General features: G+C 44.5%; 1 protein-coding gene and 1 long non-coding RNA gene across 2 annotated transcripts in view; both read left to right on the top strand.

The window, feature by feature from the left end:
* The first annotated feature begins 761 nt into the window (after positions 1 to 761).
* Positions 762 to 69,696, top strand: LOC137373264 (ral guanine nucleotide dissociation stimulator-like 1). Its single transcript, XM_068038114.1, has 22 exons — positions 762 to 944; positions 7,267 to 7,380; positions 13,067 to 13,272; positions 15,487 to 15,543; positions 22,481 to 22,674; positions 25,555 to 25,688; positions 28,840 to 29,055; positions 33,164 to 33,267; positions 33,357 to 33,461; positions 36,268 to 36,340; positions 49,366 to 49,449; positions 50,066 to 50,098; positions 52,067 to 52,188; positions 56,325 to 56,414; positions 62,301 to 62,400; positions 63,809 to 64,132; positions 66,509 to 66,587; positions 67,215 to 67,241; positions 67,983 to 68,160; positions 68,882 to 69,019; positions 69,174 to 69,295; positions 69,683 to 69,696. The coding sequence occupies exons 1-22, from the start codon at positions 762 to 764 to the stop codon at positions 69,694 to 69,696; spliced, it is 2,697 nt and encodes an 898-aa protein (XP_067894215.1).
* Positions 69,697 to 118,763: 49,067 nt separating this feature from the next.
* The window catches only part of LOC137372606 (uncharacterized), a 4,295-nt gene continuing 1,162 nt past the window's right edge, over positions 118,764 to 121,896 (top strand). The window contains exons 1-2 of the long non-coding RNA XR_010975461.1: positions 118,764 to 118,843; positions 119,635 to 119,774. This is a non-coding gene — a long non-coding RNA (uncharacterized lncRNA). The remainder of the gene's footprint in view (positions 118,844 to 119,634; positions 119,775 to 121,896) is intronic.

Raw genomic sequence — 121,896 nt, 5'->3', positions numbered from 1 at the left:
AGACTCCTGTGTTACAGAGCTGCTTGGGATGAACCTTGACAAAAACCACTGCATCTCTTTCCACACCTGCTTTGCAAAGGCACATTCCAGGAGGAGGTGGGTGACCGTCTCTTCCCCACCACAGCCAACGCGGGGGCACTGTGCGGAGGGGGCGAGACTTCGGGTGTGCATGAAGGATCTGACGGGGAGGGCCCTTCTCACCACCAGCCAAGCTACGTCTTGGTGCTTGTTTGAAAGTTCTGGTGATGAGGCATTCCGCCAAATGACTTTGACGGTCTGCTCGGGGAACCATCCGACAGGATCCACCGTTTCCTTTTCCCGTAGAGCCTTGAGGACATTCCGTGCAGACCACTGCCTGATGGACCGGTGGTCAAAGGTGTTTTTCCGCAGAAACTGCTCCACGAAGGATAGGTGGTACGGCGCCGCCCAACTGCATGGTGCGTTCCGCGGCAATGTGACCAGGCCCATCCTTCGCAACACCGGGGACAGATAGAACCTCAGCACGTAGTGACACTTGGAGTTTGCGTACTGGGGATCTACACATAGCTTGATGCAGCCGCACACGAAGGTGGTCATCAGGATGAGGGCCACCTTAAGCAGACAACAGAAGACTCCTTCCACACCATGACTGCTGCCATGTCCCAGGCATATAAGCTCCTGGCAACATCTATTAAGGTGGCGGCGGCCCTCTTGATGAGCCAGTTCCCACTGAATGGCGCTGACCTGTAATCCCTTGTCACAGCCATGACATCCAATCAGCAATGGCAAAGCAAGAGAGGGACCAGGGGATGGAGACTGTCCCTGCCCCTGGTCCCTCGCAGGAGAGCAGAGGAGTTCCAACGAACCCTGAGACGGAGGAGACGAGGCAACGCACCAGATCTGGGGCCCCTCTCCAGGTGATTCCAGTGTGGATGCTGACCCCTCCGCCACTCCGCCAGACCCCTGTAATCCCCCCCCACCTCCATTCAAGTATGAGAGCTCAGACCCCTGTAATACCCTCCCACCTCCATTCAAGTATGAGAGTTCAGACCCCTGTAATACCCCCTCCCACCTCCATTCAAGTATGAGTTCAGACCCCTGTAATACCCTCCCACCTCCATTCAAGTATGAGAGTTCAGACCCCTGTAATACCCCCTCCCACCTCCTTTCAAGTATGAGAGTTCAGACCCCTGTAAGCCCCCCTCCCACCTCCATTCAAGTATGAGAGTTCAGACCCCTGTAATACCCCCTCCCACTTCCATTCAAGTATGAGAGTTCAGACCCCTGCAATCCCTCCTCCCACCTCCATTCAAGTATGAGAGTTCAGACCCCTGTAATCCCCCCCCCCCCCACCTCCATTTAAGTATGAGAGTTCAGACCCCTGTAATACCCCCTCCCACCTCCATTCAAGTATGAGAGTTCAGACCCCTGTAATACCCCCTCCCACCTCCATTCAAGTATGAGAGTTCAGACCCCTGTAATACCCCTCCCACCTCCATTTAAGTATGAGAGTTCAGACCCCTGTAATACCCCCTCCCACCTCCATTCAAGTATGAGAGTTCAGACCCCTGTAATACTTTTAGTTTCGGTGACTGCAGCGTGGATAGCAACGGAGGTGCGTGAACGGGCTTACAGCTGTGAAGTCAATTTCAGCGTAAGTTTAAAAGTGAATTCCCTTTTGTTTTCGGAGGACCAGGGGACTGCTGGGTAAGGAAAAAGGTATATATTTGTGTGGTGGCTGTACCCGAGACACTACACGTGTAGTGTCTCTCACCCACCCTCCTCCTCTAACCATAAAAAAAGGACTCTGGTGTGTTGATAAGGTAAGCTTTTTATTTAGGAAGTTCTGTCCGTTGGATTGCTATCCTAACAAGTTTTGACTTTTTGTTTTTTTTTGGTTTTTCAGTAGATTTATTGGGAATTTGGAATAGTGGGAATGGAGGTTAAGGCAGTTGCATGTTCCTCCTGCAGAATGTGGGAGGTAAGGGTCGCCAAGAGTGTCCCTGCTGACTGCATCTGTGGGAAGTGCACCCAACTCCAGCTCCTCGAGAACCGCGTTAGGGAACTGGAGCAGGAGCTGGATGAACTTCGGATCATTCGGGAGGCGGAGGAGGTTATTGAGAGGAGTTATGGGGAGGTAGTCACACCTCAGGTAAAAGAAGTAGGTAGATGGGTTACCGTCAGGGGAAGGAGAGGGAACCAGCAGGCAGTGCAGGGATCCCCTGTGGCCGTTTCCCTCAACAACAGGTATACCGTTTTGGATACTGTTGCGGGGGACGACTTAACAGGGGTAAGCAATGGGGTACAGATATCTGGCACAGAGTCTGTCCCTGTTGCTCAGAAGGGAAGGGGGAAGAGGAGCAGAACATTAGTCATTGGGGACTCCATAGTTAGGGGAACAGATAGGAGGTTCTGTGGGAACGAGAGAGACTCACGGTTGGTATGTTGCCTCCCAGGTGCCAGGGTTCGTGATGTCTCGGATCGTGTTTTTGGGATCCTTAATGGGGAGGGGGAGCAGCCCCAAGTCGTGGTCCACATAGGCACCAACAACATAGGTAGGAAGAGAGATGGGGATTTAAGACAGAAATTTAGGGAGCTAGGGTGGAAGCTTAGAGCGAGAACAAACAGAGTTGTTATCTCTGGGTTGTTGCCCGTGCCACGTGATAGCGAAGCGAGGAATAGGGAGAGAGAGGAGTTGAACACGTGGCTGCAGGGATGGTGCAGGAGGGAGGGTTTTGGTTTCCTGGATAATTGGGGCTCTTTCTGGGGTAGGTGGGACCTCTACAAACAGGATGGTCTTCACCTGAACCAGAGGGGTACCAATATCCTGGGGGGGAGGTTTGCTAGTGCTCTTCGGGGGGGTTTAAACTAATTCAGCAGGGGAATGGGAACCTAAATTGTAGTGCCAGTGTACAGGATGTTGAGAGTAGTGAGGTCAGGGATATGGTTACAAGGACGCAAGAGGGCACTGGCAAGCAAGAACCTGGTTTAAAGTGTGTCTATTTCAACGCCAGGAGCATCCGGAATAAGGTGGGTGAGCTTGCAGCATGGGTTGGTACCTGGGATCTCGATGTAGTGGCCATTTCGGAGACATGGGTAGAGCAGGGGCAGGAATGGATGTTGCAGATTCCGGGATTTAGATGTTTCAGTAAGAACCGAGAAGATGGTAAAAGAGGGGGGGGGTGTGGCATTGTTAATCAAGGAGAGTATTACAGCGACAGAAAGGACGTTTGAGGACTCGGCTACTGAGGTAGTATGGGCTGAGGTTAGAAACAGGAGAGGTGAGGTTACCCTGTTGGGAGTCTTTTATAGACCTCCGAATAGTTCCAGAGATGTAGAGGAAAGGATAGCGAAGATGATTCTCGACAGGGGTGAGAGTAACAGGGTAGTTGTTATGGGGGACTTTAACTTTCCAAATATCGACTGGAAATACTATAGTTTGAGTACTTTAGATGGGTCAGTTTTTGTCCAGTGTGTGCAGGAGGGTTTTCTGACACAGTATGTAGACAGGCCAACCAGGGGCGATGCCACATTGGATTTGGTACTGGGAAATGAACCCGGCCAGGTGTTAGATTTAGATGTAGGTGAGCACTTTGGTGATAGTGATCACAATTCGGTTAGGTTTACCTTAGCGATGGGCAGGGACAGGTATATACCGCAGGGCAAGAATTATAACTGGGGGAAAGGAAACTTTGATGCGATTAGGCAAGATTTAGGATGCGTAGGATGGGGAAGGAAACTGCAGGGGATGGGAACAATCGAAATATGGAGCTTATTCAAGGAGCAGCTACTGCGTGTCCTTGAACAGTATGTACCTGTGAGGCAGGGAGGAAGTTGTCGTGCGAGGGAGCCGTGGTTTACTAAAGAAGTTGAAGCGCTTGTCGAGCAAGAAGAAGGCTTATGTTAGGATGAGACGTGAAGGCTCAGTTAGGGCGCTTGAGAGCTACAAGCTAGCCACGAAGGATCTAAAGGGAGAGCTAAGAAGAGCAAGGAGAGGACACGAGAAGTCATTGGTGGATCGGATCAGGGAAAACCCTAAGGCTTTCTATAGGTATATCAGGAATAAAAGAATGACTAGAGTTAGATTAGGGCCAATCAAGGATAGTAGTGGGAAGTTGTGTGTGGAATCAGAGGAGATAGGGGAAGTGTTAAATGAATATTTTGCGTCAGTATTTACAGTAGAGAAAGAAAATGTTGTTGAGAATACTGAGATTCAGGCTACGAGGCTAGATGGGATTGAGGTTCACAAGGAGGAGGTGTTACCAATTTTGGAAAGTGTGAAAATAGATAAGTCCCCTGGGCCAGATGGGATTTATCCTAGGATTCTCTGGGAAGCTAGGGAGGAGATTGCAGAGCCTTTGTCCTTGATCTTTATGTCGTCATTGTCGACAGGAATAGTGCCGGAAGACTGGAGGATTGCAAATGTTGTCCCCTTGTTCAAGAAGGGGAGTAGAGACAGCCCTGGTAATTATAGACCTGTGAGCCTTACTTCGGTTGTGGGTAAAATGTTGGAAAAGGTTATAAGAGACAGGATTTATAATCATCTTGAAAAGAATAAGTTCATTAGAGATAGTCAGCACGGTTTTGTGACGGGTAGGTCGTGCCTCACAAACCTTATTGAGTTTTTCGAGAAGGTGACCAAACAGGTGGATGAGGGTAAAGCAGTGGATGTGGTGTATATGGATTTCAGTAAGGCGTTTGATAAGGTTCCCCACGGTAGGCTATTGCAGAAAATACGGAAGTATGGGGTTGAAGGTGATTTAGAGCTTTGGATCAGAAATTGGCTAGCTGAAAGAAGACAGAGGGTGGTGGTTGATGGCAAATGTTCATCCTGGAGTTTAGTTACTAGTGGTGTACCGCAAGAATCTGTTTTGGGGTCACTGCTGTTTGTCATTTTTATAAATGACCTGGAAGAGGGTGTAGAAGGGTGGGTTAGTAAATTTGCAGATGACACTAAGGTCGGTGGAGTTGTGGATAGTGCCGAAGGATGTTGTCGGGTACAGAGAGACATAGATAGGCTGCAGAGCTGGGCTGAGAGATGGCAAATGGAGTTTAATGCGGAAAAGTGTGAGGTGATTCACTTTGGAAGGAGCAACAGGAATGCAGAGTACTGGGCTAATGGGAGGATTCTTGGTACTGTAGATGAACAGAGAGATCTTGGTGTCCAGGTGCATAAATCCCTGAAGGTTGCTAACCAGGTGAATAGGGCTGTTAAGAAGGCATATGGTGTGTTAGCTTTTATTAGTAGGGGGGTCGGGTTTCGGAGCCACGAGGTCATGCTGCAGCTGTACAAAACTCTGGTGAGACCGCACCTGGAGTATTGCGTGCAGTTCTGGTCACCGCATTATAGAAAGGATGTGGAAGCTATGGAAAGGGTGCAGAGGAGATTTACTAGGATGTTGCCTGGTATGGAGGGAAGGTCTTACGAGGAAAGGCTGAGGGACTTGAGGTTGTTTTCGTTGGAGAGAAGGAGGAGGAGAGGTGACTTAATAGAGACATATAAGATAATCAGAGGGTTAGATAGGGTGGATAGTGAGCGTCTTTTTCCTCGGATGGTGATGGCAAACACGAGGGGACATAGCTTCAAGTTGAGGGGTGATAGATATAGGACAGATGTGAGAGGTAGTTTCTTTACTCAGAGAGTAGTAAGGGCGTGGAATGCCCTGCCTGCAGCAGTAGTAGATTCGCCAACTTTAAGGGCATTTAAGTGGACATTGGATAGACACATGGATGAAAATGGAATAGTGTAGGTCAGATGGTTTCACAGCTCGGCGCAACATCGAGGGCCGAAGGGCCTGTACTGCGCTGTAATGTTCTAAATTCTAAATTCTAAAAACCCCCTCCCACCTCCATTCAAGTATGAGAGTTCAGACCCCTGTAATCCCCCCCCACCTCCATTCAAGTATGAGAGTTCAGACCCCTGTAATCCCAGCTCCCACCTCCATTCAAGTATGAGAGTTCAGACCCCTGTAATACCCCCTCCCACTTCCATTCAAGTATGAGAGTTCAGACCCCTGTAATACCCCCTCCCACCTCCATTCAAGTATGAGAGTTCAGACCCCTGTAATCCCCCCTCCCATCTCCATTCAAGTATGCAGAGTTCAGACCCCTGTAATCCCAGCTCCCGACTTCATTCAAGTATGAGAGTTCAGACCCCCGTAATCCCAGCTCCCACCTCCATTCAAGTATGCAGAGTTCAGACCCCTGTAATCCCAGCTCCCACGTTCATTCAAGTATGAGAGTTCAGACCCCTGTAATCCCAGCTCCCGACTTCATTCAAGTATGAGAGTTCAGACCCCTGTAATCCCAGCTCCCACGTTCATTCAAGTATGAGAGTTCAGACCCCTGTAATCCCCCCTCCCACCTCCATTCAAGTATGAGAGTTCAGACCCCTGTAATCCCCCCTCCCACCTCCATTCAAGTATGAGAGTTCAGACCCCTGTATATCTGGACTTACTTTCACAGTCAAGTACTCCTGCTTCTGATGTCCCATCGGCTCTTATGCTTGTGAACGGGACAGCACGTGATGGCTGTCCATTCAATGTAAAATGTGGAAGTATGCAGTGAGAGGCGGCGAGATGCATAATCAGGAGAGTTAAGTAGTGTTTTCCATACAGTAATTGAGGTGCTGCTGCCGTGTGACGGGGGAGTGGGTGCCGGACCGAGGTCCCACCGCTGCCAGTAATATGCGGTGGGGCCTTCTCGGTGTCGTGGATCGTGCTGGGTCTCTCCCACAAGCATTTTACGGACCACACCTCCCCCCACAACCCCTCACCATGACCCAGGGTGTGGAGGGGCTGGTAAAATTCAGCCCATTGTCTGCAGTCAGTTGAGAGGTGAAAAGTGAATATCATCCCTCTCATCTCCCACTTGTCTGTAACACAGCAGGTGTTTTTCTTTTTAATAATGCAATGTGAATGTTTCAATTGAGTTGGCCTGATTTTGTTTGTTCTTGCAAGTCTAAACAAGCAGTTAGTGCCTGAAAACCCGCCTCTTTCCGCCATTCCTTCCCTTTGTTTGAAGGCTGACAAAAGTGTCTTTTTCTGTTCAGAACCTGCCCCACAAGTGGCTCGGGTCCAATCTTGCTTCTGAAGTTTTGTGCAGATAAACAGAGTGTGTAAAGGAGACGGGCTATTGTGTGGCCAGAACAGTGGGCTGGAGTTTATCATTCTGCCACTGTAATCGGGGTCAAGAATTAGACATAACATTGTATTTGAATTCTAGCTGCAAAATGTCAGCAGCTGCTCCAGAGGGATTTACTCTGTTTTGGGTTTGGTTCTTCCACAGAGCAATTCAATCCAAGACTGGGTAGAAGAGATAGAAGAAGGAGCCATTTACAACGTCATCTTGAAGGAAGAGCGGATACAGCAAACACCGAACAAAAGTGCAAGATGGCAGGGGGTGAGTACAGTTTTTTTTTCCTTTCTTCCTTTCCTCCTCTGCAAATAACAAATTGACATATATATAAATGCCGATATCAGGATTATTCTGGGGCCTGGATAGTTATATTGTAGAGATTAGATGGGAATTGTCCATTCAATTACATCTGGAATATATTGACCAAAAATTTGGTTGATAGCGTATTGAGGACCGAGGGATGGAAAAAAAATTGCAGCAAGATGTAGCATCTAATGTTAGCAAGAAAACTTAAGCTTTCCCAGCTTTCCCATCTTTGGTAATTGCTGTAAGTGTACTTGTATTCATCTTGTTGATCAGTTATTTCCCAATAATTGATTATGGTCATGTTTACATGTGTGCTTTCATATTTAATCTAAAGCAAATTTCAGATACATCCAGTGCGCTCTATTGCCCAGAGGCTTGTGTGACTTTGGAACTCTCTGTCTCTGAAGGTGGTGAAGACGGAGTCATTGAATATTTTTAAGGTGGAAGTAGATGGATTCTTGTTGGGCAAGGGAATCAAAGGTTATCGGGGGTAGATGGGAGTGTGGAATTCGAGAAAGAAACAGATCAGCCATGATCTTATTGAAAGGTGGAGCAGGCTCGAGGGGCCGAATGGCCTACGTCTGCTCCTTATTCATATGTTCGCATGTTCATATATTGATATTACACAGCCGATTCTTTTTCCAGTGATCTGGGGTGTCAATCAAATAATTTACTTTACCAATTCTCCTGACTACTTTATGTGGATCACTGAACCGTACTTTCAGCGGTTCACTCTGTAAAGGCAGGAATATTAATACCTCATTCCCTGTTTGAAATGTTCGGGTCTTGGCATGCTTGTCTGTCCATTTCTTCATGGTCATTTGGGAAGCTTTAAAGTGTTCCTGAACCACTTTGCAGGCTCTCATGAGCTGTTCCCAGACACGGATATGTAATGGAACACGGAATATTCATCCCTCTGTTCTAAAAACTTTTCTTTAATTAGTTTTAGAGGACCTCTTATCTCATGTCCATAAACTAATTCAAAAGACCTGAAACTGGTTGACTCATTAGGCGCATCCCTAGTAGCAAACCAAGGAAATTCTATCCCTTTATCCCAACCATGATATTACGCCCTGATCATCGTTTTGAGGGTCTGATGGTACCTTTTGAAAGTTCCTGTGTCTGTGGGTGGTAAGCTGAAGACTTTAACTGTGTTATACCCAATTTACACATCACTTCCTGAAAAAATTTAGACATAAAATTGGAACCTTGATCCAACTGAATTTCAATCAGTAATCCATATCTAGTGAAGAACTGGGTTAACTTCTCTACCACTACCTTAGCAGAAATTGTTCTCAAAGTATGGTCTCTGGGAACTGAGTAGCCATATCCATGATGGTGAGTATTGTTACGACCAGGTGAGAAGGGGTCTAGGGGTTCCCTCTCAGCCTTTGCCTGGTTTATCCGTATCAGGGTTTAATTTTAAAATACCTTTAAAATAGCTCTCCCTTAGTGAATCCTTGTTCACTGCTCCAATTGTAAGGCAAAGAAATCAAACAGGTTTCTTTAGATTTAAACAAGAAAGGCAGAAGTTTATTAATCTTAAACTCTAATGCAGTTAACTACGAATATGCGACGTGACAATGTGAGCATGCATACATGATAAACACACACGCAGATGGAAGGAATAAAGAGGAAAAGCTTGAGGCAATATCTGGTGGTTACCATCCTTTAAGTTTAATGTGGAGTCTTTGGTTGCCAGGAAGTCTTGCAATTCGTTGCGCCTGAAGTCACGCTTCAACTTGTTCCAATGTAGGAGTCTTTTCTGTCTTGAGGTTTACGTGTCTTCCATGGGTCCGGTGGCTTGGGAGAAGGTGAGAGAGACAGCCAGGAGAGAGAGGCTTTCTTATTCCAGGTTCCTCTTCAAAATTGCCTTCTGTTCCTTTCTCTGTTGTTTGACATTTCAAAAAACCCAGGTTGCCCAGCAGGTTAGTCATCTGACTAGCTCGTTATTTGGAACAGTCTCTCCTGTGAGGTTTGTGGACTTCAAAGATCTCGGTGGCGGGGGGGGGGGGCGGAATGGGGTGTAATGATATCTCTTACCAACGAGCTGTGGAACCGTTGTCACACCAATCTCTGTTAATTGAATCGGTGATTAATTCCTTTGTCTCTCCAAGCACTGTGTCTTAGTATGCAAATGTTCTTCCAGCCAGATTTCTGGTGACCTTCAAACACGTTATTTCTTCACTCCAGCAACAGTTTAAAATCAATGTTCATATGACAAAATCAAAAGCCTCATTCTTGGCAGGTGGGGGTCTACATGACAGTATATATTGATATTCCACTTCTGTTTTCGGTTAAGACACTACACAGGATACCAACACCCTACTAAATTGTTCCCCAATAACTGGTATGGAATTAGAGGTGCTGGTTTTATGGCAGGTTGTGGTTTTCCCACAATCTGGCACATATGGTAAGTTTTACAAAACTGCATCACTTCCTTGGAACAATCTGGTCAGTAGAAAGTTGACATATATGTGATTGGGTCTTCCGGATCCCCACATGTCCCACTATAGGAAGTTCATGGGCTATCCTTAATAGTTCCTGCTGATATTTGGGCGGTGCCACTATCTTCGTTCACAGGTCTGTGAGGAGGTCTCCAGTTCCTCAGCAGAACCCCATCTTTAATATAGTAACCTCCTGGAACTCATTTTGCCTCAGCTAGAGTTAGAGTGGATTGTGCCACTTTATTTAATTCTGGAACGGCTTACTGAGCCTTGATCAAAGAAGACTTACTGAACATTTCCTTCAGATTACCCAACTCCCCAAAGAAAGTTTCAGATATTCGGGTGCCAATTTTACCTCTGACAATGGAACTTGTTTAGCCATTGCTCGTGTCACGAAGTATGAAGGAAAAATTCCTGGAAACTTTTCCAGCAACTGTTCTGACATTTTAACTTCACTTGTTTTTTCTCTCCCTCCTGGAGAAGCTTCTACCTTTGCTCTGGCCAAATCATTCCCCAGGAGTAGGTCAACTCTGTCTGCAGGCAAACTATGGACAACACCTACAGTTAGCAGTCTAGACATGAAGTCACACTCCAGGTGCACCTGATATAAAGGTATGGGTATGCACGCCCCCCCGATACCATTCACTCAAAACTTGGTATTCAATGCGCTCCCTGGTGGAAAAGTCATGCCTTTTTAAAATTCATTCATAGGATGTGGGTATTGTTGGCTAGGCCAGCATTTAATTGCCCATCCCTAATTGCCCATGAGAAGGTGGTGGTGAGCTGCCTTCTTGAACCACTGCAGTCCATGTGGGGTAGGTAGACCCACAGTGCTGTTAGGAAGGAAATTCCAGGATTTTTACCCAACGACCGTGAAGGAATGGCGATATAGTTCCAAATCAGGATGGTGTGTGGCTTGGAGGGGAATTTGCAGGTGGTGGTGTTCCCAAGCATTTGCTGCCCTTGTCCTTCCAGGTGATCAAGGTCACAGGTTTGGTAGGTGCTGGCTAAGGAGTCTTGGTGCATTGGTGCAGTGCATCTTCTAGATGGTGCACATTGCTGTCACTGTGCGTCGGTGGTGGAGGGAGTAAATGTTTGTGGATGATGTGCCAATCAAGGGGGGCTGCTTTGTCCTAGATGGTGTTGAGCTTCTTAAGTGTTGTTGGAGATGCACCCATCCTGGCAAGTGGAGAGTATTCCATTACACTCCTGACTTGTGCCTTGTAGATGGCTTTGGGGAGTCAGGAGGTGAGCTACTTGCTGCAGGATTCCTAGCCTCTGTCCTGATCTTGTAGCCACGGTATTTATATCGCTACTCCAGTTCAGTTTCTGGTCAATGGTAACCCACAGGTTGTTGATAGTGGGGGATTCGACGATCATAATGCAGTTGAATGTCAAGGGGAGATGGTCATTGCCTGGTGCGAATGTTACTTGCCACTTATCAGCCTAAGCCTGGATATTGGCCAGGCTTGTCATTGACTGACCCACTGTGTGTTTGTGACATTTTCTGTTCTTACTCAAAATGTGTATAATTTTAGCCACATACCCAGTTGCACTTACTATAGAATAGGTAACAGTGGGGAGATCAGTGGTTTCCTGGAAGAAAAATTGCATGATCCTGACTTTTAGATGAGCCTGTATGAAAAAATAGTTTTAACAGAAACTGAGGCTGATTGCAAGTGCACTAAGAAATACAAGACTGATTACTCTAGAGTAAAAGAGCAAGCTGCAGGAATAAATATGTGCACGATTATTGGTAAGTAATCTGTGATTAATCTGGTGGTGTAAAGTGTTTATTGACTGAAGGAATAGATGTGATTTGACTAAAGCTGGTGTTTTGAGTTTGCAGAAGGCGAGCGACACTGCAATGCACATAACTCCACAATATCTGATTTAGTAAACTGCATAGAGCTCTCAGTACCAGTTCTCCTTCCTTTATGTTGAAGAAAAGACAGAAAAGCAAGGATGGATTTGAAATAAATCACAAATAAATTTTGAATTTTCTGTCTTTCTGTTGATTACTGACATTGAGGAGTCAGCCGGGAGAAGTCGGTGGACATTACTGTGTGAGAGCTGAACTGACACGGACAGTTCAAGTTGAAACATCCCAGGTTAATGGCTGGCTGACTCCAATGATCATTCCATTCCCACATTATCACCTGTAGTAACCCCCCTGAAGACCAATTCTCCTGAAATCACTGTTCAATGAAAAAAAAAACTTCAAGGAAAATCATAAAATTGTGAAGATGATTGGAATTCAACGTTCAGTTTGATGTCAAAATTAAGTTCCCCTTTCTGGATGTACCACAGGCCAGCTACCCACTGGTACCACATCCAGGCGTCAGCCTGAATACGGCATTGACAGTCCATTCAACCAGGTGGGGGCGCAGGGGTATTGCAGCAGGTCCAATCCTGGACTTGTCTTATGAAAATGCATACTTTTCAGAGAGAATTGCTGGATTGCAATCACTATGATTCCAAGCTGCTCTTTCTCCCCCTCCCCTTCCCCCCACCATTCCTGAAGTTAGTTGTAATACTGCTATTACTGCTCCAACTGAACAGCTTTGAGCCTGGGATATTCTTGTTCTGTGTCAAGAGGGGAGCTGTTTGTTTTTTCTTTTCAAAAGCTTGGGAGTTAACCTAGAGCTGTTGGTGTACTTGAGTACAAAGGAATGCAATCACCTGCAAACCAGTCATGTGTCTGTCATGTTTCAACTTTAACTGTTAAAGGAGATCATTTCACTAATACATGAAATGACCAGTTCCTTTCCAGTAAGAGTGAAAGGGTCCATATTCTGATGGATTTCCTTCCTATCTCTGTATCCTCCTCCAGCTCTGAAACACACAGGTATGTGATGCTCCTCCAATTCTAGCCTCTTGTGCATCCCTGAATTTCATTGTTGGCGACCATGCTTTCAGCTGCCTTGTCCAAAGCCCTGGAATTCCCTCACAAAACCTCTCTGCCTCTCCACCTCTCTTCTCCTGTCAGACACTCCTGAAAATAGATCTTTTTAACCAAGCTTTTGGTGATGTGTCCTATTACCTCTTCATGTGGCTTGCTGTCAATTTTTGCCTGTTTCCATTCCTGTGAAGTACCTTGGAATGTTTTTACTATGTCAGAGATGCTATAGAAATGCAAGTTGTTGTTGCGATATCTTTTGTTGCATTGCACTAATTTGTTTTTCAACACCCTGTAGGTGGAAGGAGACCAAGTTCCTCCAGGTCACACCAGCAGTCAGGCAACAAAAAAGATCCGTGCAATAAAGGCCGGCACGTTACAACAGCTTGTAAACAATTTGTTGACAGCTTCTGGAGACGGTGATTCGAACTACACCAGAATCTTTTTGTCAACATACCGAGCATTTGCTTCTCCAGAAGCTGTATTGGATCTGCTGCTGGACAGGTGAGAGCAAATAATCTTTGTTTAATGGCAATGACAGGATTCTTCAGTCAGGTTATTTTCATATCATGAATCTACCAATCTGGATAGGAATTACTGAGGACCATCTATTGCAAGTGTCAAAGTTCACTGCTCATGGGCTGGGTGTCCCTCCCAGTTTTTGAGAAGAAGGGCAATGCTTTACTGCATGGAAGCTCTTCTGGTACAATACCATCTAAACACTTCTTCTTTCAATGCCCTTTCGTGAAATGACGTACAGTCCATTCCTTACTGATGCCTTGCAACAAACATTGGTACATTCCAGGCTGTAGACTCAGTTAGACAGAAGTTATTTGAAGGCTAACAAAAGATTGTGCCCACTACATTTGGTCTTTGCACGTATTTACGTTTTTACCCGAATTCACAAGCAATACACGACTATTCTAGTGTTCAATATGGAAAAATGTTAAAATCTCATAGTCTGTGACTTTCTTTTATATTCTCAAGCATTTGTGTAAGATACTTTTTAAAGAGGAAAAATTTGTGACTGTTTTGGACCCATCGGGCTGAATTTTACTGACCACCGCCGCCCCCCCCACCACCGCCCACCATGTCGGGGGTCATAGCAGGGAAGCTCAAAAAATCCTTCCGGGAGAGGCGCGACATAAACCTCGAATCCGGGAAGGCCCTGCGCCATTTTACCGGCAGCGACGAGGCCTCAGGACGGCCCTCCCTCACCGCTCAGCAAAAAAAACCGCATTAACATATGTAAATAAATTAGAACGGAAGAATAATTACTTACCTCATCGTGACAGCCATCCCACGCCGATATTCTGGTCAACTGACGGAAATCCCACGCCTTCGGATCTCCATTCGGAGATCCAAGGCGTAACACTGGTGTGGAGGAGGGGAGGAGTGAAATTTTCAGGGCAGGAGGGGGTTGGAGTGGGGAAACCTCAGACTATCGGCTGAGGGGATGGTGGGAATGGGATGAGGGTCAAAGGTAACAAAGTTCAGGGCGGAAAGTTTGGTATCAGAATAAAAGTTTGTTTAGGGGAGATCGGGCAATTTATATATTGCGTACTCGTTGGCGGGTGGAAGAGTGGATTCAAAGTGAGATTACAATTTTTATTTTTATTTTTCACACACTGGCACCTTTAAAAATGTAAATGATCTGTCAGGACTTTTTGGCCCTTGAAAAATGGCATTGGCGCCTGCACGGTGGCACCTGATGTCATTGCTGGGGACGGACCATGATATTTCGTGTGGAGGCTCATGAATATGGAGTGGGTGGACCATCCACCCCCTATGACGTAGAGGGTGTGGGCACTTCACCTCCAGCAACGGCATTAAAAACAATCATAAAATTCATTACCTGCCCTCTCCCCCCACCTCACAAAACACTTACCTTGTGCTCCGACCTTCCCCCCTCCAAAGTTCATCAACTTTAAACTTTACCCCTTCCCGCCAACCACTAGACCAATGAAATTAGTTTTACCCCACTCCCCCCACCCCATCCCCGTCCCGCACTGAGTAACGTACCTGCTCCCACCTCCCCATCAGTGTCTCACCTTCCATCACCGGATGGAGATCCGATGGCACGGGAGTGACAACTGCCGGCTCCAATATGGCACCGGAATGGACGGTGGGAGAAAGTAAGTATTTAATTCATGAATTGTACAAAAATATTTAAATTTAGGTTCTATCGCCAATTGGCGGGGGGCAGGGGGGGAGTCGCCTCAAGACCTCGCCGCCAACAATGTCAGATCTATAGTTGAAAAGGAAAACATTGTCGATGTGTGGGAAAGAGTGAGACTAATTGGAAAAGCTGTCTCAAAGAGCCGAGTACAAGTACGGTCGGCTGAATGGCCTCATCCTATACTGTACGATTCAATAATTCTAAACTTGGAAATGATGTAACCATGCTACACCCCACTCCTCTCTCCCCACAAGGCTTTCCATAAATATGTTTTCTTGAAGATTTGTGTATCATTGGGCAAACAGGTGCAGGCAGAGTAGGCACATAATCATGTAAAAACTGTGCAAAGGTAATGATATTTCAAGATAGTGTTGTAACATGCTAAGTCAGAGTTAAAGTGAAAAGTTTGAACAAAACTAGCTGATTAAGGTTTGAAATACTGAATCTGTATCTTCAGTGTTTTTTTAATGTTTGACAGCCAATTATGGATCAAATAGTTGTTTAAAATGACTTAATTTATCTTTTATGACCAATTGCAGGTATGGAGAGTGTGACTGGGAGGAAAATGATGAACAAAGGTCTCCTGAAACAAGAAAGTAAGTTCAGCCCGATGTGTGACTGAAGTATGCTTCATTCAGAATACAGTAATGTGAAAGGAAATTGCTGGAGAGCCAGCAGTTCCTGTAAATTTATATAGGAACTTCCTCATGAAGGCATCCCATAGCAGTACAGTGAACGCCCTGCCAGACCATAGCAATCACATTAAAGAAGCTGCTTGACTGCCTCTCTAATATTTACATTATTCCGAAAGATCATAGAGTTAAAAAAATATTGTATCAGCACAAAACATCCAAAACTCTTCAACAGAAAATTTCTTGCCCTTCAATATCAAGGTCTTGAGTTGTTTACCTCAGATTGACAATTCTGGACTAAACACCCAGAGTAAAAGAAATGGCTTTCGCTCCTCCTGCCCCCTCGCTTTTTGCATCCCCCAACCCGCTCCCGCCAAGCCGCTCTCACTACGGTGTCCTGCGTACTTCCTGTGAAAGTTTGAAAAAATAAATCGCCATTTAGTGCAATCATACATCTAGAGTGTGACTTGTTCCTGGTATCATGGCTTTGGCAGAACTCCCATTCTGTTGCCATTGAATGTTTTGCATTGTGCCATAATCTAACTTGCCCATCTGGCTCCTGAATTCATGAAGTCAAGTACTTTGTCCAAGTAATGGTTACTCATGTTCAAATTGTGATAGTTAAAAGCTTTCAATGGTATTTGACAGCAGACAGCATCACATCCATGCAATTCTGCATAAATCATCAGAGATGAACAGGAACCCTGGTTAAGTTTTTGCACCCCACAAGATTGCTGTGATCATTTTAGTGCCCTGGATCTGGTCAGTTAACTGAGTAGAGGCCTGGGATTAAACCCAGGATTATTCTGGTCTGTACAGCTCATTAACTAAACTCAGAGCTATTAGAGAGGAAGGAAAGAAAATGCATTCAAATATCTTTCCTAGAAACAGCCCATAATTGCAAATATGTATTCAGCTTCGGTGATAATTGGAGGATGTGCATTATGAGAAATGCTTGATACATTGGTGTTCTCGATCAAACGTTAAGTTGTGTCTGCGATGCACGTTGCATGAGCAGTGCTCCATAATGAGCTTGATCAGTCATGATCTTATCAAATATGGAGCAGGCTCAAGGGGCCGAATACTCCTGCTACTAATTCGTATGTTTGTATGTATGCATTGGAGATGGAGACTTTAGTCCAGTGGGACTACAGAAGAGTGCTTTGGGCCAAATTTTCTAGACTGCACAGTACAGATTAAATTCTACACATTGTGAGTCAGCAGGGTAGAGCCTCTTTAACTTAGTAATTTATTGTCACCTGGGATGTTGTTCATAGGGTACCGTCTTGGAGTCGTGATCTTTTGAATTGATTTTTCTTTTTAAACTTTTTCTGGAGGGTTACTGGTTGAGTGTTTATTCAAGTCTATGTAATGTGTCCTCCTAAAGAAGTATGAAAATGGTTAAGATAGAGAGGCTTCCTTGACATAACAAATGAACCCTGGCTTCTTCTTCGGGTCATGTTTCCAGTGTGTTTTAACCTAGAGATGCTGTTTTCTTTAACAAAGTTAACTCGCCGCCCAAAAACTTTAAAATTTCCATGGCCTTGCCCTTCTATCTCTGCAGCCTCCTCAAGTCCAATACTGGAATTCCTGTGTTCCTCCAATTCTACCCTCTTGTGCATCTCCAGTTTCCTTTATCCTTCCATTAGCAGCCATGCCTTCAGCTCTCTGGGCCCTAAGTTCTGAAATTCCCACTCTAAGCTTCTCTCCTTTTCTAAGACACTCTTTAAAACCTACGTCTTTGAACAAGCTTTTGGTAATGCAGCTGTCTTCACTGAAGTGCATACCAATGTTTGCAAGAATTATAGTACTTCATTTCATAATCTGTATGTTTTGATAGCCAACATGATTCAGCAACCTTAAAAATGTGGACCATCAAGGTTTTGGAACTGATGTAAAAGAGTTTTAATCCCTGAATTTAATCTGTGCCATCTGACTTCAATGCTGTTGCACTGAATTCAGATGATGTGAAGACAGTTCCTGCAGTGCAAAATATTTCGACAAATATGAGGCATCTTTTTCTTTGAACAGTGCCAGTCTTTTACTGCATGTGAGACTGCAGACTACTGCACCCCCCACCCACCCCACAACATCCTCTGCCTGCTAGTTTAATAGGAATGGAATCAGTTAGTCTCAGTAGAGCCCATGTGCCTGTATGATGGTCCACAGAATATGGAATTGCTGTGTAATTAGAATAGATATGTTATATATGCAACTTTTAAAATACAATTTCATCTGTACCCAGTAGTGGCAAGAGTCTGTAGAAGTGAAACTATGTGTTACTGGAACAGCACTGTCAGTCTCACTAAGTCTCAATTGTTGCAAGTAAATTGTTTGCTAATTGCGTGAAGAATAGTTTGCTTTTGGAGCTTATTCTTGGCAAAATATGAAGTGCCTGTCACATACCCCATCCATAAACTTCATGTCATTTAGAACTCTGTCCATATCCTAGTTTGCATCAAGTCCCATCACTCCTGTGTTCACTGACCTACATTGTCTCCTGGTCCACCAATGCCTCAGTTTGATTTTTTATTGATAATTCTCACTTTTATGTTAAAATCCCTCCACGGCCTCACCCCTCCCCATCTCTGTAATCCCCTGAAGCTCCAAATTTCTCTTGGAAATCTATATTTTCCACCAACTCTGGCCTGTTGTATATTTCTCACTTCCTTTTCCCCACCATTGGTATGGTTTTCAGCTGATTAGGCCATAAATTGCATAATTCCCGTCCCCTGCAAACATCTCCACCTCTCTCCTTTAAGAAGCTCATGACAAATCATTCACTGGCCAAGCTTTTGGTCACCTATCCTAATATGTCCTCCTTTGGCTTGGTATCGGGTTTTGTGTGATTAACCTCCTGTGGGATGTTATATTATGTTAAAGGTGCCATTTCAGTGTTGTCATGGCTTCACTGTACAACTGATGTCCTCTTCTGCTCATTTTTTATGACAAGACCAATTAAACTGCCTGGTAAGTAATGCTATATGGTCACCAGTACTAAACAAGGAGCTGAAAGTGAGTGGCAAGCTGACCATATTGGAGCATCTCATTAGATATCCTTATATCTAATAGGGAGGAATAGGGAGAGAGAGGAGTTGAACACGTGGCTGCAGGGATGGTGCAGGAGGGAGAGTTTTGGTTTCCTGGATAATTGGGGCTCTTTCTGGGGTAGGTGGGACCTCTACAAACAGGATGGTCTTCACCTGAACCAGAGGGGTACCAATATCCTGGGGGGGAGGTTTGCTAGTGCTCTTCGGGGGGGTTTAAACTAATTCAGCAGGGGAATGGGAACCTAAATTGTAGTGCCAGTGTACAGGATGTTGAGAGTAGTGAGGTCAGGGATATGGTTACAAGGACGCAAGAGGGCACTGGCAAGCAAGAACCTGGTTTAAAGTGTGTCTATTTCAATGCCAGGAGCATCCAGAATAAGGTGGGTGAGCTTGCAGCATGGGTTGGTACCTGGGATCTCGATGTAGTGGCCATTTCGGAGACATGGGTAGAGCGGGGCAGGAATGGATGTTGCAGATTCCGGGATTTAGATGTTTCAGTAAGAACAGAGAAGATGGTAAAAGAGGGGGGGGTGTGGCATTGTTAATCAAGGAGAGTATTACAGCGACAGAAAGGACGTTTGAGGACTCGTCTACTGAGGTAGTATGGGCCGAGGTTAGAAACAGGAGAGGTGAGGTTACCCTGTTGGGAGTCTTTTATAGACCTCCGAATAGTTCCAGAGATGTAGAGGAAAGGATAGCGAAGATGATTCTCGACAGGGGCGAGAGTAACAGGGTAGTTGTTATGCGGGACTTTAACTTTCCAAATATCGACTGGAAATACTATAGTTCGAGTACTTTAGATGGGTCAGTTTTTGTCCAGTGTGTGCAGGAGGGTTTTCTGACACAGTATGTAGACAGGCCAACCAGGGGCGATGCCACATTGGATTTGGTACTGGGAAATGAACCCGGCCAGGTGTTAGATTTAGATGTAGGTGAGCACTTTGGTGATAGTGATCACAATTCGGTTAGGTTTACCTTAGCGATGGGCAGGGACAGGTATATACCGCAGGGCAAGAATTATAACTGGGGGAAAGGAAATTATGATGCGATTAGGCAAGATTTAGGATGCGTAGGATGGGGAAGGAAACTGCAGGGGATGGGAACAATCGAAATGTGGAGCTTATTCAAGGAGCAGCTACTGTGTGTCCTTGATAAGTATGTACCTGTGAGGCAGGGAGGAAGTTGTCGTGCGAGGGAGCCGTGGTTTACTAAAGAAGTTGAAGCGCTTGTCAAGAGGAAGAAGAAGGCCTATGTTAGGATGAGACGTGAAGGCTCAGTTAGGGCGCTTGAGAGCTACAAGCTAGCCACGAAGGATCTAAAGGGAGAGCTAAGAAGAGCAAGGAGAGGACACGAGAAGTCATTGGTGGATCGGATCAGGGAAAACCCTAAGGCTTTCTATAGGTATATCAGGAATAAAAGAATGACTAGAGTTAGATTAGGGCCAATCAAGGATAGTAGTGGGAAGTTGTGTGTGGAATCAGAGGAGATAGGGGAAGTGTTAAATGAATATTTTGCGTCAGTATTTACAGTAGAGAAAGAAAATGTTGTTGAGAATACTGAGATTCAGGCTACGAGGCTAGATGGGATTGAGGTTCACAAGGAGGAGGTGTTAGCAATTTTGGAAAGTGTGAAAATAGATAAGTCCCCTGGGCCAGATGGGATTTATCCGAGGATTCTCTGGGAAGCTAGGGAGGAGATTGCAGAGCCTTTGTCCTTGATCTTTATGTCGTCATTGTCGACAGGAATAGTGCCGGAAGACTGGAGGATAGCAAATGTTGTCCCCTTGTTCAAGAAGGGGAGTAGAGACAGCCCTGGTAATTATAGACCTGTGAGCCTTACTTCGGTTGTGGGTAAAATGTTGGAAAAGGTTATAAGAGACAGGATTTATAATCATCTTGAAAAGAATAAGTTCATTAGAGCACGGTTTTGTGAAGGGTAGGTCGTGCCTCACAAACCTTGTTGAGTTTTTCGAGAAGGTGACCAAACAGATGGATGAGGGTAAAGCAGTGGATGTGGTGTATATGGATTTCAGTAAGGCGTTTGATAAGGTTCCCCACGGTAGGCTATTGCAGAAAATATGGAAGTATGGGGTTGAAGGTGATTTAGAGCTTTGGATCAGAAATTGGCTAGCTGAAAGAAGACAGAGGGTGGTGGTTGATGGCAAATGTTCATCCTGGAGTTTAGTTACTAGTGGTGTACCACAAGGATCTGTTTTGGGGCCACTGCTGTTTGTCATTTTTATAAATGACCTGGAAGAGGGTGTAGAAGGGTGGGTTAGTAAATTTGCAGATGACACTAAGGTCGGTGGAGTTGTGGATAGTGCCGAAGGATGTTGTCGGGTACAGAGGGACATAGATAGGCTGCAGAGCTGGGCTGAGAGATGGCAATTGGAGTTTAATGCGGAAAAGTGTGAGGTGATTCACTTTGGAAGGAGTAACAGGAATGCAGAGTACTGGGCTAATGGGAAGATTCTTGGTAGTGTAGATGAACAGAGAGATCTTGGTGTCCAGGTGCATAAATCCCTGAAGGTTGCTAACCAGGTTAATAGGGCTGTTAAGAAGGCATATGGTGTGTTAGCTTTTATTAGTAGGGGGGTCGAGTTTCGGAGCCACGAGGTCATGCTGCAGCTGTACAAAACTCTGGTGAGACCGCACCTGGAGTATTGCGTGCAGTTCTGGTCACCGCATTATAGGAAGGATGTGGAAGCTATGGAAAGGGTGCAGAGGAGATTTACTAGGATGTTGCCTGGTATGGAGGGAAGGTCTTACGAGGAAAGGCTGAGGGACTTGAGGTTGTTTTCGTTGGAGAGAAGGAGGAGGAGAGGTGACTTAATAGAGACATATAAGATAATCAGAGGGTTGGACAGGGTGGATAGTGAGAGCCTTTTTCCTCGGATGGTGATGGCAAACACGAGGGGACATAGCTTCAAGTTGAGGGGTGATAGATATAGGACAGATGTGAGAGGTAGTTTCTTTACTCAGAGAGTAGTAGGGGCGTGGAACGCCCTGCCTGCAGCAGTAGTAGATTCGCCAACTTTAAGGGCATTTAAGTGGTCATTGGATAGACATATGGATGAAAATGGAATAGTGTAGGTCAGATGGTTTCACAGGTCGGCGCAACATCGAGGGCCGAAGGGCCTGTACTGCGCTGTAATGTTCTAATAAAAAAAAAACTCGGCCTGACTGTCCTCTATTATAGGGGTGTCCAAGTCTTGGTGATCTAACCCTCAGAGCCCAAGCAACCAAGTTATTTTTATACTTATATTTTTTATTTGCTTGGTTTGTCCTGTTTGAATATTGTTGAAGGTTTATAAAGATCTTTTTGTAACCCACTTCTGCCTTACTGTTGGAGAAAGCCAAATCCGAACCCCAAGACCTGTTTCTATAAGTATCTTCAAATGCATGCAAAATAATTTTATATGAGCCCCAAGGCTCATATATGTAACCTCCAAAGATGAAAACTTGGGAACACCATTACCTCCAAGTCCCTTTCCAAGTCAAACTTCATCCTGACTTGGATTTATATTGCCGTTCCTTCAGCGTCATTGGGTCAAACTTCTGGAGCTCCCTACCTGATGGCACTGTGGGAGTATCTTCACCACATGAACTGCTGCAGTTCAAGAAAGTAGCTCAGCACCACCTTCTCAGGGCAACTAGGAATGGGCAATAAATACTGGCCTTGCTAGTGACACCCTTATCCCAAGAATAAATTAAAAAGAAACAGCCTTAATTTATTGAGTTTAAAATGACAGTATTAGAAGTTTCCAAATTGCCAATTAGAATTTTATTTCTAAACATTTTTGCTTCCCCTGAAAAACAGTTACTGACTCTATCTTGCATGTATATTTCTAGTGCAATCACCTCAGTTCTGCGAGCCTGGCTGGATCTGTGCTCTGAAGACTTCTGCGAGGTGCCAAATTACACGTGCCTGCAGAAGCTTCTTGAACACCTGAGGCAGACGATGCCAGGCTCGGACCTGGAGAAACGTGCCCACCAACTCCTCGAACAATTTCAGCAGCAAGATTTGGCAGCACAGGAGCTGGACAGTAAGATTAATCTTTGTGTAGCAATGAAAAAAGTTGTTTCAATTTTAAAAGCTATGGAGGTGGAGGGTGGGATTGGGGGAGATATGTTCCCCTTTTTTGATGATGGCTGCAATTGCAATTCTGGAGCTTATTTTCAATTCATCACTGAGAAGTTATATTACACCATGCAGGTAGAGTAACATAAGAGCCAGAAACACTCTTACTCCAAATTCCATTCCTTCAAAAGAGAATCTGTTTTTTTACTGTATTGCAAATCTCACCAGTCAGCTTTTGATGTAACATTTAAACTATTGCAGCAGGACAAAGGAACCAGTTAGAAGAGTTTTTTTAAATGACGAGTTATTATAGTGTGGAATGCTTTACCTCAAATAACATCATTTAAGAGTGAATTGGATCATCATTTGAACAATATAACAGGATCTGGGAAGCAGGACAGGAAAATGAAATTGCAGTTGATGGATCCAGTTGAGAGTTAAGGACCAGCACAGACAACTTTGGCCAACTGACTGCCTTCTGTGTTGTAATTTCTGTGTTTCAAAGTGAAGCATCTTTATAAATAGCTTGAATTGCTGCCAGTTGAATAGTTAATTCCATGGCTTAATGGCAATCAAAGGTATTGAGTATTTGAGTCACTATGAAAGATAAGATAATTTAATTATGCAATGGATTTTGATGAAATTAATGAAATTGGTATAATGACATTTTGCCACTAAATTCACCAATGATCTTTTAGATCAGTGTTGTCAAATGGAAATCACCGAGGTGCCAAACATGTGGCGACATCAGCACCATTTTAGCCATCTGTACTAATTATAGTAAAAACATCCCAGTGTTGCAGAATTACCAATTGAATATTGTAACGGCCGAGGTGGGAGGAGTGCACTGTTTATTCTAGTTCCCCTTCTCCACAGGTCACAACATATATTTACATTTTTTCCCACTTTCCGATACGGTCAATCATAGACTCCATTTTTATCCCAGAATAAAACACAGCAACCAGGTTTCTTTAATAAACAACAAAATGATTAGTTTATTATAAAACAAGTCTTAATTAGTAATGAATCAAAGCATAAACACACAGATCAAAATATAAATGCTCGCTTTTTTTCTTAGTGCCACCCACCCACCTCCCTCTATCTCGCACACTCACACACACACACTCACACACACACACACACACACACACACACACACACACACACACACACACACACACACACACACACACACACACACATAGACTTGCTAACCCTTGAAGAAAAACAGGGAAGATATGAAAAGTTGTCAGAAGTCCTTTTCTGGTTTGGCGTCCCAAATATGGGTAAACAGCTGTCACTGGGATCTTCCTAAAACAGTTCTTGTCAGGCAGCGTTGAAGATTAGTATGGGCAGGCTTTCCAGGGAAACTGCAGTCACAGGTTTCAGGAGGTTTCTTACACTTGCTTCTCAGCTTCTCAAGAGATGGAAAACTGGCATGCTTTTTCAAAGAGCTGGAACAGAGTGAACTGGGTGTTGCTTCCTTGGCAAGTTCCTTTACTCCAACTGCCTTTTCAAACCATTGTCCACATCCCAACTCACAGTCCAAAGTGAAAGCAAAACCAATGTCACAAGAATCAAGCTTCCTGACCCCTATCAATCTTGAGCTGTTCCTCCTTTGTGAATGTCTTTCTCCAAGTCAAAAACAACCCCTGCTGGGTAATTATTTGAAGATAATTCCAGTAACTTTTTATAATCCAGACCTCTCAGTGACCCTTGTTTTAAAAAAACCATACATGGACTCCTTTTCAGTTTTAAAACACAAATCGTCAAAATTTAACAAAAAAATGGAAGCACTCCGAATAATATGTCTGCACAAATGAAAGAATCAGTTCTGAATGGGATAGTGATGCAGCCAAGAGTTCATTTGGGCATGTTGTGTCAAACTTTTCATTTTGAACAGTAATCTGAAGTAAACTAATTCACGACACCCATGAGTTCATGCAGACTCTGTCCAATGGTTTTGAAGTTCAGTTGGGTTTCCTTTTGGATTTTTGAAATTACTTCAGAATTCATATTTCAGTTAATTTGATTAGAAATAAATCATGGAGTGAGTGCTGTGCTGATGTTGATTGGAAGAGGTTCCTTTTTGTCTTTTGTGCCAAATTCTTATTTTCCACTCAAATTTCAACTTTTTGTAAAGTCTAAATCTGTCCAAGTATCGCAGAGGCCCTTCCAACACATCACTGCACTTCTGGAAGGGACCCAAGAAAAGTTTACCTCTCCTTCTCCAAACCCCAACCTCAATTCAAGGGATTACCATTATTTAATACACAAGAGCAAATCCTGCGGAGTTCATCTTCCGCTTGAGGTTGCATTATCGTCTGATTCACAGAATTGTTCCAGTGCTAAAGGAGACCATTCAGCCCATCGTGTTTGCACTGGCTCTCTGAAAAAGCAATTCCCTCAGTTCCATTCCCCTGCCTTCTCTTGTAACTTTCTGGGTAATTTCCTCTTCAGCTGTTGCTGTCAATGGTATTATTGTTATACTCTGTGACTTACTGTATTGCAAGGTTATTTTTGAAACAAGAACTGTTAAATCAGTTGGAAGATTTGATCAGGCAGAGATTACTTCCCCGTCCATTGTGTTTGTTTAATGGGGACGCATCAATAAACAAAATTGTTTTCTTGCCACTTCAGTGCTCTCATTAAGAGGCTTTGACTGACATATTGTACAAGACTAATTTTACCAAATCTAGATTAAAAAATACAGAAGTAAGAACATTTTTAAAGCAGTGAACAATTTCCAATCACGCAAGTTTGAGCCAATTCTTTTGTTAGATGTTTTAGTTAAGTGCTGTGAACTTTGGGCACAAAATAAATGTTCTTTTTTCAATTTGCACAGATAGTTACCATGGAAAGATCATGTTCAACCGGGGTGAGGAGGGCGATGCAAAGGTCGAGGAAGTTGAAGATAAACAGGATATCTTCTCCTTCCCATCAGGCCTAGTTGCAGAACAACTGACATATATGGATGCTGTGAGTAAAGAAGAATTTGAGACCATTTTGTCGGTCCAGTTACTCAATTACTCTAACTGTGATGTTTCAGAATGCAGTAAGCATTCTGATCTCTCTTCACATCATTAGTACTATTAGTGCTCCATTAGTCTCGATAACTCAGAGTTCACTTCACAATGCAGCGTTCTAAGACTTCAAAACATGTTTGACATGTGACTTCAGTATGAAGATTGGAATGTCTGTCAGTGAAAACTTCAACAGCCTTCTTCGTTTTTCTGAATATGAATGTCATGTGAAATAAGTAGCTTGGGAGAAGACTGAAAACCCCTTATTGCAACATGCAATACTGGGCTTCTGCACGATGGATAAGTAATAGTTCACGATTAAAGCGACAATGTTCAGAGTTGAGATAAAAATTGTAACAAATATGAGCAGGCCAGTGCATTTTTTTTTAAATTTGCAGATAAAACCTGATTCCAGCTTGTGTGAAAAAGCTTGGCAAACGTATCATTACAATGATATAACATGTTAAACATGTCGAAATGCAACCAATCAGTTTGAATGGGATATGATTGTGATGAGGTTGATCTGACAGATTTCAATGGACAGTACAACTGAGCAGGTTGCAAAACCAACCTTTCACCCCATCCCAGCAGTTTCCTATGGGCAGGTTGTTAAAGTTATCACCCATGATCTGCTTCTCAAAGAAAATTTTTTTAGAAATACTTTTCAACAAAACTTTTTATAATCTAAGTTAGAAATATAGTGTAACTGAAACTCTTACTTTATGCAAGTCTTTTCAGATTTCGAGGATTTTGGAAGAGGGGAATTTTTTTTCAATAAAAGCATTCTACAAATTGAGTTCCTTTAACCAAAGTTAGCTCTCCCCCAGATCAGGTAGCTAAGTATCTGCACGTTTATCACCCTTAACCCAATTCCTTTCCTCATCTACATGCTGCCCCATAGTGATATCATCTGCAGACATGAGGGTTAGCTTCTACATGTACGCTAACTCTACCTCCCTGCCATATCTCTTGACCTCTCCACTGCCATTGTGCTGCTAGACTGGTAGTTTATTATTCAGTTGTGCATGAAATTTCCTGCCATTGAACATGGGGAAGATTGAAGGCATTGCCTTTCTTCAATATCCACCTGAAACTGCCGCCTGGCGGAACCAAACTGTCCACATTCTAAGTGTCCCATTCAAACCCATCAAAAAGAGAATTTACTTCCACCTCTAACATTGCCTCCCTTCATTCATACTTCAGCCCATCTTCCACTAAGACCATCATCCATGCCTTTGTCATCTTCGTATTCAACTGTTACAAAGCTCTCCTGTCCAGCCTCCCAAGAATCCAAATTTCTGCTGTCTGTATCCTATCCTGCACAAGGTCTCATTCCCCTATCATCCCTGTCCTCATTGACCAACACTAGCCCTGTCTCCCAATGCCTAGTGTTTAAATTTCTCATCTTTGTGTTTAATTTCTTTCAGTTTGTCCCTTCCTATCCATCTGAGCTCTTTCAACCCCTCACCATTTCTCTAACTCTGGCCTTTACACTGATGTCCCATGCTCAAGTTTCCTCTCTAAACCTTTTTTGCCTCTTTGCCTCCCTCTGCCCCTTTATGACCCTCCTTAAAACCTACCTCTTCGACCAAGCTTTTAGTCACCCATCCTAAAATTGTTTTTTTTGGACCCATCATTCTTTTTTTCTGATTATGTGTTTTTGAATCTATTTGAGAGGGTCTCCTATGTTGAAGGTGGAGCCACTGAAGTTCCCTCTTGCCTTATTTTTGGCCTTTCCCAAAGCTTCTGTTCAGACAGTGATCTTGGTTTTCATTTGAAGAGCATGTCTACCAAGTGTATGAAGGATGAGGTGTTCTTTTGCATCTGTTAATAAAGTGATTGTAGTTTGTACTACCAAACATTTTAATTTGTGCATTTGTGGTTTGTGAAGAGTAGATAATCTGGTCAAAAATAATCTTTGATTTCCCTTTGTCTGTGCACATTCTGGGCAGAGATTTGTCTCAAATGGTGGCACAAAAGGTGTGGTATTGGATCGGCCACCCGTGATACATAGCACCCAATATTAGCGGGCAGCCAATCCAATAGTGCACATTTTGTGCCACCAGCCAAGGCAAATATCTCCTTCTATATCTATGTGGTCATCATAAACTTGGTCGCTGTTAAACCATGTCTTTTAGCTTTAACTATTATTATGACCCAGTGAGAAATGTCTCGGGATCACTCTCAGCCTTCACCTGGTCTTACCGTAACAGGGTTTAATTTTAAAAACACTGTTTTTTTAGCGCCCCCTTGGTGAATCCTTGTTCACTGCTTTCCAATTATAAGGCAAAGAAACTAGCACAAACAGGCTTTCTCAGGTTTAAAGAAGAAAAGTTGAAATTTCTGAAACTTAAAAATGAACTCTCTACGGATACATGACACACCCATGCTAACATGCATATATGATACACACATGCAAATAGAGACAGAAAAGAGTAGAAGAAAAATAAAGTGGAAAAGTTTGAGGCAATATCTGAAGAGTTGTTGTTATGGTTCTTTGAGCTCACTGCAGAGTCCTTGACTGTAGGCAGATCTTGCTTTTCGTTGAGGCCCAGTATTCTTCTTAAACCTTGTTCGCTGTCGGAGACTTTTCACTTTTGGGGTTCATATGTCTTCAGTGGATTCAGAGGCTTGTGAGAAAGAGATGGGAGCAGATAGGAGAGAGATCTTCTCAGTCCAGGAACAAACAGACACTCTGCCTTCAAACTCTCTGTGGCCAGTTCAAAAGAACAAGCTGGAATAGCGAGAGAGTCACGTGACCAGCTGGTCTAACCAGTCCTGGCCCTTGTGGATTGCATCTTCCTTAGCAGGCCCTGGAATGCACATCCTCACCTTCGATGTCTGTTAGTATGTAAATGTTTTTTTTCAGCCACGACTGATCTGTTTAACAAGTTATTTCCTTGCTCCAACAAGTTATAAATCAATGTTCTTGACAATATTGATGTACCTTATTCCTGGCAGGTGGGGGCCTAGTATGACATTATGTTATTGCAAAGCAGCATGGCTATTTGACCTTTAAATGGATAATTTTTGTTTGTACTGCAGTGTTTAAGTGGTCCATGGTACTGGAAACATCTTTAGTCTTTGTCTTTTTCACTTTTGATCAGGAACTGTTCAAGAAAGTAGTGATCCACCACTGCCTGGGCTGCATCTGGTCACAGCGCCACAAAAAACAAAATCAGCACCTGGCGACAACCATCCGGGCCACAATCACACAATTTAATAACATCACTAAATGTGTGATCAGCAGCATCCTAAAAGACCGAAATCTGAAGCCAGACCAGAGAGCCAGGTTGCTTGAGAAGTGGATCACTATTGCTGAGGTACTGCGTTGTTTATCGATGAGACTATATGAAAGGCCAAAGGCTACAGTAAGGGAAGCCACCAAGGTGGAAGAGAGCCTATAAGTCAAGACCAAGCAGCTCAGGAATCGGTGATTAGATGTTAAGCTCAGGTTTTGAAAACTTATTAGATTGTTGGAGAGGGAAGATCTGAGCAAGGGAGGTTTATGAGGAAGAAGAGTTTGAATGCTTCTGTAGAATGGTGAATCCTGGCACTATTTCCATTCTGCTAAACTTTGTCTTTGCCCTATACCTGAATATACGCACATTCCAACAGGTATGATTGGAAAGAGATAAAGAGTGGGAATTTTGACTGACTTATTTTTCTCTCTGCCACCATTGGGCCAAGTGCATGGAGGACACTCTCGCTGCTGTCTTGGCTGAGATTAGCTAACTCAGTATCAACAGTTTTATTTTAGTCCAAACGTAGCAAATAGAAGTGCATTTGGTTTTCTGATTTTTGTATGCTTTTCTTTAGATGGTTATCTTGTGCTGCCAGTCCTGCCCATCAGCTCTTTACACTAGACATTACAATTTATTATTCATCAGCCAAATACAATGAACAGGAAGGCTTCCCCCTCCCCTCTTTCCCCCCCCCACATTACGATGTCCCAGACACCGCCATCACCATCCCCGCGTATGTCCTGTTCCACCGGCAGGACAGACCTAGCAGAGGTGGCGGCACAGTGGTATACAGTTGGGAGGGAGTTGCCCTTTGAGTCTCATGGCATCAGGTCAAACATGGGCAAGGAAACGTCCTGCTGATTTCCACCTACCACCCTTCCTCAGCTGATGAATCAGTACTCCTCCAGGTTGAACAGCACTTGGAGAACCACTGAAGATGGCAAGGGCACAGAATGTATTTTGGATAAGGGGCTTCAATGTCCATCAACAAGAGTGGCTTGATATCACCACTCCTGACCAAGCTGGCCGAGCCCTAAAGGACAAAGTTGCGATACTGGGTCTGGGGCAGGTGGTGAGGGAACCAACAAGAGGGAAAAACAGACTTGACCTCGTCCTCACCAGTCTGCCTGCTGCAGATGCATCTGTCCATGACAGTAGGGTAGAAGTGACCACCGCACAGTCCTTGTGGAGATGAAGTCCCACCTTCGCGTTGAGGATACCCTCTATCGTGTTGTGTGGCACTCCCACTGTGCTAAATTAGATAGACTTCAAACAGATCTAGCAATGCCAAAGTGAGCAACCATGAGGCACTGTGGGCCATCAGTAACAGCAGAACTGTACTCAACCACAATCTGTAACCTCATGGCCCAGCATATCCTACACTCTACCATCAAGCCAGGAGACCAACTCTGGTTCAATGAGGAGTGCAGGAGGGCATGCTAGGAGCAGCACCAGGCATACCTCAAAATGAGGTATCAACTTGGTGAAGCTAGAACCCAGAACTACTTGTGTGCCAAACTTCGTAAGCAGCATGCAATAGACAGAGCTAAGCGATTCCATAACCTACGGATCAAATCTAAGCTCTGCAGTCCTGCCACATCCAGTCGTGAATGGTGGTGGACAATTAAACAAATTACTGGAGGAGGAGGCTCCACAAATATCCTTATCCTCAATAATGGGGGAGCCCAGCACAAGTGCAAAGATAAGGCCCTTCAGCTGCTTGATCAATGTAGAAATGTGTAGAAATGCAGCAAGACCTGGACAGTATCCAGGCTTGGGCTGATAAGTGGCAAATCACATTTGCAATAATCTTCAGCCAGAAGTGCCGAGTTGATGATCTATTTTGGCCTCCTCTTGAAGTCCCCAGCATCACAGATGCCAGTCTTCAGCCAATTCAATTCACTCCGCATGATATCAAGAAATGACTGAAGGCACTGGATACTGCAAAGGCTATGAGCCCTGACAACATTCTGGCAATAGTACTGAAGACCTGTGCGCCCAAGCCAAGCTGTTCCAGTACAGCTATAACACTGGCATCTACCCGGCAATGTGGAAAATTGCTCAGGTATGTCCTATACACAAAAAGCACGACAAGTTCAACCCGGCCAATTACTGCCCCATCAGTCTACTCACAGTCATCAGTAACGTGATGGAAGGTGTCATTGACAGTGCTATCAAGCAGCGCTTGCTTAGCAATAATCTGCTCACTGACGCTCAGTTTGTGTTCCGCCAGAGCCACTCAGTTTCTGACCTCATTACAGCCTTGGTTCAAACTTGGACAAAAGATCTAACCTCAAGAGGTGAGGTGAGAATGACTGCACTTGACATCAAGGCAGCATTTGACCGTGTATGGCATCAAGGAGCCCTCGCAAAACTGGAGTCAATGGGAATCGGGGGGAAAACTCTCCACTTTTTTTTTATTAATTCATGGGATGTGGGCATCACTGGCCAGGCCAGCATTTATTGCCCATCCCTAATTGCCCTTGAGAAGGTGGTGGTGAACTGCCTTCTTGAACCGCTGCTGTCCCTTTGGGGTAGGTATACCCACAGTGTTGTTAGGAAGGGAGTTCCAGGATTTTGACCCAGTGACAGTGAAGAAATGGCGATATAGTTCCATGTCAGGATGGTGTGTGACTTGGAGGGGAACTTGCAGGGAGTGGTGGTGTTCCCATGTATTTGCTGCCCTTGTCCTTCTAGTTGGTAGAGGTCGCGGGTTTGGAAGGTACTGTCTAAGGAACCTTGGTGCATTGCTGCAGTGCATCTTGTAGATGGTACACACTGCTGCCACTGTGCGTCGGTGATGGAGGGAGTCATACTTAGCGTAAAGGAAGATGGTAGTGGTTGTTGGAGGCCAATCATCTCAGCTTTAGAACATGATTGCAGGAGTCCCTCGGGGTAGTGTCCGAGGCCCAACCATCTACAGCTAGTTCATCAATGACCTTCCTTCAATCCTAAGGTCAGAGGTGGGGATGTTTGCTGATGATTGCACCATGTTCAGCATCATTTGTTACTCTGCAGATACTGAAGCTGTCTGTGTAGAAATGCAGCAAGACCTGGACAATATCCAGGCTTGGGCTGATAAATGGCAAATCACATTTGCGCCACGTAAGTGCCAGACAATGACCATCTCCAACAAGAGAGAAACCAACCATCTCCCCTTGACATTCAATGGCATTACGATCGCTGAAACCCCACTATCAACATCCTAGGGGTTACCATTGGCTAAAAACTGAACTGGAGTAGCCATGTAAATACCATGGCTGCAAGAACAAGTCAGAGGCTGGGAATCCTGCGGCGAATAACTCATCTCCTGATTCCCCAAAGACTGTCCACCATCTACAAGGCAAAAATCAGGAGTATGATGGAATACTCTCCCCTTGCTTGGATGGGTGCAGTTCCAACAACACTCAAGAAGCTCAACACCATCCAGGACAAAGCAGCCCACTTGATTGGCACGCCATCCGCAAACATTCACTTCCTCAACCACCGACGCACAATGGCAGCAGTGTGTGCCATCTACAGGGTGTACTGCAGCAATGCATCAAGACTCCTTAGACAGCACCTTCCAAACCCGCGTCCTCTACCACCTAGAAGGACAAGGACAGCAGATGCTTGGGAACACCACCACCTGCAAGTTCCCCTCCAATCCACACACCATCCTGACTTGGAATTATACTGTCATTCCTTCACTGTCGCTGGGTCAAAATCCTGGAACTCCCTTCTTAACAGCACTGTGGGTGTGCCTACCCCACATGGACTGCAGCAGTTCAAGAAGGCAGCTCATCACCACCTTCTCAAGGGCAATCAGAGATGGGCAATAAATGCTGGCCAAGCCAGCGATGCCCACATCTCATGAATGAACAAAAAGAACACCCCACCACTCCCTAAAAGAGTCTGTGTCTGTGTCATGCTCATTCTGAAGTCTCCTTCGGTGTCAATCACCATAGCTGTAGACCACCCATCAAAAATTGACAGATGATGAACTGAAGAGGTTGTTATAGCATCAAAATAAGTGAATAGCAAACTGTGAGTTGTCAAGAAGTGTGAAATTGTTTTTTCCATGAATCTGTTTTTAATGCTGTTATTTTCACAGCTGACCTTTTTGGTAGAACAGTTCAAAAGTCTGAGGTATCAGGAAACTAGCAGGCACTGGTATTTACAAAGAACTCTCTTGTTGTCCTTCTAGAAATCCAGAACAATTAACAATTACTCCTCACTCCGGGCCATTGTTGCAGCCCTGCAGTCCAGCCCAATTTATAAATTGAGGAAGACTTGGGCTGCTGTGTCAAAGTAAGTTCCTTTTCCAAAGTAGCCATGTAATGTTTGTCATAAAAATGTGATGATGAGTTGCAGATTCTACCCTGAGCTTCCTTGCACAGTGAGCTTCAGATTCTAGATGTGTTGGCAGGGCTACCAGAGACACTATGGTGCACCTCTAACAACTGGCTCATTGCCAGAAGTCTGTCTTCCTTTTGCTCGAGAATGTGAGTTACTGAGCAGTTTTCTTCAGTAGAATAATAAAACTGTTCAGCAACTTAAACTTTAAAGTATTGTGTTCCAAAATTGATCTGCTGTTAGATGTAACTGGCCATAAAATACTCCCTCTGTGGATATGTTGTGTCCAGTAAAGGGCTGCTACCTGACCTGAACCCAACAGGACCCGACGACATGTGTCGGTTTCGGGTCGGGTCGGGCTCCTCTTCCAGGTCCGGCTTTCAGGCTCGGGTCGGGTGGAGCCAGGTCGAGTCCAGGTCGGGCTCGGCTCGGGTCGGGTCAGGTCAGACACAGGCGGTAAGTGCTCTGCAGGTAAGTATTGAAATTAAAAAACTTACCTAAGCTGGGAGATCGGGACGAAACTGAGTCTGCGCAGTGAGCGAGTGACGTCACCATGACATCATCACGCATGCGCTGCAGCTTCCTGAATTAAGTAAAGGGATGGTCGGGTTGGGCTCGGGGGGGGTCGAGTTGAGGTCAGGCTTGGGTTGGGTTGGGCTCGGGGCAAAATCGGAGGGATTGGGTCGTGCTTGGGTCGGCTGTGGTTCGGTCGGGTTCAGGTCGGGTTCTTTTTCCTGACCTGAGTAGGCCTTTAGTGTCCAGTGATGTACGATGGTGGTTTGACACAATCTTTTATCTCCTGAGGAAGTGCGCTAAATCCTTTAAAGCACGTTGCCACAGACAATTTGATCCTGTCTGAATTTTTAGGTTTCTTGAAAGTTCTGCCAGGAGATTTACAAAAAGCTAGCTAATGCCCTGCATTGCATTTAGTTCTGAGAAATACTTAAACCCTTTTCAACCCCCCATTATCTCTGATTAAGAAGGGGAAAATAGAGTACGAGAGCAAGCTTGCAGGGAACATAAAAACCGACTGTAAAAGTTTCTCTAGGTATGTGAAGAGAAAAAGATTAGTGAAGACAAATAAAGGTCCCTTACGGTCAGAAACAGGGGGATTTATTATGGGGAACAAAGAAATGGCTGACCAACTAAATGCATACTTTGGTTCTGTCTTCACAAAGGAAGACACAAATATCATACCAGAAATGTTAGGGAACACAGGGTTTAGTGAGAGAGAAGAACTGTAGGAAATCAGTATTAGTAGAGAAATGGTGTTGGGGAAATTGATGGGATTGAAGGCCGATAAACCCCCAGGGCCTGATGGTCTGCATCCCAGAGTACTTAAGGAAGTGGCCCCAGAAATAGTAGATGCATTGGTGGTCATCTTCCAAGATTCTATCGACTCTGGAACAGTTCCTACAGATTGGAGGATAGTTAATGTAACCCCACTATTTAAAAGGGAGATAGAAAGAAAGCAGGGAATTATTGACCAGTCAGCCTGACGTTGGTAGTGGGGAAAATTCTAGAGTCCATTATCAAAGATTTTATAGCAGAGCACTTGGATAACAGTGGTAGAATCGGACAGAGTCAGCATGGATTTACGAAAGGGAAATCATGCTTGACAAATCTACTAGAATTCTTCGAGGATAAAACGAGTAGAATTGATGAGGGGGAGCCAGTGGATGTGTTTTGTTTGGACTTTCAGAAGGCTTTCGACAAAATCTCACATAAGAGATTAGCATGTAAAATTAAAGCGCATGGGATTGTGAGGGATAGAAAATTGGTTGGCAGACAGGAAACAAAGAGTAGGGAACAATGGGTCTTTTTCCGAATGGCAGGCAATGACTAGTGTGGTACCACAGGGATCGATGCGAGGACCCCATCTATTCAGAATATATATTCATGATTTAGATGAGGGAACTAAATGTAATATCTCCAAATTTGCAGCTGACACAAAACTGGGAGGGAGGGTAACTAGTGAGGAGGATGCAGAGAGGCTTCAGGGTGATTTGGACAAGTTGAGTGAGTGGGTAAATGCAAGGCAGATGCAGTATAATGTGGATAAATGTGAGGTTATCCACTTTGGTAGCAAAAACAGGAAGGCAGATTATTATCTGAACGGCTATAAACTGAGAGAGGGAAATATGCAACGAGACCTGGGTGTTCTCGTACACCAGTCGCTGAAGATAAGCATGCAGGTCCAACAGGCGGTAAAAAAGGCAAATGGTATGTTGGCCTTCATAGTGAGAGGATTCGAGTACAGGAGCAGGGATGTCTTGCTGCAATTATACAGGGCCTTGGTGGTGCCACACCTGGAATATTGTGTGCAGTTTTGGTCTCCTTATCTGAGGAAGGATGTTCTTGCTCGAGGGAGTGCAGCAAAGGTTTTCCAGACTGATTCCTGGGATGGCGGGACTGACGTATGAAGAGAGATTGAGTCGGTTAGGATTATATTCGCTGGAGTTCAGAAGAGTGAGGGGGGAATCTCAGAGAAACCTATAAAATTCTAACAGGACTTGACAGGGTAGATGCAGGAAGGATGTTCCCAATGGTGGGGGAGTCCAGAACCAGGGGTCATAGTCTAAGGATACAGGGTAAACCATTCAGGACTGAGATGAGGAGAAATTTCTTCACCCAAAGAATGGTGAACCTGTGAAATTCGTTATCACAGAAAGCAGTTGAGGCCAAAACATTGTATGTCTTCAAGAAGGAGTTAGATATAGCTCTTGGGGCAAAAGGGATCAAAGGTTATGGGGCGAAAGCAGAAACAGGTTACTGAGTTGGATGATCAGCCATGATCATAATGAATGGTGGAGCAGGCTCGAAGGGCCGAATGGCCTACTCCTGCTCCTATTTTCTATGTTTCTATGTTTGCTGCTACATGTCTGAGTCTTTGACAGCCATTGATTAATCTGCCTCTATTCTCTCATGATTAATTTGTCTCATTCTCTTGATTAGGAGCAGCATGGGATTGTTCGAGGAGCTTGAGGAACAATGCTGCCATCGAATTAATTATCATCTGGGTGAAGAGGTAAGATGTTGCACTTGGTCCAGTTTATCCGTATTCATCGGGTGTTCAGTGTTTAAAAATAATACCTGCAATGTGTTAAACTGGTGGCTGACTGCATATGGGTGTTGTCAATCGATCAGGCAGCTGGGGAAATGTAAACTGTGTACTCGGTGGTCTGGCTTGGCTCAAGTCTTCAAAGCTTCTGTCAGTCTCGATACATATAATGGAGGTAGATATTATAATTAACTATTTAAATAAACATACTTCTAACAAGGGTATGTTGACAATGATGTAAACTCAGTAATAAACACAGAAAGAGAATCTACCTTTAAAATTTGAACTCTTCAACAAAGTTTAAAGTGGGATTTGTGCCAATGATTTTTCCTTTTGCTTTGTGCAGTGGGAGGGCCTTTTAAATGCAAGGTGGGGCACGTACACATTTAATTGGTTCCCATAAGTAATTATTAGTTGAATGATCACCTGTTTTTCTTCCTTTTCCTGTTTGTTCTGTATAATAAGGATAAGTAACTGCATGGGAACTGGGACATATTTAGAATATTGCTTTGTTCGTTGAATACTTCAGGCTATGATTATCTAATTTCAAATAGTTTGTGCCAAAACAGACACAAATTAGAGCATCTTGCATCTTCTTCAGTAAGTTCCAGAGAATACTGAATATGCCATATGGACTAAGACCACTTTCAGAACAACTCTTGTTCTCTCGTGTGCATAGCAAAAACATTTGATGGATATTTGGTGGTACTATCAGAATATTTTGAAAGCTCTGAAAGACAACTAAGTTTACCAAAGTTAGAGTTTTGAAAAAAAAGGCCGAACTGGGAAAACACATTGACCACATTTTGAAATTGACATGTAACACCTGACCCTTGGGCCAGCATTTAATCTGGGCAATGGGGATCTCGATGTCCAGCAAAAGTGCTAGTGAGAACCCCATGTCGTTCCTTCTGAGGGAGGCCTGCCGAATCAAGTGCCAATTAGGTACTTAACTGGACAAAGACGGGCCTTCCACTGGGTCAAGGACCCTGGTGACGGACGTCCCGCCCTCTGAGAGCTGCCAGCCACTCAGGCCAGCAGCTGTTTAACTGAGCAGCGCCACCACAGAGGCTGTTGCTGCTGCCAGTGGAGTAGCGCTGGACCCAGACCACAGGTAGGTCAGGGCGGGAGGGGTCTCGTGGTATGGGGGTGTGGGGTAGGGCAGTGTATGGGGTTTGGCAGAAAGGGCATGGGGGTAGCTATCAACATACCCCCCAACCTGATGCCAGGTCCCTAATTCAAGCCCCCCTCCTCCGCCCTGGAGCCGGAAAGCATCCCACATGGTTTTTCTTACTGTGCTCCCCAGGGCCGCCTGCCGCTTGGCTGATTGCGATGGCAGTGGGATGAGGCCATTAATTGGGCATTAATTGGCGGTGGGGCAGGAAGGCCGTTCACAGGCCTTCCTATCCCACACTTAATTATGGCGGAGGTGGGGAGGCAGCGGGGACCCACTGGCCACCACCCCACCCGATTACATGGTCTCCCCGTCTCCAAACCCGTCATGGGGGAGAACATAAAATTCCCTCCTCGGTGTCTGAAAAAGAGCAAAATGTGTTCAATCAAATTGAGAGGTTTGAAAGGCTTGCCTGCTGCTGTTATACAAAAAAATGAGTTGATGAAGTAACTTTTTTTGCCTTACTGTGTTTGGCAGTCCAACAACAAATCAGTTTCGCCAAATTGTATTTGTGTTTTTATCCAAAAAAACATGTTTCACCTCGAGCACATGTTTTTTAGACTTCTAGGAATTACAACAACTACATTCTTCTCTCCTCATCCTACTCAGAATCACAGAATAGTTACAGGACAGGAGACCATCTGACCCATTGAGCCCTTGCCGGTTCTACAAGAGCAGTTTAGTTCGTCCCACTCCCCCACCCTTTCCTGTAACCCTGCAATTTTTTTCTCTTCAGGTTCTTATCCAATTTCCTTTAGAAAGTCATGATTGAACCTGCTCCACCACCATTTCAGCTGCTGCATTCCAGATCGTAACCACTTACTGCCTTCAAAAAAAAGTATTTCCTCATGTCACCTTTGGTTCTTTTGCCATTCACCTTAAATCCGTGTCCTCTGGTTCTCGAGCATTCTGCCCAATGAGAAAAATTTCACTCTATCTACTTTGTTTTGACCCCTCATGGTTTTAGACACCTCTATCAAATCTCTTCTCAACCTTCTCTAAAGAGAACAACCCCAGCTTCTCCAATCTATCCACATAACTGAAATCCCCCATCCCTGGAACCATTCGCCTAAATCTTTCCTCACACCCACCACCACCCAACCCACTGCCAACTCCCCCACCCCCCTGCCCCACCAATCGACCTTGCTACCACCAAGCTGTTGTTCAGTACTTGGCTCCATGAGGAGAATTTTTTTTACCTCCTCCAGACTTCCCGTTTTTAAACACATTAATTCAAATCAATAAAGTGAATAAAATGTTCAATAGGATTTTAAATAGAATGATTGGGCTGAATGGCCAACACAGTCGTTATGAACATGAAGAAAGTCTCCCATTCGTATAATGGCTTCTCTGCCAGTTGTAGCAAGTGTTCACTGTGTCTTGTGTGTTTTCGGAAACATTAGGCACCTAACACACTCAACCAAGTCCTCTGCATAGGGTGTAGTATCTGGCATCTTTATCACCACGATGATACCAAGAAGCCATGGTTTTTGGCTTCTGCTGTAGCTTCCTTCCTTGCTTAGATTGAACTAGACTGTGAAAAGTCTTTATATACTGTTTCATCTCGACCTAAACGTCACATCCCCTCCATCACCAAGACCACTTGCTTGTGCTTTTACATCATCACACGCCTCCACGCCGACTTCTCTCCATCTCCCTGGGACCTTTAAACCTGTTTTTGATGCCTTGACTAGATGTTTCCTACATCTTCCCGTCATTCAGCCTCCATAAATTTAAACATGGTTCACACCAGCCGGTACACAATCCTGCGAGTCGGTCATTCCCACCACTGACCTTCATTGGCTCCCGATCCCATAATGTACTGAACTTAAAATACAAATTTTCAAATCTTTACAGCCTTGTTCTGCCTATTTCCTGAAACTTCCTACTTCCACTCCCAATCCTTCACCCATCTCTATTTTCTTTTACATACACCCCCTCTCTTCACTGCACCATTGGTTGCAGAGCATTCAGTTGCTTCAGCCCAACTTTGGAACTCCTTAATTTCCTGACCGCCTCCACTTCTCTCCAGCTTCAAAAACCTTCTGAAATCCCATCTTTGCAACTAAGTTTTCAGTCATCTCTCCTAACTCTCTCATCATGCTCATTGTCCATTCATTTTTATCTATTTCATTCCTCCACTTGCAATTAATCCTGATATTGGTTAGTTATAAAACTTTTTGTGCCAAATTGCCACAACACTGCTCATTGTTACAGTCAGAAAATAGTCAAAGCATGGGTTTTCTGTCTAATTCCTTATTGATTTTAAATGTAGCTTTTTGTTCTGTATTTGAAATGGACTAAGTGTAGTATTTTTGTTAGAAAGATATGAATCTGAGTTCTAAAAGCAGACTGTCAGATGCTCAATTTTTCTGAACTCTAAGAAGACAATGTGAAATGATGTATTTCTGAAATACATTTGCAGGCTGGATGGAAACCTTTGGTGGGCCAATTCTGGCCCTTAGGCTGTATGGTGGAGGTGGTGGCGGAGTGGAATGTCACTGGACCAGTAATCCAGACACCCAGGCAAATGATCTGGGGAAATGGGTTTAAATCCCACCATGGCAGATGGGGTGAGATTTGAATCCAATTCATAAATCTGGAATTAAAAGTTAATCTAATGGTGATGGTGAAACCATTGTCAATTGTTGCAAAGCCATATTGTTCACTAATGTCCTTTAGGGAAGGAAATCTGCCATCTTTATCTGGTCTGGCCTACATGTGACGCCTGACCCACAGCAATGTGGCTGACTCTTAAATGTTTTCAGTGGGCAATTAGGGATGGGCAATAAATGCTGGCCTAGCCAGCGATGCCGACATCCTATGAACAAATAAAAAAAATGTTTGACAACCTTGATCTGGACAAAATAGATCATTCAGAGAGGCATCACAGCTGTGGCAGACTAAATAGATTGGTTCCTGGGATGAGAGGGTTGTACAGATTGAGTAGTATGTTATGACCGGGTGAGAAAGAGATCGAGGGGTTCCCTCTCAGCCTTTGCCTGGTTCAACCGTAACACAGTTTAATTTTAAAAACACAGTGTTTTAGCTCCCCTGTTCACAGCTTTCCAATTGTAAGGCAAAGAAATCTTAGATTTAGACAAGAAAGGTGGAAGCTTATTAACCATAAACTCTAATCCAATTAACAACTACAAATTTGCGATGTGACCACGCTAGCGTGCATACGCGATAAACACACACACAGATACAAACAGAAAAAGTAGAAAGAATAAAGGGAAAAAGTTTGAGGCTGGGTGTATTTACAGTCCTTCGACTTCAACGTGGAGTCTTTGATTGCTGGTAAGTCTTGTTGTTCGTTGGGGTCCAGTGCACACTTTAACTTGTTTCGATGTCGGAGTCTTCTCTCTCTTGAGGTTTAAGCGACTTCAGTAGGTCTTGAAGCTTGTGAGAAAGCGAGAGAGAGGCAACCAGCAGAGAAGCTCTCTTGCTCCAGGTTCAGTTGCAATCTGCAGTCTGTCTTCAAACTGTCCTGCGCATCCTTCAAAAATGCTTGGACCAGCAGGTTCGTCATGTGACCAGCTGGTTTAACCGTGCCTGCATTTGTGGATTCTATCATCTTAGCTGATCCTGGAATGCGAGTTTTCTTTCACTTTCAATGTCTGATCATCAAAATCCATTTGGGTTAATTGGACAAGGGAGTAGTTGCTTTGTCTCCACAAGCACTGTCTTTTAGTATGCAAATGGTCCTTCAGCCAAATATTTGTTGATCTCTTTAAGCAAGTCATCTCTTCACTCCAGCAACAATTCAAAATTACTGTTCATATGACAAAATTAATGTGCCTCATTCTTGGCAGGTGGGGGTCTTCGACACCTCCATACCCAGTGGAATGAGATACGATATTTTTTTAAAAGAACATTTCATGAAAAGGGATCAGAGAGAAGATAAGTCCAGGAAAACACACATACATCTCTCTCATTCATTCAGAATTCCTAACAGTTGTTACAGCCTATTTCTTCTTGGTAGCAGTGCTGTTTTAACCTGCCCTTTTTGGCATCCCAGTAAACATGTGATTTTTGGGGAAGTTTTTCAGTTTGCGCATTTCCATGACTGCCTAGGGTGTCTTTGTTCTTGTTAGGGTCTGCAGGGGGAGAGTTAGATTTAATTAGCTCTAAGTGGGAGTTCCGCTTATGGGCGTCGGCAGTGGGCGGTTCTACTTTGAACTCTCTTTCAGTGCTTTGAGGAGTCATACAAGGGCTTTTCACCTTAGGGGATGGTTGGTTCCCTTTTCCCCTGACTGTGGGGGAGGATTCCTTGCTAATCTTCCCTTTCACATCTGGTACACTCCTGATTGCAGGTATTTGTCCAGATTCTGCTGCACTCCAATGTGGCACCTCGACTTGGTGAAGCATCACCCTCATGGTTTCTCTGCCCTCTTGAGGACTTTCTTTGTCTCTGCAGGTTCCTGTAAATGCTGTTAGCATCTCTGGTGGGGTGCTTCTAGTGTCTGCATTTACATGGGAGGATGTGGGGTCTAACCTTTTAAATATTTTGGGGTTGGCTGACCGGACGGTAGGGGTTTCTATTTGGGATTTCTTTAACCTGCCCTCTTGGTTTCTTTGCCCCTTTCGCCAGCTGTGTGCCTGCCTGTGCCCTTTTGTTCTCGACAGGGTTCCCTTCCAGTTCACCAGCCCTCTGCTGGAGGGTCCTACAAACACCAATAAAGGACTTAGGGATGCTTGGGTAATGATCTGGCAGGGTCAGATTTCACTGTAGGTTGGGGTTTACCCTCAACCTGGCACGTGTGACAACTCCAACAGTATTCCACCACATCTTTGTGGAGTTTTAGCCAGTCAAAACACTGTCTTATGTGGGCTTTGGTATTCCGTATACTGATATGTACAGCCACTGTAATCTCGTGTGCCCTTCTTAATATTTCTCTCCGGTACCTCTGCGGCACCACTAACTGATGAACTACTGTCTACTCCTTGCTCTCAGGTCTGTGAGGAGAACTCTATTTCCTCATCAGTACCTCATTCTTTAAATAGCAGCAGTTACGGACTCCCTCTGCTTCAATTTCAGACTGGGCAGCCTGTGCTAACTCTTGCAATACTGGGTCAGCTCGCTGAGCCTTGGCTAGGGAAGATTCATTTAATTCATTCCTGGGTCTTCTAACTTTCCAAAGAAAGTCTCAAACAGACAGACCTCATGGTCATCTGCCTGCAGTGCCAATTCAGTCTCCTCTCAGGGAGCTGGTTTGCTCATGGCTTGATTCACTACACATTCAGGGAAACTGCAGGGGCCACCTTCTGCCACTGCCCTGTCTTTCTCAACTCCTGCAGTCTGTCTTTCACTACTGGGGAAGCTACCACCTTCATCCCTGCCAGATCATTACCTAGGAGCAGGTCAACCTCATTCACAGGCAAACTAGGGACAATCCTTACAGTCACTGGTCCCGAAACTAGGTCGCACTCCAAGTGCACCCACTGTAAAGGTACAGGCATACACTGCCCTCCAATACCATTCACCACCATTCTGCTGTTTATTGCACTCTCTGGGGGAAAGGTCAGGCCTTTTCCCAGTAAAAGGGATCTAATGGCCCTTGTGTCCCTGAGGATTACTATGGGCTTGCTTTTCCCACTCGAGGGGTGTGGGGTTACTCTCCCTTCAGACACAACACCCTGATAACCTTCTAAAATCCTATTAAATTTTCCTGCACTTGCAGCGGTAGGCTTCCTGGGTCTGATTCTTACTGCAGTTAAAGCCACAGCTTGTTCTGCTGTTCTTTCCATCAGGGTCCCTTCTCCTTCACTGAGCGGCTATGCCCTGATTAACCCTACAGGTTTTCTCTTTAGTCTCCAGCAGTCAGCTCTCAGATGCCCTGCTTTATTACAATGGAAGTACACAGGTGCTCACTCCTACTTACAGCACCTTCCTTTTTGGCTGGAGGAGAGGCCCCTGTGTCTCCTGCTTTTCTTTCCCTCTCAGGATTGCTTGGGCTTCTATCACCTTCCCACCCTTTGTCCTTTTCAGATTTGTGGAGATGACGAGGAATGGTTTTCCCCTGGAGAACCAACTGATAAATGAGAGCAAATTCATTAGCCAGCACTGCGGCTTGCCGGGCTCTTTGAACCTTCTGTTCCTCGACATGTGTCTTTATGGAGAGTGGGAGAGAGTTTTTAAATTCCTCGAGCAAAGTCACTTCTCTGAGATTTTCCTTGTTGAGCTGCACTTTCAGAGCCCTCAGCCACTGGTTCAAAAGCCAGCTGCTTACTTCTCTCAAACTCCAGGAAAGTTTGATCAGCCTGCTTCTTGATGGTTCTAAACTTTTGGTGGTAGGCTTCCAGTACTAACTCATATGCCCCAAGGATAGCATTTTTTTGCCAGTTCATAATCTGATGAACTCTCATCTGGCAACATGGAATAAAGCTCATGGGCTTTTCCTATTAACTTGCTTTGTATCTGCCGCGTCCAAGCCTCAACAGGCCACTTTAACTGCCTTGCCAGTTTTTCAAAAGTAACAAAAATCACTTCCACGTCTCCCTCATTGAATTTTGGGATCAGTTGGGAAAATGTTTTAATAATTCTGAACCCAGCCCTGAATTACAGTTCTCCATATTGGCCATGATTTCACTGGGGTTACTCTGTCGCACCCTAGTTAACTCAAGTCGCCTCAGCTCTCTGTCTTTGCATTCTTTCTGGAAGGCTCTTTCTTTCTCTCTCTCCTGTCTCTCTCTCTCTTTTTCTCTTTCCTCAAATTCAGGTTTCCTCTGTTCCAATTGTCGCTTTGCTCACAATACCCTGTCAGGGCTTAATTCTAACCCAGTTTCTGCTTCTTCAGATTCACAGGAAAAATGTTTGGCCACTAGTCTTAGGAGTTCAGACTTTCTAGCCTTGTCATGGACAGTGATCCCACACTGCTCGGCCATTTTTCTCAACTTTTCCAGACAGTGCTTTTAACTTATCACAAGTTACTTCACCCTGGCTTGGGGAACGACTGGCTTCAATCGCAGACAAGTTCGTACACTAGCACACACAACCACAAGAAAACCTGGATTGAAATCTTTTCTCTTTTTGATTGGGATCAATTTGACTTCCCACTTCCAATTTCCTCGCTTGCCTGTGGATCAATTCCAGATGCTACCACCCAAATTTCTGTTATGACCAGGTGAGAAAGGGGTCCAGGGGTTCCCTCCCAGCCTTTGCCTGGTTTGACCAGAACAGGGTTTAATTTTCAAACACGGGCTGAATTTTACCGGCCCCTTGATACCGTGGGTCACAGTACAGGGGCCGGTAAAATTCTGCAGGGAGAGGCCCGCCTCAACCTGCGACGTCGAGAAGGGTCCACCGCAAATTATTGATGGCGGGGGGACCTTGTTGCGGCCAATCCCCCCTGCTCCCCCCACCCCCGTCGCTCGGTGGCGACACCCCAATGAAGATATGTAAAACGGTACTTACCTCTGCAGATTATGCAGCCCACCGCCTCTTCATGGACACTTCCAGATTTTAAATTGAACAGGCAGCTATCACGTGCCATCATGTTCTGAACAGAAAAGCTGACGGGTTTTCAGAAGCAGATGTTTTCACGATGGAAGGTAAGTTCTGTTTTCAGGGGTCTCACTCTGCATTATGGAAGGGAGGAGGGAGGGGGGATTCGAGGAGTCTCACTCTGCATTATGGAAGGGAGGAGGGAGGGGATCTGGGGCTACTCTGGGAAAGCTCTGCAGGCATGAAAGGAGCTACTGTGTACCCTCCCTCCGTAAACAGTGTCCACTCTGCGTTTGTTTGTGTTTGTGAAGGAGCAATGGCACTCTGGTCATCCTGTGCGTGGGCAGGGTACCAGAAAGGGTAGGAGCGTTAAGATTATATTGATGGTAGGGGCAATCGATGCAGCTGGAAGATCTTGATGTGCTCATGCTGTGCCACTCTTGAGTGTTGGCCAAGATGAGCAATGCCATGCCACAAAGTTGATCCATGAAAGCACCTGATGTACCCGTCAACACCAATCCCTGCCCTCCTTGGAGCCTTCGAATAAATGAAGGGGTCAACTTTATTTATCACATGGAAATAGGTAGGCTCATCCTACATTGTGTGATGCTGTGCTCCTGAGGATCCATATGCGCCTGAGGCAAAATCAACAGGCAGGTGCGATCCATGTAGAGGCCCCCGGTCGTGAGCAGCAACCCCCAAGGGGAGCTTGCCTTTATGATTGCTGTGCATCGACAGGCTCCACATGACATGCCATCAGATGTCAGAGCACCAGTGTCAGATGCGATTGCGCATGTAGAGAGGGTGCTAACATGTCTCTGTGCCCTGTTCAAAGATGACCTGCAGCCCATCGGCTTTGGTAGACATCCTATCCCTTTCGTTCTCATAGTTTCAGTGGTTCTCAAGCTTGACACCTTTGCAGCTTTTCAGGGGCCCACCAGAGACCTTTGTGGGATCACACAGTCAGCAGTGCACTGCTGCATCAGGGAGGTCACCAATGCCCTGCACCAGAAGGCCAGTGAGTATGTCCGCTTCAGGACAGTCTCTCACAGCTAGGCTAAGAGAGCCATCAGTTTCGGCACCATTGCCGGAGAACCATAGCTTGTAACGTTCATAGACTGCATTCGTGTGGTCATAAGGCCTCCCGCCAGGCTACTACCTGAAGACGTCACCATTAAAGGATCCCTCTCAATCTGGGTGAAGCTGGTATGTGATCACCAGAGATGCTTCATGCAAATCTGTGCCTGCTTCTCAGGCAGCTGCCATGACCCCTGGGACCTGCGCTAGTCCCAGCTGCCACCGCTGTTCACTGAACTGGCTTAGATGGAGGGGTGGCTTCTTGGAGATCAGGGCTATCCTTTGCAGACATGGCTCCTGACACCAGTGACAGATCCCACCACTGCTGCAGAGAAGAGATACAACGCCAGCCACTGAACTACAAGAGCTGGAGATCAGCATGCTGAAAGAGCGTTTCGAATTCCTGTACAGATAGGGTGATGCCCTGTATGGGCTGAAAAGGCCAGCTCCTTTATTTGCTGCTGTGCACAACTATGCACCCAGTAGGGACCAGGCCTGTCTTGATGAGGAGAGACATCAACAGCATTCCTCCTCGGACTATGAGGACGCTGAAGACCTCCAACATGAAAGGCGCATGGGAGGGCAGAAGGCACCCAAGCTCTGCACGCAGGGCGAGCAGTGAGCTAGGGATGTACGGCAGTGGCTTATCAGACAAAGGCTTTCTGCTCCAGAAGAACCGGCATTAGCTCTGCAAGTCACACATCACCCTTGCTCACCTGCTGTGCACCAGGCCACATCTGCAACAACCCTGTGTAAATCATCAGAGGCAGCAGCTGAGCGAGTGAATGTCCATATCACTGGAGACGTTCATGAGTAGTGGTGGCATAGCAATGATGTTATTGCATACATTGGTTCTCCTGAAGGGCTGATGGTGCAAAGGGATGTGACATTGGCGCTAGGTGCTGGCACACATCATTCACACAGAGAAAAGGACACAGATGTTGGCGAGGAACATTAAGTGAAAGACGTATTTGCATTGCTCTGTGAACTTGGTCAAGTTAACTTTGCTTCACTCTCCACAGATGCTGGCTGACCTGCTGAGTTTCTCCAGCACTTTCTGCTTTGCTGCCAGATTGACTGCAGCCCCACTCTTCAACAGTGAGCTAAATATTACTTTGACAGCTGTCAGGAAATGGGTGCTGGGACGCATTACATAGGCCCCAGCACCCGCTACACAGCTGTCAAAAGGTCTCTCACTGCGCCGAATGTCACACCTCTCCCCATGTAATATGGGGATTGGGAGGGTGGTGCTCAGCGCAGTGATGCTAATGAGCCCCCGCATGAAATATCACCGGGGCTTTATGGCAGCAGCTGAATGTGGGCACCCCACCAAGTTTAAAGGGAGCCACTGCACAGCGCGGCACCCAAATAAAATTCCGCCCACTGTGTTGCAGCTCCCCCCTCAGTGAATCCTTGTTCACTACTTTCCAATTGTAAGGCAAAGAAATCCATCAGGTTTTCTTAGATTTAAACAAGAAAGGTGGAAGTTTATTAACTTTAAACTCTAATCCGGTTAGCGACTACGAATAGGCTACGCGACCACGATAACATGCTTATGTGATAAACACACAAGCAGATAGAGACAGAAAAAGTAGAAAGAATAAGGGGAAAAATTTGAGGCAATGGCTGGGTGTATTTACAATCCTTTGACTTCAATGTGGAGTCTTTGGTTGCCGGTAAGTCTTGCTCTTCGTTGGGGCCCAGTGCACACTTTAACTTGTTTTGATGTAGGAGTCTTCTCTCTCTTGAGGTTTAAGTGACTTTAGAGGGTGCGGAGGCTTGTGAGAAAGCGAGAGAGAGCCATCCAGGAGAGAGGCCCTCTTGCTCCAGGTCCAGTTGCAATCTGCAGTCTGTCTTCAAACTGTCCTGTGTGTACTTCAAAAACGCTTGGACCAGCAGGTCAGTCATGTGACCAGCTGGTTTAACCACTCCTGCGTTTGTGGATTCTGAGCAGACCCTGGAATGTGAGTCCTTACACCTTTAATGTCTGGTGATCAAAATCCATTTGGGTTAATTGGACCAAAGGAGTAGTTGCTTTGTCTCCACAAGCACTGTCTCTTAGTATGCAAATGTCCTCCAGCCAAATGTCTTGTGATCTTGTTAGGCAAGTCATTTCTTCAGCAACAGTTTAAAATTAATGTTCATATGATAAAAATTAAATGCCTCATACTTGGCACATGGGGGTCTTCATGACAAGAACTAAACTGTCTTGAGTTTAGAAGAATGAGAAGTGATCTCATTGAAACACAAGATTCTGAGAGGGTTTGGGAGCATAGGTGCTGAGAGGCTGTTTTTCCCCTGGTTGGGGAGTCGAATGCCCTGGGGCACAGTCACAGAATAAGGGGTCAGCCATTTAGGACTGAGATAAAGAGAATTTTTTTCACTACATGTTGTGAATCTTTGGAATTCTCAACCCCAGAAAGTTGTGGATGTTCAGTTGCTGACTATATTCAAAGCTGACATCAATATATTTTTGGACCCCGAGGGAATCCCGGGATGTGAGGATCACTCAGGAAAGTGGAGTTGAGGTCTGAGATCAGCCATGACCCTATTGAATGGCAGAGCAAGCTCCTGGGGCTGATACGTTATCTTATGTTTTTCTGAACACCCTTCTTCTGTATTGTAAAATTATACAAAACTAGCTGAGTTCCTGATAGCTGTCCATTAGCTCCTGCTGGAAAGTTGCATATCTGAGTATCAGATGAGGAGCCAAATGAGCTCAGCGGTGATGCCCTCTAATGGAATAGGCTACAAACAGTCATCACCTAGGTCACCAAATGAAGGATGGCCTCTGGTTGTACCAGGTTCCAGCCATTAATTCAGTCAATTTTAGGAGATGAGGAGAAAAAGAAGAAAAAAAAGATAGAGGACAATCTAATGTTTTGCCTGTATTTACAAATAAGTGAACTGCCTGTGGTTTAGGGTTGAAAGAGACAATATTGTATTTAACCAATGCTGTTTATGTGCATTATCTTTGTATATAACTGAAGTGTTCACAATAAGCAAGAATGGTTAATGTTATTTATAACAGTAACGTGTGGAAGAGCTCCCATGACAAAGTTACCCAAAGATTGAGATGGTTAACACAGTACAGACTAGGAATCAAACTTTCCTGGTCTATGTGGATCAAGCTTTGTATCATTATACCATTCTGTATTAAATGTTCAATGTTCTGGTTGCAAATTGATTTTGATGCATACTAAAGGGAACAAGTTAATTATGGGTAGTATGTTCAGGAAATGTGGCAATTAACACATTCAAAATGGGTTGAACAAATTTGCCTCTATTTTATAGGATGTGATGCAAGGAACTGTGCCTTACCTGGGCACATTCCTCACCGATCTCACAATGCTGGACACTGCACTTCCAGATTATGTTGTAAGTCTGTTTGTTTTACCACATGTTGGGATTCCTGTTTTGCTGATGGTTGCTATAGTAACCGTATCAATGCAGGTTTCTTGAAGATGAGAATAAAAGCAACAATAAAATAACTACTGAGATTGATCAAAGGCAGACATGAGAAAAAGTATATGCATGGCTATTGTAATTTAATGCTTTGCACTGTGAATCAAACACTGTAAATGAAGCGCACGCTAGTTGCTACGCAGCTGGTTATGAATATAGCCCTATTTTTTCCGTATCCTGAAAATTTTGCATAAATTGCCCAATTTTATTGTGTGCAGGTAATTTTCAGTTAATTGGACATCACACACCATTTCATTCTCAAATAGCTGCTGACTTATATAATCAAATTGATGTTGATGAATTTGACTGCAGAGAAGGACTTGTCTATTTTATGAAATAATGACTTGGCAGTGCATCTATTACACCTTTGGTGTTGTATACATGATTGAGTTTTGACCGCATACTAATTTGGAGCCAAGTTTACAGGGTTGTATTTCGCTCTTGACCATTCAAGCCCATAATTTTGTCGTACAATCTAACCTTTCTACAAATCGCATTCATGTTTTTTGTCCTTGTTTCTCTCCTGTAGGGTGATTTGATCAATTTTGAAAAGAAACGAAGGGTTAGTATGAATTACTACATTTTGAAAAACTTTCAAAGTTGTGTGTGTGGGGAAAACATGCCCTTAAATGTTATTGGGCTTTCTTTTTCACTTGGATAGTGGTCGGGGGTTCAGTGAGGGGGTGGGGGGATTCCAAAACTAGGGGCCGTAAGTAGTTACTAGTAAATCCAATAAAGAATTCATGAGAAACTTCTTTACACAGAGAGTGGTTAGAGTGCAGAACTTGATACCTCAGGCAGTAGTTGTGATGAATAGCATAGATGTCTTTCAGGGGAAGCTAGATAAGTGCATTTATTTATTTATTTAGAGATACAGCACTGAAACAGGCCCTTCGGCCCACCGAGTCTGTGCCTACCAACAACCACCCATTTATACTAATCCTACACTAATCCCATATTCCCTACCACATCCCCACCATTCTCCTACCACCTACCTACACTAGGGGCAATTTACAATGGCCAATTTACCTATCAACTTGCAAGTATTTGGCTGTGGGCATGTGGGAGAAAGAAATAAAACGATATTCAGATCAGGTCAGATGAAGTCGGTGGAAGAAATATAAACACTGACACAGACCAGCTGGCCAAATAGCCTTTTTCTGTGTTGTTAACTTGATGTAATTTACCTTTCAGCAGTTATTGCCGGTACAGCCTGTACCCAGTGTTGATACGTGATTGAGATTATTACTGAATTATGTCTCGGTGTGACTGCAAGTTTTTCATTAATCATGAAAGCGGATGAATAATTTCTCAATATTTCACACAGTATTTTCCTTCAGAAGATAGACATCAGTTACATTCATGACACATCAGAGATTCCAAGTGCAGCTCCTAGGTTATCACCGGTGATGGGCATTTTTCCTTCATATTTCTGATGTTGCTGGTACCAACTTTTCAAACATGCATTTATTGCCAAGGTTTTTGTTGAGGATATTTGAAGCAATTTCATTTCATGTCACAGCATTCTGCAGAGAACCTGAAAATGATAACATGATAAGAACTTGACGATGTGGAAAGCAGTGAAATTTCATTTCTAAAAGTGTAACGTGAGTTCCAATTTTAGCCTAGCCCGGGAATTGAGTGGGTTCAGGTAAGATGCAGTAACTGCCCTGCTCAGTTTGACTTCAATAGATCATAAAATCAACTGGGATGCAAAATGGGCATCTGTCCCAAACCTGTAAGATTCCAGTGAGGTGAATAGGTTAAAATTGGGGCTATAAATCTATCAAATGGCTGCTCTAAGCAGTGGATGATTATAAAGTGTGCATATTTTAATGGGCCTGATGAATACTGGCTTACACTTTATACCCCAACAGTAACATGCTGTTGTCAACATTTGATAGGAAAAGTCTTTCCCTTTTATCTGTCAAACTGTCACTGAATACAAGATGTAGCAGAGAACCCACAAGTCATCGAGTCGTAGAGTTATACAGCACAGAAACAGGCCCTTTGGCCCATCGTAAGTGATCAAAAGAAAACACTACAGTGTTGTGGTTCAGAATATTCTAGCCACTTGCAGTCTACAAAGTTCACTCTGGTGCAACATCTTGGATCAATAACTGTAGATGAGCTTCTACTCATCAGAATATCTTTCAAATAAGGTAGCAATCTTGAATAAATTTTCTTCTCTCCCAGTCCTTTATCAGTTTGATATTGTTCTAAAATGAATGTTTGATTAATATTTTTTCAGAAGATTCATCTTTCAGGCACTGCTTTGAGAGGAATTGTAGCCTGAAAGCAACCTTGGATAACCTGTATAGATTCATCTCTTTGGTGCCACGTCTGTGCCATTTCTTCCCACTGCAGTGAGACTTTGAGGCATGATTTACTGTGCATTGAGTATCCAGCAAACAAAACGTATTTAAAGTAGTTTTTGGTCAGGAGTTAAAAGTACCAGTGACCAGGTGTAGCAGTAGCAATGCTTTGTGTATTTTTTAAACTTTTACTGTTTCTTTCCATGCTCTTTCAGGAATTTGAGGTGATAGCACAAATTAAACTTTTAAAGTCTGCATGTAACAACTACTGCATCACCCCAGTCCCTAAGTTTCTTAGGTGGTTCAACAATCAACAATATTTGACTGATGAAGAAAGGTGAGTGGTATTGCGAGAATGGATGTTCATATTGTGTTGTCTGTGTCATCTTCTATGATTTTAATGGCTGTTCAATGTTTGTGAACCTGTCAGTTCAATTAGTCTCTTCCCGTCCCTGATTTCAAATAATTTTGTAATGGAATCTGACTGAGCAGGATAGTGCTCACAACCCATCACAAGAGTTCTATCGTTGTATCAAAATGGGTTTTATTAGTATATAGTAACACACACCATGACAAGATTGAAAATGCTGGTCCCTTTAATGAAACGGGTCTCATTTCAGTGTTAATAGGGAGCAGGTGATACTCATCATAGTTATGAATTTGAGGGCTGGGTTTTTGCCCAGTTGGGGAGTTGCCTCTGGACAAAGAGTTAGTCTAGAAATTGTAGAAAACATGGAAATCTAGACCAAAGCATTCCACATATAAAATTTAATCAAGACAAGAGAGATACATTTTAATGGTTGAAAATTAGAGGGAGAGAGTGAGAAAAGAATACAATGTAACAAATTCAAAGAAAAATCAACTTATTCACTTATTTACCAATAATTGGTAGTATTTAAAATACTTTCCTTCCAATCGTGGAAAAAGTCACTCATTTGGATTTCTTGAGTGGAAAGATTGTTTCAAACTTGTCGAAAAACTCTAGTTTGGTTAGAGCTTCGGGATTCGAATTACAGCAGTCTTCGGAACACCAACTTTGTTTGAATCTGATCAAGCTAGTGGTGATAAGAGATAGATACACATAGATATTGGGAAGGAGAGTAGATGGGGATACAAGGAAAATTGAGGAGATGCCAAAGGCAACAGCAAATGAAGCCAGACATTTCAGCATGGGCTGGGGCAGACATTACAAAATAGGGAATGTGGAATCTGGCCACGCAAGAAGTTTGAAATCAGATTGTTCAGATCACCACTGAGGTGAATACCTTTTTGACTCTTCCACTAAAATGGACGGGGTGGGAGGGGGTGGGTGCGGGCTTGGTGGTGCAAGATATTCTTTGGATGTGCCCACTGTCATTTTGTAGATGACAATCAATACATTAAAAAAAACTTAGTGGTGAACACTAGTACAAATCAGGAAGCTGTATAAAATGTGAGTCAGGCCACAACTGGAGTACTGTGTACAGTTCTGGGCACCACACAATAGGAAGAATGTGATTGCCCTGGAGCGGATGCAGAGGAACTTTACCAGGATGTTGCCTGGGCTGGAGCATTTCAGCTATGAAGAGAGACTGAAAAGGCTAGGGTTGTTATCCTTAGAGCAGAGAAGGCTGAGGGGGGACATAATTGGGGTATGCAAAATTATGAAGGGCACTGATAGTTTAGATAGGAAGAAACCTTTTTGCTTAGTGGAGGGGTCAATAACCAGGAGGCATAGATTTAAGGTAAGGGGCAGGAGGTTTAGAGGGGATTTGAGGGGGAAAAAAATCACTCATAGGGTGGTTGGAATCTGGAATGCACTGCCTGATGAGGTGGTAGAGGCAGGTGAAATGCCATAGCATTCCTGGCTAGGGCCAAGTGCTGGAAAATGGGATGAGAATAGTAGGTGCTTGATGGCCGACACAGACACGATGGGCCAAAGGGCCTGTTTCTGTGCTGTATAACTCTATGACTCAAAGAGTGGGAACTGATCTTTGGACTGAACTATGAATTGGCAATAAACAAGTTGTGGATCAGAGACTGTCATCAGCTTCCTCATTTTGGTGAATGGATATCTGCCTATTTAACACATCATAATAATAAGTCAACAAATACAGGAGAAATACAAAGACTTACTGAGAGACTGATACAGAGAGCCCATTTTGAAAACCTGGCCCAGAGTTTCCACTTTGGGCACAATTGATGATCCAGATGTAAATTTCAGCAGTTTTTGAGAAGTATTTCTTTTTCTCTCAAAAGCAATACTTCAGATTTGATATGCAAATATGTTTTTGCATATCACAAACATAACATTTGCAATAGCCCAACACAACTGATCAGCTTTTTCGAAAGTGATTTTAAAAATAGGTTTGCCTCAAAAAATATTCCTTGATCTAGTGATAATATGGTGCAGTTTTATTAATACAGCTGAAAATGGATGTATTACAAAAATTAAACATTTTAATCAGTGGTTAGTCCACCACCTGTGAGTAAGTAGAGTTTAAAGAAGTAAAAATTACTGTAAAAAATGTTATGACCAGGTGAGAAAGGTGTCTCGGGGTCCCTCTCAGCCTTCACCTGGTCTTACTGTAACAGGGTTCAATTTTAAACACACTGTTTTTTTCTCCCCCCCCCCCCGGTGAATCCTTGTTCACCACTTTCTAATTATAAGGCAAAGAAATCAGCACAAACAGGCTTTCTTAGGTTTAAAGAAGAAAAGTTGAAATTTATTAAACTTAAACTCTAATTCGGTTAACGCCTACAGATACATGCGCACCCACACTGGCGTGCATACGCGATACACACATGCAAATAGAGACAGAAAAGGGCAGAAGAAAAATAAAGTGTAAAAGTTTGAGACAATATCTGAAGAGTTTTTGTTACGGTTCTTCAAGCTCACTGTAGAGTCCTTGATTGTAGGTAGATCTTTATTTTTGTGAGGGCCCAGTATTCTTCTTATACCTTATTCACTGTCGGAGACTTTTTTCTCTTGAGGTTCATGTGTCCACAGTGGGTTCTGAGGCTTGTGAGAAAGAGATGGGAGCAGGCAGACAGGAGAGATCTTCTCAGTCCAAGAGCAAACAGACACACTCAGTTCAAACTGTATGTGCAATTCAGAAAACCCCAGGTCGCCAAGGAGGTTAGTCATGTGACTAACTGGTCTGACCATGTCTTGGCTCTGTGGATTGTATCATTTTAGCAGGGCCTGGAATGCTCCTCTTACAGACAATACCTGGTGATTAAGGTCCATTGTGGGTTGAATGTGTCAGGGAATGGTCCTTTGTTCTTCCAGTCATCATCTGTTAATATGCAAATGTCTTTTCCAGCCACAACTGATCTGTTTAACAAGTCCTTTCCTCACTCCAGTAACAGTTTAAAATCAATGTTCATGACAAAATTAATGTGCCTCATTCTTGGCAGGTGGGGGCCTAGCAGGACAAAAACAATACAAACTATTTACTTGCTACGTTAGTTTGCATATGGTGGTTTCTTAGTAAATGGGAAAACAGTTTTTGAGATGTGCCTGTTAAGTATTCTTGCGCCTTTTTGTGAAAAAAAAGGCTTAATTTTAAGCACCTCCTTGGGCCACAAATCCACTTGACTAGCGGGTACCCACAATGATGATTAATTTGATCTGGGGACATGGTCAGTTTTGTGGGTGGGGCCAGCTTCTAGTATGATATTTAAACGAGCGCAAAGCATCACAGAAACTCAGTTTGCACTGAACATAAGTTGCACTTCAAATTCTAAGATTCCTTTGGGCAGTTTTGGATGATTTTCAATGAATTTCACTGAAGATTCCAGAGCCATTTAACATTAACTCTTGCTCCTATGTTTTGTCTTCTCTTTACTGCTGGTTAACAGGACCCGCTCCCTCATTTTAGTATCACTGGACCTAGCATGTTGATTGTTCGCTACCTGAGGTGACTGATCCTCCTCTTTCTTTCATTCCTTGTGAAATGTCCATTCCCAGCTGTGTGCATTCTCATAGCAGTGCAGTTGACGCCAGGTGCTTGCTTTGTTTGTTGTGAATCTGCAACTTTTTCTATCACTCGAAGCACTGGAAGTTCAACTTCAATTCTAACCAGTACACTTTCTATAAGCCCAGTGCTTATTAACTTTCCTCCATCCAATGTACAGGTTGCACCATATTTCTGCTCCCTTCAGTGTGTCCTGCAAAAAAGCTGTGAAGGGTGATGGCGGCTGTCCTCTGAGAATGTCTGATACGTGGAGTTACATACTTCTCTTGCTGCTTTTCACACAGCAGAAAAGATTGTGGCTGCAATAGTGAGAACCATTCTGGTTGTTGCACCTGTCAATCATTAATCAAAGTAATATGAATTATTCTCTTGCCTGAAAAATAAGTGCCTTTTGGAAGTAAAATAATCATTAGTGTGAAAAATGAATTCTCAAAAATGACAAGAACATTAAACAAGAACATTGTTTATTTTTAGTTGCACCTTGTCTGAAATGTGCTTATCTGCCATCCTGCAGCTATAATGTGTCCCGTGAAATAGAGGCAGCCCCCGAAAGCAGTCCATCATCACCAAAGGACAGAAAGAGTTTGGTGAAGTGCCTCAGCCTGTAAGTATCACATAATAAGCAGAGGAGACACCTCATCTGGTTACTTCAGAGGACAGCATCCTTTATTATAGGATCAGTGAATAGACATGATGTACAACAGCTGCACCGTGAATGGAGCCTTTTGATGTGTAGCCATTATTGTTTTACTGTCTTGGGAAGATTTGGTGGTTGATACAGTTTGAATAATTTGAGGCATGTGATAAGTGTAGCATAATTGGGAAGAACAAATGACTTTGGACTCAAATCGCTCCAACACTGGGGTTTCCTCACCTCATACCTATATCTGTTGTAGACTAATTGATAGAGATTGAACACTATGTCTAGTCAACAACTCCATTATCATTGTATCATATGATTATTGGGATGGTAGAAGGTGAACCAGATGGGCCGAGGTCTTTTCATGTCTAGTGATTTCTATGTGTTATTCCTCTCCCAGTATCCATTGATTGCAATTTATGCACCGTGGTTAGATTCCACCTTTTTAAATGTCTATGTAGAAGAGGGAAAAGAAAAAGGCTGCGTTTATTGACAACAGAACCACCAGGTGGTGTAGTACTGGCACATGTACAAATGCAGCCTCATCAACTGAAACGTCACTATCTGTGATGTCTCAGACAGCTGCCAGTAATAAAAATGCTGCTGCTCAATTGTCACAAAAAATTAAACCCAAACTCTATCAGTGTCTGTAGTCACCACCTCCATCACATCCCCAACAGTATCCCACTCCCTCCCACCATTGCACTTCTCTTCGTCGCTCCATCCTGCACCCGTCTACTCACCGCTCACTACCTGCCTCGCCACTGCCTCCCCTCAGCTACCCCCTCCGTGCCTCGCCGCTGCCTCCCCTCAGCTACTTACTCCACCCTCAGCAACCTACTGCCAACCATTTCTTCAGTGGTGCCGCGGAGAGCGACTGGCCGGGGGCGGAGAGGTGATAGCAGGGAGCGAGCAGCCGGGGTGGGGCGTGGTAGTAGAGAGCGGTTGGGGTGGGGGTCAGGGGGGCGGTAGCAGGGAGAGAGCGGTCGGGGTGGGGGGGTCAGGCGGGGCCGTAGCAGGGAGCGAGCGGTCAGGTGGAGGGGTCAGGCGGGGCTGTAGCGGGGAGCGAGCGGTCGGGGTCGGGGGGTGGTAGCGGGGAGTGAGCAGTCGGGGTGGGGGTGTCAGGGGGCGGTGGTCGTGGGGAGGGAGCAGTCGGGATGCAATTCGGGGGCGCTAGCGGGGAGCGAGCGGCTGAAGCGGGATACTGTTGGGATGAATGGAGGCAGTGATTGCAGTCATTGAGGGGGTGAGGCAATGCGTCTGTTGTTATTGGTGGTGACGTCACCGTGTGCATGTGCAGATTCATCCTGGCAAGCTGGCAAATGTTCAGATGCACTGATGACGTCAGCGATCGCTCTGCGCATGCTCTGCATTGTCAGGAAAGACTCCGAAAGAAAACATGTATTAAAATGAAAGGATTTTGCACTTAGTTGTGAGCGTACGTGATGGAAATTAAATATTTGAACTATTTGAATGAAAATCAGATCTGCGTTCCACTTTGTCAGAAATTTAATCTATTGTCATGTGGGTCAGCAGCAGCAAAAAAGAACTCTACCTTGCTACTTTATCTTTAGGAATTCATGTTTGAAGCTTCACTGCAGTAATCAGATATGCTTTTATGTACAAGGTAACATAGAGCCGTGTTTGTGTGTGTGTCTGTGTGTGTTTGTGTGTTTGTGTGTCTGTGTGTTTGTGTATGTAAGTGTGTATGTGTCTCCGTGAATGTCTGTCTGTGTGTGTCTCTGTGTTTGTGTATGTGTGCGTGTGTGCGCATGTGTGTCTGTGTGCAAGTGTGTGTGTCTCTATGTGTGTGCCTGTGTGTGTGTGTGTCTGTGTGTGTGTGTGTCTCTATGTGTGTCTGTGTTTGTGTGTGTGTGTCTCTCTCTCTCGCTCTCTCTGTCTCTATGTGTGTCTGTGTTTGTGTGTCTCTGTGTGTGTGTCTGTGTGTGTGTGTGTCTGTGTTTGTGTGTCTCTATGTGTGTGTCTGTGTTTGTGTGTGTGTCTCGCTCTCTCTGTCTCTATGTGTGTCTGTGTTTGTGTGTGTGTCTCTCTCTCTCTCGCTCTCTCTGTCTCTATGTGTGTCTGTGTTTGTGTGTCTCTATGTGTGTCTGTGTTTGTGTGTGTCTCTCTCTCTCTCGCTCTCTCTCTCTGTCTCTATGTGTCTGTGTGTGTGTGTGTCTGTGTGTGTCTGTCTGTGTGTGTCTCTATGTGTGTCTGTGTTTGTGTGTGTCTCTCTCTCTCGCTCTCTCTGTCTCTATGTGTGTCTGTGTTTGTGTGTCTCTATGTGTGTGTCTGTGTGTGTGTGTGTGTGTGTGTCTGTGTTTGTGTGTGTGTCTCTCTCTCGCTCTCTCCGTCTCTATGTGTGTCTGTGTGTGTGTGTGTGTGTGTGTGTGTCTGTGTGTGTGTCTGTGTTTGTGTGTGTGTGTCTCTCTCTCGCTCTCTCTGTCTCTATGTGTGTCTGTGTTTGTGTGTCTCTATGTGTGTGTCTGTGTGTGTGTGTCTCTGTGTGTGTCTGTGTTTGTGTGTCTCTATGTGTGTGTCTGTGTGTGTGTGTCTCTGTGTGTGTGTGTGCAGGTAAAAAAGCTTCGAAGTTATTAGCCTGGATTGTTGTCCTGTTGCCAGGAGTGGCAGCGGGTGCAGAAAATGGTGGCCACTCTGCACTTTGTATCTCGGACATTTCTGTGTTCCCCTCTATTAACTCTGCAGTCTAATCCTCCAAAGGACCAACATTCACTTTAGCTACTGTCTTCCTTTTCATAGACTCACAGTAGCTTTTGATATCCATTTTTATATTTTGCGCTCGTTTTCTTTCTTAATTTATCTTTGCTCTTTTTATTACCTTTTTAGTAACCCTTTATTGATCTTTAAAAGTTTCCCAATCTTCCAGCCTGCCACTGGCCTTTTCAATATGGTATGCCTTAGTTTTTGTCTTTATGTTATCCTTAACTTCCTTGCTGAGCCATGGATGTTTTTCCCCCTCTTAAAATCTTTCTTCCTCTCTGAAATACATTTTAGTTGGGAGGAATTGAATATCTCCTTAAACATCTGCCACTGCTCATCAACTGTCCAACCTTTAGTCTTCCTGCCCAGTCCACCTAGGGCCAAATCTGTCCTCATGCCTATGTAATTACCTTTGTTTAACTCCAGAACACGAGTGTGGGTCTCCAGTTTCTCGCCCTCAAACTGAATTTGAAATTCTAGCGTGCTATGATCACTCTTCCCTAGAGGATCTTTAACTATGAGATTAATTAATCCCAACTCATTACACAATACCAAATCTAGAATACCCTGCTCCCTGGTTGGTTCCACAACATATTGCTCCAAAAAACAATCTCTAATACATTCAATGCACTCTCCCTTGAGGCGACTCTTGCCAATTTGATTAATCCAGTCGAAATGCATATTAAAATCACCCAAGATTATTGCCGTACCTTTCTTACAAGCCCCCAGTATTTCCTGGTTTATACTGTACCCCATTGCGGAACTACTGTTTCGGGACCGATAGCTAACTCCCACCAGGGACTTCTTTCCCTTGATATTTCTTATTTCTGCCCAGACAGATTCTACGTCTTGATCTCCAGTCCCGATATCATTTCTCACTACAGCACTGATCTCTTTCTTTACTAACAAAGCTACTCCGCCTCCTTTTCCTTCCTGCCTATCCTTCCGAAATACTGAGTATCCTTAGATATTCAATTCCCAAACCTGGTTTCCCTGCAACCACGTCTCAGTAATCGCCACTAAATCATACCCATTCATCTCTATTTGTGCCGTTAACTCATCTATTTTATTACGAATGCTTTCTGCATTCAGATACGAAGCCTTTAAGTTTGTTCTATTATCAAAGTTCCCTACTCTTGTATGATTCCTTGGTGCAATATGACGTTCACACACTCTGTGGTGTGGCACATGGCTGCCTTGACCATATGTTATATAGAAACCAAGAAAGAGAAGGGAAACACTTCATTCACTGCCTGGCAGACTTCTCTCACTATTACGATATGGTTTTTATATGTGGTTTATGTAGGCTAATGTGGCTTCATTGTTGTCACGCTCTAAGAACCACAATGTACAGTCTAGTGTATTTGATCTGCAATATGAGATTGCAAACTGTCTGTTCTTATTCCCCTGTAAATGTCAGCATGAGGGATTTAAAGTGCTCAATTATCATTTTGTTTGCATCATCCCATCTGTGCCAAACAACTGGTTTACTATTTATGCTTATTTCTGTGGATCAAGCTGCAAGGACTGGAAAGCAGCCAGTGGGGCTAATCAATTATTCCCTCAGAATTGCAGATCCTTACAGTAAATCATTAGTTGATGCTTCACTTTATTTCAAGTGACTATTCAGAAGTCATTAGCTAATTTGACTGTTGCTGTTCTGTAATTAGTTACTCATAGAGAGTCACAGAGAGATACAGCACTGAAACAGGCCCTTTCTCTGAAAACAGGTGCCTTCCAGTAAAGGTGTGTTTGGGGTCTTAAATGGTCAGGAGAGAGGAGGTAAAAGGGCAGGTATTACACCTCCTGTGATTTCATGAGAAGGTGCCGTAGGAAGGGGACGAGGAGTCCGGGGTGATGGAGGAATGGACCAGAGGGTCGCGGAGGGAACGATCCCTTCGGAATGCTGACAAGGGAAGGGAAGATGTGTTTAGTGGTGGCATCACGCTGGAGGTGGCTGGAAGACCACGATATTCCGCGCATCTGTGAACTCCCGAAGTTGCTGTCAGTCTCCGTGGAGTAATGACGGCAAATATTGTTTTGCTGTTAATACAACCATAAATATTGGGTCTTTGTCTTTTACTTAAATATGTCACAACAAGCACTTGATAAATCTTTGGCCCAGTTCTGTGCTCCTGGACAGAATCGGCATCAGTTTCCTGTCCTTTTCAGATGGCATGAATTTGCTACATGTACAGTACCTGAATTTGTGAATGAAATGTTGTCGCAGCTTCCTAAACTACTTCTAATGCTGCTCTCCACCATGTTCCCATTTTGTGTAAAGTCAAAGTATCTGCCTTAACTTGTACATTCAATTCAAATTTGGCTCTATTTCTACATAGCTGGATTTGTGGTGGGTTCCTGTCTGTCTGTTTTGTACGGGCCCAAAGAGATAGGGAAAATCTGCTCAGTTCTGTTTTATGTTGATGGATTTGTGCTTTAATCTACCAATGACAGAGCAGTGCAGAGGACAGACATTTCCCGTACTATGTAGCCTGCTAGATTCAAATCAACAATCTCATTGGGTTTTAATCAGGCACAGAAATCAAATACCTGTACATTGAAACTCTACTGCCTTCAATGCAGACAGTTCTATACAAAAGCATTGCCAGATTCAAAAATGCTGTTAACATAAAAATATACCCTAATATCCCCATGTGACTGGGTGACAAAATTTATGGCCTGACACTCCTGTGAAGCATCTTGGAATATTTTATGATGTTAATAAAAGCTAGATAAATTAAGTTGTTGATTATTACTGTTACTACCTCTGAAAGAACCTTTTTCAAATGTAATTCTTTGTGATCAAAATATAAATGGGTTAATGGGTTCTAATGAAAGATCACAGACATGAAACACTAACTCAGTTTCTCTCTCCAGAGATGCTGCCAGACTTCCTGAGTATTTTCAGCATTTTCTGTTTTTATTTCAATAAGTTGCATTACAGGCCCAGGATGGAATAGAGCAGGTGATTCCAATAAATTTCAAAAACTATTCATTATATCGGGCCATTGTTGAGTGACCAACTACCAAGTGCTACCTGAATCAGCAGTAAACTCTTTCTGTACAGTGTAGCAACTTTAGTATTCTTTCAGTGTTTCAGCTGATGAATCCCTTTCCCTCATGCAGGCTATTTCACGGGACAGAGGTCGCAGAAAGGTCTCCAAGCAAGAGCAGTGACCAGCCGAAATCCCCTCGGATCGGGAGCTCGGGGGAGAACATGGACTCGGTCAGTGATTTGATTTATGTGAAATACAAGCTTGGCTTGTTTTGTGTGATATTTTATATCCTTTAAATATGTTCGAAGGAAGCTTTGCGTGTTAAAACATATTGTCACACTAATAACCAAAATCTTTAATTTTAATTCTTTTAAGGTTATTAATGACTTCATGGTTGACCATAAAGTTAGCACCTGGGCTGTGACTGTAGCAGCTTAAAGTGCATAGTCCATCAAAAACGGTATTTTGGGATCAAATCTAGTAAACTGCTGCCCAAATCGCAACAACGTAATACACCTCCCTGCATGCACACCAGATTCCCTCTTGAATGCAGGCTTTGTTTTTTCTATAGTTGACCTTTAGTTGCTGTTCAGCATCTTCTCTACAGAAGGGTGGTGTTTCCTGGAAGTTTATCAGTAAGCTGGTATCATTGATTTTAGTAGAAAGTGTCTCTCACCTGTTCCCTGGAAATGTCAGCAATTCAGTCTTTTAGCAGTTCAGTTAACCATTATTATATCTGTTCTGCGTCTTTAGGGTCCTATTTCTGTTTTAAAATACCCTCCCTATTTATGGATTCTCCTCTTTTGATCCTGATACACCCCCTCTTCAGTGCCTTTATTGCCTCTTCATTACCAATATTCTGCACTCACCTGGTAAGAGCTACATCAGAATGACCTGAGTGATTTGACTCCTAATTTCCTTCCTTCTAACTCTCTCTATTTCTAGTTCTTGCTGTCTCTTTCTGTCTCTCGAGCTCTTGCCTGTGTGTGCACTGGCTGGCTTTCTCATTCAGGCAAGCTCACCAATACTTTTTTGCACTCATGCTCTTTCTTGACTTGTTCAAGCCTAGCAGCACCACAGGATGTGTTTTAACTTCATCCTATATAGGTGGATGCTGCAAAGTTACAATGAGTAACTGGGTGAGGCAGGCAAGTAAATATCTGCATAGATATAGGAGTGTTCAAATACTGAGTGTTCAACTGAAAAGCAAAGGGATTATTTGATAACTTAGAGTTAAAACACTAGCAGAAGTATTCAAATGTAATGGCCGTGATGAATTTGTGCATGCCATGTGCTAACAATCTAACTGGGTAATTTACAAACGTGCTAAATGATGAACTGTCAATGTTGGCTTATCAACCAGTGGATGTGAGATGGCGGCATCATTCTTCGGAGCAGATTTTGGCTGAGCGAGGGAGGAAAACCAATGGAAAGATTTCACAGTTTAACTATCATGGAATCATGCATTACTTCCCCTCCTCAAGACCAAGCTGTTGTATCCACAATGCCTCCATTTTTTGTTTTGGCGGGGGTGTGGTAAGTGCCAGGGAGTTTCATAGCACAATAGATGTAACTGGGAAGAGGGAACTTTATGAGATATAATCATTGACACACTTTATCAAAAATAAATTTCTGCAGTCATCTGAAGTATCGTCTCATTCACCCATTCGCCCTGTGGACACTGTCTCCTCGGGAGTATCATCCTCGCTGAGTAGTGTGGCGTCATCATCATCATCATCGTCCCACACTCCCAAGGTTCCCAGGCGTTCCATCTTCGCAGCCGTCTGCAGTTGGATTCAGAAGCGTTCTGTTAGAACAACTTCTGGCAATTGGGCTCTCAAGTGTTCTGCCTCAGTGACTGCCTGCATTTCAAAAGTGGCATTTCCTGGGTGCAGGCAGAAGAATGGCCACGATAACATCGGAATCAGGCAAGAGGATGACGATCTGTACCAAAGCACTTTGGTAAGTAGATGGATTGTTTCTATTAGTCATGTTCATGCTGCTTAATGGCTGTTGCTTCTGTCAATATATTCACAGACATTAAAAAAAGTTCCTCTTGTATTGAAGAAAAAAATTACCTCAGACCATTTGTTGCCATCTCGTCATATTGAAGATGGCGGTGTGGCTGCTATTAGTGCTAATTCGCAATGTCTAATTTCCACATTGTTGATATCTTTTCTGTCTCTTAAGTATTTTGGCCATCATTTCAACTTTCTTTTGGAATGTTGCAGCACTGTTTGAGTTTTGCTGACACTACTCATTAAATATACAGGCCACACCAAGGTGTGGCACACTCATACCCTTATTCAGGGAATGAGCTGAAATCTATTAATTTCTGATTTCTCCCCATCCTTGTACCTGATTGCAACAATGTCCGAAGCAGGTACAGATTGAACGCTGGGTTCTACAATGAGTGTGTAGCTGACCATAGGCACCTCTGGCACCTCCTGTTAGTTAATTGAGTAATAATAGCAGAGTCCTTGAACAGTTTTTCTTCCTTGGCCTTGGCTCACGTGAAGTTTCAAAGATGGGAAGAGAGCAAATGAAAAATAGGAGTGGAGAAAGGTACAGTCCAAAATAGAATTGTCACCATGTGACTGATTCAAAAATGACTATTCAAATCTAAACAATATTGGTCACATGGGTAACACGCTGGCCATATAACTTAATGACCCACTCGTATATTTTATGTTGGGAAAAATTATTTCAAGCCTCTTTGATTGTGGTTTCTAAATAGCTCAGTGTGATTTTTGGAAACTTTCTTCTGATATTTAAGCATCATAATTCAACATAACCTCTGGATGAGTTCTGGCAAAGAAAATATTTGTTAGCTAAATTTTTAGCTTTACTAGGGCAAGCTAGCATTCAGACAGTAAACTTCTGTACGTCAGAGTTTAATAATTACCAGGTGAGTGTTGGCTGAGAGTGATGTCAATGAGTTGGAGTGGGCCGGGACTGGGCAGGTCTTACAGCAAACATTTTATAGCAAACAGAATCTATTTAAACACAACATTTGCCAACTACTGCAAACTGAACTCATGACCAAAACTATAGCAAAGTCTCCTGATAGAAGTAGGATTATTTCTGCAACAACATGCAATGAGTGGAGGATAGATATAAAATTATAGAATGATACAGCATAGAAAGAGGCCATTTGGCCTATTGTGTCTGTGTAGCCTCTTTGAATGTGCTGTCCAGTGCGTCCCTCTCCCTTGTCCTTTCCCCATTGCTCTGCAAATTTTCCTCCTTCAAGTAATTCACCAATTCCTTTTTGAAGGTTGTTTTTGAATCTGCATTCACCGCCCATTCAGGCAGTGCATTCCAAATCATAACCTGCTGCATTTAAAAAACCCTCTTCCTCTTACCACTGATTCTTCCACCATGACATTATTTTTTTTTTTAATTATATGTTTACTGGCCCTTCTGCCACTGGAATCAGAGTAAATCAGGAGAAGTTATCAAATTCTTCATGATTTTGAACACTGCCATCAAATCTCCCCCTGACCTTCTGAGCTCTAACAACAACCACCCCATAACTGAAGTCTTTCATTCTTGGTGCCATTCTAGTAAATCTAGTGGCGCAATGAATAAAGATGGAAGCTACTTCTGTTTCAAAGATAACGTCACTATGTTGTGCTGTTTATGACACCTCTGTCTTCTGCCATATGCCCCAAGTTCACATAGCTTCAAGGCCTCCTTTGTTAATCCCTTGTGTCGATTTGAAAACATGGAATCAGTCCATTGCAAGATATGAAATGGGAATTTTTAATACAGCAGAGTGGGTGTATAAAGGCAACGAATGGTCAGAATTTTCATCTTATTACTGATCTAATCAGCCTTTACAACCTGTATCAAATCTTCACATCACCTTCTCTGCTGGAAGGAGAACAACCACAGCTTTGAGTTAAAATTTCAGGTGAGAAAGGAGGAATGAGAGGAGAGAGAGAGAGAGAGAGAGTGCTTTCCAGAGGGAAAAGTTTGAGAAGGAATTACAAGCACAAAAAGACAGTGAAATCAGACAGATTGAATTGGTGAGGGAAAAATTGTCTTTGCGTAGTGGAGAAGCCGCTGGTAATTCGAATGATCCTAGTCCAGAGACAAGCTGTGATTTCTTACACTATTCCCGATTAGTATCCAAATTTGAAGAAGATGACATTGAAGCCTTTTCTCATATACTTTGAGAATAAGTTGCTGAGACAGAACACTTGGGAACCTTGCCTTTTGGAACGGTCTTGCACTTTTCTCTCTCTCTCTATATATAAAATATATTCATGAAAAGTAATTAATTTTCTATTTCTTCATGTTACTGACCAAAATAGGACACCTGTTATTTTGCAGAGAGCCTCGCCCAAGCAGACCGTGGAAACAGAACCTCCTGAGAATTCTCAGTTCACACAGACCATTTCACAAGATCAAGGTGAGGGGTGATAATTGTCTCAATTTGATAAATCTATCCCAAAAGATACATAAACCTCTGCCAGCAGATTTATATTTTCTTCTGATTTCACAAAAAGCTGGGAAAATCCAGATTCTTATAATTGAACTTACCCAACTGCACTCAGCAGGATCCAACTTGGAGTCATTTAGCTTCACATTACTCAGTAACAAGCTATTTGTCAGCACCTAATGAAAGCATAAAGCCTCCTCCAGTTTAGTAACTCATGTCAGCTAATCCCTCGAAAAGCTATATTGTGTCATGGGGACAAATCTGGAGTTGATTGTGGATTTAACTAAAAATAATTCAGAATTTATCAGCATTATTCTGGTTTCTTCATTGTAATTCAAATTGATTATTCAACAATGCATTAAACATTTTATTTTACTGAAATCAAGAACCATCTTTTTTCAGTTGGCTGCAGAGCACCTTGACGATGAAGCAGGAAAATTCAATGGGGTCCTCAGCACCTAATGTGCTAATCAGTAACACCCTCCCCACCACCTTTTCTGGTGAAAAGTGGATACCAGAAAAAAGTTGAAGACAGGATCAGCCTTCATGGCTGTGATTCTCTCATGATTAAAAATCCTGTCAACTCTCACTGTCCAGATTCCACCAAGCAGAAGGCCTCATTAGGTGAGGATTCCCAGTGCCTGTGGAATGATATTCCAGTCAGGGTTTAACAAAATTCTCTGGATACAAGCTTCACTGGTAAAGCTGTCATTTATTGTTCATCCCTCATTGCCCTGAGAAGGTGGTGGGACAGGCCCTATCATTGAGCCGCTGCTGTTTTTTTGATGATGGTGTTTCCCCATTTTTATTAGGTAGGGAATTCCAAGATTCAGACCCAACAATGAAGGAAGAATGACGTTTGTCAATGTTTTGCAGTGGTAACTCAATAGCTGTTTAACTGTTGGACCAGAGTAAAAACCCAATTGTTCATTCATGTTCTTTAAGAAAGGAAACCTGATATCCTTACCTGGCCTGGCCCATGCATGGTCGACCCTTAACTGCCCTCTGAAGAGGCTTAGCAAGCCACCTAATTCTATCAAACTGTGACGAAAAAGGCAGCCAGTACTGATCTTCTCGGGGGGGTAACTAAGGACAGAGAATAAATTCTGGTTGTGCCAGCATATCCTGAGAATAGATTTTAAAATGTTTTTCTTTTCAGTTATAGGGCCTATGCAATAATGGTGTAAACCTTCAAACTTTTCACTTGTGGGTTTGTGATACATTCTGAATCCTTGCAACAAATTCTAATCCTATTACTCTCAGCCATTCAAAATTCTACATCTAGATTATAGTTGTATGCTTTATCCAATCAACACAATAAAAATGTATGTGTAAATACCAATGTACATTTCTCCTGCTTTTCAGAGTTGGTGATATCAGAGAAGGCCAATGTGTTCCATGCCTGGTACCCTGCGAACCTTGACCTTCTCCTGAGAATTCCTAACTCAGACGAACAGGCTTGGCTGCGAACGCAATCGTGCTCAACACTACCCAGAGCACCCAAAGAGGGAACCTTGACGCGCACACTAAGCAGGATTACAGTGTGAGGAGACGAACTTTTTATGCAGGTGTGACCTACCACTCAGTCGTGGAATAGCCCTTGAGATCTTTAGCAGACCTTTCCTGCCTTCTCTTATTTTTCCAGTTCTTCAATCTCTTCTGCAGGCACAGAATCAAACTTATCTCCAACAAAGGACAGCTGCTAGAAATTAGGAAAAAGTTTATGATTGCCATTATGTTGCAATTATTTTGAATTCATGTTCAGCTTTATATTTTACTGTTATTTTGTATACATTGTTATGACTAAGTGAGAAAGGTGTCTAGGGGTCCTTTTCAACCTTCACCTGGACTACTGCAGCAGGATTTAATTTGAAACACACTGTGTTTTGAGCTCCCTCTTGGTGAATCCTTGTTCACCGCTTTCCAATTATAAGGCAAAGAAATGAACACAAACAGGCATTCTTAGGTTTAAAGAAGAGAAGTGAAATTTATTAAAACTTAAATTTGAACTCTAATCCAGTTAACGCCTACGGATACACGTTGCGCCCCACGCGAGCACGCATACCTGATATGCACATGCAAATAGAGACAGAAAAGAGCAGAAAGATAAAGTGGAGAGGTTTGAGGCAATCTCTGAACAGTTTCTTGTTACTGTGCTTCGAGCTCACTGTTGAGTCCTTTTGTAGGCAGTTCTTGCTGGAGGTAATTCTTGCTTTTCGTTGGGGCCCAGTATTCTTCTTAAATCTTGTCTCTCTCTCTCTTAGGGTTCCTGTGTCTTCAATGGATTCCAAAGATGGGGAGAATGAGACGAGAGGAGACAAGATCGAGATGTTCCCAATCCAGGAGCCAACAGCTTTCTGTCTTCAAATTCACTGTGGCGAGTTCAAAACCTGCAACAACTAGTCCGTCATATGACTAAACTGGTCTGATCACGTCTTCTGTGTATTGGGAGAAGGGACTGGTTCCTTTGTTCCAACATTGTCTGCTAGTGTGCAAAAATGTCTTTCCGGCTAGGGGCCTGGCAATTCCTTGTAATAGACCCTCTTTTCTTCCCAGCAACAATTTGAAGTTTAATGTCCATGTGGCAAAATTAATGTGCCTCATTCTTGGCCTGCACAACACCTTCACACCCAGCGGAACAAAATGCGATTTGAAAAAAAGACACATTTCATTAAAAGGTATGAGAGAAATATAGAGAGAAAGAAAACCATGTATTTCTCTCATTCATTTCCATGCATTCATAAATCTTAAAGCTTATTAACATTGTCTTTTCTGAGTGCTGCTTTAATTTCCCCTTTTTGGCATCCCAGTAACCAGGTGGTTCTTTGGGCAAGCTTTTCTTCAATTTGCCTAATGCCCAATGACTTCAGTGGATGGGTGGTTCCCTTTTTCTCTGACTGGGGGATGATTCTTTGTTAATCTCCCCTTTGTTCTCTGAGACACTCCTACCTGTAGGTAGTTGTGCAGACATGACCATATTCTCCTGTGGCACTTTGGCTAGGTGAGGCATCACCCTCATGGTTTCTGTGCCCCCCCTAGAGGTCTGTCTCTCTTTATCTCTGCAGGTTCCTGTAAATGATGTTAGCAATTCTGGTGGGGTGCTTCTAGAGTCTGCATTTACGTAGGAGGATGTGGGATCACACATTTCGGGGTTGGCTGACCAGACAGTAGGGATTTTCTTCAGGACTTTCTCTCGGGCTTCCTGCCCTCTTGGTCACTTTTTCCCCTTCTCTTTCTAAACTTTTGCCAGCCTTGCACATGCCTGTCCCTTTTTGTTCCTGGTCAGGGTCCCTTACAGTGCACCAGCCTTCAGATGGAGGGTCTGCCTAACACCAGTACAGGACGTAGGGGGTGCATGTTTCATCGTAGGTCGGGGTTTCCCCTCATTCTGCCATATGTAGCAACTCCTGCAGTACTCCGCCACATCTTTGTGCAGTTTTACCCGGTAATCAGGTACAGTTATACACTGCCCTCCAATACCATTCACCACCATTTTGGTATTCACTGCACTGTCTGGGGGAAAGGTCAGGCCTTTTCCCAGTAAAAGGGACCTAGTGGATCCTGTGTCCCTGAGAATTACTATGGGGTTGCTGGCCCCACTCGAGGGGTTATGGGGTTAATTTCCCTTCAAACACAAAACCCTGATAGCCTTCAGGAATCCTATCAACTTTTCCAGCACTGGCTGTAGTAAGCTTCCTGGGTTGCATTCTTGCTGCAGTTAAAGCCACAGCTTTTTCTGTGTTTTGCACCAGGTCCCCGTCTTTACTGAGCAGATGTGCCCTGATTAACCCTATCGATTTTCCCTTTAGTTTCCAGCAGTCAGCTTTTAAATGCCCTGCTTTATTACAATGGAAGCACACAGGTCTTTGGGTCTCACTCTTGCTCACTGCACCTTCCTTTTTGTCTGGAGGGCCCCCTGTGTGTCCTGCTTTCCTTTCTCTCCCAGGATTGCCTGGGTGGAGATCACCTTCCCACCCTTTGTCCTTTTCGGATTTGTGGGAGTGATTAGGAAAGGTTTTCCCCTGGGAAACCGACCTATAAATTAAAGCAAACTCATCAGCCAGAATGGCCTCTTGCCAGCCTCTCTGGACGCACTGCTCCTCTACATGGGTCTTTATTCAGAGTGGGAGAGAGTTTTTAAATTCCTCCAGCAGAACTACTTCCCTGAGATTCACATAGCTGTGCGGTATTTTAAGAGTCCTCAGCCACTGGTCAAAAGCCAGCTGCTTACTTCTTTTAAACTCCAGCTAGGTTTGATTAGCTTGCTTCTTGAGGGTTCATATGCCCCAAGGATAGCTTTTTTGGTCAGTTCATAATTTGCTGAACTCTTATCTGACAACAAGGAATAAACCTCATGGCTTTTCCAGTTTGCTTGCTTTGTAGTAAAAGAGACCAGGTCTCAGCTGGCCGTTTTAGCTGGCTTGCCAGTTTCTCAAAAGAGACAAAAAAGGCCTCCACATCTTCATGGTTGAATTTTGGAATTAGTTAAGTGAGTTTTAGCAATTTTTTGCCCAGCCTGAATTCTGCTCCATATTGGCTATTATTTCTCTGGGGTTACTCTGTCACCCCTGAGTTAACTCAAGCTGCTTCTTTCTTCGGATTCGTTCTGGAATATTCTTTCTCTCTCTCGCTCCTCTCTCTCTTGTTCCTTCTCCTGTCTTTCTCTCTCTCTCTCTCCTGCCTTTCATTCTCTTCTCATTCCTTTCTGGAAGGCTCTCTCTTTCTCTTCCCGTTCTTTTTCGGAAGGCTCTCTCCTTCTCCCACTCTCTTTCCTCAAAGTCAAGTTTCCTCTGTTCCAATTGTACCTTTGCTAACAATATCCTGTCAGATTCTGCTTCTGACCCTGTTTCTGCTTCTTCAGATTCAAGGAGACAATGGTTGGCCACTAGCCTTTGGAGTTCAGACTTCCTAGTACTGTGATCCCACACTGCTCAGCCGTGTTCCTCAACTCCTCCATAGGCAGTGCTTTTAACTTATCCCAAGTTACTTCACCCTGACTTGGAGAACTGCGAGCTTCAGTTGCAGACATGTTAGAATTCAATCACACATGACCAGGAGGAAACCTGTATTGAAAACTTGCTCTTTTTGATTGGGAACAATTAGGCTTCCCATTTCCAATTTCTCTTGTTTGTCTCTGGGTAAAATTACGGACACAGGCACCCAAATTTCTGTTTTGACCAGGTGAGAAAGGTGTCTGGGGATCCGCTTCAGCCTTCAGCTGGTCTTACTGTAACAGGCTTTACTTTTAAACACACTGTGTTTGGAGCTCCTCCTTTGCTGAATCTTTGTTCACCGCTTCCAAATATAAGGCAAAGAAATGAGCACAAACAGGCTTTCTTAGGTTTAAAGAAGAAAAGTCAAATTTATTAACATTTAAACGGTAATTCGGTTAATGCCTACGGATACACATCACGCCCCACGCTCTGTCAGGTATTTCACATCGTGTGAGGTTCATTCAGCCTTGCTGGTCATGACTGAACCCACTTATTTACAGTCGAAGGTCTGGGCTTACCTTCATGAATCACACAGAAGGCTGATGAATGATGCAATTGACACAGGTTTCAGATTTTTCATAATGAAAGTATGTTTAATATGTACTGCGGATCTCAATATGGCAAAACCCATGCTAATGTTCCTATATGACTAACAACAAATAGATTACTTCCCCTTGGACTTCTTAAACTAAGCCCCTCTGTGTTCCCTAACCCACAGTCGGTTAACTGCGAACACGACACTAACCCCCTTTTCTAAGGTTTGTTCGGGACATGCAGAGGTAACTCTCCACATGGCTGTGAGTTGAGTATTCTGCAGGCTGTGGATGAAATGCTCACCCTGCTGACTTTGGATGCCGGGTCGTGTCTTCTACGATCGAAGTCCTTGGAGCCGTAACCATTCCTTAGGGCATGCGACTTCCTTTGGTCCTGGTTGTAGAGGGAGCAGCGTGCTCTGATCTTCTGTCCTGTAGAGCTGTGTGGCTGCTGTCCATTTGACATTAACTGTTCAATCCTCTCCTTCCTCAGGCTGCTTCACTTCTACTGTTTCAGCGGTCTTGCTTTTTCCACCAAAACCGGAATGTTCCCTTTTTCTCTGACTGATCTTGTCAGACGATGGAAAATGCTTTGATTGGTCCCTGGAGAGAAAGCTTTGTTTGAATATGTCGTATTTTCCCTCCTCTCATCTAGCTGGTTTCGTTGGGGGAGGGGGGGATGGACAGTGGGAACTGTTGGTCTTGCATCATCTAGTTGAGTACTATACAAGGTGTGAACTGTTTCCGATGGGTTCTGTTGTCCGATTGACTTGATTATATTTAAAACTGATGGATTTCATTGTCTCCTTCGCCAGCTTGGAGCCAGTGATGATGTGGGTGGCTGGCTGAGAGCAGAAGGCAATGTCTCTGTTGGGTGGAGTGAGTTTTGGTTTAGCATTTGAAAAGCTTGACCTTCCTGGTCTGAGACCAACAGCCTGTCCTCTGGTAACTGTGTTTTAATCACTGTCCTTTTTACAGCCATTTTCCCCAAACTGGGGTGTTACTCCTGGCGAATAAAGTCTTGGATTAAAAATGATAATCCTTTAGTTGCCCCTACGAGGATCTTCTGTCTACCAAGACTGAGACCCCTCGCACAAATATCTTCCTTCGTCCTCTTCTTGTCGTGTGTGAGCACCCCTCATGTTCAAATCAAACCGTATCCTTCCCCGTTAAACTAAACTCTGGGGAAACCCTCCCTCCCGCTTTAAACAAACTTACTATTGCTAAAACACATACAAACAAGACAGTACATTCCTCTTGTCAAAACATATAGCCTTGGCAAAAACTCTCCTCTCTTATGCCACACAGAAACTTCACTTTACAGTATACAGAAAAGAGAAAAACCTTTGTACATACAAGTACTGGTTTTATACAGTCTGCAAAAACAACTCTTCCCTCCCGACCCAAATCTTTAAAATCACAATTTTCTCTCGGTGAGAGCAATCCATTGACGTCGGAGGGCTTTCTTGCGTTTCTGCAGTCAATAAAAACCAAGTAACACACTACTCTAGACTGTGCCACTGCCAGGAGGTGAAACATCAATTGGGATCTCTACATTTAAACTGAAATCCCACCATGGAGGGGACGTTATGTCTTTTATTTCTTCCACCTTCTCCCACCTTCTCTCTGTTGCATTGTTCGAATGTGTAAAAATGTTTTTGGGACACCTCCACTTGTTTTAGGAGTTTTTTGAGATGTACGGGCAGGGCTGGTATCTCATACCCGTACGTGGTGATGTAACTCTGTAGATTGTCTACAGACTTGTTAATGTCGAGGTGAACTGTGGTCTCGATTGTGGGAAGAATTCTGAACCTCTGTGTGGGGTTTAAAGCAGAAGGGCTGCTTGTTCACAGGACACCAGGTGTCGTTGTGAACCCTGTCGTGGTCGAGGCGAGTCGTCAGACAGTATGTTCCACTGCCAGAATATGCTACCTGAGGTGACACGTGGGCCAGGACCATCACCTCCATGGTGCAATTGACTGGCTCTAAGCCTTTGTATTTGAACCCACACACAGGCCTACACCTGGCAGCCTTTGAGGTCACTGTCAGTCATGGCGTGCTCCCACCTAACCACGTACAGTGGGACCTCACGATAGTGCACGTATACCCCAACTCAGATGACGCCGATGCTCTCCACGTGGTACACCGGCGCAGGCGTTTGGGTCTAGCTCAGTACTGGCATCCGCAACACTATCCCCATAATCATGTGGTTTGACTGACCACAGTCCACAGGAACCGGGTAGGCTTCTGAAACCAGCCTGAGCTGACACGGGCTCAAACGGTTGCTGTACAGACTGAGGTGCCTGTTACTAACCCAAGAAGGAACGTGACCTTCCCTCAGGTCCTCCAATTACTGCGTCCTTCATTTAGCAACCAGGCCCCATAAGGTACACACATGTCATTCCTTGCAGTCTGAGCCGAGGCATTCCTATCCTCCTTGATTAACTCGTTAATGGAGTGTGCCTGAGACTCCAACTGTGCTATGACCTCCCTTAAATGGATAGTCATAGCCTGGTCTTCATGCAACTCCCCTGCCTCGACCGCGTTCCCCTCTCCCAGGACCTTTCGTAACTGGTTCTGAGGGTATTGACCTGAATCTGCAATTCAGCATCATCTAAACTATTGATGGCTGACGTTCCTGTGCCGAAAGTGGTCGCAGCATCATTTATCAATCCCCATTTGTACCTTATAGAGCCAACGCTGCTCTCCTTATCCTGTGTATACAATACATCTAACTGTACATCCCATTAACTTAACTCATTAAATTGATGGTACATTTCCCGGAGCAGGGTTTCATACAAATGCTCCGTTTCCACCAGACACCATTCTGGCAGTTGCACACAGATCAAGTTTAAAACAACTGAAATGACCTGATGGTGCACCATGTGGTACAGTATCTTTCCTGTGGGGACTAAAACCAAGCCATTCCCTGAGCCCGGTGTGGTGGCGGGGCAACCGATTTCAGCTCCCCTTACCAGTGGGGCTGTGGACAGAGGCTTTCTTTCCTGGGCAACAAGTTCTGTGGCATTTACTGTGTTGGGATGTCTCAGGGTTACACAGGAGACCATATTCCTGTGCCAACCCACCCCTGCCCTGAAATCCTCCCATTGCCTTATAAACGCAATCTACATTCCTTTGGGGCAGGCCCTCAGAGACCCCCCCACACACACACACGTAAATGCCCTGTTCCTCCTTCCACCACTTGTTCCAGCACACCTCTACACCCCTTTCTACCCCGTGATCATCCATTATGTGTCATTCCTCAGTCATTCCCGGTCCGTGGTCTGGTTCCCTTTTACTGGGTCTAACTTTCTCAACCACCACCAAATTCCCGGGGAATGTTCCCTTCACGTCTGAGATAGACGCTCTTCCCTTCAGTCACCCTAACCCTCGTGGCAGTAACCTTTATTTTTACAAACGGCATGGAAGCCTCCCCGAAAGTGCAGCCAGCGTGGTTCATGTGCCTGGCCGAATTCGACCCCACCCACCCTGGCCACCTTCCCTTGTGGAAATAGACCCTCTGTCCGTCCATCACCCCTGTATCACCTTTAGTCACAGTGGGTCCGTGTCCTCCAGAGCCCCCGCACAGAATGGATGCTTCAGTGTCTCCCCTTCTCACCCTGCCGGTCTATACGGCCATCAATATTATGAATTCCCATCGGGAGGTCTGCATCGTTCATTCTTCTGATGTTTCCCTGCTTGAAAACAAACTGACAGAATGCATAATCCTCTGTGAGAGGTTTGATCCTCCACTGGTCCAACTGCTTATTTACAAAACATGGAAAAACTATCTACAAAACTCCACTGCCTTACTTGAGGCACCCACGGCCAGATGGTATCCAGCCAGGGCCTCTTGCGTTTCTGCACTGGCTCGTCGGGAGACGGCAATGGAACTCTTGGCCTTGAGGTCCTGTTGCTCCTCCTTACAGCCCCGGATATTGGGTCCTCGTCATCGTCCCAGATGAACAGTGACAGGCCCGTATCCACCAGACTCATGACTGGGCCTGGGCTCCTTTTGACCGTTAGCTTCCCTTCCTCAGGAGTAAACAGTTTACACTGGTTGATGTGAAACCATTTTGTCCACCTGGGAAGCTTCACTGCATAGACCATGGGGCTCGCCTCATCAATGATGTTGTACGTCCCCATGTACAGTGGTTCGAAAACCCCTACCCGGGCGTAATTCCTCACAATCATCATGTCTCCTATCTTCCATTCCTGGCAGCACTGTGGTTCTTGCAGCAACTGGCTCTGGCGATGCTGCTTCCCCAGATTGCTGACAGCCTGTCAGTGAATGCTCTGGAGTGTCTCGTACAGATTCTGCACAAAATGATCCTGGGTGACCTCCCTCACCTGTAGCTCTGATAGCCCTGGAGCTGTCACATGTATGGGAGCTTTCATTACTCTTCCCGTCATGAGCACATGCGGGCAGTACCTTGTTCTTTTAGAGGGACTGGATCGAACTCCCATTAGAATCAATGGAAGGAATTCATCCCAGCACTGAGGGAACAACCCTATCTCCTTCCTCATCCTTTCTTTTAAAGTTTGGTTCATACGCTCCACAATCCCTGAAGACTGGGGATTGTGAGACACATGCCACCTTCCGTGTATTCCCAAGAGTCTGAGGGTATTCCTCCTGACCTGGCCTGTGAAATGACTCCCCTGGTAGGATTCCACCACATGTGGCAATCCCCACCAGGAGAACAACTCTCTCCCCAGCAGCCTCACGGTTGCTAGTGCGGTGGCTGATCTACAAGGAAAAGCTTCGACCAACTTGGCGAATACATCGACCAGGACCAAGCAGTACTTGTTCCCAGCCTTTGTCCTCGGTAGCAGTCCAATAAAGTCGATCTGCAAAGACCACCATGGCCCCTCTACCCTTCTCGCGTGTCCTAAGGGTGCCTTTCTTTTCTGGGGATCAGGGTTGTTCACCGCACACACCAAACAGTTCACACAGAACTCCCAAACTTCTTCCCTGAGCTGGGCCCAACACCCTACCTCCTCTACCCTCTTCCAGGTGGTTTCTGGCCCTGGCTGCCCTGTTCCCAGACCCACGTGGGCCAACTGAAGAAATTGTTCCCGGTGCTGTTCGGGAACTACCCATCGATCCCCCCTAAAGAGCATACCCTCTTTGACAACCACGTCCGCTGCCCCGACCGCACCTTCAACCTTTTCTTCCCTAACCAGCTTTTCTCGGACCGCTCTGATAGCCGAGTCCTCTGTCCGGACCTTGGTTCGGTCGGGGGCTAACACTATCTCCTGGGTCCCTCCTTTGTCCCGAAGTGCTGTGAACGGTCCTGCCTGATAGGGATCCCAGAATTCTCTCTCTCTCTTGTTCCCTGTTTTTCAAGCTCGTTGGCCTTAAAGTTTCCCTGCCACCTCGGCTCTGACCTGGAGTGGGCTTTCACTTTGTGGATGTAAAAGTCCTCTCCACTGCCTACGGCCGCAAGGATCATTTTCAACAAAGGGGCCGTTGTAAAGGGTTTCCCGTCTGCTGCTTTAAAGTCACGGTGGCTCCAAATCGCCAGATATTCGGTACACGGGTTGCAGGTGAACATCAAGTCCAAACAAATGGTGTAAGGAGGGGGGAATTCCTCGGGATGTGTAACCACATACGCCACCACTGAGAATTCTGTGTACCGGACACTCATGGTGTCGGGGAGTTTAATTGCCTTGGCCACCTTGGCCTGAGGGTCACAAATCCCACATCCCGTGAGTCGCGTCCCGTTTACGACAGAACCTGATCCAGCAACATAGGTGTCCCTGCCGGTAGTTTGGACTGCGGCCTTGACCCCTACATCGTGATCCCAAACCCCTTCAACGGTGCACCTAAGAGCTTCCCCTGCATATGTGAGGTTCATGGTGAGTTTGGGCTCCGTGAGCCCCAGCACTTTCAAATTTAGCTGAGACAGTAGTAAAGTCCAGCGCGCAATGTGAGCACTGGTCTCTGTGCCGTCCTTTATTCTTCCGTCCAGCAGTATTTGAGTGGGGATATGGATAGTTAACAATGTGATGAGCGAGCACCCCGTGAAAAGCTGAGAGTGTTTCATGGCCCAATAGGTGGTATAGAAGATGCCTTTCGCAATTGGAGTATCCTTGCTCCACGTCTATGAGGACCCTTGAGGAGTACACTCCTGGAGCAACACTGCACCTAAGGTATCCCCACTGGAGGTTACTTCCAAGAAGAAACTCTCACCCCCATTAATCACCACTCGTGCTGGTGCCATTTGGAGGTCCTCCTTGAGGCACACTAACACTGCCTGGCAGTTCTCATCCCACTCCCATCCGACTCCCTTCAGGAGGAGCCGGAGCAGAGAGGCTGCTGTGGTGGTGTAGCGCTCAATGAAGTTGTGGCAGTACCCTGTGAGCCCCAGGAAAGACCTTACCCCGGTCACGTCTTTCGGCGCTGGCAACTCCTGTATTGCCTTCTCCTTGCCTCATCTATGCAGCGCTTTCCTGCCAGCATGGTCAAACCCAGAAATTTTACTTCAGGCTGACCAATCTGGGCTTTCTTGGGATTCACCTTGAATTCCATCTCCTTCAGTAGCCCTAGCAACTCTGCTAATAATGGGCCATGTTTCTCCTCCCCCTCTGAGAAGAGCAACAAATCGTCCATGTATTGGACTAGTTGGTGTGACCGGCTGAACGCTTTGAGTGCATCAGCCATGCTCTGGTGAATGATAGATACAGTTGTGGAAGCCCTGGGGAAGACTAGACCAAGTATATTGTTGGCCTTTAAAAGTGAAAGTGAACTTATACCAGTCCTCCTATTTCAAGGGGATTGAACAGAACCTGTTTGAAATATCCAGCACTGAAAACGTGGTTGCGGTGGCTGGAATGCTCCCTATGAGGTCAGCTACTGCTGTCACTGCAGGCGCGTATGCTGGAATGTTTTTATTGAGGACTCGATAGTCCTCAGTAGCTCTCCACGAATTGTCCGGTTTCGTGACCAGCCAAAGTGGTCAAAGGTCTGGGCTTAGCCTTATGAATCACACTGAAGGATGATAAATAATGCAATCGACACAGGTTTCAGATTTCGAATCATAAAAGTATGTTTAATATGTACAGTAAATCTCAATATGGCAAAACCCATGCTAATGTTCCTATATGACTAACAACAAATAGATTACTTCCCCTTGGACTTCTTAAACTAAGCCCCTCTGTGTTCCCTAACTCACAGTCAGTTAACTCCCAACACGACACTAGCCCCCTTTTCTAAAGTTTGGTCGGGACATGCAGAGGTAACTCTCCACATGGCTGTGAGTTGAGTATTCTGCAGGCTGTGGATGAAATGCTCATCCTGCTGACTTTGAATGCCGGGTCGTGTCTTCTACGATCGAAGTCCTTGGGGCCGTAACCATTCCTTAGGGCATGCGACTTCCTTTGGTCCTGGTTGTAAAGAGAGCAGCGTGCTCTGATCTTCTGTCCTGTAGAGCTGTGTGGCTGCTGTCCATTTGACATTAACTGCTCAACCCTCTCTTTCCTCAGGCTGCTTCACTTCGACTGATCAGCGGTCTTGTTTTTTCCACAAAAAGCCAAATGTTTCCTTTTTTTCTGACTGATCTTGTCAGATGATGGAAAATGCTTTGATTGGTCCCTGGAGAGAAAGCTTTGTTTGAATCTGTGGCATTTTCCCGCCTCTCATCTGGCTGCTTTCGGTGGGGGAGGGGGCGGACGGACAATGGGAGCTGTTGGTCTTGCATCATCTAGTTGAGTACTATACGAGGTGTGAACTGTTTCCAATGGGTTCTGTTGTCAGATTGACTTGATTATATATAAAACCGGTGGATTTCATTGTCTACTTTGGCACCTTGGAACCAGTGATGATGTGGGTGGCTGGTTGAGAGCAGAAGGCAATGTCTCTGTTGGGTGGAGTGGTTTTGGTTTAGCATTTGAAAAGCTTGTCCTTTCTGATGTGAGACCAACAGCCTGTCCTCTGGTAACTGTGTTTTCAACACTCTACTTTTCACAGCCATTTTCCCCCAACTGGGATGTTACCCCTGGTGAATAAAGTCTTGGATTAAAAATGATAATCCTTCAGTTCGCATGCATATGTGATAGGCACATGCAAAGAGACACAGAAAGAGCAGAAGAAAAATAAAGTGGAGAACTTTGAGGCAATCTCTGAACAGTTTCTTGTTACTGTGCTTCGAGCTCACTATAGAGTCCTTTTGTAGGTAGTTCTTTCTTGTAGGTAATTCTTGCTTTTCATTGGGGCCCAGTATTCTTCTTAAACTTTGCTCACTGTTGGAGACATTTCTCTCTCTTGGGGTTCTTGTGTCGTCAATGGATTCCAAAGCTGGGGAGAATGAGATGAGAGCAGACAGGAAAGATGTGTTCGCAATCCAGGAGCCAGCAGCTTTCTGTCTTCAAATTCACTGTGGCGAGTTCAAAACCTGCAACAGCCAGTTAGTCAGGTGACTAAAATAAAAGCACAATACTGCAGATGCTATATTATAATTATTTATTACAGTCATGTGACTAAAGTAGTCTGACCACGTCTTCTGTGTATCGGGAGCAGGGACTGGTTCCTTTGTGCCAACACTGTCTGCTAGTTTGCAAAAATGTATTTCTGGCCAGGGGCCTGGAAATTTCTTGTAATAGGCCCTCTTTTCCCAGCAACAATTTGAAGTTTAACGTGCATGTGGTGAAATTAATGTGCCTCATTCTTGGCTGGTGGGGCCTGCATGACAATGTATATATATATTTGTAAATGTTAGCCTTTTTAGGGAAAGAAATCTTCAAAGGTTGCAGAGGGGGGACCAGATCCCTGAGATATGAATACTTTTACACTTATTTTTGTCCCCCATTTATCCTTATTTGTGGTCAATTACTTGGAACTGCCATTATCCCGTGTGGGCTAGCCTACAGTGATCTGTTAAAAGAATAAGCAATACCCTTTGTGAGTGAAAGTGCAGGGGCCTTGATGTTCAAGATCCTAATCAGACACTAATTCATTGACCTCTTCATTTTAGTGCAATCACTTCACAGGTGTAGGATAGCATTGATTCTGTATGTTCACTCAATAGATTTATCCAAAACAAAATCCCTTCAAAGTAGCAAAAATGCCAAGAATGTCTTAACAGTATATGAGACCCTATCAAATTCAGTTTTGCACTATGTGTAAATTAACCAGCAAAGAAAGCAAGTGTTGAAGCACTTTAACATTTCTAGTGTCTTCCACACACACTGTTCCAGTGTCCTTTCCCAATCTGAATCTATGTGCTGTGATGAGGAGGGTCTTTATGGAGCTCATTACCCTGGTTTTAGGAGGCCAATGTATTTTCTTTCCTCCTCCTGTCCATCACTTGGTGCCCTGTGAAGGATTTACTAATCAGACACAATTACAGAAAGCCACTCACTATAAAAAGGTTCAGAATCTGGGCTATGCCAACAACAATAGACACAGATATTAAAGGAAATCATCTGAGTTATTTGTGACATTTTCTAAGTGTACATTTTTGTAAATATTTTCCATATTCCTTTTATATTATGTAATTTGTTTTTAAAAGTTACTAAAATACATTTCAGTGCATAAATGTTTTGTGATTTTATTTTGAAATGGAAGCAAAGTTCTGGTATGATGTGTGTACTTCATATATAAATAATGTTACTTCACTGCCCATAATTACTGCCATCTGCATGTTTCGTGCATTGAGAGCTCACCTACTTGAATGAGACCATCTGACCTTTATTGATAGCCGTATCCTCGAAACCAAGGCCAGTGACTGGGTAACAGCAGTGTTACCATGTTTTTACAACAGCTGATCAAAACAGAGTAACAAAACCACATACACTTCAATAGCCTAATCGCTGGCTGGAAAACAATATAGTGAACGATTTGAATTCTTCATATGCAAGGTCTTTGTTTTTCCTCCTGATTTGTACCAGTTTTCCCCAGTAAGTATTTTTTATTATTGATCATCAGCTGGAAAATGACACTGGGCATATCTACAGAATATCTGATGTGGTCAGTATGACTTCCAACATCAGCCCACACCTCCAACCCCCCACCAAAACCCTCCGAGATATCTGCACTCCTCTAATTCTGGCCTCTTCTGCATCACTGATTTTAATCGCTCCACCATTGGTGTCCGTGACTTTGGTTGCCTCGGCCCCAAGCTCTGGAATTCCCTCCCTACACCTCTCCGCCTCTCCATCTCACTTTCCTCCTTGAAGATACTCCTTGACCAACTACCTCTTTGACCAACTTTTGATCACCTGACCTGATATCTCCTTATGTGGCTCGGTGTCATATATTATAATGCGGCTGTGAAGAAGTTTGGGGCATTTTATTGTGTTAAAGGCACTATATACAGTTAACTTGTTGTTGTTTTTGCATGCTTTGAGCAGTATTCTGGACAGGAGTCAGCCCTGCCTTTTACCCTGATTTCTCAGTCATCATTTATAACCATTCTGGTTTGATCCCTTCTATCATGATTGTACGTTTGGGCTTGAGTATTAGAGATAAAACAGTTGCTGGTAGAGAAACAAAAAGTAACTCGGTGTCTTGGGGACAACACCTGACCTGGGGGTTGTTGTAAGGTCAGATAGGCAGATGCAACAACAGTGAACAGGAATGTTTATGAAAGCTTGTGAAATCTCTGTTCAAGTTAAAACTGTGATTTCAAGTGTGATTCTTCAGCCTGAAATGTGACACCTTCCTTTAATGATGCACAGCAGCAGTGACAATAACCTTGTTACTTTGTCAATTTGATGGTTGAGTCAAATGCAAGTCAGAGAAGGTTTACTAGACTAATACCTGGAATGGGCGGCTTGTCTTACGAGGAAAGGTTGGACAGGCTCGGCTTGTTTCCACTGGACTTTAGAAGAGTAAGAGGTGACTTGATTGAAACATATAAGATTCTGAGGCCACAAGGCCACTAACATTAACACTGGTGGAGACGATCTTCAAAGGGTAAACACTGAAACAGTGGAGACTTGAGAGATTGGAATTTAGACATGATCTAATAAAATTACAAAAGAGAGAAAACATTGGACAATCATGTGACAGTCTTTCCATCTGTGTGAAACCTGGCAGTTTCTTTTCACTATGGGAGACAAGCACCTGATTTTGACCAGTGCAGATGCAAGTGGTAGGTCTGTCTGTCTCCCTCTCTCTCTCTCCCCAGGCAGTGCTGTAAATTCAAACCCTGCCTTGGGCTGCAAAACACCCAAGTTTATCATTGCTGCAGACAGAGACTTTGAACTCTGCGGGGTGCCCGCATTCAGCTGCGGCTGCCAAACCCCCGCAATATTTCACACAGGAGCTCATTAGCATCACTGCGATGAGCCGTCCCCTGCCCCCCATATTACGTGGGGAGAGGCGGGAATCTGGCACAGTGTGGAACCTTTTGACAGCTGTGTAGCAGGTGCTGGGGCCCTATTTAAAGCGTCCCTGCACCTGCTTCCTGACAGTTGCCCAAGAAATACTTAGCTCTCTGTTGAAGAGTGGGGCTGCTGTCAATCTGGCAGCAAAGCAGAAAGTGCTGGAGAAACCCAGCAGGTCAGGCAGCATCTGTGGAGAGAGAAGCAGAGTTAACATTTCCGGTCAGTGACCCTTCTTCAGAACTGGCAAATATTAGAAATGTGAAAGGTTATAAGCAAGTAAAGCGGGGGTGGGGTAAGAGATAACAAAGGAGAAGGTGTAGATAGGACAATGTCACAATAGCTGACCAGAAGGTCCTGGAGCAAAGGCAAACTATATGTTAATGGTGTGTTGAAAGACAAAGCATTCGTACAGATAGGGTGTTAATGGACTGAAAATTGAACAGCCACAAGCACCAACATGAGAAAAACGGTGGGTAAGCAAACTGAACAAACTAAGATGAAATAAAATAAAATAAACATAAAGAATATACTAAAAAAGGAAAAAGATAAAAATAACTAAAAATAAAAGTAAAATGGGGGGCCTGTCATGCTCTGAAATTATTGAACTCAATGTTCAGGCCGGCAGGCTGTAGTGTGCCTAATCATGAAATGAGATGCTGTTCCTCGAGCTTGCGTTGATGTTCACTGGAACACTACAGCAATCCCAGGACAGAGATGTGAGCATGAGAGCAGGGGGGAGTGTTGAAATGGCAAGCAACCGGAAGCTCGGGGTCCTGCTTGCGGACTGAGCGGAGGGCAAGCGGTCACCCAGTCTGCGTTCGGTCTCTCTGATGCAGAGAAGACCACATTGTGAGCAGCGAATACAGTATACTACATTGAAAGAAGTACAAGTAAATCGCTGCTTCACCTGAAAGGAGTGTTTGGGGCCTTGAATAGTGAGGAGAGAGGAGATGGGCAGGTATTGCACCTCTTGCGATTGCAGGGGAGGTGCCGTGGGAAGGGCATGAGGTGGTGGGGGTAATGGAGGAGTGGACCAGGGTGTCACGGAGGGAACAATCCCTTTGGAATGCTGACAGGGGAAGGAGGGGAAGATGCCTTTGGTAGTGGCATCACGCTGGAGGTGGCGGAAATGGTGGAGGATGATCCTTTGGATATGGAGGCTGATGGGGTGGAAAGTGAGAACATGGGGAACCCTGTTGCGGTTCTGGGAGGGAGGGGAAGGGGTGAGGATAGAGGTGCGGGAAATTGGAAGGACACGGTTGAGGGCCCTATCAACCACAGTGGGGGGAAATCCTCAGTTGAAGAAAAAGGAAGACATATCAGAAGCGCTGTCATGGATGGTAGCATCATCAGAGCATATGCGTCGGAGATGGAGAAATTGGGAGAATGGAATGGAGTCCTTTCAGGAGGCAGGGTGTGAAGAAGTCTAGTCAAGGTAGCTGTGGATATTAGTAAACAGCCTATCCCCAGAAATGGAGATAGAGAGGTCGAGGAAGGGAAGGGAAGTGTCGGAGATGGACCATGTAAAGCTGAGAGAAGGGTGGAAATTAGAAGCAAAGTTGATAAAGTTTTCCAGTTCGGGGCGGGAGCGGGAAACAGTATCGATACAGTCATCAATGTACCGGAAAAAGTGTTGGGGGAGGGGGCCTGAATAGGACTGGAACAAGGAATGTTCGACATATCCCACAAAACGACAGGCATAACTAGGACCAATGCGGGTACCCAGAGCAACATCTTTTATTTGAAGGAAATGAGTGGAGTTGAAGGAGAAGTTGTTCAATGTGAGAAAAAGTTCAGCCAGGCAGAGGAGGGTGGTAGTGGATGGGGACTGGTTGGGCCTCTGTTCAAGGAAGAAGCGGAGAGCCCTCAAACTGGTGGGGGATAGAGGTGTAGAGAGATTGGACGTCCATAGTGAAGAGGAGGCGGTTGGGGCCAAGGAAACTGGAAATTGTCAAAATGACATGGGGCATCAGAAGAGTGACAGATGTAGGTGGGAAGAGACTGGACCAGCGGAGAAAAGATAGAGTCAAGATAGGAAGAAATAAGTTCAGTGGGGCAGGAGCAGGCTGACACAATGGGTCTGCTGGTACAGTCCTGTTTGTGGATTTTGGGAAGGAGGTAGAAGCGGCCTATCCGGGGTTGTGGTGCTTTGAGATTGGAAGCTGCAGAGGGAAGATCTCCAGAGGAGATGAGGTCAGTGACAGTCCTGTGGACAGTAGCTTGATGTTCGGTGGTGGGGTCATGGTCCAGAGGGAGGTATGAAGAAGTGTCTGAGAGTTGGTTCTTAGCCTCTGCAAGGTAGAGGCCACACAACAGCAGCACCACCCATGTCTGCAGGTTTGATGACCATGTCGGGGTTAGACCTGAGAGAACAGAGTGCCTCAAGTGCAGAGGGGACAGGTGAGAGTGAGTGAGGAGGGCAGAGAAATTGAGATGACCAATGTCTCGTCGACAGTTTTCAAAGAAAAGATCAAGAGCGGGTAAGAGGCTGGGAGAGGGGTCCAGGTAGAGGGAGAATGCTGGAGGCAGATGAATGGGTCTACTGATCGGGGGAAGGACTCCTAGTCAAAGAAGTGAGCCCGAAGGCGATGGAAGAAGAGCGCAATGTCATGTCCAGCGCGAAATTCATTGAGGTGGGGGCGTAAGGGGATAAAACTGTGTCCTTGCTGAGTACAGAACATTCAACGTCAGAGAGAGGGAGGTCAGAGAGTATAGTGACTGCACGGCAAGGTGTCAGATCAGAAGGGGTGGGGTCAGAGGGAAGTGAAGAAGGATCTGGAGGGGCATTAGTCCCCATAGTACATCGTTTTAAGATGTTCTTTGCACTTTTTAATTTACACTTGGGGTAGGTAGAGGTTTTTAGTCAACATTCTCACTTATTAAATGTTGTAGGTCCTCAGTGTCTTCATAGTCCGAGGAGGAATGCTGTTGATGTCTCTCCTCATCATGCCAGACCTGGCCCCTATTGGGTGTGTAGTTGTGCAGGGCATCTCCCTATCCGTACAGGCATTGGAAAAGCTCTTTCAGCATGTCAATCTCCTGCTCAATGGCAGCTCCTTTAGCTCAGTGACTGGCGTTGTAGCTCTCCTCTGCAGCAGTGGTGGGGTCTCTCACTGGTGTCTGGTGCCATGTTTACAAGGGATAGCCCTTATCTCCAAGAAGCCACCCCTCCATTTGAGCCAGTTCAGTAAACAGAGGCGGCAGCTGGGACTGGCGCAGGTCCCAGGTGTCATGGCAGCTGTTTGTGAAGCGGGCACAGATTTGAATGAAGCATCTCCGGTGATCACTAACCAGCTTCACCCAGATTGAGACGATTCCTTTAATGATGACATCTGCAGGTGGTAGCCTGGCAGGAGGCCTGATGGCCACATGGGTGCAGTCTCTGAACCCTAAAACCTTTGGTTATCTGGCAATGGTGCCGAAACCGATGACCCTCTGGGCCTAGCTGTGAGAGTCTGTCCTAAAGTGGACATACTCAGTGACCCTCCGGTGCAGGGCATTGGTGACCTCCCTGATGCAGCAGTGCACTGCTGACTGTGTGACCCCACAAAGGTCTCTGGTCGGCTCCTGAAAAGCTGCAAAGGAGTCAAGCTTGAGAACCGCTGCCATGATGAGGAATAAAGACATGGGATTTCCACCAAAGCCCATGGGCTGCAGATCATCCTTGATCAGGGCACAGAGACATGTCACCACCTTCTCTACACACACAAACTCCTCTGACACTGGTACTCTGACATCTGATGGCATGTCATGTGGAGTCTGTAGATGCACGGCAATCGTAAAGGCGAGCTCCCCTTGGGGGTTGCTGCTCACGACCGGGGGCCTCTGCATGGATCGCACCTGCCTGTTGATTTTGCCTCTGGTGCAGACGGATACTCAAGAGCAGAGGATCACACAATGTAGGATGAGCCATTCCTATTTCCAGGGCAGGGATTGGTGTTGACGGGTACATCAGGTGCTTTCACGATCAACTATGTGGCATGGCATGGCATTGACCAGATTTGCCAACACTCAGAGCGGTACAGCTTGACCACATCAAGATCTTCCAGCTGCATTGATTGCCCCCACCATCCATATAAGCTTAATGCTCCCTACCCTTTCTGGCACCCTGCCCACACACAGGGTGACTGGAGTGCTATTGCTCCTTCACAAACACAAACAAACGCAGTGCGTACCCTGTTTATGGAGGGAGGGTCGCACTGAGGTCCCCCCACTGCCGGTTATATGCGGCGGCCTTTTTCAACGTCATGGGTCGAGGCAGGCCTCACCCCGCAGAACTTTGCCAGCCCCTGCGCCACAACCTGCGGCATTGAGGGGCTGATAAAATTCAGCCCTATATTCTTTTATTTGTTCTGGACTCTAATCCAACCAATCTATTTTTTTCAGTCTGTAACGTGTGTGTGTGTGTGTGTGTGTGTGTGTGTGTGTGTGTGTGTGTGTGTGTGTGTGTGTGTGTGTGTGTGTGTGTGTGTGTGTGTGTGTGTGTGTGTGTGTGTGTGTGTGTGTGTGTGTGTGTGTGTGTGTGTGTGTGTGTGTGTGTGAAAGTTGGAACATAGTTTATTGTTTTACTTCGATTGCGTTTTGATTTGAAGTATAATAAACTGACCTCTTTCTTGTTTAAACTCAAGAAAACCTGTCTGATTGGTTCTTTTATGATCATAGCACCTAAAAGGGTTAAACACTCATTGAATTGGTGGGCACACCTACTGCTTAAAAGAAAAACCCTGTTGCCATCAAGCAAGGAGAGGGACAAGAGGGGAGCCATTCAACCCCTCTTCACCTGATCATAACAAGAGGTTTTTTAAAAGTTTGATACAATCTTCCCACTCTAACAAATCCAAATGAGTGACTTTCCCCCAAATAAGATTGGAAGGAAAATATTTTAAAAACTAGGAATAATTAGTAAGTAACTGAATGAATTGATTTTGCTTAGTATCTGTAACATTGTATTCTTTCTGCCATACTCTAGCTCCATCTCTCTTTCTCTCGCTCCCTCTAATTTTCAACCATTAAGAAGTGACAACAAGGCTGGTTGAGCAATGTTTCACTTTATCAGCTTCAGAACCATTTCTTTCAAAGCCAGGAAATCCTCCCATGTCCTGCAAGTGGTGGATTTCGGGGTTCAAGACCTACTTGCTTGCTATGGGGATTGACAGCCAAGATGTAGCAGCGATTCACAAGAAAGCGATCCTGTACATTGTGAGCAGAAAGACAGCGCATATTCAAGCAGCTCACAGAAGATACGTCTACGTTTGATACAACAGTAAGTGCTCTTGAAAAATACTGCGGGCCAAAGAAAAGTGTGATGATAGAGCCATACACATTCCACCAGAGATCGCAGAGACATGGTGAGTCCATTAAACACTGCGGGCAGCATTGCAGCAATAGGCATCTACACGTAAATTTGGCACACTAAGCAATGAACTAATTTGTGACCAATTAATTGAAAAGGCTTCAATTCCATGAATTAGGGAATGCCTCCTCATGGAGGATGATGATTTAACCTTGGAAAACGCCACAACCTTGGCAGTCCAAATCGAATCTGCCATGTTAGATTCAAAGAGGTTACACAAACATGCATCCTTAGACTCAGGGTTGCAGACACAGCTTCTCCAACCAGTTTCAGTGCAGGGGTTAACACAAAGAGACTTTAACAACCTCATCAAAGGTGTCCCATCAAGGTCAGTTACCTTCAAAACTGTGCCCATATTGTGGAAATGCTCATCAAGTCACAAGACCATGTCCCACTCGAGGGAAAAAGTGTAATTCATGTTCAAAGCAGAACCATTTTGCAAAGATTTGCAGGTCGTCAAAGAAAAAGGCATCATCAGTTCGACATGTGGGGGGAGTCTCTTCCTGAGAGTGAGGTATAACATGTATATACCATCACAAAAAGTAAAGCACCAGGTCATTTTAAGGAGAGCTCAGTCAAGATCGCAGCCATCCCCTTGTCATTTCTTATTGATGTTGGCGTGAAAGTATCTTATTTTGAGTGACAAACTCTAGAATCAGTATTTTTTGCAATTCTCTCTCACTCCTGCAACAGACACATTTCAAGCTTATGACTACACTATCTTTTCAGTTTTGGAAATGATCACAGTTTCAGTACACTGTAAAAATATCACCCTAGACAGGTTCATTTTCTATGTAGCCAAAGGCCGAAATCTTATGGGGTAAACCTTTTCAATAGGCTTGGATTCAAGCTTAAAGGTCCGCTGCAGCACACATTAACAGGATTGATGATGCAGATTACACACACCAGTATCCTTCCTTATTTACTGGATTTGGGAAGATCAAGGGGTACTGTCATGTTCCTTGCATTGACACATTCAATCAACCAGTTTCACAACATTTCAGGCAGTTGCCGTTTGCAATCCATGCTGAAGTGTCACAGGAGCTGAAACGACTAGGAGCAGATGACATCATTGACTAAATCAATTCATCGCTGTGGATATCAAATCTAGTCATTCAACAAAGAAAAAATGGCAAAATTAGTCCATTCATTGACCTTAAGACGGTCAATAAAGCTATCATACCAGAAAAGTAACCACTTCCTGTAATTCAAGAACTGTCAGCATCATTTCATGCCTCCACAATCCTCACAAAGCTTGATATGCAAGGGAGTTATTTTCAGATACCTCGAGCAGAACAAAGCCGATAACTTACAGCTTTTGTTACTCATGAATGTGTGTTTCAGTACTGCAGAATGCCCTACGGAGTAAGTTCAGCACTGAAGGCATTCCAGAAGATCGCTTCTTCACTCTCCACTCCTCTCTGCTCCTCTCCCCACCTCTCTGTTCCTCTCCACTCCTCTCTGCTCCTCTCCCCACCTCCCTGCTGGCCTGACCTGTGTATTCAAAAACTCATGAAGAGGTGTCACCAACGTCGATCCTGAAACCATCAGGAGACATTCTTGAATTGAATGGTTTTCTACTAGGACAAAGAAACTGATTTCCTTAACCCTTCTCAGGATGAATATCTTACAACAATAAACCAGAATGGGGCTAATAAAACTAGACCCCCCACAATATTTTTTTTTTTTTAGAACATTACAGCGCAGTACAGGCCCTTCGGCCCTCGATGTTGCGCCGACCTGTGAAACCATCTGACCTACACTATTCCATTTTCATCCATGTGTCTATCCAATGTCCACTTAAATGCCCTTAAAGTTGGCGAATCTACTACTGCTGCAGGCAGGGCGTTCCACGCCCTTACTACTCTCTGAGTAAAGAAACTACCTCTCACATCTGTCCGATATCTATCACCCCTCAACTTGAAGCTATGTCCCCTCGTGTTTGCCATCACCATCCGAGGAAAAAGACGCTCACTATCCACCCTATCTAACCCTCTGATTATCTTATATGTCTCTATTAAGTCACCTCTCCTCCTCCTTCTCTCCAACGAAAACAACCTCAAGTCCCTCAGCCTTTCCTCGTAAGACCTTCCCTCCATACCAGGCAACATCCTAGTAAATCTCCTCTGCACCCTTTCCATAGCTTCCACATCCTTCCTATAATGCGGTGACCAGAACTGCACGCAATACTCCAGGTGCGGTCTCACCAGAGTTTTGTACAGCTGCAGCATGACCTCGTGGCTCCGAAACTCGACCCCCCTACTAATAAAAGCTAACACACCATATGCCTTCTTAACAGCCCTATTAACCTGGTTAGCAACCTTCAGGGATTTATGCACCTGGACACCAAGATCTCTCTGTTCATCTACAGTACCAAGAATCCTCCCATTAGCCCAGTACTCTGCATTCCTGTTACTCCTTCCAAAGTGAATCACCTCACACTTTTCCGCATTAAACTCCATTTGCCATCTCTCAGCCCAGCTCTGCAGCCTATCTATGTCTCTCTGTACCCGACAACATCCTTCGGCACTATCCACAACTCCACCGACCTTAGTGTCATCTGCAAATTTACTAACCCACCCTTCTACACCCTCTTCCAGGTCATTTATAAAAATGACAAACAGCAGTGGCCCCAAAACAGATCCTTGCGGTACACCACTAGTAACTAAACTCCAGGATGAACATTTGCCATCAACCACCACCCTCTGTCTTCTTTCAGCTAGCCAATTTCTGATCCAAAGCTCTAAATCACCTTCAACCCCATACTTGCGTATTTTCTGCAATAGCCTACCGTGGGGAACCTTATCAAACGCCTTACTGAAATCCATATACACCACATCCACTGCTTTACCCTCATCCACCTGTTTGGTCACCTTCTCGAAAAACTCAATAAGGTTTGTGAGGCACGACCTACCCGTCACAAAACCGTGCTAACTATCTCTAATGTACTTATTCTTTTCAAGATGATTATAAATCCTGTCTCTTATAACCTTTTCCAACATTTTACCCACAACCGAAGTAAGGCTCACAGGTCTATAATTACCAGGGCTGTCTCTACTCCCCTTCTTGAACAAGGGGACAACATTTGCAATCCTCCAGTCTTCCGGCACTATTCCTGTCGACAATGACGACATAAAGATCATGGACAAAGGCTCTGCAATCTCCTCCCTAGCTTCCCAGAGAATCCTAGGATAAATCCCATCTGGCCCAGGGGACTTATCTATTTTCACACTTTCCAAAATTGCTAACACCTCCTCCTTGTGAACCTCAATCCCATCTAGCCTCGTAGCCTGAATCTCAGTATTCTCAACAACATTTTCTTTCTCTACTGTAAATACTGACGCAAAATATTCATTTAACACTTCCCCTATCTCCTCTGATTCCACACACAACTTCCCACTACTATCCTTGATTGGCCCTAATCTAACTCTAGTCATTCTTTTATTCCTGATATACCTATAGAAAGCCTTAGGGTTTTCCCTGATCCGATCCACCAATGACTTCTCGTGTCCTCTCCTTGCTCTTCTTAGCTCTCCCTTTAGATCCTTCCTGGCTAGCTTGTAGCTCTCAAGCGCCCTAACTGAGCCTTCACGTCTCATCCTAACATAAGCCTTCTTCTTCCTCTTGACAAGCGCTTCAACTTCTTTAGTAAACCACGGCTCCCTCGCATGACAACTTCCTCCCTGCCTCACAGGTACATACTTATCAAGGACACACAGTAGCTGCTCCTTGAATAAGCTCCACATTTCGATTGTTCCCATCCCCTGCAGTTTCCTTCCCCATCCTACGCATCCTAAATCTTGCCTAATCGCATCATAATTTCCTTTCCCCCAGTTATAATTCTTGCCCTGCGGTATATACCTGTCCCTGCCCATCGCTAAGGTAAACCTAACCGAATTGTGATCACTATCACCAAAGTGCTCACCTACATCTAAATCTAACACCTGGCCGGGTTCATTTCCCAGTACCAAATCCAATGTGGCATCGCCCCTGGTTGGCCTGTCTACATACTGTGTCAGAAAACCCTCCTGCACACCCTGGACAAAAACTGACCCATCTAAAGTACTCGAACTATAGTATTTCCAGTCGATATTTGGAAAGCAAAGGAGCTGTGAGAAGTCACATGGTGGAGCAGCAAGATTGGTCTCCTTGTAAAGATGTTTACAATACAATCTTCAGGAAAGAAGTAGCAAGCAGACCAGGCAGTACGAACATGCCTTAAAAGAAGAGGAGACTGTAACATCTGTAAGGTCTCCAAGACTGTTTCTTTTCAAATCCACCAGTACAGAAAACCAACCTCCAAGTAATGAGAGTACAAGCAACTATCTTCATGACTTGCTGAAAATCCATCTCTTCGAGAGAATCCTGAAACGACTTTGATGTACAACATCGGCTATCGAATTCACCTCATTACATTTCAGCAGTAAAAACACCTTCTTCACTGGGCCCACAATGCATGCCTTTTCCCCAAGTCAAGACAAATCAGGTGAATTACAAACTGTTCCTTTGCTTGTAATTTGTAAAAGTGCACTATCCTCTTTAATGCCTTTCTTTCTTGAGTGTGTGTGTGGTGAGTGACCTAGTGTCAGACTTTCAGGGTGAACATGTAAATAAAAATAATCCTCTTTATTTAAACTGACGAAAAGCGTGCTGCTGCTTATTCAAATTGGCTCTACACTCAGGAGTTCAGAAACACACAAATCTTCCTTTTCAAAAACACACTGATTCTGGGCAGTAAAGGGAAAAGAACAGGGGTTTCAGTTCTCTCTCAATTCTGTCTGTAAAAGAATTGGGAACTGCATCCACGATCCAAACCAACTGGACTTAAATTAGCTGAATCTGAACTTAAAAGAATAAATTGGAAGAAAGAGGGAAAAGTATAATCGCTGAAATTGTTTCTTTCAATAAAAAGGATTACAGTAGCAGGCTTCGCGTATATTAACAGTAAAAAATAGAATGGCTGGCTTTAAATGAAATAATTTGAAGAACAGGATGATTTAACTTGGCATAAGTGAGCTACCTTAAACATCGAACAGTTCAGAGCAGTAGCTGACCAGGTGGAACTTCGTGTGAGGGAAAGGGCAAAAAGACCCGAGGTGCTAAAAATGCTGGCTGAGCATTTCTCCCTCACCCCAGAACTGGAACAGGCAGAAGATCGAGAACCTGAAACAGACCAGGTTACCTCAGCAAAAATTCACCTGGAAGAGCAGAGGCTTGAGTTAGAATTTCAGGCCACAGATGAGGAATGAGAGGAGAAATAGAGAGAATGCTTTCCAGAGAGAAAAATTTGAGAAGGAACTACAAGCACAAAAAGATAGTGAAATGAGACAGATTGAATTGGCTAGGGGAAAATCATCTTTACATAGTGGAGAAGATGCTGATAATTCAAATGATCCTAGTCCAGAGACAAGCTTTGACTTCTTAAAGTATTCCTGGTCAGCACTCAAATTTGAAGAAGATGATACTGAAGCCTTCTTCATATCCTTTGAGAGGTTTGTAGATCAGTTAAAGTGGCCTGAAGGAACTTGGACTCTCCTGCTACAGGGCCAGTTCGCGAGGTTTATTCCCTGTTGTCCGAGAGCTCCTTAAGCTAGGAGCAAATGAAAAATGCTATCCTGATTGCGAATGAGTTAGTAATGGAAGCATTTCATCAGACATTTTAGGAACACTTGCAGAAAGCCCACTCAAACCTTCCGCAAATTTGAGTGAATTAAGCAACTTGCCTTCAACTGGTGGGTGTGAGCACTCAAAATTGTCCACAAGTACGAGGGATTAAGAGAGTTAATCCTGTTAGCGAAGTTCCAAAACTGCCTCCTGTACAGCCTTAAAACTCATACAGGGGAACAAAGTGTTTCAAAATCCATGGAAGCAGCTAGCATAGCAGACACCTATAAATTACCACATCGGCCTGTAACTCAAAATAAACTTGGGTCTAATAACTCTTATAGGCTGGGGAGAGATAGGATGGATATAGATGAAGCAGAAATGGGCTCAAGAGAAAAGGAGAGTAGGGAAGGAAAAACAGATCCATCTCCAACCTTTAAAAGAAGGAACCAAGATGGTAAACCAGTTGAGGCACGTCTGATGTGTTTTCAGTGTGGAAAATCTGGGCATATCCAGGCAAATTATTGGTATTCCAAGAAACCAAAAGGAGGCACTGCTGTCAAGCCAGTGTCCGTAGCTATGAAAGTAGTAAGCATACATTCCACAATAACCCAAGAACACATCCCAGAATATTTTACAAAAACGGAAAATGACTCCTTTTGTATCCCAGACACCAGGCGAAGCGATAACCGTCCTCAGGCAAACCAGTTATTTGCAAACTCTACTGGATCTGCGCTTGCAGAAACACCACCCAAAAGCAGAACAAATACCATGGTACCAGTAAAAGGGCTTATTGGAAAATGCTTAAGGGTTCCCTTAGTTAAAGTTTACCTGCATAGTAAGTTGCTCACCAGTGTCGTGATGGTCAGTGTCATTCTGAGTGTACCAATTCAGGGGATAGATCTATTGCTGTGCAATAACTTGCACGAAATACAGTATTGTTTCCAGAGGGTCTACAGCAATCCATGGATACTGGAAAAACTGAGGGGAATGATGCAGATGCTGAGGGCTGAGGAAGTCCCAAAAATCCCACAAGAAACCAATACAGAGCCAGAGGAAAGGAAAAGAATGGAGGTAAAAGCAGATTAAGGGAAATGCTCCAGAGAGATGGTTAGCAGAAACCTTTTTTACAGATTTCAGTCGAGACAAGGAAAGTTCCCGAACAGCAAGCCAAATGTGAGGGAGATGCCTCACCTAGTTGAAGGGCCACAGGGGAGTGCAATGAAAGCTGGAGCAGAAATGTCCTCGAGGACATGGGCCAGATTAGGGGGGAAAAAACCCTCCCCAAAGTAAAGAAAAAAGGGAAGCTAAAATCCCTAAGGTAAACAGCACTTGTGAACCATAGAACCAAGGAAAGATTACAGCACAGAAGGAGGCCATTCAGCTCATCATGTCAGTGTCAGCTGAAAAACTAGCCACACAATCTAATCCCACCTTCCAGCACCTGGTCTGTAGCCTTGCAGGTTATAGCACTTCAGGTGCATGTCCAGGCACCTTTTACAAGGGTTGAGGATTTCTGCCTCCACTACCATTCTTAGAAGTGATTTCCAGACACCCACCATCCTCTGGGTGAGAAAGATTTTCCTCTTGTCCTCTCTAATCCTTCTACCAATCACCCTAAATCTGTGCCCCCGGTAATTGACCTCCCTGCTAGCGAAAGCAGTCCTTCCTGTCCAATTTTGCACACCTCAATTATGATTAGATTAGATTATGATTAGAGATACAGCACTGAAACAGGCCCTTCGGCCCACCGAGTCTGTGCCGAACATCAACCACCCATTTATACTAATCCTACACTAATCCCATATTCCTACCAAACATCCCCACCTGTCCCTATATTTCCCTACCACCTACCTACACTAGTGACAATTTATAATGGCCAATTTACCTATCAACCTGCAAGTCTTTTGGCTTGTGGGAGGAAACCGGAGCACCCGGAGAAAACCCACGCAGACACAGGGAGAACTTGCAAACTCCACACAGGCAGTACCTGGAATCGAACCCGGGTCCCTGGAGCTGTGAGGCTGCGGTGCTAACCACTGCGCCACTGTGCCGCCCTTCAGCCTCCTCTGTTCTAAGGAAAACAACACTAGCCGATCAAATTGTTCCTCATAGCTGCAACTTTCAAGCCCTGGCAACTTTCTTGTAAATCTCCTCTGTACTCTCTCCAGAGCAATTCTGTTCTTCCTGCAATGCGGTGACCAGAACTGTACGCAATACTCCAGCTGTGGCCTAACAAGCATTTTATACAGACCCAGCATTACATCCCTGCTTTTGTATTCTATACCTTGGCCAATGAAGGAAAGCATTCCATATGCCTTCTTCATCACTCAATCTACCTGTCCTGCCACCTTCAAGGACCTGTGGACATGCACTCCAAGGTCTCTCATTTCTTTTACCCCTCTCAATATCCTCCCTTTATTGTGCATTCCTTTGCTTTGTTTTTCCTCCTCAAATGCATTAACTCACACTTCTCTGGATTGAATTCCATTTGCCACTTTTTTACCCACTCAACCAAACCATGCATATCATTCTGGAGTCTCTAGCTATCCTCTTCAATAACAACTACATGGCTAATTTTTGTGTCATCAGCAAATTTCCCAATCATGCCTCCCACATTTACGTCCAAATCATTAATATATACCACAAACAGCAAGGGATCCAACACTGAGCCCTGTGAAATGCCACTGGAAACTGCTTTCCATTCGCAAAAACATCCATCAATCACTATCCACTGCAGTACCCTCATCAATCCTCCTTGTTACTTCCTCAAAAACTCAATCAAGTTAGTAAGACATGACATTCTCTTAACAAATCTTTGCTGACTATCCCTGATTAATCCGTGCCTTTCTGAGTGGCAGTTTATCCAGTGTCTCAGAACTGATCCTAATTACCCACCACCAAGATCAGATTGACCAGCCTATAATTATTTGGTCTATCCCTTGCACCCCTTTTAAACAATGGTACAACATTCGCAGACCTCCAATTCTCTGGCACCTCGCCTGTATCCAGTGAGGGTTTACAGATGATCCTCAGCGCATCCGTTATATCCTCTTTGGCTTCCTTTAACAACCTGGGATGTCATCTATCTGGCCCTGGCAAGTTATCCACTTTCAAGGTGTCAGACCCTCTAGTATTCCCCTCTCATTTTGCTTATCATATCTAACATTTCACACTCCTCCTCTTTTACTACAATGCCTGCAAAATCCCTCGCCTTTGTGAAGACAGAGACAAAAAGCTCATGAAGAACCCTGCCCACATCTTCTGCATCCATGTGTAAGTTCCCTTGTATATCTCTGATAGGCCCTACCCTTTCCTTCGTTATCCTCTTGCTCTTAATGTGCTGATAAAACATCTTTGAGTTTTCCTTGATTTTACATGCCAATAATTTTTCATGTCCTCTCTTTGCTTTTCTAATTTCCTTTTTTACTTCACTCCTGCACTTTCTATACTCTTCTATGCTTTGTAAAGTGTTAAGGTTTTTGTGACCATCATAGGCTTTCTTTTACTGCTTTAACTTACCCTGTATGCTTCTAGATATCCAGGGGCTCTAGATTTGGCCCTATCACCCTTTATCTTTGTGGGGACATGCCTACACTGTACCTGTAGAATCTCGTTTTTGAATGCCTCCCAATGGTTTGCTGCTGATTTTTCTTCAATTAGCTGTATCCAGTCCACATTCGCCAGATCACCTCTCAGTTTTGTAAAATTTGCCTTCCCCCAATTTAGAACTTTAACTCCTGTTTTATCTTTGACCTTTTCCAAAATTATGCTCAAACTAACTGTATTATTGTCACTATCTCCAAAATGGTTACCCACTGCTACTTCATCCACTTGCCCAGCTTCATTACCAAAGACTAAATCTAGAATTGTGTCCCCTCTCGTTGGGCTTGTTATGTGCTGGCTGAAAAAAGTTCTCCTGAATGTAGTTCCAGAATTTAATGCCATCTGTGCCCTTCGCATTGTTTGTATCCCAGTTGATATTTGGGTAATTAAAATCTCGAACTATTATTGCTCTATAGTTTTGCATCAGAAACTTGTCGACACATTTGTTCTTCTATCTTCTTCTCATTATTTGGGGGGTCTATAGTACACTCCTAGCAGTATGGCTGCCCCTTTTTTATTTCTGAGCTCAACCCATATGGCCTCATTTGCTGATTCATTTACTGTATCATCCCTCCTCACAGCTGTTTTTGATTCCTTAACCAATAATGCTGCACCCACTCCTTTTTTATCCCCCTCTCTCTATCCTGCCTGAAAACTCTCTATCCAGGGATGTTGAGGTGCCATTCTTTCCCCTCTTTCAGCCAAGTTTCCATTATAGCAATGATATTTTGTTGCCATGTGTCCATCTGTGCCCTCAGCTCATTGGCTTTATTTACTATACTCCTTGCATTTCAATAAATACCTTTTAACACTGCCAAATTTCTGTGCTGCACACTTTTTAACCTTTGCTTCTTCTGGATTTCAGAATCACTCACTAATTTTCTGTCTCTCGTTCCCTGCCCTGAAAATGTCCTATCTGAAACTGCCCTCAGATTCCCATCCCCCTGCCAAACTACTGTAAACCATCCCCAACAGCAGAAGCAGCACTTCCTGCAAGGATATTCCTTCCAGTCCTGTACAGGTGTAGACTGTCTGGTTTGTACAGGTCCCACCTTCCCCAGGACTGGACTCAATGCCCCAGAAATCTGAAGCCCTCCCTCCTGCACCATCTCTCCAGCCACTCATCCATCTGGTGTATTCTCCTAATATCTCTTCGTGGCCTTGGGAGTAATCCGGAGATTACTACCTTTGAGGTTCTGCTTGTTAATCTCTTTCATAACTCCCTAAACTCAGCCTGTAGGACCTCATCCCTCTTTCTTCCAATATCGTTGGTACCAATGTGGACCACGACCTCTGGCTGTGCACTCGCCCTCCAGAATGCTCTGGAGCCGCTTGGTGATACCCATGACCCTTGCAGCAGGGAGGCAACATACCATCCTGGAATCATATCTGTGACCACAGAAACGCCTATCTGTTCCCATAACTATAGAATTCCCGACCATTCTTGCTCTCTTGTCTTTTCTCCTCCCTCCCTGCACAGCTGAGCCACCTATGGTGCTCTGGTCATGACTCTCATTGCATTCTCCTGAGGAACCCTGTCTCCCATCAGTACTCAGAACTGAATACTGGTTAGAAAGTGGGATGCCCTCCGGGGACTCCTGCACCCCCTGCCTTGTCTGTCTGGCAGCCACCCAGCCCCTCTTTGCCTGTGCTCTCTTAAGCACTGGGATGACTGCCTGCCGAAACGTGCTATCCATGTGGTTCTCTGCCTCGCAGATGTACCACAGTGACTTCAACTGTCGGTCGAGTTCCAAACCCAGAGCTCAAGCTTCTGCAGCCAGTGACACTTCCTGCAGATGTGTTTGTCAAGGACACATGGTGCGTCCACGATTTCCCACATACCACAGGAGGCACATTCCACTTGGTCGAGCTGCCCTGCCATACCTTCGCTTTACAAACTAATTATTACTGGTGTAGTAAGTGTAATAAGTAGAATGACTTACCAGTTTCTTGCCAATTGACTTCTTCCCCTGTACCATGGACGCTGAATGTGCAGGAAAGAAAAGAGACCAAAGAGCACCTCATTCTCCTAGTCACACACAATTCACAACCTTTCACTCTGTCCAAACAGCACTTTCTAATTTGTAATTATCAATAAATTCAGCAAATTAAAACCTTAGTAGTACTAACCTTACCACTTCCAAGGTAGCTATTTGAGGGTTTTAAGCTATTTACAGGCACTAACAGCTGTTACTTTCCAACCAATCAGCTTACAGATTTCCCATGATGTCACAGAATCACAGAATTGTTCCAGTGCAGAAGGAGGCCATTCAGCCCATCGTGCCCACACTGGCTCTCTGAAATATCAATTCCCTCACTGCCATTCCCCCACCTTCTCCCCATAACCCTGCGCATTCTTTCTTTTCAGATAACTGTATAATTCCATTTTGAATGCTTCAATTGAACCTGCCTCCATCACGTTCTCAGGCAGTGCATTCCAGACTTTAACTACTCGCTGTGTGAAAAAGTTTTTCCTCATGTCACTTTTGCTTCTCTGACAAAATATTTTAAATCTGTGCTCTCTCGTTCTCTATCCTTTCACGAGTGAGAATAGTTTCTCTCTATCTACTCTGTCCAGAGCCCTTATGATGTCAAATATCTCTATCAAATCAGCTCTTAGCCTTCTCTTCTCCAAGGAAAACAGTCCTAACTTCTTCAATCTATCATCATAACAGAAATCCTTCATTCCTGGAACCACTCTTGTGAATCTTTTCTATACTCTCTCCAATGCCCTCACGTCTTTTCTAAAGGGTGGTGCCCAGAACTGGATGCAATATTCCAACTGAGGCTGAACTAGTGTCTTATACAAGTTCAACATAACTTCCCTGCTCTTGTACTTTATGCCCATATTAATGAAGCACAGGATACTTTGTTAACCACTCTGTCAACCTGTCCTGCCACCTTCAATGACTTATGCACATGTACATTTAACTCTCTCTGCTCCTGCACTCCCTTTAGAATTGTACCCTTTATTTTATATTTTCGCTCCATGTTCTTCCTACCAAAATGAATCCCTTCACATTTCTCTGCATTGATCTTCATCTGCCACCTGTCTGCCCGTTCCACCAACTTGTCTCATCCTTTTGAAGTTCTATACTGTCCTCCTCACACAATTCACAATGCTTCCAAGTTCCGTATCATCTGCAAGCTTTGTAATTGTGCCCTGTACACCAAGGTCTAGCTATATATCAGGAAAAGCAAGGGTCCCAACACTGATCCCTGGGGAACTCCACTACAACTCTTCCTCCAGTCCGAAAAACATCCATTAACCATTACTCTTTGTTTCCTGTCACTCAGCCAATTTCGTATCCATGTTGCTACCATCCCGTTTATTCCATGAGCTACAAGTTTGCTCACAAGTCTGTTGTGTGGCACTGTATCAAACGTCTTTTGAAAGTCCATGTACACCACACCAACAGCTTTACCCTCATCAACTCTCTCTGTGACCTCCTCAAAAAACTCCAGCAAGTTAGTTCAACATGATTTTCCCTGAAGAAATCCACGCTGGCTTTCCGTAATTAACTCACGTTTGTCCATGTGACTATTAATTTTGTTCCGAATTATTTTTTCTAGAAGTTTTCCCAACACCGAAGTGAAACTGACTGGCCTGTCATTGCTGGGCTTATCTTTACACCCTTTTTTGAACAAGGGTGTAACGTATGCAATTCTCCAGTCCTCTGGCACGACCCCGAGTCTAAGGAAGACTGAAACATTATGGCCAGTGCCTCTGCGATTTTCACCCTCATTTCCCTCAGTATCCTTGGATGCATCTCATCTGGTCCTTGTGCTTTATCCACTTTAAGTACAGACAGCCTATCTAATACTTCCTCTTTATCAATTTTAAACCCCTCTAGTGTCTGACTTACCTCCTCTTTCAACATTGCCTGGGTTGAATCTTCTTCCTTGGTGAAAACAGATGCAAAGTATTCATTTAATACCTCAGCTACGCCCTCTGCCTCCATGTGTAAATTCCCTATCTGGTCCCTAATTGGCCCCACTCCTCCTTTTATCACCCTTTTACAATCTGTATGCCGAAAGAAAACTTTGGAATTTCCTTAATGCTAGCTGCCAGTCTCTTTTCATGCGCTAGCTTTGCTTCTCTTATTTTCTTTTTCATTTCCTCTCTGGAACTTCTATATTCAGCCTAGTTCTCAATAGTATTTTCTACCTGGCATCTGTCATAAGTAAACTTTTTCTTCTTTATCTTAATTCTGCCTCTTTTGTCATCCAGGGAGCTCTGGATTTGTTTGCCCGACTGTTCCCATTCGAAGGAACATAGCTGGACTGTGCCCTGACTATCTCTTCTTTGAAAATAGTCCATTGTTCATCTACCGTTTTCCTGACAGTTTTCGACTCCAATTTATTTGTCCCAGCACCATTCTTACCCCATTGAAGTTGGCCTCCCCACATTTAATTATTCTTACTCTGGATTGCTCTTTGTCCTTTTCCAAAGTCAGCCTAAACCTTATGATACAATGATCACTATCCCCTAAATGCTCTCCTACTGATACTGATCCTTGATCCACTTAGCCCACCTCATTCCCAAGATCCAGGTCGAGCAGTGCCTCCTTTCTTGTTGGACTAGCAAACATAGTATTGGAGAAAATTTTCCTGAACACACTTGAGGAACTCTTGCGTCTCACTGCCCTTTTTACTACTATTATCCCAGTCTATGTTTGGATAATTAAAGTCCCCCCATTATAACCACCCTATAATTTTTGCATCTCTCTGTAATTTCCTTGAAACTTTGTTCCCCCACGTCATTCCCACTCGCTGGTGGCCTATAGACAATACTAAGCAATGTAACTGCACCTTTTTTGTTCCTTACCTCTAGCCAAATTGATTCTGTCCTCGATCCCTCTGGGACACCCTTTTTCTCCAGCACTGCAATGCTCTCCTTAATCAATACCACCACCCCTCCCCCATTTTTCCCTTTTCTATCTTTCCCGAGCACCTTGTATCCAGCAATATTTAACACCCAGTTCTGCCCTTCTTTAGGCCAGATCTCTGTTGTAGCCACAACATCATATTTCCACATGGCAATCTGTGCCTGTATTTCACCAGTCTTATGAACCACAATCTGTACATTCACATACATGCACATTAACCCTGATTCAGACTATTACTTTCTTCCTTATTCTGACCCCACATAATAATTGACAATTCCCTACTTTGGTGCTATCTGTCTCCCCCAGTATTCTGTGCACTTTGGTATTCCTCTCTGATACTTGCTCCTGGTTCCCACACCCCTGACAAGTTACCACGTTTGCTTCTCTCCAATCTGAGCTCCCTCTCAGGTTCCCATTCCGCTGACAATTTAATTTCCAAATTGATTCTTGACAACGCAGCCGGCGGGGACGTCATCCGTCTGCGCCAACCTACGCACATGTGCAAACGGGCTCCTGCTCTCTGCGTGTGCGCTGCGTTCCGCATTGCCAGGACCGGTTGGTGCATGCACGGATGACATCATCACCTAAATTGCCAGGACTGGTACACGCATGCTCAGATGACGTCATCGCATAACGCGGGAGAGAGTGCAAGCGGAGAAGCGGGGAGAGAGTGGGGTGTGGGGGAGAAGCAGGGAGAGAGCGGGGTGTGGGGGGAAGCAGGGAGAGAGCGGGATGTGGGGGAGAAGCAGGGAGAGAGCAGGGAGAGAGTGGGGTGTGGGGGAGAAGCAGGGAGAGAGCAGGGAGAGAGTGGGGTGTGGGGGAGAAGCAGGGAGAGAGCGGGGTGTGGGGCAAAGCGGGGAGAGAGCGGGGTGTGGGGCGAAGCGGGGAGAGAGCAGGGTGTGGGGGAGAAGCAGGGAGAGAGCGGGGTGTGGGAGACAGTGGGGAGGGAAGCGGGGAGAGAGCGGGGTGTGGGGCGAAGCGGGGAGAGAGCAGGGTGTGGGGGAGAAGCAGGGAGAGAGCGGGGTGTGGGAGACAGTGGGGAGGGAAGCGGGGAGAGAGTGGGGTGTGGGGGAGAAGCAGGGAGAGAGCGGGGTGTGGGGCAAAGCGGGGAGAGAGCAGGGTGTGGGGGAGAAGCAGGGAGAGAGCGGGGTGTGGGGCGAAGCGGGGAGAGAGCAGGGTGTGGGGGAGAAGCAGGGAGAGAGTGGGGTGTGGGAGACAGCAGAGGGAGGGGTGGGAGGGAAGTGGGAAGAGAGCAGCTGAAGACCTTGATGGCGGCAGGTGCACTATCGTCTTGCCTCCCCGCCCGCTCTCTCCAGCAATTCCCCCCGTTTGATCTCCCGCTCTCTCTGGCCATTCCTCCCGTCCCCCGCTCTCTCCGGCCATTCAGCCCCTCCACCACCCGCCCTCTCGCCCTCCCTCTCTGGCCATTCCGCCTGCCCGCTCTGTCCGGCAGTTCCCCCCGCCATCCCTCTCCTGCTTTCCTCCCCCCCCCGCCCGCTCTCCCTGTCCGGCCATTTCACAGCCCGCTGATCTCTGCGGCCATTCGCCAGCCAGCCGATCTCTCCGGCCATTGTGTGCTGCCATGTGTTTACGTTGCCTTGGTGTGATTATTTGAGCTGCGCCATCTTTAGTCCTGGCAGCTGCCTGAACATCGCTGACTCTGACCTTGAGGTTGAACACGCTGCATTTGTACATGTCTCAGTGCAGCGCCACCTAGTGGCTGCATTGTCAGCAAACGCAGCCTTTAATTTAAATCTTCCCCAACCGCACCAGCACATCTCCCTGCGAGAATATTTGTCCCAGTCCTGCTAAGATGCAACCCATGCATCATGTACAGGTGCCACCTGCCCCAGAACAGGTCCTAATGTCCCAGAAAGCTGACGCCCTCCCTCCTACACCAGTTCTCCAGCCATGTGTTCAATTGTTCAATTCTCCCATTCCTTTGCTCACATGCAAGTGGGACTGGGAGTAATCCTGAGATTACTGCTTTTGAGGTCCTGCTTTTAATCTCCTGCCTAGCTCTCTTAAATCTGCTTTCAGGACCTCATCCCCCTTCTTACTTATGTCATTGGTACCAATGTGGACCATGACCTCCAGCTGTTCACCCTCCCCCAGAGAATGTCCTGCTGCCACTCCATGACATCCTGGACTCTGGCACCAGGGAGGCAACACACCATCCTGACGTCACGGTTATTGCCTGTCTGTTCCCCGAACCACCAAATCCCCTATCACCACTGCTTTTCCACTCTTCTTCCTCCCCTCCTGTGCAGCTGAGCAATCTGTGGTGTCTTAACAATCTTTTTAGCTACCAGATTTTCCCCTTTTGGCTTCCAATCAGCTTGTTTTAATTTCTGATTCAGGTCGTGTCTCATTTTTGGTCTTTTGTCTTTGGTTCGCGGACTGGAGCTCCCAATTTCTTATTACGGGCAGGTAGTTAATTTTACTTTAAATAAATTTCTCCTTTTCCAACCAACTGTCCGTAAACAAGATTAGTGATTCAAATTTTCCATCTCTTAAACCCGGACTAGTAAATGACCGCAACAACAATGCAGCTGTTAAAGTTAAATCAAAGAATTAGGGTTTATTAACACACACTCTTAAACTCGGGAAGGGTTAACTTCACAATACATGCTTACAAACATACAAGGAAAGGTTAAAGCCATAAAAAGGCAAGGACAGTTACTAAATAGCAAATTATCTTAATTACAAGCTAACATGGATTTCAGTTAAAACTAGTGCAAGCTTAAATTATCAAAAAGTCCAAAATTGGAGATTACTGACTCGAAATGTCAAGTGGGTGGAGAAGTCATTGGGAATACCTCTTCTCTTACAAATTTCTTCTTCTTGCACTCTCAGATATAAATGGAGGCAGCGTAATTTGCTAAAGTCACCTTTTTCTTAGACGGAGAGTAAGCTAGCAGAAAGCAAGTTCTGTTGCTAATTTTAGCAGACTGTGTTTTATTAATTTTTTGCTGTTGGCAGACTGTGGCTTTTAATTTTCTTGCTTCTTGCAGACTGCGCCTTTTTGAATTTTCTTGCTTCTTGTAGGATGTGTCTGAGAGAGGAGTGCAGAGAGAACAGCTACAGGCAGCTGTGCCAATCTGAAACAAGGCAGCTGTGTTTTCTTTGAGCAAGCTGTACCTTCAACTGCAGGCAGGCTGGATAGGGTGGCTCCTGGAGAAGCTGTACCACATGATATCTCTCCTCCATTTTAATAATTGGAACAATTTGAAGTAAAAACTTAAACATGCTGTACAAAAATGGCGGTTGATATCAATACTCAAATGCACAAAACACGGTTTACAATTGGTTCGCATCTATTTGTGACACTTGGTGTATGGACAGTGTTCTGAAAAGGAGTTAAAGAATCAACCTGCCAAGGACAAACCCCAACTCAGTTTGTTTCATCTCTTTGAAAAACCTGCCAGTTTTTTCCATCTCTTTGCGAAGCTTTTAGAAGCGAGTCTTAGAAATAGAGAAATTGATGCTGCATTCCGACTGCAAGGCCTGCCTGAAACCCCTGTTGCTGCACTTCTCCTGGAAACCCTGCCCAAAGTGATCTTGGAGAGATTGGGTCGATTAGGCTTGTATTCACTAAAGTTTAGAAGAATGAGAGGGGATCTCACAGAAACATACAAAATTCTAACAGGAATGCACAGTGAAGATGCAGGAAGGATGTTCCCGATGGTGGGGAAGGCCGGGACCAGGGGTCATAGTCTAAGGATAAGGGGTAAGCCATTTAGGACTGAGATGAGAGGGATTTCTTCACCAGAGAGTGATGAATCTGTGGAATTCTCTACCACAGAAAGCAGTTCAGGCCAAATCATTAAATATATTCAAGAGTCAGATATCGTTCTTAAGGCTAATGGGATCAAGAGAAAAGGGGAGAAAGCGGGAACAGGGTACTGAGTTTGGATGATCAGCCATGATCATATTGAATGGTGGTGCAGGCTCAAAGGGCCGAATGGCCTACTCCTGCTCCTATTTTTCTCTGTTTCTATGTTTCTACATGAGATAAGGAGCAGACAGCTGAAGGAGTTCGGGGACAGAGCATCAGACCGTAGTGAGTGTGAGTGTCGGGGACAAGGTAAAATCATAATAGTATCATCAGCAGAAGAGAGAGTGCTGACTGATGAGGTTTTTTTATTATATGTCTTTCATAAATCGTTAGTTTATTTCTGTTGAGCTTAGTTAGTCTAATAAATAGAGGCATGGCAGGTAATCACAATCCCATGGAATGCACATCCTATAAAATGTGGGAGCTCCAGGATGCTTCTCATCTTCCAGACAGTCAACCACTTGTACAGGAGGTGTCATCAGCTAGAGGAGCTCAAGCTCTGGGCATCACTGTGGTATATCTGCGAGGCTGAGAGCTATACAGATGTGGTCACCCTGCAGCTTAATAGTATGCAGGTAGAGAGGGAATGGATGACCACCAGGCAGTCAAGGATGACCAGGCAGGTAGTGCAGGAGTCCTCCAAGAGCATCTTACTTTCTACCTGTACTCAGTTCTGAATACTGGTGAGAGTAATGGTTCCTCTGGGGAGTGCAGCCAGAGCCAAGTCCACAGTACCACAGCTAGCTCAGCTGTACAGGGGGTCAGGAGGAAGATTGGGAAAGGTGGACTTCACACATTCAGGCAGTTTGAAGGCAATGAAGGTACTTTACAGGCCAATTAACTGCAATTTTTCAGCACATCTGAATTTTACTAATGGTACATGGGAACCGTGGTACTTCAGAGCCTTGCCTGGTTAAAGGAAGCAGCGGGATCTCAGTGCTGGCTCACTCCAGCAGCCATCAAGAGAGATAGTGTGCATGCCAGGAAGGGTGCAGCAGTATAGGCACCAGTAAACGAAGGCAGGAGGGTGGAAAAGGTACCAGTACTGTGGGGGCATGCTGCCAGTGTGCCATTGGGGCAGTGGCACTTGATTCAAGGAAAGGAGTGAGGGAAAGTTGGGGATGTCCCTTTTGGATAGAAGGCCGTGTACAAGCAGAGAGGCTACATTCCGTGGGCCTCCTTCACCCAGGCTTCAGGCCCTCATTGAGGAGGAGCAACAGCAGAGAAGGAAGGAGGGAGCTCCAGGCACCGACTGCGAAACATCAACAACCTAAGGGCCAACAAGATGACCAGGCTTGGGGTGTGGCCACCGAAGAAGGGTGCAGAGGACTATACAAACTGCCCCATGCATGCAGAAGAGGCTATCTTCATGGCAGAGTCCACCATCCAAGGCTCAACCACCTCCAGATGTCTGAATGGCAGTGTTTGTGCCTCCCCAGGAAGGCCGTCACTGATCTGTGTGCCATGTTGCAGAATGAGATGAGACCCATGGGGGTTGGCAGACCCCCAATGCCAGTGGCGCTGAAGATCAATGTGGCTCTAAACTTCTACATCTCCAGATCTTTCCAGGGATCCACTGGAGATGTGTGGATCTCGCAGTCTCTGGTGCATTGGTACATCAAGTAGGTGACCAATGCCATGTTAGAAGGGCAGTGACTATGTATACTATCGCACTGATACAGACAGGTAAGCAGAGAGGCTCATCAGCTTCGGAACCATCGTTGAAGACACCCAGGTGCAGGTTTGATGGACTGCCTGCATGGGGCCATCAAGGCTCCCACAAACCAGCAGCCTTCATCAACAGGAAGGGCTTCCACTCACTCAATGTACAACTGGTCTGAATAATGCTCTTTGCCTTCCTAATAGCCTGCTGCAGCTGCATGTTAACTTTGTGTGTTCCTTGTACAAGTACCCCCAGGTCTCTCTGAACATCAACACTTACCAGTTTCAAGCCTTTTAAAAAATATTCTGCGTTTCTATTTTTATGACCAAAGTGAACAACTTCACACTTCCCTACATTATACTCCATTTGCCATCTTGTTGCTCACTCACTTAACCTGTCTATATCTCTTTTCAGCCTCTCTACGTCCTCTCTGCCTACCTTTCCACTCAGCTTTGTATCATCAGCAAACTTAGATACATTCCTCTCTGTCTCTTCATCCATGTCATTAATTTAGAGTGTAAATAGCTGAGGCCCCAGCAATGATCTTTGCGGCACCCCACTATTTACTGCCTGCCAACTTGAAAATGTCCCATTTATGCCCATTCTCTGCTTCCTGGCTGTTAACCAATCCTCTTTCCACGCTAATATATTACCCCCAACACCATGAACCCTTACCTTGCCTCTTAATCTTTTATGTGACACCTTATTAAATGTCTTTTGCAAATCCAGCTAAACTACATAAATGGTTTCCCTTTATCTACCCTACTAGTTCCATTCTCAAAACATTCTGAATAAATTTGTCAAACATGATCTCCCTTTAGTAAAACCATGCTGACTTGCTCTAATTATACCATGTTTTTCCAAGTGCAATGTTAAGACTTCTTTTATCATAGTTTCCATCATCTTCCTATCGACTGATGTTAGGCTAACTGGCCTGTAGTTCCCAGTTTTCTCTCTACCACCTTTCTTGAAAAGTGGTGTAACATTTGCCAACTTCCAATCTCACAGGCCATTCCTGACTGTGAGGAATTCTGGAAAATCATAGCCAGTGCATTCACTATCTCTGCAGCTATCTCTTTTAGAACCCTAGGGTGTAGGCCATCTGGTCTCAAGGACTTGTCAGATTTTAGTCCCTCAAGTTTCCCCAATACATTTTCACAGCTGATATCAGTTTTGTTAATTTCCTCACTCTTTTTAGCCCCCATATTACTGCCTGTTTCTGGTATGGAACTTGTGGCTTTTGCTGTGAAGACAGACACAAAATATTTGTTCAATGCCTCTGCCATTTCCTCATTCCCCATGATGATTTCTCCTGTCTATGCCTCTAAGGGACCAATGTCTACATTAGCTACTCTCTTCCTTTTTATGTACTAATGAAATCTCTAACAATCTGCTTTTATATCGCTGGCTAATTTACTCTCATATCCTATGTTTTCCCTTTTTATCAACTTTTTGGTGGCCTTTTACTGGTTTCTAAAAGATTCCAATTCCTCAGACTTGCTATTATTTTTTGCAATGTTGTAAGCCTCTTCTTTTAGTCTAATACTCTCCTTAACTTCCTGAGTGAGACACAGATAGGTCTTAGCGAGTTTTTGTTTTTGAATGGAATGTACTTTTGTTAACCCTTGGAATTGTTTCTTCAAACGCTTCCCATTATCTATTTATAGCCATACCTGCCAGTCTATTTACCCAATTAACCTTAGCCAGTTCTCCCTTTAAACAAAGCCAAATACAAAGGTGTAAGTTTAAAGTTCTTGCTCGTGATTGAAATGGGTCACTTTCAAACATAACATAAAATTCAATGGTATTATGATCACTATTTCCCAGGGGATCTTTTACTAGGACACTGCTTATTAACCCTGCTTCATTACACAATATGAGATCTAAGATAACTTTATCCCGAGTCGTTTCTACAACATATTGCTCCTGTCACGAAACTGTCACGAAAACATGCTACAAACTCATCTTCTCGACCACTGTTGCCAATTTGATTCTCCCAGTCTATATGCAGATTAAAGTCCCCCACAATTAATACAATACCTTTTATACATGCCCCAATAATTTCTCATTTAATGTTCCTTCCTGCTGACCTGGGAAGCATGAGGACCTGACACAGACTCCAGGCACCTCGTCGCTCTCTTGCTTTGCCACTGCTGCATGAAGCTCATGGACAAGGTGATGGCATTCAAGTTCGCGTACATCTCCAGCATCCACTGAGTGGTCTGTTGTATCAGCCTGTCCATGAGGGTTGCCAATCTCTGCCTGGAGAAGGCCATACTCACATACACCAGAGACATGGCAGCACTTATGGCCTGGACGGACTCTTCCAGCGTCCGCACGTGGCTGCGCATAGCCTCTGGAAGCTTCCTCAGATGTTTCAGCACCACTCGTTGCAGCTGCAGCAGTTGCCATGTTGCCAATGACTCCAGAGCAGGTCATCACCCTGGGGCTCAGCATCGGCCTGGCCTCCCACAGTCCTCCGACTGTCAGCGGCCTCAACTTTCACAGCCTCCGTCAGTTGCTCAGGTGTATCTGTGCTGTTCTCACCAGGTCATGTGTGTAAATTCAAGCATGAATGGGCACCCACCAATGTGAGAGTATCTGTGCTGGTTGAGGATGTGGAAGAATGATGTGACATTGCATCTTCTGAGGATCCCTCCTCCTTCTTAGAGGCACCTGGCTGACCCTGGTCTCTCCACCTGTCTGCTCATCAGCATAACCCTGACCTTCATGAGAGAACAGATAGATTGAAGGGTTATGGGCTTCCCATTATATCATTCCAACTACCCTACTGTGCAGCTCCAGGTGTCCAGTGGTGCACACATGAGCATTATGCCTCTTTTGTGCCAAATACACCCTTGTGCCCCTGCATTCGTTCACTCACTCTCTTGAGTTGGCACTCATCATTTGCCATCAGTGACGGATTGACCATCCTGGTGCCCTGCCAGTTCCAAGGCCTCCTCCTCCATGGGGTTCAGGATTTGGTGTCCAGCACCCCTCTGCCAGCCTTGACCCTTTCCTTTATGTTATGGGCTGTCCTGTCCTGCAAACACAAAAATGAACACTGTTAGTTTCCACATGGAGACAGGCACAATGCCTGTGCTGGTGGCAGCCCAGCTGTCCATAATGGGGTCACATAAATGCCTTTTGCATGCGACCATTCTCGAGGAACCTTGTGGGGATCACAAATGCATCTCACTGAAATGCAGTCATGCCTCTGGCAGTATATGAAACTGCCTAACGCTATTTCTACTGACTGGGTGGTCACTTCCTCTCCACCAAGCATCCCCTCTCTCATTGCCACATGCAAGCTCCAAATGGAAAAGAGTTATGGAGGAATTACCTTAGTGGATGAATTAGGTCATTGACGTGCTTGTGGCACTGGAGTTAGGTTCTTTGGGTGACCCCATGGCTGTGGACCTCCTCTGCAATCTCCGCCCAGGTTTGTTTGGTCATGCTTGCCGGTCTTCTCCTCCTCCTGTCCCTGGAGGAGAACATGCAGGGAGGGATCACTGAACCGTGTAGTCACCCAAGGCCTTCCATCTGCCATTGTGGCTGCAGGTTTCCCTTCAGTTTTCCAATCACAGTGAGGCAGGCTGTAACTCCTGGGCAGAAGGCAGGCTGTAGCTCCTGGGCAGAAGGCAGGCTGTAGCTCCTGCCTGGAATGCAGTCTGCAGTTCCTGGCTGGAAGGCAGGCTCTATGTCCTTGAGTTCAATAATTTCAGAGCATGACGGGCCCCCAATTTTACTTTTATTTTTAGTTATATTTTCTTTTTTTATGTATTTTTTTATGTTTATTATATTTTATTTCATCTTAGTTTGTTCAGTTTGCTTACCCACTGTTTTTTCAATTTTCAGTCTGTTAACAGCCTATCTGTACTAATGCTTTGTCTTTCAACACACCATTAACATATTGTTTGCCTTTGCTCCATGACCCTCTGGTCAGCTATTCTATGGCCTTGTCCTATTTACACCTTCTCCTTTGCTATCTCTTGCCCCGCCCCCGCTTTTCTTGCTTATAACCTTTCACGTTTCTAATATTTGCCAGTTCTGATGAAGGGTCACTGACCTGAAACGTTAACTCTGCTTCACCCTCGCGCCCCTCGCCAAACATTTCCAGTAGGGGTACAACACTGGCAACTACCTGGCAATGTGGAAAATTGCCCGGGTACGTCCTATACACAAAACACAGGACGAGGAACCCGGCCAATTACCATCTCATCAGTCAAGTGACGGAAGGTGTCGTCGACAGTGCTGTCAAGCAGCATTTGCTTCGCAATAACCTGCTCAGTGATGCTCAGTTTGGGTTCCGCCAGGGCCACTCGGCTCCAGACCTCATTACAGCCTTGGTTCAAAAATGGACAACAGAACTGAACTCGAGGTGAGGTGAGAGTGACTGCCCTTGACATCAAGGCAGCATTTGACCGAGTATGGCATCAAGGAGCCCTAACAAAACTGAAGACAATGGGAATTGGGGCGGAAAGCTCTCGGCTGGTTGGTGTCATACCTAGCATGAAAGAAGATGGTTATTGGATGATCATCTCATCTCAGCTCCATAACAAGACTGCAGGAGTTCCTCAGGGTAGTGCTCCAGGCCCAACCATCTTCAGCTGCTTCATCAATGACCTTTCTTCCATCATAAGGTCAGAAATGGTGATGTTCACTGATGATTGCACAGTGTTCAGTACCATTCGCGTCTCCTCAGATACTGAAGCAGCCCGTGTCCATATGCAGCAAGACCTGCACAACATCCAGGCTTGGACTGATGTTTGGTGTCAATGTTACTTGCCACTTAAGTGCCAAGCAATGACCATCTCCAACAAGATAGAATTCAACCATCTCCCTTTGGTGTTCAATGACATTGCCATCACTGAATCTCCAACTATTGACATCCTGGGGTTGCCATTGACAAAAAACTGGATCAGCCACAGAACTACTGCGGCTCCAAGAGCAGGTCAGAGGCAGGGAGTTCTGTGGCGATTAACTGACCTGTCCCCCCAATGCCTGCCCACCAACTACAAGGCAGAAGTCAGGATTGTGATGCAATACTTTCCACTTGCCTGGATGGGAGCAACTCCAACAACACTCAAGAAGCTCAACACCATCCAGGACAAAGCAACCCACTTGAGTGGCACCTCATTCACTCCCTTCACCACCGACGCACAGTGTCAGCAGTGAGTACTATCTACAAGATGCACTGCAGCAACTCACCAAGGCTCCTTTGACAGTTTCCAAACCTGCAACCGAGAAAGACAAGGGCAGCAGATGCATGGGAACACCAGCACCTGCAAATTCCTCTCCAAGGTACACACCATCCTGACTTGGAGCTATATCACCGTTCCTTCACTGTCACTGGGTCAAAATCCTGGAACTCCCTTCCTAACAGCACTGTGGGTGTACCTACACCCCAAGGACTGTAGCATTTCAAGAAGGAAGCTCACCACCACCTTCTCAAAGGCACATAGGGATGGGCAATAATTGCTGGCCTCGCCGACGATGCCCACATCCCATAAACAAATAAAAATGTTTCTGATGATAAGTCACAGACCTGAAACGTTAACTCTGCTTCTCTCTCCACTGATGCTGCCTGACCTGCTGAGTATTTCCAGCACTTTGTTTTTAGTTCAGATTTCCAGCATCTGCAGTATTTTGCTTTTATTTAACTACAGTTACAGTGTGTATCGATTTATGGGTACTAAAGTGAGTGCCCACCACCTGCATACAATTAAACACAATTAATATACAATTAACACTCCTGACCAGCCTCCCATATTCTACTCTCTGTAAACTTGAGGTCATCCAAAACTCCACTGCTCTACTAGCTTCAACAAATGCCCGTCACCCATAACCCCTGTGCTCCCTGACCTACATTGGCTCCTGGTGAAACAACACCTCAATTTAAAAATTCTCATCTTGTTTCCAAATCCCTCCAAGGCCTGGCAGTTGCCTATCTCTGTAATTTCCAGCCGTAAACCTTGCGAGATATCTGCGCTCCTCTAATCCCGGCCTCTCGAGCATTCCCGTTTTCAATCACTCCAATATTGGTGGCAGAACCTTCGGTTGCAAAGGCCTTAAGCTCTGGAACACCCTCCCTAAACCTCTCTACCTCACATTCCTCCTTTAAGACACTCCTTAAAGCCTGTCTCTTTGACCAAACTTTTTGTCATCTGCCCTAATATCTCTCGATGTGGCTCAGTAACATGTCTTGTTTTACATTGCCTCTGTAAAACACCTTGGGACGTTTTATTACTTTAAAGGTACTATATAAATACAAGTTGTTGTTCAAGCTAAAACAGTAGCAGTTAGAGCCGATTTCAAAAGGGATAATTGTGCTCAACAAACCTCCATTTTTTGAAGAGCTGACTGAGATAGTAGATGTGGAAATATGGTGGATGTGGTTTACATGGATTTAGAAAATCTTTAACAAGGCATGACATGAGATTACTGGAGATTAAGGGGTATGGAATTAGGGGGAGGATAACAAACTGGATAAAAAATTGGTTAGAAGGAAGGGAATGGAGAGTAGGAATTGAGTGCAGTTTTCCAGAGTGATTGGAAGTGGGTAGCTGTGTCCCACAGGGTTTTGTTCTGGGGCCACTTCTGTTCACTCTGTCATTGATTTGGGTACAGACTAGAGGGAGTGGTGTTGTAATGTGCAGATCGTATCAAAGTAGTAGGAATAGCTAATTCTTTGGAAGACCAAAGGAAGCTGCAAAGGGAGATTGAGATGATGATGGAATGGGTTAAAAAGTGGCAGGTAGAATTCAATGTCACTTTAGTGTTTGGTTTGCAAAAAATAACAGCAATAATTATACTCTGAGTGGGAGTAGGTTCAGTGCTATGAAGAGCAAGGATCTGCAGGAACAGGTTCACAGGACATTAAACACAATACCTTTGGTTGATAGGGCTGTTAAAAAAAAAGGCAGGCTAATAGAATTCTATGTTTTAGGAACATAGGAACAGGAGTCAGCCATTCAGCCTCTTGACCCTGTTACACCATTCAATTAGATCAACCCCATTTTACCCACCTTTGATCTGTATCCTTTAGTATCATTGCTCAAGAAAAATCTATCACTCAGTCTTGAAATTTTCATTTGATCCCCCAGCATTCATTGTCTTTTGGAGAGAGAGTTGCAGATTTCTGCAGCATTTGTGTGAAGAAGCATTTCCAAATAGGCCTCAATGGTGTAGCTCTAATTTTAAAATTGTACTTCCTTGTTCTGAATTTCCCCCAAAAGCACCAATTCTCAAGTGTTTCTTTGTATTTGTATTTCCCCATACCAGATAGTATCCGAATGAATCTGCATTCTATCCTCTCTAAAGCCTCAATACACTTCCTGTAATGTGCAGCCCAATACTACAGACATTACTCTCACTGAGGTCCTCAGGTTTAAATAGTCTCATCATTACCTCTTGGCTTTTATAGCCTATACCTCGAGATTGGCTTTGGAGTGGGGACAAATTCACTAGATTCACTAGAATGATGCCAGTGTTTAAAGGGTTAAATTATGAGGACAGATTGCATAAACTTTAAGTTTTGTGGTAGTGAAAGTCTGTATTAGATTAGATAGGTGGATAAAGAAAATTGGGATGAAATATGGGAACAGAGTGGGTAAATAAAAGAAAAGACAGACTTGCATTTATATAACACTTTTCACAACCTCAGGATATCCCAAGGATCTTTCCAGCCAATGAAGTACTTTTGAAACATGGTCACTGTTATAATGTAGGGAACATGGAAGCCAATTTGTGCACAGCAAGCTCCCACAAACAGCAATGTGATAATGACCAGATAGTCTGTGATGAGGACTGTTTGTTTGTGTGAAGGGTAAATGCTGATACTCACTAGTGGTCCGAATGGCCTGTTTCCATGTTATAACTTCTTTGTATGCCAATCCCTCAGGTCTCTGCATGCTACCTTTTACAGGAGCTGGCTAGTTTCTAGTTCTTTACCTCTGTCAAAGGCCACAGTGAGGTCAAGAAATGTATATGCGCCCGTATACTCAGAAATAACTTAGATTTCTATAAAATCTTTCACGTCTTCAGGACATCCGAAAACATTTGATGGCCAGTGAATTAATTTTAAAGTGCAAACAATACAATCAATTTGTACACAGTCTCTGCTGCCCATATTCAAAGCCAATCCCTCAACTTTACCACGAGGAAGCTTGTGTGGAGTAGAAGCAATGGCTGTTGGGCTGAAGTCCTATGTGTGCTGTAAATACTGTATAATACTATGTGGTCTCACTTAGCCTCTCTAAGGTGGTGACGTAGTGGTATTGTCACTGAACTAGTAATCCAGAGGCTCTGGCTAATGTCCTGGGGACACAGGTTCAAATCCGACCATGGCAGCTGGTGGAATTTAAATTCAATTAATAAAAATCTGGAATTGAAAGCTAGTCTCAGTAATGGTGCCATGAAACTATCATCGATTGTCGTAAAAACCCATCTGGTTCATTAATGTCCTTTCGGGAAGGAAATCTGCAGTCTTTACCCAGTTTGGCCTATGTGTGTCTCCAGACCCACAGCAATGTGGTTAACTCTTAACTGCCCTCTGAAATGGCAATTAGGCATGGGCAACAAATGCTGGCCATGCCAGAGACACCCACATTCCATGAAAGAATTAAAAAAACCTCCCATCACGTCAATCAAAGATACGACCATTTCTGATCACCTCCCTTTCCATTCACATTCTGGTTCCCATCCCAATCTCACATCCTTTTGTGTCTTTCCAAGTCACATACAACAGCATTTCAAATATGCTGGCATCACCCCCTTCCTCAAAAAACCCACACTTGATCCATCTGTCCTTACAAACTACCAGCCCATCTCCAACTTCCCTTTCCTGTCCAAAGTTCTTGAACGTGTTGTTGCTTCCCAAATCCTTGCCCAAATTTCCCACAGCTCCATGTTTAAACTTCTCCAGTGAGGTATCCATTCCTGTCACAGCATCGAAACATTTGTCAATAAGTCACAAATGGCATTCTTTATGATTGTGACTGTCATTAATTATCACTTCTCATCCTACTCGACCTGTCTGCTGCCTTTGACACAGTTGACCACACCATCCTCCTCCAATGCTTCTCTGTCATCCAGCCTGAGACTGCCCTCACCTGGTTTCATTCCTAGCATTCCAGTAGTGGCCAGCGAATCACCTGCAATGATTTCTCTTCCTGCTCCCACATCTTGGTCTCCCCTACCTATTTCTCATCTACATGCTGTCCTTTGGGAACATAAACCAATGCACAGTAAGATTCCATTTGTACAGTGGCAACAACCAGCTTTTACCACCACCTCTTTCATCTCCTTCACTGCTTCCGATTTCTAACACTGCTTCTCTGACATCCAATACTGACATAGCCACTGATTCCATCCACCTTCCGAGGCACTCTTGAGCCGAACTCGTCTGCATTTCCACCCCCTGCTGTCCCTTCATTCTCCCCGTCATTCATGGCCATACTTCCCAAAATTTAGGCCCCACATTCTGGAATTGCCTCAAAACCCCATTGTTCTTCTCCGTAAGCATTCTCCTTAAAACAGCTTCTTTCACAAAGCTTTTAGCCACTAGCTCCTAATTTCTGTTCCTTTTGACTTGCTGTGGGTCTGACCAGATCAGTGTACAACACAGTCAGAGTTTACAGTGGGACTGCGGGTCCGCTCGGTCAGTGTGTGCAGCGGGACTGCGGGTCTGATTACAGTTACTGAAGAGGTTATGATGAGTGAATCTAGGAGTTATACAGATGTGGATTTACATTTATCTCTATCAGTTAATGTTAGTGTGCAGAGACTGGATGCATGTTAACTGGAGATTTGACTAAGCATAACTATCTCTGTTTTTAAACACATGGACCTAGGACATAATTGAGTTTCAAAGTGGATTCCTTCCCTTACTGCATTTGATTTTGAGTGCTATTGCTACATGAGTGTGGTTGTAAGTAAAACTGTTATCATCTTAACCTGAGTGGATTCTTTACAGAAACAACATCAGACCAGAGTGATATTGAAAGCAGAATCCGTGCTCTGAAGGATGAGCTTAGGAAACGCAAGTCAATTGTGGATAAGTTTAGTTTAGAGATACAGCACTGAAACAGGCCCTTCAGCCCACCGAGTCTGTGCCGACCATCAACCACCCATTTATACTAATCCTACACTAATTCCATATTCCTACCACATCCCCACCTGTCCCTATATTTCCCTACCACCTACCTATACTAGGGGCAATTTATAATGGCCAATTAACCTCTCAACCTGCAAGTCTTTGGCATGTGGGAGGAAACCGGAGCACCCGGAGGAAACCCACGCAGACACAGGGAGAACTTGCAAACTCCACACAGGCAGATAAGCTGAAAAAAGAACAGAAGAAACGTCAGAAGGAGAGATTGAAAGCCCAGGAGGCTAGCCTCCTTAAACAACTGGAGGTGAGACTATTGTGGAAGGGCCTGACACCCCACACTGTCTAACCAGTTTTCAGCTGGCGATAGAACATCAGTCACTGCAGAAGCTGCAATTCAGCCAGTTGCACATAATTCATATTCTCAAAATCAACTCAGCATCTACAAAGTAGATGCTTTTACAATTTTTAATTAGAAAATCATTGAGGGCTATAAAGTGTTTTGGGATGTCCGGCGGGCAAGAAAGATGTTATTCAAAAATAGGTTTTCTCTTTTGGTCTGTCTCTGCTCCACCGTTAGTGGCAGAGTCTTCCACATTATGTCCAAAGCTCGTTCAAAACCATTTCCCAAATCCATCTGCATTGCCACATCACTTCCTACTTTCAGGAGGTTCCTGAAGATCTATGTTTTTCAATGGCACCTTGGGTAGCCTCTCCGTAGGCTGTCACACTCCTGCTCAATGCCCACTTCTTCTTTGTTAAAGCAGTTCGGGGCATTTTGCTATATTAAATGCTGGATAATTAGAGGTTGTTGTAGTGTTGGGATTTTGTGTGTTAAGTGTTTGGTAGGGAGGGGGGACCCTTAACTAACAGATTGGTTTTGACAACATATGACCATCCAGGTATTTTGTCACCCCCATTAATCTTTTTAGTTACTTACTTGGGTGATTAGTTTTACTTGCTGCTAAAATTCATTTTTTTTATTCAGAAATGGTTTTGCAGTTTGTCTGGTGCAGTTAGCAAACTATGATTGACTTGTGGTTCTTTAAATCGGAATGTTTGACCTCACATGTCTCTCTGTGTCTCTGTCTTCACCAGTCCTATGATGAATTTATTAAGAAGACCCAGGCTGAACTAAGTAAAGACCTTGATGTGGCCTGCTCAACCAAACCGCAGATCAAAAACCTGTACTCCACTGGTACTGAGAAACCCAAGATTAAACCACTCTCTCTACAGAGGTACTGTCAGTGTTGGGTGCTAATTGGAAAATCTTCTGAAGAATTGTCTCTTCTATTGCACTTTTATATGATAAATATGATAGTAACGGTGGGTCTTCTACCCGAGTGGAATTCCTGTTGTCGAAATAAGTTAGTGGTTGAAGGGTCCCCAGTTATCTAGCAGCTTTATGTTGGGGAAGCTGTGCATTTACCTAGACTTTATAGCACACAAACCAACCATTCGACTCAACAGGTCTATGTAGGTATTTATGCTCCACCTGAGCCTCCTCCCACCTTACACCATCTGACCCTAATAGTGCTTCCTCTTCCTTTTTCTTTCAGGTACTTATCTAGATTGCCCTTAAATACATCTATATTATTCACCTTAAGCACTCCATGTAGTAGCCAGTTCCATAATTCTCACCACTCTCCACTCCACACTCTGGGTGAAGAATTTTCTCCTGAACTCCCTGTGGATTTATTCATGACTGCCTTATATTAATGGCCCCTAGTTCTGGTCTCCCCCACAAGTGGAAGCATCTTCTCTATGTTTACCCTATTTGAACCCCTTCATATTTTAAAGAACTCCATCAGGACACACCTCAGCCTTCTCTTTTTTAGATTAAAGACCCCCAGTCGGTTCAGCCTTTCCTAATAGTTATAACTAATGTTCCTCTCAACAGTTTAAAACCTTTCCAAAAACAAGCCTGTATATCTGATGCAAAACCGATCAGGTCATTCTGTATGACAGAAAAGAAGAGCATTGTTCAATAATTTTATTTTAAAGCAAACCTATGCAATTGCTCCAAAATGTTAATGTTCATACATTACCTGGGCAGGTCAATTGGGTGAGTTTTGGGATGTGCCATGAGGCAGTCCTGGGAGTGTAGTATTTCCACAAAATCCGTGTATTGTTGGGATTGTAAACTGCCATTTGTATACTCGCATCTCCTGCCCCCAGGTTGTAATGTTCCATGCACTGAAATGGACAATGACTCTTTTCTCCATTCATATTGAACACCCTTTCATACTTGAAATTTGAATTTATTTGCTGCTTCCGTTTACCCTATCTCCATCACACACTATTGTCTAAAGAGCTGGTTGTTCCAGCCTGGAGGCCCGGTTACATATTTGAGTACTGCTCTGTAGCAACCTTCAGTGTCAAAAGAATCCATTCCACCATGTTACCACTTTCTCCTTTCACCATGGTCTAGCCAATGATGAGGGAAGGAGTAAGTGTCAATCAAGACAGAAACTCAACTTCAGGTTGACCCAATGCTTCCACACAGTGTGCACCAGGCCCAATACCTCCTTCAATTAGTTTGTGCTAAGTGCTGCAATTATATTCTCCTCTTTCGGGTGTTGATAGCAGACAGTCATTTAACCGAAGCTTTGTATGCTACTGGTTTAAGAAGATTGGACGATGCAACTGTTTGGCATCTTAATTTAATACGCATCAAAAGTGACTAAGTGCATGGAGCGAAATGTGTGTGGAAAATAAAAATTGGAATTCCTTTATAACTGAAACATGGTAGATTTCTCCAGCATTTTGTATTTCACAGCACAGAAATGTGATTGTAATATTAGATCAGGATGGTACCTTTCTTACTGCTGGTGTTTCAGGTTCATTTTTATTCAATGATAAAGTTGCTGTTTCAAGTTGGTGACATTTTATCAGAATCTGATGCAAGGTCATTGACCTGAAACATTAACTCCATTTCTCTCTCTCCACAGCTGCTGCCTGACCTGCTGAACGTTTCTAGCATTTTCTGTTTTTCGTTCAGATTTCCAGCATCTGCAGTATTTTGCTTTTGTCATTTTATTCAACTCATTATGGCCCAGAGTGGGAATTGTTTTACATTCCCTGGAAGACATTTTTGATAGCTGATTGCCTTTTTACTGATATAACTCCTCCAGGCAGCAGTGCAGAAATCTGTGTTCTTGCAGTTTAAAATGTGACTATTACCCAGAGACATCAGCTGTGTTACCAGCAGGGCAGGTTATAAGGTGAAAAGCAAGTCAGAAAAGCTTGCTGGGAAATAGTGGCACAACAGTTTCAGGGTTCTGACTAGGAGGCCAGTGTTGGTTTACCAGTTGTGTCTATCACAGACACTCCAGAAGGTTAGGCAAAGATTGGGAAATG

Source organism: Heterodontus francisci, chromosome 8 (assembly GCF_036365525.1).
Source record: "Heterodontus francisci isolate sHetFra1 chromosome 8, sHetFra1.hap1, whole genome shotgun sequence".
Classification (NCBI taxonomy): domain Eukaryota; kingdom Metazoa; phylum Chordata; class Chondrichthyes; order Heterodontiformes; family Heterodontidae; genus Heterodontus; species Heterodontus francisci.
This window is presented reverse-complemented; position numbering and strand designations above follow the sequence as displayed.

Bases quoted from the DNA above. Each gene is read 5' to 3' on its own strand.
- LOC137373264 (XM_068038114.1), top strand. From the start codon at position 762: ATGGCAAAGCAAGAGAGGGACCAGGGGATGGAGACTGTCCCTGCCCCT. The intron at 29,056-33,163 runs GTACTGCGTTGT...TTGTCCTTCTAG, and splicing joins AGTGGATCACTATTGCTGAG to AAATCCAGAACAATTAACAA. The intron at 56,415-62,300 runs GTAAGTATCACA...TCCCTCATGCAG, and splicing joins TTGGTGAAGTGCCTCAGCCT to GCTATTTCACGGGACAGAGG.